A 144,179-nucleotide genomic window follows, 5' to 3' on the forward strand; every position below is an offset into this window, starting at 1 on the left:
GAACAGGAGGGAGGAATTAGGATTATTTGTTATAATAAGGTACTCACACGACCCACGAAGTAGGACAGTGTTATTTGAAAATGACTTGCATTAGTTGTAAATGTATATTGCAAACTCTAAGGCAACTACTAAAAAAAAGCAAAAAAATAAAAAACGTATAACTGATATGTTCAAAAAGGAGAGAAAAATGGAATCCTATAAAATGCTCAATTAAAACCACAAAGGCAGAAAAACAGTGGAGACAAATAGGAAAAAGGAACAAGGGCAACAAATAGAAAAAAGTAACAAATATAAAATATTAATCCAAGTATATCAATCATCACTTTGAACGTCAATGGTTTAAATGCACAATTAAAAGAGAGAGATTGTCAGAGTGGATCAAAAAACAAGCGCCAACTGTGTATTCTGTACAAGAAACTCACTTTTATTATAAAGACATATATAGATTAAAAGTAAATAAACGGAGAAAAATATACAATGCTAACACTGATTCTTTAAAAAGCAGGCGTGGCTATACTAATTTCAGACAGAGCAGACTGCAAAGCAAGGAAAGTTATCAGGGATAAAGAAGGGCATTACAGAACGATAAGGGGTCACTCTCCAAGAAGGCATAACAATCCTTAATGTGTGTGCACCTAACAAGTGATCATCCAACTGCAAGAGGCAAAAGCTGACAGAACTGCAAGGAGAGACAGGTGAATCCTCTGTCATAGTTGGAGACTTCAACATCCGTCCATCAGAAAAGCACAGACCCAACCGGCAGAAGGTCAGTAACGACAGAGCTGAACTCAACAGCATCATCAATTAACTGGACATAATGGACCCCTACAGACTATTTCATCCAACAAAAGCAGGTTACACATTCTTCTCAAGCTCACTTGGAACATTCGCCAAGATGAACCGCATTCTGGGCCACAGACCACACCTTAACAAATGGAAAAGAATAGGAAGCATACAACACCTGCTCTCATTTCACAGTGGAATTAAACTGGAAATCAGTAACAGAAAGACACTGGAAAACCTCAGAACACTTGGAAATTAAACAACACACTTCTAAATAACACACAAGACCATGAATTCACGAGCAAAATTTTAAAATATTTTTAATATTATATTTAAAATATTTTGAATATTATAGGGCTACAGAAATCAAGACAGTGTGATATTGGCAAAAGAATAAACAAATAGATCAATGGAAGAGAATAGAGAGCCCAGGAATAGACCCAAATAAATCTTGTCAAGTGATCTTTGACAACAAAGCAAAGCAATACAATGGACCAAAGACAGTTTTCTCAGTAATCGTGCTAGAACAACTGGACATCCACATGCAAAAACATCAATCTGCACATCGACCTTACACACGTCACAAAAATTCACCCAAAATTGATTACAGACCTAAATGTAAACAGAAAACTATAAACCCCTAGGAGATAACACGGGAGAAAACCTGGATGCCCTTGGTTATAGTGATGACTTTTTAGATACAACACCAAAAGCGTAATCCTTGAAAGAAATAATTGATAAGCTGGACTTCATTGAAATTAAACACTTCTGCTCTGCAGAAGAGAATGTAAAGAAAATGAGAAAAGAAGCCACAGACTGGGAGAAAATATTTGCAAAACACTTATCTAATAAAGGGATTGCATCCAAAATAAAAAAGAACCCTAAACTCAACAATATGAAAGCAAACAATACAATTAAAAGATGGACCAAAGACCTTACAGACACCTCACCACAGAAGATATATAGATGGTAAACAAACATGTGAAAAGATGCTCCCCAGGATACGCCAGCAGGGAGATGCAACAGCAATGAAATATCCCTCCACACCTGCTACAGAGCCCCGAATCCAGGACACTGACAACACCAAATGCTGGTGAGGATGCAGAGCAACAAGAGCTCTCATTCATGGCTGGTGGGAATGCAAAATGGTGCAGTCACTTTAGAAGGCGGTTGGAGGTCTCTTGCAAAACAAAACATACTTTTACCATAGGATCCAGCGATCAGGCTTCTTGGTACTTACTCAAAGAAGTTAAAAACCTATATCTACACAAAAACCTGCACATGGATATTTATAGCAGCTTTATTCAGAATTCCAAAACTTTGAAGCAACCAAGATGTCCTTCATTAGGTGAACGGATAAATACACTGAGTAGATCCAGACAATGGAATATCATTCAGTGCTATAAAGAAATGAGCCATCAAGCCATGAAAAGACACAGAGGAACTTTAAATGCATATTACCAGATGAAAAAAGCCACTCTGACAAGGCTGCATACTGTATGACTCCAACTATATGACACTCTGGAAAAGGCAAAACTATGGAGACAGTAAAAATTCAGTGGTTGCAGAGGTTGGGCAGGAGGGATGAACAGAAGGAGCACAGAGGATTTGGGGGAAGTGAAAATGCTCTGTATGATACTATAATGACGGATACATGTCGTTATACATTTGTCCCAAGTCATAGATTGTACGACACCAAACGTGAACCCTATGGTATGGTATGGACTTCGGGTGATCATAATGTGCCAACGTGGGCTCATCAACTCTAACCAATGCCCCACTCTGGTGAGGAACGTTGATAAGGTGGATGCCATGCATGTGTGGGAGCAGGAGGTATATGAGAAGTCTCTGTATCTTCCTCTTAATTTTTCTGTGAACCTAACACAGCTCTAAAATATAAAGTTAAAAAAGATAATTCACTGTTTAACGCAAAATTAATGATAATGCTTTGTGAAGTCCGAAACATTTGCAGAAATAATATGGAGGACAATAATAACACAAAGAGCACGAGGAGGAAATGAAAACATACAGTTTACATTTTTTTACTGAATACGTGAATTGATACATTCTTCTAAGATAGACTGCAATAAATCCAGTGTGCATAACATAAATCCCACATCAACCTTTAAAAAAAAGCACAGCTAATAAGCCAATAGGGGAGATAAAGTGAAATGCTAAAATTACTCATTCCAAAAGAATGCAGAAAAATAGAAAAAGGAGCAAAGAATGTACAGGAGGGTGACAAATAGCAAGAATATAGAATTAAATTAAAAATATAAATAGTGTAAATGCAGCAATTAAAAGCAAAGACTGTCAGACTGGGTAAAAAAGCAAAACTTGAGACTTCCAACTTCAGTTCTGACATGTAAAGTGCTTGAAAGTAATCACCCTATCCTTCCAAAAAAATTAAAAAATAAAAACTGAACAAAGTGAAAATCAATGTCTTTTGTTGGACTCATCAGAGAACTCAGGTCACAGGGCAAGCCACCACCCAAAAATGGGAGTGACAAGTGAACACAGAGTCACAGCTGAGATCTGCTTACCTGGAGCCAAATACTGGAGCCATAACTGGTAGAAATACTCACATGGTAATTGGGACAAACTGTCAGAGGCTGAGTGTGGACAAGCACGAGAATGAGAAACTCCTGGGGGCGCATTCTTAGCTGGGGGAGGGGGGTTTTCCACAACTGAGTGGATTTTGCCTCCAATCCCACCAGGTTCTCACCTTGAAGAGCCAAGAAAAATCCCCTCAGGTCAAGCAGGGAGAAGGAAAAGTGAAGCATCTGAAATACTCTCAGAGCATCTCTATAACAAAGGCCAGCTCCGCAGGGAGAAAGACCTTATCAGAGCCGAACCTCGGCCAGTAGGAAGGGCAGTTACCCAACGCCAGCCACCTCTAGCCTTCCTGTCTCACTTAACTTGGGGAGGAAGGGAGGAAGCTAAGAAACGCTCGGGAGGGTCACAGCCCAGGGACACAGGGCCACTAAAATTGAATCATAAAATTATAGAATACTTCCCCTCATCCACACTTCATGACCACACCAGCAGGTCTCCAACAGAAGCCGGAGGAGCACAGCTGAAAGGGCTGCAAAGCACAGACTCTACTTAGGGAGCAGATCTCAGAGAAATCCAACGACAACAAGAAAGACAAAAACAGGGACACTAGAGGATTTGAAGCCTCTGGAAGATACATCCACAGCAAACATTAAACACAGTTCCTCTCCTAGCCAGATTAACAAAAAAACCTCACAATAAAGGCCTATTTACCAGATACATCACGTTGAGCTTTCAGCAAAATCATTATGAGACCTTCTAAAAGGCAAGAAGAAATGAGACCAAACTATATGCTGTCTCCAAGAAACCCAATTTAAATATAAAGACACAGAGAGATGAAAATAAAGGTTGGAAAAAGAGATATCATAAACCACTAACAATAAGAAAACTAGGGTGTCCGTGTTAACAGGAGACAAAGTAAATCTTAGGACAAGGAATATTCCTAGAGGAAAGAGGGACTTTTTGTAATGATAAAATGCTCAGTTCATCAATATGACATAAAAAAACAAAAACAAAAACACATATGCTCCAAATAACAGAGCATCAAAAAACGGATAGCAAAAAGCCAGGAGAACTGAAAGGAGAAATGAAAATGCACAATTACTTGAGATTTCAATACTCCTCTCTCAGTAATTGAGAGAAAAAGTACACAGAAAGTCCCTAAGGACCAAGGATAAGGATTACATTGGATTTCTCTTCAGCAACTGTGGAATCAAGAAGAGGGTCGAGTGAAATATTTAACACATAGAAAGAAAAAAATCCATCAATCTAGAATTCTGTATCCAGTGAAGTTATCCTCCAAAACGGAAGTAGAAATACTTTCTCAAACAAAAATTGAGAGAATTTGTTGCCAATCAACTTACCTTAAAAGAAATGTTAAAAGAAGTTCTTCAGAGAGAAGGAAAAGGATATAGATCAGAAACTTGAATCTACAAAAGGAAAGAAAGGGTGTAAGAGAAGGAATAAAGGAAAGTAAATAAAACTATTATTTTCATTATTCTTAATTGAACTAATAGATAACAGTTTGTTCAAAACAATAATATCAATAATGTATTTGGTGATTATACTTTTGGAAAAGTTAAACGAATGGTAGCAATATAAAGGACAGGATGGAAAAATTGATAATCCCATTATAAAGTACCTACGCTCCCTGTGAAACAGCATAATGTTATCTGAAACTGGACTTGGATTAGTGGAAAATGTATATTATAAACTCTGGGACAGTCACTTAAAAAGTAAAAAGAAAGAAAGAAAGAATTGTAATTAATATGCTAAGAGAGGAGAGCAAATGGAATCACATGAAATGACCAATCAAAACCATAGAATGCAGAAAAGAGTGGAAGACAAAAAAAAAGGCAATGAATTGAAAACGTTAACAAACTCGATAGATATTAACCGATTGCTATGGTCTGAGCGTGTGCCCCTAACATTCGTACACTGAAATCCTTCCTAACCCCTAAAGATGACAGTATTAGGAGCTGGGCCTTCGGAAGGTACTTAGACCATGAGGGTGGAGCTCTCACAAATGGGATTAGTGCCCTTATGCAAGGGACTCCAGAGATATCCCCAGCCCCTTCCATCATGGATGGGCACAGTGATAAGGGGCTGGCTATGAACCAGGAAGAGGGCCCTACTAGAAAGTGGCCATGCTGGCACCTTGATCTTGGACTTCCAGCCTTCAGAACTGTGAGCAATAAATTTCTGTAGTTTATAAGTCACCCAGTCTGCATTATTTTGTTATAGCAGACCTTATGGACTAAGACACCAACTATATCAATAATCACTATAAACATCAATGGTCTAAATACACCAAATAAAAGACAGAGATGGTCAGAGTGGATAAAAACAAGAACCACCATAAACTGTCTATAAGAAACCCACTATAAATATAAAGATTCATATAGATTAAAAGTAAAGGGATGGAGAAAGTTATACCAAACTAACACATCAAAGGGAAGCTGAAGTAGCTATATTAGTTTCAGACAAAGCAGACTTCAGAGCAAGGGAAATGATCAGAGATAAAAAATGGCATTGGATAACGATAAAGTGGTAAATTCTCCAAAAAGACATAACAATCTTTGATGTGTATGCACTTAAACACAGTGTCAAAACTCATGAGGCAAAATCTGCCAGAACTACAAGGAGAAATAGATTGATTCAGTACTATAGTTGGAGACCTCAACACCTGCTGTCAGTAATGGACAGACCCAGCAGGCAGAAAATCAGTGAGGACATAGTTGAACTGAATAGCACCATCCATCAACTCCATCTAATTGATATGTATAGAATACTCCATCCAACAACAGCAGGATACACATTCTTCTCATGGAACGTTCCCCAAGATAGATCAAATTCTAGGTCATAAAACACAGCTCAACAAGTTTAAAGGAGTAGAAATAATAAAGTAAGCTCTCAGACCACAAAGGGATTAAACTGTAAACCAATAACAGAAAGACACTGGAAAATCCCCAAATACCTGGAGATTAAACAACACACTTCTGAATGACACATGGATCAAAGAAAAAGTCTTGAGAGATATTAGTAAGTATTTTGAACTAAATGAAAATGAAAATACAACTTTTCAAAATTTGTGGGATGCAGCAAGAGGTGTGCTTAGAGGGAACTTTTTAGCATTGAATACATCAGAAAAGAAGGTCTAAAATTAATAATCTCAGTTTTCACCTTAGGAAACCAGAAAAAGAAGAGCAAATTAAATCCAAAGTAAGCAGGAGAAAAGAAATAATAAAAACTAGGGCAGAAATCAATAAAAATGAAAACAGGAAATCAGTAGAGAAAATCAACAAAACCAAAAGCTGTTTCTTTGAAAAGATCAATAAAGTTGATTAATCTCTAGCTAAGCTAATTAAGAAAAAGAGAGAAGACATCAATTACTAACGTTGGAAATGAAATAGAGGCCATCACTACTAATTTCATGGACATTAAAAGGACAATAAAGGAATATCATGAAAAACTCTACTCCCACAAATTTGATCGCCTCCATGAAGTAGACCAATTCCTTGAACATACATTTTACCAAAACTCACACAAGAAGAAACAGATAATCTTAATAGGCTTGTATCTACGAAAGAAATGGAATCAGTAAATAATAATCTTCAAAAGAGAAAGTGCCAGACCCTGATGAGTTCACTTATGAATTCTACCAAACACTTAAGATAGAAATTACGCAAATTCTCTACAATCTTTCCCAGAAGACAGAAGCAGAGGGAATACTTCTAAATCATTTTGAGGCCAGTATTACCCTAAATAAAAAACCAGACAAAGATATCCCAAGAAAAGAAAACTACTGACCAATATAAGTCATGAACATAAACGGAAAAATCCTCAACAAAATATTAGCAAGTCAAATCCAACAATTTATAAAAAGAATTATACACCATGACCAACTGGATTTACTACAGAATCCAATGCTAGCTCAACATTTGAAAATCAGTTAATGGAATCCATCATATCAACAGATGAAAGAAGAAAAATCTTATGATCATGCCAACAGATGCAGAAAAAGCATCTGAAAAAACCCAATACCCATTCATGATAAAAACTCTCAGTAAACTAGGAATAGAGGGGAACTTCTTCAACTTGATAAAGAACAAGAACAAAAAATGAACAGCTGACATATTTAATGGTGAGAAACTAGATGCTTTCCTGCTAAGATGAGGCACAAGGCAAAGATGTCCCCTCTCATCACTCCTTTTCAACATTGTACTAGAAGCGCTAGCTAATGCAATAAGAAAAGGAAAGTTTTATTTCTTCCTTCCTAATCTTTGTTTGAAGATGACACGACTGTCTACGTAAAAAATCCAAAAGAATCAACAAAAGCCTTTTGTAACTAATAAATAATCAAAGCAAATTTGCAGGATACAAGGTTGACACACACAAGTCATTCCTTTCTCATATACCAGCAATGAACAACTGGAATTTGATTTTAAAAGCTCAATAGCATTTACGTTAGCACCAAAAAAGGGGAAATACTTGAGTATAAAACCAACAAAATATGTTCAGGATCTATATGAGGAAAACAGCAAAACTCTAGTGAAAGAAATAAAAGATCTAAATAAAGGGAGAGCTATTGCATTTTCAAGGATAGGAAGACTCAATGTTATTAAATTGTCAGTTCTTCCCAAATTGACCTACAGACTCAACACAATCTCAATCAAAATCCCAGCAAGTTATTTTGTAAATATGGACAATATGATTCTAAAGTTTATACGGAGAGGCAGAAGAACCCGAATAGCCAACTCAATATTTAAGGAGAAGAACAAAGCCAGAGGCCTTCAATGCCTACTATAAAGATGCAGTAATCCAGACAATGGGGTGTTGGTGAAAGACTAGGTAAACAGATCAATGGAACAGAACAGACAGCCCAGAAATAGATCCCACAAATGGACTTGGTTGATTTTTGACAAAGGATCAAAGACAATTCAATGAAGAAAAATACTCTTCTCAACAAATGATGCTGGAACAACGGGGCATACACATGCCAACAAATAAACCTACATACACACTTCCATCCTTCACAAAAATTACCTCGAAATGGATCACAGGCCTAAATGTCAACCACAAAACTCCTACGAGAGAACACAGGAAATAACACAGATGACCTTGGGCTTGGTAGCGACTTTTTATAAAGATACAACACCAAAAGTACAATACATGAAAGAAAAAAATCAGTAAGTTGTACTTCACTAAAATTAAAAACTTCTGGTCTGTGAGAGACACTGTTAAGAGGTGAGAAGACAAGCCACATACTGGGAGAAAATATTTGCAAAATATATATCTGATAAAGAACTTGTATCCAAAATATGAAAGAACTCGTAAAACTCAATGATAAAAAAATAAACCACCCAATGAAAAACGGGCAAAGGATCTGGACACCTCACCAAAGCAGATACACACAGAAGATGTGGATAAATGCACCATGGTACACCCAGACAATGGAATATTATTCATCAGTTAGAAAGAAATCAGCTATCAAGCCGTGCAAAGACATGGAGGAAACATAAACGCATATTATTAAGGGAAAGAAGGCAGTCTGAAAAGGCTGCATTCTGTATGATTCCAACTGTATGACATTCTGCAAAAGGCAAAACTACGGAGACAGTAAAAAGGTCAGCTGTTGCCAGGGGTTTCGGGAGAGGAAGGGAGGGCTGAAGAAGTGAGGCACAGAGCATGTTTAGGGCAATGACGCTATTATTGACGAGAAAGTACCGAGTCGTCACATACTCCCTCTACCTGGCACGGTTTTCCCTATTATTAACATCTCACACTAACGTGGGGCATCAATCAGCTGATGAGCCAGTCTTAGTACATTATTATCACCCAAAGTCCATAGTTCCCATGAGGGTTCACTCTTGGTGTTGTACATTCTATGGGTTTGACAAGTGTGAGATGTCATGTATCCATCATTACACTGTCATACAGAATAGTCACACGGCCCTAAAGATGCTCTGTTCCTCACCTACTCACCCCTCCCTTCCTCTGGTGGATACATGACACCATGCCCTTGTCAAACTCATGGAATGTGCAAGAGTGACCCTTCATGGAAACTATGGACTTTGAGCAATAATCATGTACTAAGACTGGCTCATTAATTGTAACTGATGTACCACATTAATGAGAGACGGAAATCATAGGGGAACTGCGTGCCAGATAGCGGGAGTATGTGGCAACTCTGTCCTTTCCCATCAATTTTTCTGTAAACTCAAAACTGCTGTAAAAAAAAAATCTTATAATTAAAGAAAACGACGTCTCAAAGATTCATCCCCAGTCCCACCTGGCATTCAAGGCCCCGCGCAGCCTGGGCCCAGTCTGACACCAGCTGTAGGACCCCCAGGGCGGCCACAAAGACAGGGTCCCGGTGTGAGTGGCACTGCCTGTGACTGTCCATGAACGGTGTGCACCCGCCCGTCGCCCTGGGGGTGTCCAGGACGTGGTGACAGCCGCCAGGGACAGGCGCCTCCTCTGACTGGCTCTCCCTGAGCTCCAGCCCCTGGAACGCCCTCCTCCCGCATCAGCTCCTCCCCCAAGCTGGCTTCTCACCCCCAAGGACAGGCAGCCCCGCAGGTGTGCTTCTCACGCGCCACTTCCCCAAGCAGCTTCTAGAAGGCGGTGTTTCAGCGCCTCTGCGGTTCTCCCTCTGCTGTTGCCGTTAGCACGTTTGCCTGCTCGCCCACGGGCGGCACGCAGAGGGGACTCGGGGGCTGCTGGCCTGCAGGTCAGGAGGGCGAGCCGCCTTAGCCGTCCTCCTCGCCCCTGCACATCCGCCCGACTCCCACCTGCCCGGGGTGGGGGCTGGGCCGGGGAGGCCGGCTGGCGGCGGCACGTGGGCGCGCGGGGCCTTTGGCGGGGCCGTGCGTGCGTGTGCGTCTGGACTGCGGCGCGTGGGGTGTGCCCTGTCTCCCGGCGCGTCTCCCTGTGCGTCTGGACGTGCAGCGCGTGGGGTGTGCCCGCAGGATGCATCCTGTCTCCCTGCGTGTGTGTGCGCGCGTCTCTCTGTGCATCTGGACGTGTGGTGCGTGGGGCGTGCGCGCAGGGTGCACCCTGTCTCCCGGCGCGTCTCCCTGTGCGAGTGGACGTGCCGGGCGTGGCGTCTCCTGTGACCCCGGAGCGCCTGTCCCTGGGTCTGTCTGCGCAGCATCTGGAGCTTTGTCTGCTCTGCTCCTGGTTGCTTTTTAAAGTTTAAGACAAACAAGCTAATTTTGTAAATGGATAAAAGACTAACAGACCATTAGCAAAAAAAGATACGCACATGGCTGGTAAGCAGGAGAAAAGATACCCAACATCATGAGTCTTATGTGAAATGTAAGCCAAAAACCCCAGTGAGGTACCAGGACATAATCCCACGTGCCGGCGAGGATGTGAAACTGGAACCATGAAGAACAAAAAGCTAGGAGGGACATGCTGGTGTACACGTAAAATGGTACTTCCAGTTTGTAAAGCCGTTTGACAATTTCTTAGTAGTTAAACATACATTATCCCATGACCCAGAAATTCCACGTATAGATATTTACCTAGGAGAAATGCAAATATATGTAAAGAAAATAACTTACGCACAAATGCTCGATGACGTTCATTCATAATAGCCCCCAACTGGAAACAACCCAAAAGTGCATTAAGAGGTGAATGGATAAACAGACTATAGCAGATCCGTGCAATAGAACACACTTAGCAATAAAATGAAAAACTACTGATACACATAGTGACGTGATGCATATCGACAGTATGATGGTGAATGTAACAAGCCAGACCTGAAGGAGTACATAACATATGGCTCCATCATTCCACAGAAAGCGGTTCTGTAGCTGCCTGCGGCAGAAGTGGAGGGGGGACTGACTACGAGGGGACATGGAGAGCTTTGGAGGGAAAACGTTCTATCTTGATTGTGGTGGTAGTGACCACCGGTCACACTGGTCAAACCTCAGGGAACTGTATCTTAATACAATTAATTAATAAAAATTGTAGACATATGTGTAATAGGCAGTTTACTTTGGGAAGGAATAGAGTGCCTAAAGTGAGTGACTATACTCTCTTCCTTAACGTTTACAAAGAATTACCCTTGCAATTACACCCTTCGCCACGGAATGTCTGTAATAAAGCCAAATTAGAGGAGAGACCAAAAGTATACAAATTAAACATGAAAGCTTCAAAGCGATCATAAAATGTCATCAACAAATGATGAATGCCTGTCTACGAAAATGAGAACCTGGTCTGATGTCTGTATCATTTGCAGCTGTGCCCCTGGCCAGCTCACAGTGCCATAAATCAATCAGCCTGGACGAAACTCTACGTCCCAACGGCCCTCAGTCACCAAGTGTATATGAGGCCTCAGGCGAGTCCGTTAGTGCTCATAAGATTCATAGACTTCTGGGGCTGACAGAGGTAATGCTATTTTTAAGGACAAGGATGAAACTGGCAACTTCTATGACATGGTCATCGCTGATTTTATTGACGAGGATTGATGGAAGGCAGAGAAATCAAATCAGCAAGCAGGTCTGCTGGTGAGAATTTTCCCTCATTTTCCTTCCTCTGCGAATGTCTATTTCATCTTCATTCCTGAAGGATATTTTCAGCAGATATAGAATTCTATGTTGGCAGCTTTTTTTGGGCAGCTTAAAAATTGTCCGCTGGGGGCTGGCCCCACAGCCAAGTGGTTAAGTTCACACGCTCCGTTTCAGCAGCCCAGGGTTTCACTGGTTCAGATCCTGGGCGCAGACATGGCACAGCTCAACAGGCCATGCTGAGGCGGCGTCCCACATGCCACAACTAGAAGGACCCACAACTGGAATATACAACTATATAGTAGGGGGCTTTGGGGAGAAGAAGAAAAAATTTAAAAAGAAGATTGGCAGCAGATGTTACCTCAGATGCCGATCTTCAAGGAAAAAAAAATGGTCCACTCCCACTGACCCTACCATGGTTTCTGGGAGAGAAATCTGGAGTCATGGAGTCATTGCTCCCATATGGGGGCAAGACAGAGTGACAAACAGATAAGAGGGGGGTTTCCTTCACTGTCTGACCGTGTGGTCCCTCAGACCAGAAAGAGAGGGTTTTTCTGTTCACACGTGGTGTGGTTCTGAGTTTTCAGCTGCCTTGAGTCCAAACTAGGAGATGCTGGAAGACAAAGGAAAAGGTGTGGTGGGGACACTCCCAGACTAGGGGGTCTTCCCCACCAGCCTGCTGCCGTGGACTCTCAGGAGGCCTCAGAGAGCTGCCCCCGGCGGCCCGCCCAGGTCTTAGCTTCCTCCAGTGGGAGGCACAGTGGAGAGCACTTACTCCGTCTTGATCCAGGTGTGCTTTCTGCCTTCCCTGACACATGTCAAGTTCCACGAGGGCAGAGACCGGGTCCGGCTTACCGATCACTGCCTCCTCTGACTTTAGCTCAATGTGTTTCACACAGTAGCTCCCCCTCTAAAATTCATTAAATAAATCAATAAACGGTGGAGACTAAATTAGATGATGTTTGTAAAGCAAGTGGCACAATGTCTGTTGTAAAGCTGTTCGATATCAAGAAGTGAGGGCGTCGATGATTACCTGCAGAGACTCGAAGCCTGCCATGTCGATCTCCCTTATTTTCCAATCGGTTATACAGAAACATTCAGAACAGAGCTAGAAGCTCCTGCAAGCCACTAACCTATTTAAGTCAATGAGCATCTCCCCAAAAATGTCACCCATGAGCCCCAAGAAAATCGAGTTTACTGTACCAGATGTTGTGCAGAAAAATACGAGGACTGTTTTGCACATGTGTGCACACACACAAATACAAATAGCATCTACACTAGGATTCTTGGAGAGGGAGCTTCCTGCATTTCTCACGTTACTTCAGCGGACAGGGAGATGATAGCTTCCAGGGAACTCTCGGTACCTAACACTTTGAACAGATGGTGCCCACTCTCCTCTAGAAAAGTGACATTTCAGGACACTCTGGGGCAGGGCCTCTGTGTTGCACAACTCCAGGGGTACACTCACCTCGCAATCTCCCACGTGAATGGTGGCCCCCGGGGTCAGGCAGTCTGTTGCTGGCTCAACGATTCAATGGGCCTATCCCACACCCCCAGTCCAGTCCTCTCCTTCTCCTGTTTACCAAACCAGTGAGCCCTCTCGCTGGCAGAAATGAAATGAGGACCTTGTTGCAAGAAAGTCTGGGAAATGCAGCTTCCAGACTTCCAGCCCCTGCCGCACAGCGAACACCTCAGCAGGTTGGGTAGAGGGATGGTCAGACCATTTTCTCTTTTAACTGGTATTGTAGGGAATTATGTTAATAGATTGCCACAACTTGAAGCATCTTTTCCTTCCTGGGATAAATGTGATCTTCTAATACATTGCAGTATTTTCTTTATTAAGGTTTTAGCTGGAATTTTTCGCACCGTTGTCATGAATGTACTTATTTTATGTGCTAGCCTTGTCTGGATTCAGTATAAGAATTATGCTAGCTTCATTGAATGGGTTGGAAATCGTCTTTTCTGCTTTGTGGAATAGTTTATATAAATGTAATATAGGTGTCATCTATTCATTAAGAATTTAAAGCATGTCTGCTAAGTGGTCTGGGCTGGTTTTTTGTTTTTCTGTGTAGTCCCCAGATTACCTCTTCCATTGTTTCTATGGGTTATTTCTCTCTTTAGATGTGTTCTCTTTGGGGGTCCACTTTAGTCCATCCATTCTCAGTTATTTCTAAATAGTTTTTCATTTTGTTTTTAATTTTCTTTCTAACCCAAGTTATCTGGAAAATTGGTTTTGAATTTGCAAGTGGCCGGACTCTTTTCTGCTGTGGCAGAAATATTATTCAGCGGCGCTGACTGTAATCCCCTCCTTCTTCCTGCTTTAGGAACCCGTGCTCTCTCCAGGGTGGCACTGTGCCCAGCTCGAAGGCATGAATCGTGGTTTGCCTAAAGCAGGGCTAGAACTGCATCCCGTTGCCAGTCCCTCACTTTCCCAGCCTCCTTTGTGACCAGGGTGGCCACATGATCCCTTCCGTCCTGCTTTGGCTGTGAAAAAGCAGTGCCTAGACTTACAGGGCTGCTTAGAAGGTCAGCAAAGCCTCAGGCTGTGCCTGGCTTCAGCTTCCGGTTCCATCAGTTATTAGCTATATAACTTTGGCCAAGTTACTGAACGGCTCTCTGCCTCAGTTTCCCAATATTTAAATGAGGAATAATGGTACCTACCTTAGGGACCAAGGTGAGCATTTCATGAGTGAAAATACGTAGGGGGCTTAGAACAATTTTTGGCACAAAGGAAGTCAGACAAAATACCACTACTATTATAACAATAATAATTATTATCCTTAGTGCTATTATTATTAGCCTTAATGCTATTATTATTAGCAGCAGCAGTAGCATCATGAGACCATGAGGACAAACAGGCAACATGGTGAGAATACAGAGCAGAAGGAAAGAAAAGATTTGGATCCTTGATGAGAATGTTGAACAGAGCCTGGAAAACCCACCTGTAGACATCAGAGAACCGTGAGCGTCCTTCGTTGGGCCCTCTGCGAATTTTTGTGGAGCACATTCTGACTAATAAGCCTGACGCTGTTTTTCACAAATTCAAACACTGACGCCGAGCTCTATTCAAGGCCCTGGAGAAGCAGCCGTGGACAACGAGGAAACCCCCGCCTCTTGAGCTGACTTTTTTTTACATACTGACTTCTAATCATATTCCATTGAAGTCAGAGAAAGCAGCCGAGTTCTTCTTTGGGGCCTCTGCTGAGATTTTGTTCCTAACACAATTTTTACCAACATCCTGTGGGATATTTGGGTTTGCAAAGGACACGTACGCACACAAGAAGAATACAGGGAGCACAGTTTCAAGGTTCGTTTTTTGCCCGTCGATGTTCAGTTGTTCAAATACCGTTTGTTGAACAGACTTCTCGTTCTTCATTGAATTGCTTTTGCACCTTTGTCAAAAACCACTTGGTCATATTTCCGGTGGCGAAGTGAGAGGAGGAGAGGGGAGGAAAAGAAAAGGCATGTGCCACAGAAGAGTCTAACATGAAAATACCAAACGTTGACAAAGATGTGGCACAGCCCGGGCTCTCATTTCTTGGAGATGGGGCGGCAGTTACATCCTCTCTGGTTGAATCCACCTTTTCAAACTGAAATAAGTCCTCTAACACAGCCCTTCACTCCCAAGTATGTACTCAAGCAGAAACACTCGCACACGTCCAACCGAAGCGTAAACTAGAATGTTCCCAGCAGCACTATTTGCAGTAGCCCCAAAGGAGACTCCTCCTACACGCTCACCATCAGCAGAACAGACTGTGGCACGTTCCAGAATGGATTACAATATAACAAGAGGATTGAACGATCTGACATGACACGCGAGGATGCAGCCAAATCTCACAAACACGGATGTTGGTACAAAAGAAGCAGGGCATAAAAAAAGCGACATTGTGTGTAATTTCACTGATAGGAGGTACAAGAACAGGCAGACTCCTCTGTGTGGTTAGGAGGCTCGTGGCTTACCTCGGCGGGATCAGGGGAATTCTGAGGCTGTGGGATGCTCCGTCTCTTGATCTGGGTGCTGGGTACACAGGTGCAGTCAGTTTGTAAAAATCCGTCAAGCTCTACATTCATACGCGCTTATCTGTGTGTAGATCATACTTCAAATAAAATTTTAGTAAAGAGAGAGAAAGAAGCAGTGCCCCTCAGGAAGGAGAGAACTAAAGTTCCCCATGGTAAGAATAAAATCAATAAAAATAAAATTTTTGCAGGTGGGGGTGCACCCTGCCTGCCTGCTCCACAGCTGAGTACGTTACAGCCCAGCCCGCCAGTTGACATTCCCTACGTGTCCTAAGCTTCAGGTTCTACGGGGTGTGGAGGATGCTGATCAGTGAGGCATAGGGCAGGACATGTCCTTTATGAGCTTAAAATCTTGCTAAAAGAAGAGGACCCCCCACCGCCATCACATTCTCCAAATCTAAACAGTACAAGGGACCAAGTAATTGCGTCCACGTGGTAAGCGTCCGCTCAGACAGTCACTGTAATTCTGCCTGAAATCCCATATTGTTTCCTGCCTAAGGCACTCTCACTATAAGCTGGTCTGTGCCACCAGCACACTCCTTTTGAAACTGTCATCTCGGACCACACAGCTAATGCAGCGTGTCGCTAAGGCTGGCTGTGGACCCCGGAGTGGTTGTTAGGGAACCAGCTCAGAAGTGCCGAATGTGTGTGCCTGTCTCCAGTATTGACATTTCACGCAATTTCCAGAGCAGCACAGAACCCCTGCCAGCTCCTGTTGGGAGCAAGAAATCGTCTTTCTTCTTTATGAGCATGGAAAATTGCTCCATTCTCTCAGGGGAGAGCCGCGGGGATTAATGCTCTCAAAGGCACAGAAATATCGTGTGGCCAGAAGCTTTTTCTGCCTCTTCTCTCAATCTGTCTCTCTCTGTTCCTCAGCTTTGAGGCTGAGAGCAGGGACACTGGAAAGCCAGGCCTGTATCTTTCAATATTATTAGCAGAGATTAGGGAGAGAGAAAATTCCTGTTCCCCCCCCCCCCCGGACCTCCACGTATGTCCCAGGACTGTTTTTGCATCAGCCGGGGAGAGCATGAATTATAAAGCCATGTGAGATCGGGGCCATAACGGGCTGAAGTCATCAAGAATTAGTACACTGTCAAAGTCATCTAGATATAAACTTTCTGGAAAAGTCGTGCCATATAATGTCACCTATGAATCGTGATGTTAAATAATATTTAGTTGTTTTGATAAAGATTTCCATTATTGCTACAAAGGAAATACCTAAGGTCACCACTAGATATACACCCGGCACGGGCAGCCACTGTTCCTAATGGGCCGCCTGCCCCCCAAGTCTAGCACACATTGCCAGAGCCGAAGAAGTGACCGCGGGAGAGTCCAAAGTTAAACCTCTCGAGTCCCGGAGCCAGCACTCCTGCAGACACGCCCCCGCCTATGTCAACCCTCTCCTTGGACAATCAGCTCCTTGCCTGAAGCTAAATCCACCTTTGGGGAGCTCTCCCTGAGATCCACATGGCGCCAGGGGCACCATCACCCAGAGGGTCACCCGGAGAGTGGTCGGCCCCACGCCTGTGGCTGTCAGACCCACGGCCGCGCGCATCCCCTGCTGGAGCCAGCCTCCGAAGACCTGCTCCACCTCCCCCGACCCAAGGTCTCCAGACCCTCCCAGGGGCCCAGAGTCCAAGGGTGGCTGTTCAACTAGGTTCCAATAAGAGATAAGTTTCCCGGGAAAAAAAAGTCCATTATCAAAAAATAAACATTTTCAAGGGGCTGACAAGTGGGGTATGCCTAAGTGACTTCTGCAGGGCGTTCCCCCCTCTGCATGGCCGCTGGACTATCCTCATCCCTCCCGGGGTCAGAGACGGCAGACCCCCAGGAAGGCCTTTCTTGAGGAAGCTCGGCCCAGGCTCAATGCAGGAACAGGACCCCTGGGCAGCAGCACGCATGCATGGATAGCCCCCCAGCCCAGACCAGGCGGGACCACCCGCAAGCAGCCAGGATCTGCCGGGGCCGCCGTGGGACCCAGACACACATCTGCTCCTTTCTACCCCTGGCCCTGCAGAGGCGTGAAGGTGCCCCGCCCCCACTCCCACCCGCCCAGTCTTAGTAACTCTCAGCTGAAACCAGGGAAACGCCATGGAAAGGCACAGGTTGGAAGCCTCCATCAGTTTGCAAAGGCGGCCGCAAGGCCTCCGCCGCCGGGGCAAGTTTAACAACAGAAATGTGACTCTCACAGCGCTGAGATCAAGGTGTCGGAGCTTGGCCCCCTCTGAGGGTGAGAGGGAGGAGCTGCTCCCAGCCTCTCCCCCAGCTTCTCGTGTTTTCTGGCCGTCTTCATCATTCCTTGGCCTGGAGCAGCATCCCCGTGGTCCCGCCTTCATCTTCATGTGGGGTTCTCCCCGTGTGTGTCCCCAAACTTCTCTTTTTGATGAGGACCAGACATATGGGGTTTGGGGCCCACCACCCTGTTCCAGTATGACCTCAAGCTAACTGATTGCATCTGCAGCGACCCTATTTCTGAATAAGGTCACATTCTGAGGGATCAGGGATGGGACTTCGATCTCTGCATTTGGGGTGGACACAGTTCAACCCATCATAATGCTGAACGAAAATGCAGCTCTCAGCTCTGCCATTTTCCCACCTTGGACGCAAACTGTGGGCGCGTCAGCCCCCGACAGCTTCTGCCGTCCGTAAAATGGGAAGGCGGCCCCTGCCTCTCGGGCAACATCAACAACCAAGGAGACGTGGAGGAGCCTCATATGTGTGTTTCACGCCACAGGCTTAACACATGCTCCGGAGGCGGAGACGCATTCTCCTCCCCACCAGGTGGCCGTTCCAGTCCCCCCCACCCCCCGCGGGGGTAAAGAGCCTTCTCCCCACTTCCTGCCAGCATCAGTGACCTTCAGAAAGCCATTAAGAGGCAATCAGTGTTGAGGAGCCATAAACTGAGGGGCTCGGTTGCCTGCTCTTTCGCAGTCCTTTCCCGAGCCTGCGTTTCTCTCTGACACCTTCCTAATGGAGCTGGGCTCTGAATGGTTTGATGGTTTGAAGAAAGAAGTCATTTGCATGGATGTCCATGTTTGACTGCATGTGCTGGAAATTTATTTACTTGATTTGTTCTTACGTTCTACCTTGCTCCAGAAAGGATTTGGGAGGATATATGGCGAATAAAATCCATTTTGATTATTGGAGCTACACCTCACAATTAGGATTATGAGCCTGAATAATTAGAAGATACAAATAATCCCAAATTCCCATTTGATCCAAAAGCTGGCGTCTCAGGATGCACCTCTTTTCAAAGGCGTGTTGTTTTCAACGGTGAAGCCCAGCGGTTGAAGGTGTGTGCACGTGGTAATGATGATAATGATGATGGGATGATTGCTGATGGAGGTGATAACTAACGTGTAATGCACATCGTCTAGACTCTTACATGCTATAAAAGGAGGAAGGAGGGATGGCAGAAAGAACACAGTGCTGGAAACGGAAAGCCACGGCTGGAAGGGAAGGAAGGTGAGATGAGAGACAGACTATGTTAGAAACCCACAGGCCAGAAGCTGTACTGTCTGGGGGTCAGAGTAGACTACATAAGCCACTCACCCCCAGAAAGCCACGTGTGAGCCTGGCTCCTGCCCCCTGGCCCTGGTGACCTACCACTTTGGCCTCTGGGAACTCCTTTCCCACATTCAGCAGTCTCACCCCGGTTAGCTAGCTGGCAGGCCCTGCTCCAGTGCCATTCCCTGGGGATGTCCCGGCTGGCCCAGGACCGTAGGCGGTGCCTGGAAAATGCTTCAGGAGAGAGAGAGTGTGGTGCAGCTGCGTGCCCAATCCCCTGCCGTCTACGGCCACCCAGCCTCGCTGCCCCACCAGAGCCCGGCTCCTACGTGGCCACGGCATCGTGTCTGAAACCAGTCACCCTTAAGCTCCCAGGGACCCAGAGAAAAGGAGAGACAAGTTAGTTAAAGAATTGATGTGACCATACTCATTGCAGGCGTGCAGGGTCGGGGTGGGGCACAGTAAAGGCCCCTGCCTGATCTAATGGGCATTTGCCCACGGCCACAAGGATGTCCTTGGAGGGTACGTCACAACAATACTCCCTGAGTGAGTTCCAAGACTGCAGCTCTTTGGGGTCACCCGGCACGGGCAGCCACTGTTCCTAATGAGCCGCCTGCCCGCCAAGTCTAGCACACATCGCCAGGGCCGACCACCCCACACAGCCCAGGTGTTGCCCCTGAATTCGCTCCATCGGCGTCACCAGTGCCCATCCTTGTCAGCAGCCCCAAGCCAGCACCGTGCCCACCTGGGCATCGTTGTACCGCAAAATGGACAAGGGTTCCATCTTGACCCCTATTCCTACAAGGAGGCTCCTGTGCAAATGTGCCCCCCTCCTCCCAGAACTTTCTCTGCAAACCAGTATGGAAGGGGGAGGGCTGCCTTTGGGACACCAGAGGGGCCCCAAGTCCCTTCCTCCAAGGCAGTGGGGGCCTGGCTAACACCCAGGTATAACTAAGAAGGACTTGGCAAGAGTGACAGGTGAAGACAAAGACCATCTGCTCAGGGTGACCGTCCGTCGAGGGTAAAAGGACTCAGAGCAGGCAGCCGCCTCCTCCCTGGGCAATTGGGCTCCGCCTCACCGTCACAGCCCTGCAGGGAGATGCACACCAAGCCCGGACTGTACATTCCCCATCTCTTCCCATCTTCCTGCTGGGGAAACTGAGGCACAGTGAACCGAAGGACCTTGTCATCTAGCACCCAGGGAGAGTGAGATGGAACCAGGCCAAGAGCCCAGCTGAGACCTCTCTTCCCTTTGACCTTTGGCAGAAAAGGAAAACGGGCCCCAGGAGGGAGGAAGCCATTCGCAAAGGTCCGGCGGTGGCAAGGGAGGCTCCGGCATCCGTGGCTATTTGCCATAAAGGCTTCCAGGCACTGTTACATTGGGAGCAATGGAGCGCAGAAAATCGGAGGGCAGCCTCCCCCGGGGCTGCAATCCGGGGTGAATTGAGGCTACTTAATACATCCGTCCTAGTGACGCCTTGTAATTAAGATTCCCTGGAATAGAGGGACGCCGGGACGTTTCGTGGGAGATGTGCCTTCAGACCGCTCAGGTCAGCTTTAGGCACGAGCACAGTGCTAATGAATGGTTCCCTTTGGGGCCGAAAGAAAAGATGTAATCGGCCCACACAAAGCACGTCCTGTGCAATTACAAGAATCCACATGGATGGGCTGACCTGTGACCTATAAAACAGAATGAAGATTTTCAAACATCACCCGGAGGTAGGGAGAGCGATGGCTGGTCAGCTGCTCCTGTCTTCCAGCTCCCCAGGATGGAAGAGAGAACAAGATCCAAAGCCCCAGGCGGGAATGTGGCAGCCTGGGAGCAGCCGCTGTGCAGCAACTCGGTTGCAGTGCTTTCTGCGGGGTGGGAGGAACTAGTGCTCGTTTTTTGCACTTGGGATCCAGACGTATATCACAAAACAGCATTTCTTTGCTGTTGGACTCTAGGGGGCCAGAAAGTTCTTTCTTTCCCAACAAACCAGAATGTCCAACAGCCATAGGATGTGTTCATTACATTTTGCCAGAATATTAAAGAGGGTATGCTTTGGGCGCGGGGATGCAGGGAGGCACTGAATGCCGTGGCAAAAAGCACAGCCATGCTCACTCCTTACAGGGCCTGAACTCCTGAGCATGGGGTTGACTGTTCAGCTTCTAGGGTAAGAGGACCTACTGAGGGCAAACAAAGGCTGTTTATCTGCTCTTCTGTCTCCAGACTTGGGGAGCTGTGTCTCATCTCTCAGGGAACCAGCCGGACACATCACGCCTCAGCTGTTTCAACTAGGAGGGACATCCAGCAGCGGGGAGGTCGGGGAGGGGCCAAGGTTCCTGACGAGGAGTCTGAGAGATGGGCCCCTGCCTCCGCGCCTCTGAGCCAGAAGAACCTGCAGCGAGCTCTTCCTTCCTTCTCTTTTAAAATCAACACCGTCCCCAGATTTGCTTTTGGCAAACACTGCTCAACCACTGCTGTTTTCCCTGAAGTCAGTGAAGAGAGAGAGTCAGATAATGAGCTGGCATGCACTTCTGAAATGTTTACTGTGTTCCTTAAAGCAAGGGACATGCTGGTTCCTAAACTAATTTGGGGTTGCTAGATCTTTTCCACTCTTTTTAGAGATCTCCGAAGTAAACACTTGGACTTAAGTATAATTAAGCCATATCAGGGAGTCAAATAAACAGTCATGGGGCTTCCTAAAGGAGGAACCACGGCAGATCTGCCGATAGAAATTTTTTCTCGATTCTCCCAATGAAAGGAAAAAGAAATGCATGAGCTTTAAGATAATACATCACAGCACACCCCAAAGATTTGGGGGTGAAAGGCCAGATGGCCTTGACTTTGGCTCAAGGGAACCAAAAGCCTGACAGGACCACAATGACGGTGGCATACAGAATGGACACAGGTGTTCATGGAAAACCTTCTAAATACAAACGGGTTTTTGTAGTGGAGCTTATATTTGAGAAATCTGAGCCACAATCTGGAAGATTTCACAGTCGTGTTTTTTTTTTTTTTAAAAAAAACACCAAACCTCAGGGCCTCTAGTCGTGTGTGATTTCTGTAAGAACTGTAATAAAAAGTGTCCACGTAAGCCCTAAATTCCCACTTTCAAAATGAAGATCTGGGGTTAGGATGACATTTACATAAATTTCACTTGGTATTTTGGGTGCATGTTTTCCCAAGGAGTTCAAAGGCATTTATAGACGTTCTGATTAGTGCGTGTGATATCCCGGTGGGGTGGCAAATTCTATTAGCTCAATTTTACAATTGGGAATAGAAAATCTTACAGCAGCCAAATGGTTTGGCAAAAACCATATGGTGTGTCACTGATAATGCTTTGAGAACAAAACAGGGTTTTTTCAGTCTCTCTCCCACATCCGTCCTCCGTCCAATTTGCTTGGAAGGTTTTTTTTTTAAAAAAATCAGATAATGTAAGGTGATTGCTAGGGTCTGTGAAAATTTCACTACGTTTTCAGCCTGCTGGGGCAGTGTTCACCTGTGCAGCAAGGAGCGACGTGGAGCTCCTCCCCTGCGTTTGTTGGGAAGGACAGACCACCCGCATCATTCCAGCCATCTGGAGAACTAAGTCCGGAAAGCACAGATGGGCATCCTGAGCAAATAGTGTCCAGAAAAAACCCAGAGAGTGACTCCCAAGCCCCCTTCCTCTGCACAGCCCTCTCCGGCTCGCCGAGCGTGAGCTATAATGACTCCCTCCACTGCCAGAGTCCAAACGAGAAGTGGAGAAGGAGGAACAGGAAGAAAGACGTGGGCTTGCTGTCTAGGGCAGATGGCGTATCGGGAACAGATGCCAGGGACGGAGAAGACACTCCTCGATTCCTCATCGGCTGCCATCGTCGCTTCAAGGAGAGAGACCTCTGGGGTGCAGAGAACAGAGCAAGCGGTGGTCAGAGTGAGAGGTGCTGGCTGGGACTGTGGCTGCTAGGAGGTGCAAGACCTCCTGGGCCACGTGATTCCACTTCAAGGCTTTTCAAGACCTTGCAGATGAAATTGTTCAGCTGGCCCGGTAATAGCATTTGAGGAATTGTGGCGACGCAGTGGCCAGAAGAAGGTGCCATGAGGCAGTGGTAGCCGTGGGTCCAGGAGCGCCACCCCTGCAGGCTGGCTCCCGGCACTGCCCTCTTCCCTGGTCACAGCTCTTCCCTTCACCGCAGCCGGCAGCTCACTGCGTCCGGGTCTCCATGGGCTGTGCTATCTGCCAGGACATCCCCTCCCCACCTTGGACACATGCATGCATCCTGGTCAAATGTGAATTCCTCAGGGTAGCCCTCCTTCCCTGACCAACTGTAGGTGACCAATGACAACTGAGATGAAATCGTTAACTGTTACTTAGTGGCGCATTGGCTATTTCCACCACTGGGAGGTAAGCCCATGCAGCTGCAGACCCACTTTCTCCTGTTCGCCACTGCCTGCCCAGTGCTGACACAGAATCCACAAATACTTAATAAATTCATAAAATAGGTAGTTCATCAGTTTGGTCCAAAGAAACAACCATGCAAATAAGTGAGTGGCTGTAGGTAGAAGCGATGGGTTTGCCAGCCTCATACATGCAATGTCTGACATCAAGTCGAATGGTTTTGCCTCCTCCTTCCCTCCATGCCCAAATTTTCCTTTTCTGGGACCTCAGTCTTCTGATCCCCAGCCCACACCACTGGCCCTCCCATCCGTCCCACATCCACTACCCAAGAGGAGAAGAGAAGGAAGGGGAGGCGTTCAGGCCCAGCCGTGTTTGCCGTATGGGAGTGACGTGTTGCCTCCTAACGTTGCCCTCGGAAATCCAGGGTCTCCTCCCTTAAAGGGATAGCTCTGCTGCTGCTGGAGAAGAGTGTATTCATTTGATTTTCCAATATTCACATCTTTTTCATGGTAAATATTTTCCATGGAATTTTGTAGTTTGTGCTTGTTTGCGAGGAATCACTTACATTTGTTCTAATTTAACCATGCTTTGAAATACACGAGATTACAAATCTGAGCTCTTAATGACTATATTTTATGAAATTGGGACCACTCATTCAATTTTGAATAAGGGCTCCATAAACATTAATGGCATTGTTTTAAGCCTTTTTTTTTTTTTTTCTCAAAGAGAATTCCACATCTCCCAATAGGAATTTCATGAAAAAATCATCAGAAACAAAGGTACGAGCCTCTCCACACGGCTCTCCCAGCTACTGTTTCCACATATCCAGAGGCCTTTGTCAAAAGCAGAGAAATCCTCCAAGGAAGAAATTGCTTGGAAATCTGTCATTCCTACTAGAACACAAATACCAGTCTTCATAAGTGGTAAAAATAATTCCAGAAGGAGTTAAGTAATAGGTAAATAGGATCTTAAGAGAGAGAGAGAGAGAATGAGAGGAAGGGTGAGCATAAAGTTAAGAGGCAGTGGGGTGAAGGGGGAGAGAAAGACTAGAGAGAGAACAGGGTTGTGTGTGTGTCACAGAGGAGCCCATTCAGCTCCCAGGGGGCCAGAAAACCCAGCCAGAGTTTAAAGATGTCAGCCATGGGTGTACTGGGTGGTGGCATTTGCCTCAGAGCTCCTTTCCAATTATATAAAATGTCTTGAAACTTTGAAACCAATGAGGTGGGGGCAGCAAACTTTCCCATTGATACAATCATATCTTTTCCAGTTCCCCTCATTGAACTTAACTATCCTTTTAAAAAGTCCACAAACATAAAACCATATGTGTCCTACACTGCTTAACGGATCCAAAAGTATCAGTTCATGAAATTTGGAAGTTTATTTCATTTAGATAATAATTACACACTTAAAACTCACATTTACTTCAAACGTTTTTAATTTGGTATGACAAATGGCACATCTCTCTTTGCCAATTACCCAGAGGCAGACACCAATCTGACAAGAAAAGAAACCATTAGCACCACAGTGAAAAACAAATGGAAGTCTTCTGTTTTCTTGACTTCATATTTTCTACAGCATCACGTTGTCGTGTTCTTACAGAAAGGCGAGGGGAAAGGACAGAGGGAAACTCGGAACTCAGCGAACACATTTTAGCCGCAGGCAACTTAATCTCCTCCTTCTCGTTTGCTGAGCTACCAAGATGAGCAACCTATGCGTCTTCAGAAATTCCTTTTGCCACCTTCGCAGATTCTAGAAACAGAAGATCTCTCCCCAGATTGAGACAAGCGCCTCTCCCCTTTCACACGTTAGTCTATTTTTGTGTAATCTGTGAGTTTCCAAACACGGACTGCGTTTCCCGCACCTGTTGTGCATGAGGAAACATGCTCTCCTGGGCCAGGGCCTGGCCATCGTGTGCATAGGAAGCAGTTCACGGACTCTCTCGTCTTCCGGCTGATCGCCACTTGGCCGCCCTGATTCTCCACTCCTCGTGTTCTCACTGGTCTCCTAGAGTCTCTTCTTCTCAAATGCCCTCTAAGCTGCTATGGTCAGCATGATTTCTGAACCACACAGGTCTAGCCAGATTGGCCCCTGCTTAGAATCCTCCCATTGCTCCTGAGATACAGGAGTTTCACGCAGACATCCCTGGGAAATGCAGCCCTGGAGGACTTCCTGGCCTCATCTGTCACCCCCTCCCCACCCACTTCCTTGGCTGCAGCGACGCGCTCAACCACACAGCCCCAAAGCTGCCTGCTGTTGACACGGCCATGCCTCCCAGCCAAGGACCACTGCCAGAGTACTTAGGACCTGTTGGGCACTGTGGTGGGTGCCGGATGTGGAGATGGCCACGGGGAGTTTGCAGTTCAGTAAATTCAAAGTAACGTAGTAAGGCGCTGGACTCGGCTCCAGTTGCCCGGACCTCGGAAGAGCACTCTGACCACCATCCCCCGCCCTGCTTGACCGAGAGGCCGTTCTCTCATGCTCGTGGAGGGAAGTTTAAAGACCATGTGTGTGATGCACTTCACACCCATTATGATAGTTACAAAAAACATAAAATAACAACTGTTGGCGAGGATGTGAAGAAATTGGAATCTTTGTGCATTGCTGGTTGGAATGTAAAATGGTGTGGCTGCTGTGGAAGAGACTGGTGGGTCATCAAAAAATCAACATAGAATTACCATATGATCTGGTAATTCCACTTCTGGGTATACACCAAGAGAATTGAAAGCAGGGCTCCAAGAGATATTTGCACGCCATATTCATAGCAGCATTAGTCGCAATAGCCAAAAGATGGAAGCAACCCAAATGTCCATCAACAGGTGAATGGATAAACAAAATGTGGTATATTCACACAATGGAATGTTATTCAGCTTAAACTTAAAAAGGAAGGAAATTTTGACACACGCTACAACATGGACAAACTTTGAAGACGATCACGCTGAATGAAATAAGCCAGAGACAATAGGAAAACCATTTTATGATTCCACTTACGTGAGGTACCTAGAGTAGTCAGATCCACAGAGACAGAATGGAGAATGGTGAGTGCCAGGGGCTGGGAGAGGGGGAACAGGGAGTTAGTGTTTAATGGGGCCAGAGTCAGTTTGGGAAGATGGAAACAGTTCTGGAGATGGATGGTAGTGATGGCTGCACAGCAATGCAAATGTACATAATGCCACTGAACTATACACTTAAAATGGTAAATTTTCTGTGTATTTTACCATAATAAAAAAAATTGCATATGTAGAATATTTGTTTCGACCATGATGCAGTCACAGGGCCTAGATTTACACTCCCACATTAAACAACAACCAGACAAAACAACTTAAAAAAAGATATAACAACAATTTTCAGACACAGGCCAACAGGCAGCACAGGACAGTGATCTTTGAGAGAAGAGGAACAAGTGAGATGAGCCCGCTGGCCGCCCTAGCTTACTACCTAGAAAACATTTCCAGGCCACACTACAGGCGGGGGCAACTCGAACAGAACCTGGGGTTCTCCCTCAAATGAGGAGATGGAGTTGAGAGTCCTGGGAAGCCAAGGAGGCTAGAACTGCAGGGCAGTGCTCTGGAGAGGAGGGCGCTGCAGGGGAGGAGCGAGTTGCATGGAGAGAGAGCTCTGGGGCTCTGTGGGGGGCTGCCTGGAAACATCAGCTGAGTACCCATCAGCTGTGGATATGAAGCCAGGAAAGAGCCCCCCCAGAAAGGAACAAGCAGAACAATCTTGATGCTCACAAAGGGCTAGGAATGGTTAGTGTTCCCACCAAAGCGGAGAAACCTTATCATACACAGGGCCCTGGGAAGAGTAGCCAGAAGGATATTGCCTCAAGAGTGGGGCAAAATTAGCCCTATGCTAATGGCCATTCTGGTCTCGCCTAACAAAGCTTAAAAGAAATCCTCAGAATGATTGAGCTGTTTCCAAATAGCTCCCCAGAACAAAGCTCAGGGACACGTAAAGGAATATAAACATATCCAGGACCCAACAAAATAAAATGTACAATTCTCATACCTGATCAAAAATCATTAAGAATACAAAGTAACAGGAAAATATGACACATGATCGGTGCAGGGGTGGGGGGGGGGCGGTGGAAATCAATAGAAACAGACCCAGGAATGACACAGATAATAGAGTTAGTAGAAAAGGTGTTAAATAGTTACTATAACTAGATTTTGTATGTTAGGAGGGTAGAGGAGAACATAATAATGTTGAAAAGAAATGTGGAAGATATGAAAAAAAGCCATTGGTAGGGATAAAAAAAGATGTCTAGGATTAACAGCAGGTTACACACTATGGAACAAAAATTTAGTGCACTTGAAGACTAAATGGCAGTAGAAGCCATCCAAGATAAAACAGAGAGAGTAAAAAGATGGAGGGAAAACCTGAACAGAGCGTTAGTGAGCACTGGGGCAAATCCGAACAGCCTAATATACATGTAATTGGAGTCCCTGAAGGAGAGGCAGGTGGGGAGAAAAATATTTGAAGAAATAATGGTTGAAAGTTTTCCAAATTTGGGGAAAAGTATAAATCCATGAATACAAGATACTCAATGAACCCTGAACACAAGAAATACGAAGAAAGCTTCACTAAGGTACATCATAATAAAATTGCCCAAACCCAGAGATAAAGAGAGAACTTTAAAAGCAGCTGGAGTGGGAGAGGGGGAGCACATTATGTGCAGAGGAACGAATGTACGAATGACAGCAACGTCTCATTGGAAACAATGTGTGCCAGAAGACAGTACAGCAACATTTGAAAATTTTAAAACTGCCAATCCAGAATTATTTACCCAGCAAAAAAAAGACTTTCAAAAATAAAGGTGAGAAAAGGACTTCTTCAGATATACAAAAGCTGAAGAAATTCATCACCAGCAGACTTTCACTGCCAGAAATGATAAAGTAAATCCTTGGAGCAGAAAGCAAATGATAACAAAAATTTGGTTGTACACAAAGAAATGATGAGGACCAGAAATGATAAATATTGAGTAAATATAAAAGAAAGTTTATCTTATTTAAAAAAAATCTTTAAAAGAGAACTGACTACCTCAAGCAAACATAATAACAATATATTGTGGGGTTTGAAATATAAGTAAAAACGAAAAGTATGACAGTAATAGCACAGAAGCTGGGAAGGGAGAAATAAAAGTACAGACTTGCAAGATTGCTATACTATACGTGAAGTAGCCTAATATTACCTGAAGACAGACTGTGATAAGTTTAAGATGTATACTATAAGTCCTAAAGCACCTTCTATTTGAAAAAAAAAGAGGCATGGGGAGTAAGCCAACAGAGGATGTAAAAAGAAATAATAAAAATTACTTAATTTATCCAAAGGAAGTCAGGAAGAAGGAAACAACATATGAGACAAATAGAAAACAAACAGCAATACAGTAGATTTAAACTCCATTATACCAATAATCACATTAAATGTAAATGTGCTAAACACCTCAAATAAAAGGCAGAGATTATAGATTGAATAAAAAAGCAGGAACAAACTACACACTGACTAAAATAAACCCACTTTATTAAAAAGACATAGATAAATTAAGAGTAAAATGATGGAAACAGAATATGTCATGATGAAACTAATCAGAAGAAAGCTGGGGTGGCTACGTTAATATCAGACAAAATAAATTTCAGAGTAAAGTGTGTTAACAAGGATGAAGAGAATCATTTAATAATGATAAAGGAATCCATTCATCAAGAAGACATAACAACCCTAAATGTTTGTGCCCCTAATAAAAGAGCTTCAAAATACCTGGGACAAAACCCAATAGGACTAGAAGGAGAAACAGACAAATCTACAATCACAGTTGGAGACTTCAGAAAACTGTCTTAATTGATAGAACAAGTACGCAGAAAGTCAGTAATATGTAGACGTCTTGAACAATACTATAAGACAATTTGACCTGATTTGACATTTATAAAATACCCTACCTAACTATGGCAGAATACACATCATTTTCAAGTGCACACAAACACTTCCTAAGATAGATCTTATGCTCAGACCAAAAAAGGGGATAAATTTACAAGTATTCAAATCATACGAGGTATATTCTCTGACCACGATGAAATTAAGTTAGAAATCGATACCTGAAGGTTATCTGAAAAATCCCCAAATATAATCACGTGTCACCTAATAACAGGGACATGTTCTGAGAAATGCATCATTAGGTGATTTCATCACTGTGGGAACATCATAGAGTGAACTTAGAGTGAACTTACACAAACCCAGCTGGTATAGCCCACTACACTACACACCTAGGCTATATGGGACCATCAACGTACATGAGTTCCGTCATTGACTGGTACATCATATGGTGCAGGGTTGTTTTGGAAATTAAAAAATATACTTCTAAATAACTCATAGGTTGAAGAAGAAATCACAAAGGATATTAGAATGTATTTTGAAATGAATGAAAATAAAAACATGACATGTCGAAATGTATGAAATGCAACTAAACCAGTGCTTACAGTGAAATTTATAGCACTAAACATCTAATCAGAAAACAAGAAATGTCTTGAAACAATGACCTTAGCTTCCACCTTAAGATATGAGAAAAGGAGAGCCAGACCTGATGAGCCAGCAGTTAAAGTTCGGAGTGCTCTGCTTTGGTGGCCTGGGTTCGGTTCCCTGGCACGGAACCACACCACTCGTCTGTCAGTAGTCATGCTGTGGCAGCTCACACAGAAGAATGAGAAGAACTTACAACTATAGACAGCTATGTACTGGGGCTTTGAGGGGGAAAAGAAGGAAAAAGTAGGAAGATTGGCAACAGATGTTACCTTAGGGTGAATCTTCCCCAAAAAGAAAAAAGAAATGAGACAAGAAGAGAAAATTAATTTCAAATTAAACAAAAGACAAGAAATAATAAAGATAATGACGAATCAATGAAATAAGGAAAAGAAAAATGATAGAGAAGATCAATGAAACCAAAACCTAGATATTTCAAAAGATGAATCAAATTGATAAATCTCCAGCCAGACAGATTTGGAAAGACAGACAAAGGAAACAAATTATTAACATTAGAAATAAGAGAGGAGAGACATCACTACAAATCTCACAGGCAAAAAAAGTTAATAATGAAAGAACATTATGGACAACTTTAAATGAATAAATTCAATAACTTGGATGAAATGGGGAAATTACTTGGATGACACAAACTTCCAGAGCTCACTCAAGGAAAAAATAGATAATCTGAATAGCCCAGCTTTATATCTATTAAAGAAATAGGACTTATAGTTAAAAATCTTCTCAGAGAAAATCCCAGGCCCACATGGCTTAGCTGAAGTGTATAAATATAAATATTTATTGCCTCAAGAGCGGGCAAAATTAGCCCTATGCTAATAGCCATTCTGGTTCTGCCTAGAGAGTTCCACCAAGTAGTTAAGAAAGAAACAAAATCAATTCTACACACATTTTTCCAAAAAACTAAAGAGGAGGGAACATTTCCCAACTCATTCTCTGAGGCCAGCATTACCCTCATACCAAAACCAGAAAATGGTATTACAAGAAAATTATAGAGTGATATGCCACGTGAACATAGACACAAATATTCTCAACAAAATTTGAGCATATATAATTCAACTATATGCAAAAAGGACAATACATCGTGCCTATTTGCTCTTCAAAAGAGAGTATTATGAAAATTAAAAGCTATGCCACAGACTGGGAAAAAACATCTGGAAAGCATAGGCCTGGCAGTGGACTTGAATCTAGGAGATAGAAAGAACTCTTGTATGGTTCAATAGTAAGATAAACCACCCAATGAAAAATAAGCAAAAGATTTGATTATACACTTTATCAAAGAAGATACGTAGATGGAAAATAAGCACATGAAATGATTCTCAAGACTATTGATTATTCCAGAAACACAAAATAAAACTATAAGAGGACACTACTGCACACTGGCTAGAATGGCTAAATTAAATAGGCTGACCACACCAAGTGCTGGAGAGGATGTGGAGCTTCTGGAACACTCATACACTGCTGGTGGGATTGTAATATGAATAAGCCACTTTGGAAAACAGCCTGGCAATGTCTTAAAAAGTTAAATATACACCTACCATATGATACAGCCATTCCACTCCTAGGTACTTACTCAGCAGAAATTAAAGTATGTGTCCATAGAAAAACCTGGGCACAAATATTCATAGAAGCTTTATTTGTAATAGTAAAAATCTGGAAACAGCCCAAATGTCCATGAAGAGGTGAATGGATGAACAAATTGTGGTATATCCACACAATGGCATGCTACCCGACAGTAAAAGTGTATGAACTATTTATATGCCCAATAACATGGATGAAGCCCCAAATAATTATGCTGTATTAAAGAAGTCAGACAAAAAATCCCATACTGTATGATTCTATTTACATACGGTTCTGGAAAATGCAAACTAATTTATAATGACAAAAAGTAGACGAGTGGTTCTCTAAGGATGGAGGAGGTGAGGGGATGGAGCGTTATGTTCATCATTTGATCATGATGACGGTTTCCTTGACATATATTAAAACTAATCTAATTATTACCTTTAAATATGTACACTTTATTACTACAATTTTATTTCAATAAAGCTACAAAACACATTTTAAAAATTACATCTATACCTCTGTTAAGTGAGTGATACTACACCCATTTTGAAGATTAAGAAATAGTCTCTGAGCAGGAACCCAGGGTTTTTGGAGGCTGCTCCCAGGGCCAGCTTGGCATATTTGTGGGTCTTAGAAGACCCACCCTTGCCTACTCTATGGGTGGTTGCAAAGGACTGAGGGTGAGACAAGCTCCTCCTGTCCCCACCCCAGCCACCTCTGTTTGCCCAGTTAACTACTATCGATTTGAGGAAACTCAGCTCAAAATTTGGCTCCTCCTAGACATCTTCCTTGGACCCGAGGAGGGGTCTGGGATGCCCACCTGCCCTCTGATCGGCACCGTAATCAGCCTGGTCTAAGCCCCGTCATCTGTGGGTCACTCCTGGGACACTGTGGGCAACTTGGTCCTATATCCTCAGTTCACAGCACAATGCTTGGCCCCACAGATGTACTGGGTGAATAAATGAATAGGGGTAGGAATAGGTCTCAAACAAGGGCAGGAACAAGGCTTCCTTCTAGAAGACGCAGAAACAGCTGAGGTTAAAGGTCCAGGAACTAGGAAGCGTGACCTGCATCTACTCCAGATGACACCCCTACTGCTGCTCATAAATGGGGACAAAGAAGTGAACTAGTAGCGTCTCCACCTGAGCCCTGACACGTCTTCCTTATTCTATCTCAGGATCGTCCTTGGCTCCAAGAAGGGACCTTCTCAGGTGGCCATGGTCATCTTTGGCCTTACCAGGACCCACAAGGAGAGGCTGCAGAACAGGCTGCGCCAGCATCAGCCTTCGTAACAAGGAAGATCCAAGAGGAGAGGCAGATGTAACTGTACTAAGCCCCTGTTTGTTCCCTGAGATGCCAAGAAAGAGGGAAAAGTTCATGTCAATAGGCTCAAGCTTTTGACCAGAACTGAGCTGACTCATGCAGTATCTCCCCTTTTGGACGAGGTCCCTCAGTGGGTTCCAGAAAGGCTGAGTGCAGCTCCATCGGACCCTGCCCCCAATAACCACAATTCATTCCTAAATGAGCATTCCTTTCTCTCCCCCACATTCCCATCAGTCCCCAGATTAGCATCGCCAAAGGAACCCCCGTGGGAATCTGGCTTCCACCACCTGCCAATGCCCTTCTCAGTGCCAGGAACTTGGGCTTGTTGGGCCGGACAAGTTCCAGAAGGCATGCCTCTCTGGATTCAGTGCTTTGCTTCTGCAGGCAGTTGTTTCGTAAACGCCAGAAAGTGTCTTAGATGGGCAAACCTGAAAAGGAGGCGGAGGCCTTCTAGATACCCCCAATTCCTTCATCCCAACAAAAAGATGTACACCTGCCCTTGGTTAGGTCCTGTGTGGAGAAGAAAAAAGTGAAGCAGCAGCCCCAGCCTGGCCTCCAGGAACTCAGATATGGTGGAGACAGAGGGGCAAAGAGAGGAGAGACGGTCACTGGGGGCAGTGAGGGTGCAGCGGGGGGGGGGGGGGGGGGGTGGTCAGGAAAAGCTTCTGGAGGAGGTGAGCTAAGCCAAGATTTTAAGAAGGGGACCACCCAGACAAGGCAAGACCAGAAAGGCCTATTCTAGGAAGAGGCATCAGTGTGAGCGAAGGCACAGATGCCCAGGAGCAGGGCATGTATGTGAACAGTGTGGTGTGATGGGGTGTTAGTCAGGGGCTGTGAGTACAAGTACCCCACACAGCCTGCTCAGAGCAGGGGCTGAAGAGTATGACTTAGTGCTCTATTTATTGACTAATGTGTACCATTGCTATAATTCACCTTTTATAATAGCTTATTTTATTTATTTACCTTGGTAGGTGATACATAGCTATGGTACAAGTTTCAATGGCATAAAGTGAAGACTAAGTTTCCTCTTTCACTTCTCTAGGACTCTGGGGAAACACTGGAAGAGCCAGAGCCTGGATCCACAGAAAGAAAAAAAGGGAGGGGGGAACCATTTTTGATGCATTGCTGGACTCACAGGAAATAAGTGAAATCTCTAAAGACCAGCACCCATCCCCCTACACACACGCACATGCACACACACCAACAACAAAGGAACTAGCATGAGCTGGAACCAGATGGGCCTGGAGCTAAGAACCAGGCGGGGAGCGAAGTTGCCCTGAGGGCAGCGCCAACAGCAGCACCCCCAGCGGCACGGCCTCCGGACAACGAGTCCCACAGCAGGTGGGGGGCCAGCCCAGAGCCCCGCAGAATCCAGACCCTTGAGGATGATCATCTGGCGGCTCACAAAAGCAGAGGCAAGTCCTCTTAGAGGAAAAACCTTTCCAGTCCAGCCCATCAGAATTTCCACGAGCCAAAAAGCAGATCACTGAGTAGAGAGGAGCACGGGAGCCAGTAGAAACAACAAAAAGATTTAGACCCTGAGGACGCCAGACACTGGAATTAGCAGAAACAGAATACAGGACAGGTTTGCAGAACATGTTTAGAGAAAACAAGGATGAATGCTAAAGAGGAGCGAACAGGGGACTGTACGAGGAATGACCCTGCAGATCTTAAGAGGAACCAAAAGGGACTTCCAGAAATGAAAGACAGAATTTTGGAAATAATTAACTCAATGGACAGATCAAAGAATAAATTAGACACCACTACCCAAAATGACTGTTTCACATCTTCTTTCTCCTCAAATCCCAACACCCCTTCCTTCGTCCTTGCTCCCAGCTGATGCCTCCTTGAGAAATGGCAGCAATCAGAAGAGATTTCCCACCAGCTTCCACGCTCACATCACCTGCGTGCCAGCATCAGTACCGCACGCTCAGCCCTCGTTCCCATTTCTAGTGATGAACTTCTCATGCCCCAACCTGAAGGCAATTCCACCTGTGTTCCAGAACCATCTCTCCGCACGCCCTGAAGGGCGTTGCCCCACACATTCTCTCTGCTCTTTCCCACACTATTCACCTTCTGTCTCTACTGGAACATTTTCATCACCTCCTCATGACTTCACCGTGGAGTGAAATGGATTCAACGCTCGGAGCCAATGCTTTTCTTTCATCACTTAGATAGCTACAATTCTATCACTAGGAGCTTCTCCAGGAAAGGCGCAAATGAACCGTATTTCCTGAGTCTTGCATATTCACCAATGTTTGTTGCCTTTGTATTTGAATGACAGTTTGGTTAAGTATAAAACAACATACTTAGGTATGACGTGGGCATTGTCCCTCTCCCAGCCATGGAGAAGACCAAGGCCAGACTGATGTTTTCCTCTTGTAGGGGACCTGACTGCTTTCCCTTGATTCCCTTTTTATCTTTGAATTTTAGTAACTTTAATCAGGAACGCCTTAGTGTTGACCAATGTATGCATTTCCCTTGGAACACAATATTCTTTTTCAATCTGTAGATTCACGCTTTCTTTTTATTTCTAGAAATATTTCTTTTTTTTTTTCCCCTGCTTTATCTCCCCAAATCCCCCCTGGCACCTAGTTGTATATCCTAGTTGCAGGTCCTTCCAGTTGTGGCTAGAAAGATTTCTTAAATTATAATTTTAATTTTTTTTCATGATCTTAGTTCTTTTATTCTTCAGACTCATCAGGTACAGGAATTTGGGGTCCTTTTAGCTACCTTCCCATATTCAGATCCTTTTAAATGCCTTGTTCACTTCCATTTCATTGTGCTCACTTTCTTCTCAATGCTGCCCTCCACATACCTTGCTGTGTTGTCAGAAGTGTCTGTTCCTCTTTGTGCTGATTCCAAATGCCCTTTATATCTGTAAATGCTTGTGTTTTCTCTTCCACATTTTCCTGAGTTCTCCAAATGCCCGTCTCATTTCCTTCTCTCATGCCATGTCTTCCTTGACATCCATCTCTGCTTTAAACTCTTGCTTTACAGAGGCAACTAGTCCATGTTTTCTTTTTTAATTTTTGGCAATATGTTTTGTCATAAATTACATCTGCTCCATGACAATTTGTTCTGATTTTTTTTTGGAAAAAAAGGGGGAAAGAGAGATTAAAACTGCGCATGTGCGTCATCCATTTTCAGAGAAGCCCAGTGGCCCCACCTTCGATGGGTGCACTGACGACAAATTATGCAGTGAGCCCCTGCTTGGGGCTCTCTCTGGGTCTTCCTTCTGTACCTTCTGCCATCCCTTATAGGCCCATAAAGGGCCTTTTTCCCCAACTTTGGTTCCTAAAATCCTCTCCATTCCTTGGTGCCCTGTGAACTGCTGTGTCTTTGCAGAGACCTAGCTATTTCCCACAACATGAGGCAAGAGTTTAGAGACCTCCCATCTCTACAACCATGTATGTATCCTTCATCCAGATGGCCTGCAGGATTGCTGATACGTCAGTGGAACCATGACCTTTCAGCCTGGATACACTTCAGCCTTCCCGGTTGGTGGCTTAGAGGAGAAACCTCAGTGCCAAGGGAGAAAGAAGAGGGGAAGCGCCTTGACCATCCTGTGAATGGGCGCAGTCTTCTGTCTGCTTTGGGTGCTAAGAACTCAACTCTGGTGACTGTCAGAGTCAGGCAGCACTTCAGTCTGTGCACTAACTTTCCCTCTGCCTCATTATGATGCCCCCTTGTTTTCTTTATTCCTGCTTTAGGGTGTGCATATACAGATACGCCAACAGCCATGAGAGACGGGACTGGTCAAGGAAGGCATTTCATGGGGCTGGAAGAGGAGACATTGTTTCAAAACCACCGAATCTAAGACAGTGACAACAAGATGCTGGTGTTCATTGAATCTCAAGGAAAGCTAGTGAGTAGGACGTGAACTTTGAGCTGTTTTTTGACTTCTTGCGGGTGATGAGGACGAATCAATCCTCACGCAGCCTTTTGCCCGGGCCAGCCAGGGCCATAAGGGGCTTTCTTGGTTCCTCCGGGGAGGATGCTGCAAAGCTGCAGCCACAGCACAAATTGGGGTGTCGGGAAATTGGGTACAATCCCAGCCTCTGTGACACGGCAGAGGGTATCTTACTGCGGAACCTCATGTCTACACTGCAGTTGGAAACACCTGCCTCAGAGAGCGATTGCGAAGATTTCCTGGGATGTTACCTTAAAAGCATCGAGCTAAGTGCCTGGAACCCAGCAGCCTGAAAACACCATTTGGCTCAATTTTCCTCTTTTTGAGCCCGGCAGAAGCTGGAGGACCATTCCAGCTGTCATCATCTTCCTTTCCCTGATGCGGACCATCATTCTCATCCATTTTAACCCTGCAACTCTTACAAGGCTGTTTTGATGCCAGGAAGCTTTTGATGCATCAGCATGAAAATGGCCTTGTCAATTTTTTAAAATCACTTTCCTTTTATCAGGTAATGTCCACAGCAGATCCGGACACTTATCCCCATCCCATCGCCTTCCCCTCCCAGTGACATCACAGTCGACTTTTCCCTTATGTTTTCTACACTTCTTTCATTTTCCAGCTCCATTTTCAACATCTCCTTTTCTTTTTTTTTCAGTAGCTCTCATTTTCTTTATGTTAGATTTGTCTGAGTTCTTACAAGTAGATATTATTTCTATAATCAGAAAAAAATACAAAACAACTTAAAATAAATAACACAGTCGTGTTGCTGTGCTTGCTTAGTGAACCGGTGGGAGTTTCGTGGAGATTCTCCTGTGCCGTGAAAGGATGAGAACGTCCTCCACTCTCAGAAAGCTCCAAGCGGGACAGCCTCAGGGTGAGAATGGAACTCCGTCGATTGGAATCTTTGAGCCGTCTTTGGCCAGCTGTCCAGCTTTGGTCAAGTAGCTAACCTCTTTGTTCCTCATCTGCCAAATGCAGAGAAGAACAGCTCCAGCTCACCAGGTGACTGTGATGTGAGGAATAAATGAGGTAAAACACTTGGAATGGAACCCCGCACATCAGAGCCATCACTATGCACACAATCAAGAAAGGGGAATGCAGCCAAAAGTCCCGTAAAGGAGCAGGGTCCTTTCCTAAAAAGGAATGAAGCATCAGTACGGACTGCAACCTGGAGGAACCTCGAAAACATTGTGTTAAGTGAAAGAAGCCAGGCACAAAAGACCACATGCTGTCTGATTCCATTTCTATGAAATGTCCAGAACAGGCAAATCTATAGAGATGGAAAGTAGATTAGCGGTTGCCTAGGGCTGGAGGGTGGAGGGAACAGCAAATATTGGCAGTGAGCGCTCAATGAGTACGGGGTTTCCCTTGGGGATGATGAAAAGTTCTGGAACTAAAAGCAATGGTTGAACAACCTCATGAACGTACTCAATGCCACTGAACTGTGCATTTTAAAACAGCTAAATGGTAAATTTTAGGTTATTTGTATTTTACCATTGGAAAAAAATTACGAGGGTCCATCCTCTGAATTTTCAAATGGGAACCAAAATAAGCTCCCAGTTATTAAGCTCTTAAGTTATTAAGCAGCCAATTCTATATCTTAATTGAAAATCAATGAGCAAGGTCCCTGGAATGCTAAGGGAGAGATGAGACTATTCGCAATGCAGACCATGAGCACACTCTGCTTTGAATGATCAATGGCTCCTGTATCATTAGCTTTGCTGCTTACCAAACCTCTTTGACATTTAGGAGCTTGAAACAACCTCTGATTTATTACCTTCATGTGGGTCAGCTGGGCTGTTCTGGTCCAGGCCAGCTTGGCTGATCTCTGCTGGGCTCTCTCCCATGTCTGTGGTCAGCTGGCAGGTCAGCTGGTACCTGAAGGACCTAATAGGGACCTACTCACATGCTTGGCCATTGGAGGCCTGGTCAGTTGGGGAGCCTCAGCTGGAAGGGCTGGTCTCTGTTCCAGTGGTCTCTCATGCTCCAGGCATCTAGCCTACCTCCACGGAACAGCTGGAGGGAGAAGCCATAAGCCTCTGGAGGCCTGGGTTCCAAGTACACAGCCTCACTTCCACCACATTCGATTGGTCAGAGCAAGCCACACCCCAGCCAGATTCAAGTGGTTGGGGAGTGGGGAGGAATAGACCCCAGTTCCTGCTGGGAGGAGCTGCTAAGAAGCTGTGGCTATTGGCCCCCTATTCCTGTAACTGCGGGCCCACCAGAACCAGTTCCACTGACCCCAACTCCTGTCAACAGAGTGACTAAGAATTGCCTTTCAGAAAATCTACAAAGTCACGTAGCCAGGGCATTTGCAAAAGAAGAAATCGTGACCTGAAATGACACAGAACCAACGATCCTCCTTCCCACGGCACCCCAGGACCAGGAGATGACAAGAACTTGAAAGCTGGACTCTTATCAGAATCTAGGGTCCCTCATTCAGGAAGATTCGTTGTTAAAATTCCTCCCCTACCTCATCAAAAATGTTTAGAACCCCGTCATAAATGTTTAGAACCCCATCATAAATGTTTAAACCTTACCGTAAATGCTTGAAGCCCACCGATCAAAACCTATCCCACCAGCATTTCCATGTGCCAGCCTGTTCTCCCTAACCTCTTAAATTTCACCCCAAATCCTGAATCGGGGAGACACATCTGAGGGCACACTCCCCCTGTTCTCCCTGCAGATCAATCTCACAGAATAAAACTGATCTCTTTTCCCAAAGGCTGATGCCATAATTAATTGGCTGGTTTATGTGCATCCAGCAAGTGAACCCCGATTTTGTGCAGTAACACTCCCGTGCTCCTGAAATGAACGGTGTTAAAGACCCCAGATGCCCAGTTTCTGTGGTTTGTTCCCCAGATGGTGCTGAAGCCCCACTGCATCCCCGTGTGCACCACACTTCTCCCCTCCGGGGTGGGCTTGGAAAGGGTGAGGCGTAGAAATGCGGGCAGGGTGTCTGTTTTGCACATCACTTAGTAAAATAATATAGCTGAAAATGTCACAGCTTGCATTTCAGGGCTGTGCAAGGGCCCCTATGTGAACAGCTGCACAGGAGGAGCCCCGTCCATGTATCTTCCTTGCTTTTCTTTACAGCTCTGTGTTTCTTTTTGTTTCAGAACTAAATAGGCTTCCCGCCCACTTTCTTGGACCTGTGTCCAGAACCTCTTCCTCTCAGCAGCTGACGAGGCCTCTGGACCTTCAACAGGGCTGGGGAGGGGCTCCTTCCAGGGGGAAGAAATAGAGTGAGCAAAGGCAGGGACAGGAAGCCCGAGCCTCTGTCCAGGGTGGCCAAATCCAGCAGAGTTCTCATCCAAAAAGGCAAGCTAAGGTGCGTGGTGAAGAGCCTGAGACAATAAGGGAAGGCGACTGGACTTCATATCCGTGGAAATAGGGAGCCACTGAAGAGTGTGGAGTGCCGTGGTCAGGGCCACGTGTGGGAAAGCCAGCAGCAGCGTGTACAGACAGATGAAGTTCAGAGAGGTCAGAGGCAGAATGGGCCATTTTGGAGGCTGTCGACACCATCTGGGTGTTGGAGACCTGAACAAGCACGATGGCGAGATGTCACAGAGGTAGAATGGACACAATGTGACGACCGCTTAGATGTGGGAGGAGAGGAAGGAGTGGACAGTGAAGGATGAGTGGGGACAGATGACAGAGAAAGCACTGGCACCGTGCATCGGAACAGGGCGGAGAAGATGCAGGGTGTTTCCCGAGAGAAGGGAACAAGGGTCTGGTGAGTTTGGCCACAGGCTCTAAGACTCCAGAGCACCGGATACCCACCAGGGGGTAGGGCTGGGGCTGGCAGGCGCCCTGCAGGCAGGGGGGGCCAAGGAGCCATGGGCGCTGCCCCGTTTGCCACCTCGTCCAAGGCCAGCCCTGCAGTCTGACGTCGTGCCGCCGCCACCGGGTCTAAAACCCAGCTTTCAGGATTGAGCAACAGCGTTTTCTCCTCCCAGATGAAAACCTGCCCAAAAACCAGGCCCGGATTTCTCCCCTGCTCTCTCCAACGCTTGGAGCGCTCCGCAGTTGGCCACAGCTGTATCACTCACAACAGATTTTACAAGGCTGTCCTTCTGCCAGGATCCTTTTAGAAGTAAAAATAGCTGAAATCAGCCTGCTCTCCCGGAACCGTGAAAACATTTCCCCAGACCTCAGGAGTTCACCTACCGCCGTGTCACCCTGTGCCCAACAGGCTTCTCACGAGAACAGTTCGCGGAACCTCGAGGGGCCGTTCTGAGGACTCATTTTGTACACGCTTCCACTCGGGGCTCAGCTTGAAATGGGCGTGCAGCTGGGGACAGAGGCGACTGCCTTCTTGGGCACCGCTCAGGTGCACTTAATCACACAAGACACCCGGGTCATGAAAAAGAAGTGCTTCCAACTCGTAACAGTGCCCTGCAGGGTCACGTGTTGCTGGGGTCCCATTCCGGTCACCATCAACCCTCCCAGCATCACGGACCCGGTCTTTGGGCATGTGTTCTCAGGTCAGCTACAAAAATATCTCTAAGATTTTTTAGCTAATGGTGCATTCACGAGGTCATTCAAGGCTAAGACCAGGCGGATTAAAAGATCCGATTCTTTCCTGAGGCCCTTGGTTGTAAAGGACCAAAGAAACTGTAAAACAAAGATTTATTCAGTTGCAGTCGGACAGCTCAACGGCGCAGCCCCGTAAGAACCAGGAAAAAAGAAACATCTGGCCAGAAAATCACACTTGTTTACAAAAAAAAAAAAAAAGGTTTAAGAGTCTTCTCCAGCTTCACCAAGTTCTTGGACTAAAATTAGGCTGAAAATTAAAAACAATGTCGAATCTGGAGAGTGCAGGGGCAACACGGCAGGAGAAAGAACATCTTGTTTCTTCCTTATCCAGCTGCCTCTGACCACGCTCCCCTCCCGAGCACCCTGGGGAGAAGCCTGCCCGGCTAGGTAGCCCTCCGGGGATCACACAGCTGTGCGCTCCCGGCACAGGTGGCCCGGGTTGCCTCCGCTTTGAGGACAAACCCTTTCGTGGAGAGGGTCTGTTCTGAGCAGACACTCCGAGAAGGGAGAGGGCCATGTTTTGCTGCCCCTGATGATGAGCCTCTCTTCCCAGCCCAGTGCCAATAGCCCTCGTGCTGCTGCCACTCAGATATTGACAGCTGTCTATGGAGGGGGATGGGTGACTCTCTGGAGACGTGGACAATGGCTGTTTTGTAAGGAGGGAAGCCTGCTCTTGGCCTGAGTCAGGAAACTCAGCTTCTTTTCCAGGCCGGCCGTTGACTCAGCGAGGGCTCTCAGGACAAGCCCTTTTTGCTCAAGTTGGCCCAGCCTCCTCCTGCTGTGCGCAGTAGCCGGGGATGGGAGTCCCAGGACTGGGTAGGGGCCTTCCGCTCTCCCTGGGATGCTAATGGGATTAATGGGTTAAGACTGGAAGATGCTTTAAACTTCTTGGCACAAAGCTGTCTCAAACATGGTAATTAATAAATCTTCCCAAAGAGGTGGATTAAGGTCAGGAGTTGCTAGGGGGCCTGGGGAATAGGATTGGCTCTGTTTCATGGCTGGGTCTCCAGAGCTGATGGGGAAGGACATGGCATCTGCCATTTGCAGCCTTGTTCACGGCACAGCGATGGTGACAACAGGTGTCCCTGGGTCCCTGGGCTGTGCGTGTGAGCAACCCATACTCACCTTTGTTAAAAAAGTAGCCAGTCTTTGAAAAGCTCGCAGTACTGGGGAAATATAAAGATATACTGTCACCATGAAATTAAAGGCTAGAGGAGAAATGAAGTCATACCACCAAAGCAGAATGGAGTTAACCAGCCAACTGCTGTGGCGTTAGCTGTGAAGCGCCATTTTGTGGAAATCAGCGATGAAGCTTCTAATAGCACCCAGTAAGGAAAATGATGATCAGACTTCTAACCAGGCATAGGGTTGCCCCACTGGTGTCTTCAAAGGGGGCCTGGAAATTTTTGGCAAATCTTGAGGGATCAGGACCTGAGTGTCTCCACATCCCACGTAAAGGCAACATTCCTGGAAATCTTGCACCGCCAGATGCCAAGCTGAGAAGACCACTAACGAAGCCGTGAGTTTTGTTACCGTGGTTCCTTCTGGGATGAACTATGGCCTTGGTGAATCATCCAGGCTTCCAGTCTCTTACGTCTTGCGCCACCGCCTCCACGGCGTGGACAGTCTGTGGATGGTCCCCCTTCTGCTGCGCTCCAGAGCAGGGAACTTGTGAGTCCCAGAACCTGGCTGTCCCTGAGGATGTCAACCACCACAATGACCAGAATCAGGCTCGACAAGAGCTGGGTTCATCTCTAACCAGGTGAACGCAGAGTTCCACGCTGTTTCTTCCCACCCCTTCAGCCCTTCCAAGGGTTCTCAGGGCACCTCAAAATTCCCCTCTTGTGCCACAAATCACTGGCCTGGGGACACGGATGCGATGTCGCCTGCTCCCAAGCTCCCCACAGTGTTAGATTCCAGCGGCTGGCCCAGCGAGCGTCACCTGGCACCGTGCTCTCCGTGGGCTGCCGTGGCACTGAGCGTTCTCCCTCCGGCGAGCCTCTTTGGGTTGTGATCCTGGGAAGCCTTCCCAGACCAACCTCAGCTAGCCCTCCTGTCTGTGAATCACTCCTCAGACCTCTTGAGCATTCCAAAACACATTTCCAAACAGGGGATCTGGCCTTTGGGCTAACGAAGTCCATTCTCGCCAGTAGGGCACCATGTCCCCTCTTGACGGCTCTGAGTCCCCTCACCCTGCCCCAATGGAAGTGTGTTTGCAAGGACCCATCAGATTTGTTCAAAGCCTCTGATTTGTTCTCCTCACCTGCGTTTGTCCGGCCCCATCTGATGTTACAGACGGCGGGTGATTGCCATCAGCACACCCGGTCGAAGCTGCGGTGGCTGAGGTTTGAGGAGCGTCGCATGCTCTACAGCCCGAAGGCGCCACGCTGGCTCATTCATCCTCTTCTAAGCCCCGAAGGGTAGGCATCATCAGCCTCCCCTAAGGAACAAGGGCCTTGAAGGTCAAAGACGTGATCCTAAGTCTCACAGTGCTAAGTGACAGAGTCTGGACGTGAAGCCCATCTTATAACTCCAGAGCACACCCCTTCCACCGGACCAGCGAGGCTCTCCGTCTCACGGCCGCCTGCTCTCTCTGTTTCCTACACTCTGCTGTCCACCTTCGCCTTTCCGTCACCCTGAATCTCATATCCACCCCCGGGTTTCACAGTGGGATGCTTGCAAAGCTTCCAGTCTCCCGAGCCCCCTCACCTCCCCCCATGCCAATGCCACAACAGTCTTTCTCAAGTGCTTTCTCAGCATCCCTTAGTGTGGCTCCTGTCCTGGGGCCGAGAGTGCAGTAGATGGTCAACATTGAATGCATGAAGACATCTGTGGATGGATCACAGCATCTTCTCTTCTTAAAGCCCAAGGGCTCCTCTGTTGCCCTGAGGACAGGCCTGGGGCCTTCAGTGTGACTTCAGAAGCTCTCAGTCACCTGGCACCTGTCACCCTCACCACTCTCCACACAAACCCTAGGTTTCAGGGCCACCCCAGACTATTTCCCTTGAACAACATACCCTTCTTCCAAGCTTGGCACAGCTCCTGCGGCCCGTAACACCCATCCTCGCCTCCACTGTCAAGGCCCATCCGCCTTCACCTGCTGAGAGCCCGTCCCCTGCGGCAGCTTTGCTGGCCTCCCTGGAAGGATCATTCCTCCGCTCTCCCAGCAGGGTGGCACCAACCTCTGCCAGGCCACATTCATCTGCACAGGGTCTAGGAGTCTGCAGACTGTAAGCCTTTCAGGGGCGTGTCGACATCTCCTTCACCAGGTATGTCTCTCCCCAGCACGCCGCTTAGTGACGGTTGGCACCAGGACACAAGGCAGAGTCCCCATGTGCAGAGGAGTGAGCGCGGGCCGCTCCTGCCCCTGCGGCTTGGGTGGTTCCCAGCCTCGGAGCAGAGCTCGCTGCCTCAGCTGGCTCCAGGGCCAGGGGAGCCTTTCCTGAAATTGCTTTGTTTGTCCAGTGTTCTCCGGTTCTCTCAGAGCAGTCTCCATCTTACCACGGGTTACCACTCTAAACGGAAAGGCCAGAGAGAGCGCCGGTGTGGCCACCGCGAGGCAACTGCTCTGCCCTCTGGACCACTTACGTTTCAGAGCGGCCTCAGCAGCCCCGTTCGCTAGACCCAGGTGTTCCAAAGTTCATCACTAATAATACAATGTTTTGGAAAATCTCAGAAAGCGAATCAGTCCAGCTCCTACCCCAGGCTCCGACGGGCTCAGCCTGACCCTCTGACTCAGGCGAGTGGGACCGAGGATCGGCTGGCCAGAGCCTCCCTCGCTTGTCTGCACGTTCTCACGTCCTCTCCAGATGCGTTTGCCGTGGCACCAAGGGAAGAGGTAGCCGTAAATCATCTGCCCCCACGGTCCCTACGAAAATATGAAAAGTGCTCAGAATAAGTGCGGTTTCAGCCCAGCAAGTAGCAGGGCTGGCCTGCAACCCTGCAGCATTGCAAGCAGGCATTCGACAGCACTGTATCAATGGGATCACCGGAGGTTCCACCCTCCATAAATCAACCCGAGCCTTGGCCTCCTTACCGGGCGCTTCCCGCTCCCGTTCACACGAGGGTGGGGTGGGGGGGCCGCTGGCGGAGGATCCCATCGGACGCCACGGGCTTGGACCTGGACTTAGCCTGGCCTGACCCCCTCGGAGGCCCACACGCTCAGCGCCCCACACACCACACGCAGCCACAGGATTACACAACACCATTTTGATGCTGCAGGGAACACCATGTACAGGAAAAGCCCAACCCCTCGGGCCCACAGACGGCAAATAGCAGGGACAAGGAACCTGGGCGCTGTCAGCGGGGGGATCCAATTTCAACCCCAGCTCCGTCACTTGCCGACAGGCCACCTTGGGGAACAGACATCGCCTCTCTCAGCTCCGCCTGCCGCCTCCATAGAATGGAACAAACAGTGCTGTGGGGTTCGGCCCAGCACGTGGGGGGCATGGCACAAACACCGTGTACCCTGAAACTGCCCCCTAGGTCTTGTCAGACTTTGTCAGGACAACGGAGTTGGTGGGGCAGGATGAAAAGGAAGGATTTGCCGTGTGGACTTTTGCTGGATTCCCACTTAATCGGGATAAGCTGCCTGGAGAAAATGGGCTGTCATAATCTCTGCTTTCATGTCTGGCCAGGAATATTGCTCCTCAGAGCAGAAGTCTGCACGCAGGCTCCTAAGCCATCTCAGGAGAACCCAGGGGTCAGCTGTCCCTCAATGACTCTGGCCATGGCTGGGGAAAATCTCTGCCAGGAGAAATGGTAAAAGTGGAATAAACAAGGAGACTTCCTGCAAACACAGGGGCCCGAGCTACGGCAGCCTTGAGGAGCTCTGGCTGGTCCTCGGAGTCCAAGTCACCAGGAAAGAGGCTCGGACTTCAGGACAATGGTGACTTGTTTTTCCCGTCCTGAGAGCGTCCTCCTCACAGAGACGCACAGGCATTTGAGTCACAGGCGACCAGCGGGACAGAGCTGTGCCTATGATGCATCGCAGCAAGCCGTGGGGCTCTGTAAGATGGGGATTTCCCCAAGAGCTCCCCTCTCTGAAGTCCCAACCCTGTTCACACCAAGAAAACCGAGGGCGATGGAAATGCAGAGGCTTTTTTGAGCCAGAACCACTTGCATTTGACCCCTTAGAGCTGTGGCTCCGTCACTGTGTGACATTGGGCGCACGACTGATGTCCTCGTCTCACGTAGGAACGAGTGGACTAAAGGACGTCCTGTCTGAGCCTTCTTATCTGAGGCTCCTCTAGCAGTCAACCTCACAGAGACAGGGAGCAGAATGGACGGGGCCAGGGGCTGGGGGACAGGGGGTGAGTGTTGAATGTGGACAGAGTTTCAGTTTGGGAAGATGGAAAAGCCCTGGGGATGGATGGTGCTGATGGTTGCACGACAACGTGACTGTACTTAACACCGCTGAAATGTACACTTAGAAATGGTTAAGGTGGTACATTTCATGGGTATTTTATCGCAATAAAAAAATTTGAAAAAAGTTCTCAGAGGCCTTCGACCTCAGTGAAATTTCTGGGGGTCCAGTGGCAGGGGGCGTGAGATATCCTTTCGGAGGTGAAGGATTGTGGCTGCATCTGAGCCCTCCTACAGTTGGGAAAGAGGCGCGATGCCTGGTGGGCCTCTCTGGATTTGGGAGGCAACATAGTCCTCATCTGGGCATGTTGCTCCGACCCGTTCATGGAGTACCCCAAGAAGCTGCTAGTTTTGAGTGGGGCCCAAAACAAGAGGGGTGATGGGAGTGAGCTCTCAATGGGGACAGTTTCCAGTTGGGAAGATGAAAATGTTTTGGAGATGGATGCTGGTGGCGGCTGCACAACAATGTGAATGTACTCAATGCCACCAAACTGTGCATTTAAAAACAGTTAAAATCGGGGGCTGGCCTGGGGGCACAGCGGTTAAGTTCACACATTCTGCTTCGGCGGCCTGGGATTCTCTGGTTCTGATCCAGGGTGCGGGCCTGTGCACCGCTTGTCAAGCCATGCTGTGGCAGGCATCCCACATAGAAGTAAAGGCAGATTGGCATGGATGTTAGCTCAGGGCCAGTCTTCCTCAGCAAAAAAAAAGAGGAGGATGTTAGCTCAGGGCTAATCTTCCTCAAAAAAATAAAAATAAAAATAGTTAAAATTGGAGGCCGGCCCCATGGCTGAATGGCTAATTTCGAGCCCTCCATTTTGGCAGCCCAGGGTTCCCCAGTTCTGATCCTGGGTGCAGACCTGCACACTGCTCACCAAGCCATGGTCTGGCAGCCTCCCACATAGAAGAAGTAGAATGACCTACAACTAAGATATACAGCTATGCACTGGGGCTTTGGGGAGGAAAAAAAAAGAGAAAGATTGGCAACAGATGTCAGCTAAGGGCCAATCTTCCAAAAAAAAAAAAAAAAGATAAAGAGCTTGAACTTCCTAACACATTTAGTGGGAAACCACTGGATGTTTTAGGGAAAAAAAAGAGGAAAATTGGCAACAGATGTTAACTCAGGCCCAATCTTCCTCACCAAAACAAAACAAAACAAAAAGCATAGCTTAAAAAAAAAAGTTAAAGACATAAATTTTATCTTTGTATATTTTACTGCAATTTTAGAAATGAGAAAAAAAAAGAAAGTGGATGACACTTTTAAGTATATACAAAAATACGATTCTGCCTGTATAATTTAATTTGTGAGGTATATAAACTGTGTAGAAATTACATAAACCTATTGCAAGTTTTAAAAGTAACAAAAGCCTTCTCAAACCTTTCTTAAGGATTCAGTCATCATCTAATCATGCATATACATTTCTGTTATAATAATCTGAAACAGCTGCAACCCAAGCATCCATGAAGCTGGCTAAAACCCTCTCAAACGAAGACCTTCAGGGGGATAAAGGCTCTCGCAGGAGTTCCTAGCCTCAGCTCCCTCAGTTCGAGCCTGTGGATGCTGTCGACTTGCACAGGGCTCTCTGCGGGCTCTCCCGAATTAGGGGAGCCCAGAAGGTGGCTCCCCTCCCTCCCTGTGCTTTGTCACCATGATGCGCACCCTTCCTGCCCCCACCTCTGCATCATCCCCCTGCCTGGCCAGCCTCTGCTCATCCTCCAGGACACGGCTTGGGGGAAGGAGGGGGGGAACCAAGCACAAGAGAAAGGTCAGGTCCTCCTCTAGCTGCTCACGCCCCAGCACGGAAGAGCTTGAGTAAAAGTGATGAAGCCCTGAGGGATGGGTCACGGAGAACAGGGCCTGGAACACACTGCCATGGGCGTATGGGGGACCCCTGCCACAGGGACTGGGGACCTGGTGGAGACAGGCACTGGAGGAGGAGGGCAGATGTGGAGAGGGAGGAGTGAGGGAGGAGGGTCCTCGGAGCGACTGAAAGAGAGCCTGGCCCCTTGGATGCTCCGAGGACTCTCCCGTCCAGTCCCCCCCTCCTCTTCCAGCCCTGGGCTCCTCCCCAGCGCACCCCTGGGCACCGCAGGCGTGCAATGAGTACTGACTGCCGACTGAAGCGGTAACTGCCACCAGGTTTCTGTGATGGAACACTGACTATCACCACTGGAGGAAAAGTTGCGGGTTCTCACTCCCCTGGGACGTGCGGGGCACGTGTTCACTCAGGGTCAGGGCCCCAGTGCCCTGGGCGCCGGGTGTAACACGGTGCGTTTCTCAAACAGTGCTCGTGAATGTCAGTTTTCTGCTGGGAGCCCCTCTGGCGGCCCTTCGTCCAGCAAAGGCTCTGGACTCTTGGATGCAAGCACAGGCGCTGGACACAGTACTTGGGGCTAAGATGAGCCGGATGGGCTTCCCACTCACTGGGAGCTCTTGGACCTGGAGGCAGACACAGGAATGAAGCAGGACCCGGTGCTGAGAGGGAAGTGCTGGCATAATGCACACGACACCAACACGCAGGAGAAAGGATGGAGGACAAGGTCCCAGCGGGACACCACAGAGGAGGGGCCCTGCCGCTGCCTCTTGGAGGACACACTTTTAGTGTTGTTTCCTCTCCTGTCCCCTTTCCTCAAGTAACTGATGGCCTGGGAATGAATGGGAGGTAGAATCGTAAACTGGACGAGGCTATGGGACTCATCCGGTCCAGCCTCCTTCCTTCACAAGTAAGCTGAACACGGACGCCCTGAAGGCTCGAGTGATCGGGCCGGAAGCATCAAGGCACGTTTACATGTGAACCACTGGGTAGCAGGGCCGGTCTCCTTCCATCTTCCTAATGGCCCCATGAGGGGGACATTGGGATCCTCATCCATAGACAGGACAGTGGAGGCTCTGGTCACTGCGGTAGCTTGCCAGGCACTCTGCTTCTAAGGGCCTGAGCTGGGATTGGAGCCCACGTGGGTTGGAATGACCAGCCCTGTGTCCAGGGCCCCATCGTCTGCCCCGGGGTTCTGCCCACCCCTGTCCTGCCTGCCCGCCTCACCAGGGGGCAGTTGGGCACGTCTTAGTTTTCTTACAATGGGTGTTGCCTGTGAACAGTTGCCAACCAGACAACTGGCCAAAGAACCCACGAGACAGCCAAGAAGGTCCAGGAACAGACCGAGTGGACCCCCCGAGGGCAGAGCCGCGGACCGCGAGGCTTCCTCGGCATCCCAGCCGGTGGACCCCGTCGGCCTCACCTTCCAGTTTCACGCTGTTCTCAGCTGCCAGGCCTTCCTTGCATTTTTCCTTCTCAGCACTTCATGATGCATTAGATTCTTTTCATTTTTCTTCCTGACACAAAATAACAACAACTGAGAAAGAAAGAAAAAAAAATACCAGCTGATGAAAACTCCTAGTGTGTCCGGTAAACCATTTCAAAGCACATTAGAAGTCAGCAAAGACAAGAGGGACAGCCTCGCTGGAGGGGAGGCACAGCGAGGCAGACAGGGCGGCCCGGGCGTGGCTGGACCCAGAGTCCAATTCTGCCATTTAGCTCGAAGCCATCAAGCGTGTCTCTGTGACGGGAAGGCCATCCCGCCGCCTCCCAGGCCTCAGTGAGAATGAACAAAACACTTGGCGCCCGGGAGTTTCTCCGGGACAAGAACTGCTCTGCTCACAAATGAGTCCGAGTGAATGAGGCCACGCAGAGCACCCTCAGGGCACGGTGTCCTGGCCCAGAGGTCAGAATGCGCCAGCGTGCTAAGATGGTAATTTTATAGTATGTGTGTTTCACCACAATGTTTAAAAACTAAAATATAAAAAACACAGTATTTCAGAGAATCTTCCCCGCTCATTCCATTTCCACCCAAGCCTTATCATTAGCTCCTCCGACAAGTTCCGGGTTTGGGTTATCTTCCAGGACATCTTTTCAGAGAAAAAGCCACTTGTCCAAAGGCCCTCGGGGCGACAGCGGCAATGACACTGAGACCGTCTGTTTGGCACCTACCACTCTGCCTGATCCCAAGACACCCCTGCCATGCGGGTGTTTATATCCCTGACTCACAGAGAAGTAAACTGAGCCTCAAGGAGGTGAAGCCAGGAGAGCAAGGCCAGGCGTCAGGCACGCCTGAAGCCAGTGCTCTGGCTCAAAGCCAGCGCCTCCCCATCCCTCCCCGTCCTCAGTCCTCAGCCACCGAGCACAGGCTCCTTCCCCTGGAGGAGCTGGGGGGGACCGCTGCGGAGGTCTCGTCGTCTTCCTCCCGTGCCCTCTCAGCGTTTCACCATCCAGAACCAGGCCAGGCCTCCTGTGGTCATCTGAGCAGGACAGGGGCTCTTGGGGGACCCAGGAGAAGAGGCCTAGAACTTGATTTCAGCTTCTACCTCCAAGGCCACAAACCGGTGAGGCCCTGGCCCTGCGCCTGTGCCCGCCGTGTGGTGAGGGGAGAGGAGCTCTTAGTTGGGAGAAGCCAACAGGCCCGAGGGTTCCAGCGGGATGACGCTCGGGCTTAGCACTTAGGTGGCCCTGGGTTCGAATCTGAGCATTAACTCCATGCGCTGCAGGACCAGGCGAAGCATCCAACGTCGTTGTGCCTCGGTTTCTTCCTCTGTGAACTGGGAATGAGACAGGACCAGCCTCCTGCAGGTCAGGTGAGGATTACAGAAATAACGTGTGCACGCTGCTCAGCGCGAGGCCCAGATCAGCACCCAAACGATGCGCCGCATGTTCAACAAATGACAACAATACTTTCATCCCACACCCGCCATCCGACCTTGTGCCAGTCCCACAAGAAAGGCCCCCAGCTCCTTGTGTGTAAGGAGGTAATCATACTCACTCCACCACTTCACAGAGTTGTTACAATGACGACATTAAAGCAGCACGCGAAGGTTCTTTTAAATTCATTTGTTCAACCATCCATCAAACGGGGAGCTTCCTGCCGGATGTGAGCAGGTGCTCGCCTGGCGAGAGTGAGGCTCCTTGGGATGGTACACGGGTCCCATGAGGTGCAGCAGCCCTGGAGCTGGCCCTCAGTGACATCTACACCCATGTGGACAACTTGTGTGGGAACCCGGGACTCGTTGAATGGACCAGCGAGTCGCGTCTGGGCGGCAGCACACTGCACAGCTGCCCCTGCCCGTGCTCTCACAGAGCCCGAGAGGGACCCAGACAAGGAGGCCGGGAGGGTCCAGAGCTGGGCTCTCTCCCAGTGGAGACCCAGGCCAAAGACCCCCCCATGCAGGGGTACCAGGGTGCCTCTGGGATCTGGGTGGAAGCCTCATCATTTAAGTTTTTTGATAGAGAGAACGCCGCTTCACCTGCTCTAGTCTCTCTTTCCTCGGCTTCGTCTGGGGTCAACGCTGGTACCTTGACTGCTGTTGTCAAGATCTGAGATGGACGTAGAGTGCCCAGCACAGCACCTGGCTCCAAGAAATTACTTGATAAATGTCCACCTTAATTAGTCACAACATCCATAACGAGATCAAAGACAGAGCAGGTGACACAGGCGAGTTTTCTGAATTCAGACTAACCAGGAAACAAAGCCCGGATTTCCTATGGGCCCAGCTGTCCGTGTTGAGGTGAAGGTGTGAATTATCTGGCAATTTTAGCCAGCCCCACCACGTCCCTGGAAAACGCTTACTGGCTTCTCTCTGCCCCGTCAGACCCGGGGAAACACAGAGTCGGAAATTCCTCTGCACAGGGAGCTTTGTTCTGTTTCACTTCCAGAAAGCACTGGTTGTCGGGCTGCTGCAGCGCACGGACCCGCCAGCGCGGGAAAGAGAAGAAAGTCGCCATTCCTGGCACCGCGAGGGCCTCCCCTCAGTCTGTAAGCCTGGCCCCGTCATTGCAGACATGCCTTGTGCCACTGTCCTGGGGAGCCCTTCCAGAAGACACGCCTGTCAATGGAGATTCCATCCCAAGTTGTGTCATCGTGGTCACTGAGCCTAACGACCAAAACCTCATACCTCAAACTACTCCAAAAGGTAAGAGTCAGTCAAACTTTCCCCCAAATCCCTCTAATCAAGGTCAGCAAACTACCACCTGGGAGCTGAATCCTGCCTGCCACCTAGGTTTGTCAATAAAGTTTTATTGGTACACAGCCACACACACTTCTTGACCTACTCTCTATGGCTGCGCTCACACTGTTGGTAGAGTTGAACTGTTGGCTGTGACAATGCTTTGGCTTGAATGCTTGTGTCCCATCAAAATTCACGTGTTGACATCCTAACCTGCACAGTGGTGGTCCTTGGAGGTGGGGCCTTTGGGAAGTGGTTAGGACATGAGGGGGAGCCCTCAAGACTGAGATCACTGTCCTTGTAAGAGAGACCTGAGAGAGCTCCCTCCGCTTTCTGCCACGTGAGGACACAGCAGAAAGCTGGCCATCTACGAAGCACAAATGGGTCTCCACTGGAGGCTGAATCTGCCAGGACCTTGATCTCAGACTTCCAGCCCCCAGAACTGTGAGAAGTTTCTGTTGTTTGTGTGTGGTGTTCTGTTACAGCAGCCTGAAATGACTAAGACAGAGACCCACAGAGCCCAAGGTGTCTACCATCTATCGGGCCTTAGAGAGACAGCGTGCCGGCCCTGCTCTGAGTGAACTCGGGGACACACGTAGGGCTCTCCCACCCGACACTGCACAGCCCCTGGCATGGGGTAGATGCTCCTCTGATCCGGATGGAGCCAGGGAGCAGCATCCTTCCCCTTGGCCTGTAGGTGGGACCCCGACTGCATTTCCAGGCTTGTTTGCAGGCGCTGAGCTGGGTGGGGGGCAACAGAAACTCTTTGTCTAGGCATCCCAGCTGGTGTCTAGTGGCCGAATTGTACGTGGGGCCCAGAAATAATGGACTGTGATCTCATACTTTCAACCTCTATTTTCAGCTCCTTCCAATGACGGTAATAAGACCTGCCATTTATCTCTTGCTTTTACAGTTATAAAGTGGCTCCACATCCCTTGTCTGCCTTGCTTCTCGCAACAATCTCGTGAAGATGTGTTGCTGCTTAGCCCCAACTAAAGAAACAAGCTCAGTGTCAGCATGACAGGCGTGGAGCCACCACTGAGTCAGTGGGGGACCAATAATCTAATCAGCTAGTCATCTGGGTCTCACGCTGTGCCCCTGGGTCTCTGAGCACCTCTCTGTGGGTCATCCTCAGGGTCTTTCTGCAGAGAGGTGGTTCTGGTCCACCACCAGTGTTCAAAGCCAGACTTCCCAGCAACTCAACCTAAGTGGCCACGAGCAGAGTGATGGTCATCGGTCCCATCTTGGAACTCAGAACCCCAGTCGGGCATTCCCTAGAAACTCTGGGCCACAGATGGGGTGCAGGGGCTGGGGCTGTGAGGAGAGAAGAGCCTGGCCATGCAGAGGACACGACGGGAGCCGAATTAGAGGGAGCTAGCCGGGACCGTGGAGTGACCCGATTCACCTCGCCCCTCCCGTTGGCTGCCCATTTTCCTGATAGTCCCAGCTGGGCCACCAGAAGGCAAGTGGGGCTATAATTAGAATGCACACTGGGATTGTTGTCATTTTTAAAAATATATAATTTTGTTTATTAGTTTCCTGTGGCTGCTGTAACAGATTACCACCAACACAATGGCTTAAAATAATAGAAATTTATTTTCTCACAGCTCTGGAGACCGGAAGTCCACAAACAAGGTGTCAGCAGGCCCACACTGCCCCCTAAGGGTCCAGGGAGGATCCTTTCTGGCCTCTTCCACCTTCCAGGGGCCCCGGGCGTCCTTGGCTTGTGGCAGCATCACCCCAATGTCTGCCTCCATCTTCACATGGTTTCTCCCTGTGTCTGTGTGTGTCCTCTTCTGTCTCATAAGGACACCAGTCATTGGACTTACGGCCCACCCTACTCCAGTAGGATCTCATCTCCACCCTTACCTTAATTCATCCTCAAAGACCTATTTCCAAATAAGGCCACATCCTGAGGTTCCAGATGGGCACAGATATTCGGAGGGCCCTCTTCAACCCCTGCATGTTGTTTCAGATCTCCTCTTTGTTATTCCAAAAGAGGATTCAGCCCACCGGGCTAACTCTGCACGACACCACAAGAACCCCTCTGAAGCTTATGGCCAAGGGTCTGGTTCTGCAACTGTCGCCGCCCCTGCTCGCTCCACCTGAGACCCTGGCATTCGGACAGGAAGGGAGAGTGTACACTCCACCCAAGGCACAGAGCGGACTTGGCGCATCTGGTATCATTTTGCACAGTCTCGTGACTGGTTCATGTCTGTTTATCTGGTGTCCTCTTTTAGACTTGCCCAGAGGAGGGGGGAAGGCTCACAAACTCCCTTTTCGGAGCACACTTTTGGAGAAAATCATGCCATCTTATGTGTATACAAAAAGAGGATTCTGAAAATGTGTTTCCAGTTGGCTAAAAGTAGAGGGAAAAAAATTATAATGTTTTTGGATGATTCTGGAGTTATCCAGAACTGAAAAGGCAAAGTGTGTGCCTATAAACAGACTACCCACTTATACCCACTGAGTCACCAAGGCAGAAAGGTCAGAGAGAGTGTGGTCAAGATGAGTGGACGAGAAGTCCCAGAGCCGGCTGACCTCTCCTCCTCCTCCACCTTCAAACTGCACATGGGGCAACAGCTTTTCCTGCTGCTCAGGAATTTAGCTACAGAATTGCTCATGTTTTCCCAAAAATCTGGCGATTAGCGGAGAATGGTGAGAGCCTGCCTATTTCAGGCAAATCTGTTAAGGCTCTTTGAGGAGGCGGCGGAAGGAAGATCCCCTTCTCTCTGCTTCCAGCCAGTCCAGGACCCCATGCTGACTTCCATCCGACCCCTTAGCGTGGCCGAAGGGTGCCTGACGGCCTCACCTTCTTCCCTGCTCCCTCCAGGGCCCACTGACCACTCTAGAATAGACCCTGCTTTTCGTACCTCTGTGCCTTTGCTCCGCTCTGCAGCTGGGCTGTAGCCTCCCTCCCAACCTCCCACAACCCCAAAAATGCAGCTCCGGCATCTCCTCTGTGCAGCGTTGCCTGGCCCTCCCCCCGGCTCCCTCCTGGCCAGTTGCCCCAAGCCACCTGGTTCTCTACGCCCCCACTGAACTCCTCTGCCCCAACGGGTTTGCTTGTCCCTCCTCCCCACCCGAGGACACATTCCCCTGAACCCCAGCTGGGTCTCATTGATCCCCGAGCCCCGGTGCCAGCTTAATTCTTCCTACCTTTAAAGCTTTGCATTGGTAGTTGGGTCCTAGATTCCTTCAGCTCACTTCCCTTGGTTCCTGGCGACAGAGGCTAGTCCAGGTCTGGAGCTCTCCGGGATTTGTCCACTGTGAGTCATGGCGGGCAGGGCCACGGGGCTCTGTCTGGTGTGCCCACCACGTTGGCAGTCAGAGGGGTCAGGGCTCCAATGTCCTTGTCGCCCCAGCTCTACTGCACCAGAGAGCCCTCCTTATGCTCAGCTCCTGCAACTCTGCATTTAGTTCATTCATTCAATCGTCTGTCCAAAAGTATTTGTGAGCCTTTCAGGTGAGGATGGAGATGCCTAACGCCCCATGCCCGCCTCGAAGGAGCTCTTGGTCTAATGAGGAGCCAAGATGAACCCAGGCACCGAAATACACTGTAAGATGTGAGCGTCTTTCCCAGCACCTCTGAGGAATGAGGACTCCAGGCGGGGCCGCTCTTCTGCCTCAGCGGCAGACACGCACAGCAGGCACTCACCAAGTATTCAGTGAGGAATGAACGAGTAAAGGGACACTTGCAGGTGACGATGGCAGAATGAGGGAGAATGACAGACTCACCTTCCTCGACACCCAACAACAAAAAAAAGAATCCATAAAAACAAATTTCACCGGCAATAACCACCTCATGCCATAAGCATTGAAAAGGGCAGCCAAGAGAAAAGCCGGGGATTCTGGTTTGGCACAAAGATGTGAGATTCCTCACCCCACCCCCAACCCCTGGAAGCTTTTCTGAAGAAAGAAACTAATGCTGAGGAATTGCACAAAGCTCCTGCAGTGGGTGACCTGTGCATGGGCAGCCTGGCAGAGTGAAGTTCACATCCTCAAGAGCAGAAGCCCCTGCAGGTTACAGACAGAGCTCAGCAGACGGAAAAAGCATGGGCCACTTTCCGAGGCATGGAGCTGCCTGATTTAGGACATAAAAATGTGTTGAAATGTCCCATTTGTGATAGACTAATACTAAACCACTATTCATTGTTTACCTTAAATTCAAATTTAACTGGGCATCCTGTATTTTATCTGGCAACCCTACCAGGTCACTGTGCTGAGTTGGAATAACAATCTGATGCCCACAGAGGGAGAACATGCCCTCGCTGGGTCCCGTGGGCTCTGGGATGGGTGCTCCTGGGAGAGGTCAGAACTGGGGATCTTAGCACCAACTACCTTCAGCCTCAGCAGAGGGCCCCTTGCCATCCCCTGTCTCCCCACAAACGGACACTATAGGAAATCTGACTGAGAGTAACGCAGTATCTTCAAATTATAGCTCAGAGAGAGAAAGACAAACTCACCCCAGGTAAGAGGGGAAAATGACGTTTTTACACAGAATGTGTTACACAAAGAGAAAGGCTAGACAGAGCTGCCCTTTCATATATGCTGTAAAGAATGAAGAATGGCAAAGTGACAGACACAAATGTCCTATGGAGAGGAGGAAGGGAAAGGAGGAAAGAGAGAGAGAGAGAAAGAAGGGGAGGGAGGGAGGAAATATGAGGAACAGACGAAGAAAAAAGTCTGGAAGAAAACATGACCGAAGACACAGATTCAGATTTGCTGTGAGTTTTGCATAGAAAATATATATTTAGAGGTGAATGCAAGTAGACATAAACTAAAAGGTGAGATTATAAAATAAAGAATATTGTCCAGCTAAGGAATCAACCTTAGAGCCAACTTATAGAGCCAATAAATAAACTACAGTCAAGAGACTAGACACAGCTGAAAGTCAAATTAATGACATGGAGTTAAGGTCTGAGGTAATCGTAGAAAATTCAGAAGAAGAAACAAAGAGATGAAGGCAATTAGAGAGAAGATAATGAATATGGAGGGCAAGCAGGGTATTCAAATAGAAGGAAAACGTTTGCTCCTCAAGTAGACAACTCCGTCAACAGAATAGAAGAAATTATTTCAAGATACAATATAGGAAAATTTTCCCCAAAGGAAAGAAAAAGTGGACGTGCCAATTGAAAAAGCATACATCTACCAGAAAAAAGACTATTTCTTGATACAAAAAGATTATGAGAGATACCCTGGTTGTTATTAAATGTCAATGCCAAAGCTCTAATTCTTTAAGCATACAACCAGAAAAAAGCAAATAACTTGCAAGAGGGAAAAAATTCATTAACCTCAGACTTCACAGAATCAGGCATCCAATGAGATAAGACAATAGAGTAATGTCTGAAAATACTCAGAGGGAGAAAAGTGTCTGGCTTAGCCAAGTGGTCCTTCAGGAAGAAAGCAAAGGCAGGCATTCTCAAATATAAAAGATTTCAGGAATATAGAGCCCATGGATCCTTCTTGAAAGAAATATTGGACAATAAATCCAGTCAAACAAAAGATGAGCCAGAATAATGAGCTCAGGCAAGCCACAGTGAAAGAGCTGGTGGGTAGTGATGCAAATATTTACAACTATGACTAAAGTGAAACGACGGAGGATTATGTTATGATAATGGTAAATATCATAAGCCCTAGTCTGGAAGGCAGGGAGATGCCCCTCTTAGATCCTCCTTCAGGATCCAGCTAAGAGGGATTAGCTAACAGCCTCCAGCTGTCCATTCTTTCTGCTTTTGAGCAAAGGTCATGCTCTTCTTGAGGTGGCCACAGCCAATGACTGAGCATGGTGGTGACAGAAGGGTCTGGCCACTTTTGCCCAACATGGGACTCCTCTGATGGGCAGCCTTTGCCCTGGAGCTCCTCACTGGACTGGCAGAGTTTGCCAGGTCTGCACCAGAGACTGACAGCTCCCCCTGCCCTTTGCTTTTGCAGGTGTTACTCTCCAAAATAGCTTTTGCATCTCTATGTATTCTTAAAGAACCCAAGCCAGCACTCTTAGCAAAACAAAAACAGTATACACAATAAACCTAGGTTGAGAAAGGAGGAATGGAGATGTGTGAGAGCGTTACTCACCCCATCTTTTACAGCGGGGAATCGAGACCCACAGCAAAAAATTGAAACATATGGCTGAAAAACAACCTAATGACTCAGCTGCTTAATGATTTTTTAAATCCTTTTTTTTAACCTAAGTAGGGTCTTTAAAGACTGCTATCTCCTGTGGTGAGGAAATTTATGTAAAGTCCATTTATTCCATCAGATTTCTTCCCTTTTTCTAAACCCAAATAAAATTAAATATTGTTTAATCATGCAAATACGATGCTACTTTTATAAAAATTATTTCGTCTTGTCCATCTATATATTCACCGATTTTCCAGTCTATTCATTGAGAGAAGTCTGACCTGACGCTCCCCAAATGTTACCCTCTTTGTTTCTGGGCAACGCATGATTTGTAGGTTTTCTATTTGTACTTCTCTGTGTTGCTTTAGTTTTTACAATGGGCAAGTAAAACTTTTATAGGAAACAATAAAGCCATCACTTTAAAATAGTGATAATGACAACAACATGTATGGCTCACATTTCTAAGCACTTTCTAGATATAACTCTTCTATAACTCATAAGTAGGTGAACTATTATTATATCCATTTTAAAATAAAGAAAATGAGACAACTGTTTGCATGGAATCTCAAAAGAATCTAAATAAAATATCATTAGACTAATAAGTTTAGAAGAGGCTGACTATGTACAAAGATAAACCGCATTGCTATACACCATCGGCAAACACTTGGAGTCAATTAGTAAAAAGAAAGACACCTTTTATAATAGCAACCAAAATCAAAAGGTATCCAGAAATGAATCTACTTAGAAACGGACAAGACCCGTATGCTTTAAACTCTATTGAATTCCTGAGTTAATGAATGGAAATACATTTAAGCATGCCTAAGTAAATGGAGAGATACCCCGCATTCATGGATAGGAGCACTCAACACCAAGAGGTTGATCGTTCTTGAAAAAGGGATTACAATTCCAATCAAAATTTCCTTTGGGTTTTTCGTGGAATTTTCAGGCTTATTCTAAAATGTTCATGGAAAAGCAAACGGTCAAGACTAGAGAAGGTAGCCTTGTAGAAAATAAGTTAGAGACTTGTCCTATTATGAAGGCTTATTCACAAAGTTAGAGCAAATGAGATGGCGTGATACTCGTGCAGAGATCAACAAAATGGCCGCTGGAACAGAACAGAGACCTTTGAACAGATCCACACCCGCGTGGAACTTTGATGTATGGCAGAGGTTGCTCTGAAGGTCAGTGACGAGAGGAGGAACTGTTTAGCAAACGGCGCTGGTACCAATAGTTACTCAGGAGAAAACGAAATGAGATCTCCACCTCAAACCATTAGCTAAAGTCAATTCTAAATGGATTAAAGAGCTCAACGTGGAAAACAAGACAAAAACTCTTAGAAGAAAATATAAGACAATACATTTTTTATCTTGGTGTAAGAAAGTATTTTTTAAGACACAAAATATTAAACAGAAAACAAAATATTAAGAAATTTTAAGTTATTACAACAAATAACTTACGTTCATCAAAAGTCTCCATAAAACAGTGAAAAGTAAAGCCAGAAACATACACACATAATTGAAATCCATATAAGGACAAAGAATTAGTATCCACAATATATAAGGAACTCCTTCAAATCAAAAGGGGAAAAAAAAAAACCAAAAGTCTATCTTAAAAGTGAACAAAACACACAAATAGGCATTTTGCAGAAGAAGCACAAATTCCAGTACATTTATGAGAAGGGGCTCAATCTCCTTACTAATCAGAAAAATACAAATTAAATTCACTGGGAAGCTATCAATTTACATCGTATTGGCAAAAGCTAAGAAGTACGCCAAGTATTGGAGAGGATATAGAAAAAGAAACTCATACTTTGCTAGTAGGAGTATGAATTGATACAAACACTTTAGAAAACAACTTGGCATTGTTTTGTAAATTTGAGTATTTACACACTTAATGACCCAACGCTCTCAGTCTTAGGTGTATCCATAAGACAAACTAACCCAAACATCCTTACAACGGAATATTATGTAGCAATGAAGATAAATAAACTACAGCTACACACAGCAACATAACATTTTTATAGAGCCCAAAAGCAAAGGAAAATTAAACAATATATACCTAGGCATGAGTACATGAGTGAGAATTATTTTTTTTAAGTAAGGGTATAAGAAACTGATTTAGGGTAGTGGTTATCTTTGGGAGAGGCAAGGAGCATATAGATAGATGCAAGTTATTGGTTCACGCATTGTTTATCATTCTGCCTTACAACCTAAATATATGTTGCATATAATCTTTTGTCTGATTCACGTATTTTTTTATTAAGATTATGATAGTTAACAACCTTGTGAAATTACAGTTGTATATCATTATTAGTCATATTGTAGGTACACCACTTCACCCCTAGTGCTCTCCCCACCCCCCGTTTCCCCTGGTAACCACCAATCAGTTCTCTTTGTCTGTATGTTAACTACCACCTATGAGTGGAGTCATACAGAGTTCGTCTTTCTCTGTCTGGCTTATTTCACTCAACATAATACCCTTAAGGTCTATCCATGTTGTTGTGAATGGGACGACTTTGTCCTTTTTTATGGCTGAGTAGTATTCCATTGTGTATATATACCATGTCTTCTCTATCCAGTCATCAGTTGCTGGGCACTTAGGTTGGTTCCACGTCTTGGCTATTGTGAATAATGCTGCGATGAACATAGGGGTGCATGGGACTTTTGGAATTGCTGATTTCAGGTTCTTAGGATAGATACCCAGTAGTGGGATGGCTGGGTCATAGGTATTTCTATTTTTAACTTTTTGAGGCATTTCCATACTGTTTTCCATAGTGGCTGCACCAGTTTGCATTCCCACCAACAGTGTATGAGGGTTTCTTTTTCTCCACAGCCTCTCCAACATTTGTCACTCTTGGTTTTGGATATTTTTGCCATTCTAATGGGTGTAAGGTGATATCTTAGTGTAGTTTTGATTTGCATTTCCCTGATGATTAGTGATGATGAGCATTTTTTCATGTGTCTATTGGCCATCCGTATATCTTCTTTGGAGAAATGCCTGTTCATGTCCTCTGCCCATTGATTCACTTATTTTAAATGATAATAAAGAAAAAGATTAAATGGAAAGAAACCAAGGCACAGATAGGTTACACGATTGCTTAAGGTCACGGGTACAAGAGATGGAGCAGGGATCAAAGGCCTTACCTTCTGCTCCATTCTATCCCCTCCACATTGCCTCACATTCTTTTTCTTTTTCTTTCTTTCTTTCTTTTTTTTTGGTGAGGAAGAGTGTCCCTGAGCTAACATCTGTGCCAAACTTCCTCTATTTTGTATGTGGGATGCCACCACAGCATGGCTTGATGAGTGGTATGTAGGTCCACACCCACGATCCAACTTGTGAATCCCGGACCACTGAAGTGGAACACAAACTTAACCACTACACCACAGGGCCAGCCCCCCGCCTCACATTCTTAATGAATTCCCTAAAGGAGAAAGTGCCATGGAGTGAAAAGAAAGATGCAACTATATCAATGTCAAGTATCTTCTAATTTGATGATAACAGACCAAGATAGCAGAAGTAAGAGAGGAGAATGAACAAGCAGAGAAAATGCAAGGACTGTGGCCACAGTTCCTGGAAGATGTTCACAGACCTGGCACCCCGAGACTTCCCACTGGCAGTGATGGTTAAAAGTGCAAACCATATGCACCCAGCCCTTCAATTTTGTAAGGAAGTCTTAATTTCTCTAAATATTTCATCACCAGCTCTTGGAGAGTCCTTTCAGAAGAACACTGTGGGCAGTGGCAGCCACAAACGAGATGAAATGTCCCAAACCTCAGCCAAAGGGCTCCACATGGGGCGACAGACACTTTGGAAAGACTGTCTCAGACCACGCGCCACACCCCTGAGCTCTGAGAATGTCTTCATGCCACTTAAGCCCTGTATCCAGGACTGGAATCCTGTATCCATAGCACTTAATTCCTTCCTTTTAAAAGCACTCCACATTTTCTTAACAGTCAATGCTTTTCTGATTATACAAGTAACATATGCTTATTATAGAGAATATGAAAAACACAGATAAGCATAAAGAAAAAAGGAGCATAAAGCACACACAATCCAAACTCATAAAAAGAACGGCCTTATCAATTGGCGCATTTATTCCTTTTTTCTTCTTCTTCTTCTTCTTCTCCCCAAAGCCCCCCAGTACATGGTTATATATTCTAGTTGTGGGTCCTTCTGGCTCTGCTACGTGGACGCCGTCTCAACATGGCCTGATGAGCAGTGCCATGTCCTCACCCATGGTGCGAACAGGTGAAACCCTGGGCCACTGAAACAGAGCATGCAAACCTAACCACTCGGCCACGGGGTCAGCCCCAGTCAGTGCATTTCCCCCAGTCCTTTTTGCTATGCACAGAGTCTGTGCATCTATGTGTGGGTTTGTACTGAAGTTTTTCTGCTTAACTGAGATCTTACTGTCTACACAGTCCCTGAGTACTTTTTGACCAATAAGAGAAAACCCTGACCCTCCCCCTCATTTTAAAGACAACGCTTTCTGCCTTTCTTTCCTTAGCCCATGACCACATCAGCTATACTCTAGGCTTGGATTGGGATGGTAGTGGCTTCATGAAGGCCCTTTGTGACTGTCCCCGTCTCTTGAATTTATCAGTTTCTTTAATTTACCACAGTCCTTCATATGAGAGACCACGGAGCCAAGAGCAAAGAGAGGAGCTCTCCAGGACGTGGCCACTGGCACTTGAGGGGGAAGTACAAGAAGAAGAATAGAAATTTGCATTTGCACAGTGGTTTGAGCTAGATGACCCTCTTTCATGTAGAAATATAACCGTTATTCATATGGAAAAGGGAAGACAAAGCGGTGCAGATGTTAGCTACCAGCCTCTTGAGTTGGACTCCCAGAAATTGAAACTCCCTAAGTCTGAGTTTCCTCATCAATACATTGGAATAATAAGAGCCCCCAGCTTATACGGTTACGAGATGACAATTACAAGACGCAACACAAGTAAAGCACCAAACACAGTTCCTGGTATGTAACGAGTAGGAACAAATGTTCATACCATTTGTGTGGTGGTGGTGGTGTGATGATGATGACACCAGTGATGGTGACAAGGATGACGGCATAAGAAATATCTTTAATCCACTTTAGGGGTGAAAGGTATCATTTATATACCATCAAATGGACTCATTCTGTCTCCAGAAGAGTTCGGACAAACATATACACTTAAGTAACCAGGTATAGAATATTTCTATCATCCCAAAATGTTCCCTTAGGCCCATTTTCAGCCAACTGTTCTCCTCCCCTTGCAACGACAGTTCCAGACAACAATTGTACATTACATTTGTCGTTATACATTAAATCTGTCTTTTTTCAGAGATTCATACAAAGAATTCCACTTTGTCCTCATTGTTGGCTTATTAACGGTATGTCTTTTTTGTTGTTATTTTAATGCTCGCTTTAGGGTATGTGGTATATACTTCTTTTTCGTATTATATTATCACCTTCAAGGAATATTATACCACTTCACAAATAGAATGAGAACTTTACTCCCATGTCCCCATCTCAATCTTTACGCTATTGTTTCATACCTTTATCTTACACATATGTCATAAACCCCAAAACACATTGTGACATTTATGTTCAAATAGTCAGCTCTCTTTTAAAGAGATGGAAATAATAAGAAAACAGCTTCTCTAGTTAGCATTTTGGGTGCTCTTTGTTCTTTGTATTAATCCTTATTTCATCCCGTATCATTTTCATTTTGCCTAAAGGACTTTGGTTAACATTTCCTTCGCTGCCAGTCTGCGGATGATAAATTCTTCTGGATTTTGTATGTCTAAAATCCCCTTTGCCTTTGAAAAGTATTTTCCCTGGGTATAGGATGCTAGGTTGAGAGCATTTTCTTTCAGGACTTTAAAGATTTTGTTCTTCTCACTCACATCCTTTTCAACGAGAAAGCTGCTGTCATCATTATCTTTGTTTCTCCATACGTATTGTGTCTTTTTCTATGGCTCCTTATAACCCTTTTTCTTTGTTGGTTTTACCCAACTTGATTAAGATGCACCTTGATGTGGTTTTCATCATTTTTCTTGTCCTTGGAGTTCACTGAGCTCCTTGAATCTGGAGGTTGATAGTTTTCACAGAATTTGGAAAATTTGTGGCCATTATTGCTTGAAATGTCTTTTCTATCGCCTCTCCTTCCCCTTGTTTTCAGGGCTACCAATTCCATTTGTATTAGGTCACTTGAAGTTTTCCCACAGATCACTGACGCTCTATTCTTTTTTTTTAATTCTTTTTTCTGTGCGTGTTTCATTTTTGATAGTTTTTATTGCTGTGTCTTCAAGTTCCTTAATCTGATAGTTTCTATTGCTGTGTCTTCAAGTTCCTTAATCTTTTCTTCCACAGTATCTAATCTGTTAATCCAACCCAGTGTATTTTCAGTCTCACACATTGTAGTGCTCATCTCTGTGTTTAATTCAGGTCGATTTTGTATCTTCCATGTCTCTACTTAACATTATTAATGTACAGAATGCAGTTATAACAACTATATTAATGTCCTTGTCTGTTAAATCTAATTTGTGTGGTGGGTCCATTTTGATGATTGGTTGATTATTCTCCCCATGATGGGTCGTATTTTCGCGCTTCTTTGCGCGACTGGTAATCTGTGCTTGAATGCCACACACTGTAAATTTGTGGCAAGTAACCTCATTGGGTGCTGGATTTCCTTTATGTCTGTAAATATTCCTGAGTTTTCTTGGCATAACTTGAGGATGACAATAAGCTACTTGGAAGAAGTTTATTCTTTCAGGTCCTGTTTTTGTGATTTATTATGTGGGTCTGGAACAGTGCTCAGTCTAAGTCTAATTATTCCCGGCTACTGAGGCAAGAACTTCCTGAGAATTCCACCAGTGCCCTGTGAGTTATGGGTTTTTCCAGTCTGGCTGGAGAAAACGGGAACTATTCCTGGTCCTGTGTGCATGCCTTTTGGATGTGTTTTCCCCCAACTCCAGGTAATTTCTTCACATGCGTGTACTGATCGTGCTCTGCTGGCTACTCTGGGAGGACCTCCTCTGGATTTGCTCCGTGTGGCTTTCTGCACCCCAGTGCTATGCCCTGAAAACTGCAGCCACGTCTTTCTCCCCAGATTCTCAGCTGCTTGTCCTCAACTCGGCGAGTCAGCCAGGCTCCGTCTGCATTCCCCCGCCCTGTGCTGCAGCCCGGAAACTTTGTCAAAGCAGTAAGTAAGCTGGGGCAATCCCAGGGCTCGCTCAGTCATTTCCCATCACTCAGGGATCTTTGTCCTCTGTTGCCGATACCCAGTGACTTGAAAACTGTTGCTTCATATCTCTTATATGGTTTTTATTTTTTAGTTTTCTGGTTGTTTCAGGCATGAGGATAAATTCAGTCCGTGGGACTCCATCTTGTGTGGAAGGAGAAGCATCAAAAGAAGTATTTGTATCCACTTTGGGGATTAAAGGTATAATTTACAGACAATAAAATAAACCCATTTTAAGTTTCCAGATACGTTTTCCCAATACTAATGGTATATGTCTCCACCTTACTGAATCTTAAACGTTCTTTATATATTCTAGATACGGGATGTTGTGAATATGTGTGATGAATATTTTCTCCCATTCTTTGTCTTGCCTTTTCGTTTTCTTAATAGTGTATTCTGAAAAGCAAGTTTATACTTTTGATGAATTCCAAATTAATTTTTATAAATGTTTAATTCATATATATGTGCCTTATCTGAGAAATCTTCGCCTACTCCAAAGTCACAAGATTTTTCCAACGTTTTCTTCTAGAAGTTTTATTCTTTTAGATTTTAGGTACAGGTCTACACTGCACTTGGAGTTAACGTTTTGTATATGTCATGAGACAAGAGTCAAGTTTCATATTTTCCCATATGGATATCCCGTTATGTCAGCACCATTTGTTGAAAACATTTTTCTTCCCCCACTGAACATTGTTACTTTTACTGCAACTCAATTGGCCATATGTGCCTGGTCTATTTCCAGACTCTCTCTTCTGTTTCATTGATCTATATATCTACCCTTACGCCAATACTGCACTATTTTGATTCCTGTAGCTTTATAGTAAGTCTTGATATTGACTATTCTAGGTCCTTTGTGTCTCCATGTAAGTTTTAGAATCAGTTGTCAATTTTACCAAAACCAAACACTTTGAAGGTTTTACTGTGCTTGCCCTGAATCTATAAATTAATCTAGTGATAACGGACATCTTAACGTTATTGAGTCTTCCAGTCGACATGTTTTATTGAATTTATCCCTAATTATTTGAAGTTTTCCTTATGTTACTATAAATTAGTTACCAGTTGATAGAAATATTATAGGTATCCTAAAATCCTGCTAAGCTCACTTATTAGTTCTAGTAACTTTTAAAAATACGTTCCATAGGATTTTCTTCTTACATAATCAGTCATTTGTGAATAGAGGTGGTTTTATTTCATCTTTTTCTATCTGTATGCCCTTTATTTCTTTTTATTGCCCTTATGGGACTGGCTATGACCTCCAATAAAATGTTGAATAAAAGTAGCGAGAGTGGACATCTCTGCCTTGTTCCTCATTTAAGGAGGAAAGTATTCAATCTTTAACCATTAAGCATGATGTTAGCTGTAGGTTTTTCAAAGATGTTCATTATCAGATTGAGGAAATTCCCTTCTATTTCTAGTTTACTGAGAGTTTTTATCATGAATGAGCATTGAATTTTGTCATATAGCTTTTGTGAAGCTATTGAGATGATCATATGGTTTTCCTCTTTTGTTCTGTGAATATGATAAATTACATCAATTTTTTTTAATGTTAAACCAACCATACATTTCTAGGGTAATCCCAATTGATCACAGTGCATTGTCCGTTTATTATATTGCCAGATTTGATTTGATAATATTTTGTTAAGGATTTTTGCTTCTAAATTCTTGAGAGATATGGTCTGTAGTATTCTTTTCCTATAAATACATCATCTGGGTTTGGCTTTGGGCTAATACTGGCCTCATAAAATGAGTTCAAAAGTTTTTCCAGAGGCCAGCCCAGTGGCATAGTGGTTAAGTTTGCACACTCCACTTCGGTGGCCTGGAGTTGGCAGGTTCAGATCCTGGGTGTGGACCTACGCACCACTCATCAAGCCATGCTGCGGTGGTGTCCCACATACAAAATAGAGGGAGATTGGCGCAGATGTTAGCTCAGGGACAATCCTCCTCACCAAAAAAGAAAGTTTTTCCATCTTCCTCTATTTTTCTGAGTTTGTGTAGGATTGATATTAATTATTAATTAAATATTTGCTATAATTCACCCATGAGGTCATCTGAATTGGAATTTTTGTAAGAAAGTATATTAGTATAAATTCAACTTCAGTAATAAAAATAGAGATATTCAGTTGTTTTATTTCTTAAGTCAGTTTTGGTTATTTGTGTTTTTCAAGATATGCATCCACTTCATCTAGGCTGTAGAAAGTGTGGCCTAAACTTGTTCATTGTTTTGCCTTGTTATCCTTTTAACGTCTGTAGGATTTGTAGTGATTTCCCCTCTCTCACTCCTAATGTTAGTAATTTGTGCCTTTTTTCTTCTTTATCAGTCTTGCTAAAATTTTATCAGCTGTATTGATCTTTTCAAAGAATCAGCTTTTGGGTACCTAAATTTTCTTTATTGTTTTTTCTAATTCCTATTTCATTTATTTCTGCTTTCACCTTTCTTATTTTCTTCTTTCTACTTAGTTCAGCTTCAACATGCTCTTTTTACCTCTATCTTAAAGTGGTCATTGATTTGAGGTCTTTCTTCTTTTCTAATGTAGACATTTAAAATGATAAATGTTCCCACTAATCAGTGTTTTAGCTGCATTTCACACGTTATAATACATTGTGTTTAAATTTTCCCTCAGTTCAAAATATTTTTTCATTGCCCCTGTGATTTCATTTTTATCCCATAGGTTATTTAGAAGTGTAGATTAAAATTCTGGCATTTCAGAGATTTTGAAGATTTCTTTCTGTTACTGACTTATAACTTAATCTTATTTTGGTCAGAAAACATTCTATATGTTTTCTTTTCTTTTTTTAAAAAATTGAATGACGTTTTCTTTATGACCCAGAATAAAGTCTATCTTGGTAAATGTTCTGTGAGCACCTCACAAGTGTATGTTCTGTAGATTTGGGACGGAGTGTTCTATAAGCACCAATTAGGTCAGGTTGGTGGAAAGTGCTCTTCGAGTCTTCTCCATCCCTATTAATTATCTGTATACCTTTCTATCAACTACTGAGAGACAAGTGTCGAAATCTTCAACTTCACCTGTGAATCGATTTCTCTTTCCAATACTTTCAGGTTTTGCTTCACTTATTGTGAAACTCTGTTATTAATTGTGCATGCGTTTATGATTTTTATGACTTCTTAAATAATTGACACTATTATCATTATGAAATATCTTTCTTTTGCCTGGTAATCCTCTTGGTTCTGCAGTCTACTTTGAATGATAACAACAAAGTCACTCAAGCTTCCCTATGGTTCATATTTACATGGTATATTTTTTTCCCTCCTTTTATTTAACTCTCTGCCTTTGTATATAAGGTAAGTCTGTCATAGAGAGAATACACATAAGTAATTTTTTAAAAAAATAAATCTGATAATCTCCACCTTTTAATTAGAGTGTTTGGACCATTTTCTACTTCATGGACGTATCAACGTTACTGTCTTGCTATGTGTCCTGTTTGTTCTTGGTTCTTTTTCCCCTTTTGATTAACCATATTTCAGCTTTTCATTTTTTCTGCATTATTGACCTCTGAACTATGCTTCTTTGTTTTCTTCTTCTGGAGGGATGCTGTATGATTTGCAGTATGCATCTTTAACTTTACAGTCACTTTCAAATAATATCATACCACTTGACATATAATCTAAGAATCTTACAACAGTAAACTGCTATTTCCCACCCCCTGTCCTCTGTGTTTTTGCTGTCATAAATTTTACTCTTAAATACGTTTTTTAGAAAACCATAATTCATTGTTTTTTCTTTGTTTTAGACAATCAGTTATCTATAAAGAAATTTAACAGCAAGAATGCTTTTTTTTTTTTTTGGCTGAGGAAGATTGGCCCTGAGCTAACATCTGTGCCAGTCTTCCTCTATTTTGTATGTGGGATGCTGCCACAGCACGGCTTGATGAGCAGTGTATAGGTCCATGCCTGGGATCCAAATCCACGAACCCTGGGCCACCAAAGCAGCATGCACAAGCTTAACTGCTAAGCCACCAGGCCAGCCCCAAGAAAAAAATTTTTATATTTTCTTACATATTTACTATTTCCACCTTTCCTCATTACTTTGGGTAGATCCAAGTTTCCATCTGGTATCATGTTCCTTCTGCTTGAAGAACTTCTAACATTTCCTATAGAACAGGTCCACTTGCAACAAATTCATACAGGTTTTGTTCGTCTGGAAAAGTGCATATTTCAAATTCACTTTTGAAATATATTTTCTTTGGGTGTACAATTCTGGGTGGACAGTGTTTTGTTTCTTTCTTTTTCTTTCAAAACTTTAAAGATCTTGTTCCATTGTCTCTAACTTGCATACGTTCTGATAAGAAACCTTCAATAATGTTTTCTTCCTTTATTTGTAAAGTGTCCTTATCTCTGGCTGCTTTTAAGATGTTTTCTTTACACTAATTTTCAGCAATTTGATTATGAGTTTGTGAGTGTGTGTTTATTCTGCTTGGAGTTTGTAAAGATTCTTGGATCTATGAGTTTATAGTTTTTATCAAAGTTGACAACTTTTACCATCATTACCTCAAATATTTTCTGTTTCCTCCTCCTTGCCTTCTGGGACTTTAATTATATGTCTGTTGGACCAGCTGAGAGCTTCCCACAGGTCACTGAAGCTCTGTTTCTTTTCTTTCAGTCTTTCATTTGGGACGGCTCCTGTTGCTACAAATTCAAGTACCCCAATCTGGGTGTTCACCCTTCCACGTCAAATCTACTGCTAATTCTATCCAGTGAATTTTTTTATCTCAGATGTTATGTTTTCCATATCTAGAAGTTCCACTTGGTTCTTATTTCTTGTGTCTTCCTTATTTATCCTCATTACACTCATGTTTTCTTTTACATCCTTAAGCACATTGCCCATATTTATAATAGCTGTTTCAGTGTCTTTTTTTGCTAGTGTCATCATCTTTGTCACTTCTGGGTCTGCTTCTATTGATTGATTTTTCTTCTGTTTATGGGTCGAATTTTCCTGCTTGTTGGCATGTCTAGTAAATTTTGATCAGATTCTAGAACTGTGAATTTTATGTTTTCACACGTTGGATTTTGTTGTATTCCTAAAAGAATAGCAGACCGTTGATTTACTTTCAAATCGCTTTTGAGACTTGTTTTGAAGCTGCTTTAAGGTGAGTTTAGAATATCCTGTCTTCAAGAATATACTACACTTCTGATTCTTTATGAGCCATCCTCTCTATCCAGTGAGGTCTCTCTCCTCTGGCTGACAGGGTCTTGAATCAGTCTTAGTCCTGTGTGAGATCTCAGGGTTGTTCAGCTTACAGCTCCCTAGTAAATTTCCTCTTCCCAGAAGCTGGTCTTTGCCCAGCCTCAGGGAGCTTAACCTGGTGTAAACACAGAATAGTATTCAGCCAAAGACTCAAGGAACTCCTACCCTATTTCTGGAGGTCTTTCCCTGAGTGACTCCCTCCTCTCTGGTACCCTGCCCCATAAATTCTGTCCACTTACCCCAACTCAGTTATCTATCTCTCAACTTAGTAAGACCACCAGGTACTGTTTAGATTATTTCTCTTCGTACCGTGACCTAAAATAGCCTGCATGTGCAAAGCCAGGGCAATCTTTGGGCTCATCCCATTTTATCCCCTTCTCCCAGGATCACAATCCTGTACTTACTGATGCTTAATATGTGAAAAAATTGTTTCACGTATTTTATCTAAGTTCAGACACATCAGCCCCTCACGGTCAGAAGTAAAAGTCTAATGTTAGAATCTTCAAAGAAATACAAGATGTGGATTCGACTTTGGGAAAGAAAACAGAGAGATGGCATCGTATCAATCAGAACCTGAGCTTCTGTCATGCACTCAGAATTATGTCAGGTGCTCTAAGGGACACAAATATGTATTATTTTGTACAACTGCACAAAATAAGTGTGCGGGCATTTCACAATCTACAAAGAATGTTCAACTCCATATTTAAGTCTGAAACTTCCTCTGCGAGCCATTATGTACTGCTATGAGCATTTTGTGAAGGAGGTTCATAGAATGGTCCGGGGCATGCACAGAATACCTGGGCTCGAGCCTCAGCTCCATCACTCACCAGTGTGTGACTTTCCATTGAAACCTCCATCTGTCTTCTGGATTGTGATCTGTTCACCTGTTTTATGTCATTTTTCTCTCCTTTCCTCCCTTCTTTTAGGTTAATTTCATGCTCTTTACTGCCCCATTCCCTCCTTTATTAGCCTGTTAATTCTTACTATTTTTTAACAGTTACCCTCAAAATTAACATCTCATTATAATTAATACTTTTACTACTTCGTGGACAATGCAAGGACCTTAGAACACTTTGACTTCATTCACTTCCCCGCTGCCTTTTGGCAATTGTTTTCATGTATCTTAATTCTCTCTATATTTTAAATTCCACAGGATATTATTACTATCATTGTTGCATACGTCAAACATTCATTTTTGTTTAGCCACATATTTTCCTTCTGTATTGCTTTTTATTCCTTCCTGCACCTGTGTTCTTCTGCGGGGATCATTTGCCTTTTGCCAGAAGAATGTGGTTTAGTATTAGCTTTAGTGGGTGTTTGCTAGTAACAATTTTTTGTAGTTTATGTTTGTTTGAAAATGTCTTCATTTCACCTTTTTGAAGGATAATTTGGCTGGTATACAATTTGAGGCTGGCAGTCCTTTTCAGCACTTTGAAGATAACATTCCATTGTTTTCTGGCCTCTATTGTTTCCATTAAGAAATCAGCTTTAAATCTTTTTGTGGTTCCTTTGAAGGGAATGTGTCTTATGCTTCCGGCTTCCTTTAACTTTTTCTCTCTGGCATCGTCTTCCAGCAGTTTGACTGTCATGTGCCCCAATGTAGTCTTCTTGGTATGTATATTTTGTGGGGTTCATAATAATTCTTGAGTCTGTGGCTTGATGTCTTTCATCATTTTTTGATAAGTTTGTAGCTGTTATAACTTCAAATATTGCTTCTCTCCCATTCTCTCTCTCTCTTCTCCTTCACAGACTAAAATTACCCAAATATTAGGCATTTTCACTATTTCTCAAATATCGCCTGATTTTTTTCTAAATTTTTCACCCTCTTTTTTCTCTCCACACTTCAATATAGCTATTTTCTTTGTACTGTACCTCTCAGTTTTCTCACCTGTAAAATGGGCATAATAACAAGACCTAACCTATAGAGTTGCTATAGGGATTAAATGGAACCTGTTAATACATGCAAACAACTTTTCCAAATGCCTAAAACATCACTATTTTTGTTATTCACCTTACTCACATGGGAAAACTCAGACTTGGACAAGTCAGGTAACCTAGTCAAAACACACAGATGGAAATCTCCCTCCCGAAAGAAGAGATGGTTTGAGCTGGGCCTTGAGATGGTTTAAGCTTGACCGGCTATGGATGGGTAGAGAAAAGAGAAGGCGTTCCTAGGGGAACCTGAAGAGACTAATCAGATGGCGGTGGACTGAGGCTTCAGAGAGAACTGAAAGCGATGGATGACCACCCAGGGCAGTGCAGACTAGCAGAGGTCTTCTTTAGGGTACGAGGTCAGCTGCTCCAACAGTACCCCAGGATAACAGCAGCTTAAACAAGATAGAAGTGTATTTACCTCTCACATAACATAACATGTGTGAGCATAAGCAGCTCTGGGTATTTGAAGTGCATTAGAGACGCTCACTCAACAGAATGGCCAGATGGATTTCAATGGCCAACAAGAATGCTTATGCTGGGACAAAGAGCACATCTCTTCTGAGAAGCTAGTCAGAGGCTGGATCCAATAGATAGCTCTCCCCATGGAGGAGGCAGCACGTCCTGCTCAGCTTAGTTAACACTGCATGAACCTCTTTGTCGAGAATCAACTGCCAGTCTCTTCCTGCAGCTGTCCATCACACCAGGTCATTCTTTCTAAGATGGAACTAAGAACATGTTACGCTCATAATTACAAAACAAAATAAGAAGGGAAAACCCAGCAAGTTGCCCCCTTGCCTACCAGATAAAGTCCAAACCCCTTAGTTAAGCATTCAAGGCCCACCATAACCAAGCCCCATCTTGTCTACCCCATTTCACCTGCTGCCACTTCTCCAGAACCCCACACAGGGCAATCTTGTTTCCCTAAATAAACCACATACTCTCACACTGCAACCATTTTGCTGAGGACCCTTTTCATTGCTCTGCTTTCTAGAGAACTCAAGAGCTCATTCTATGCCTCCAAGAAGGACCACAAGCAGTCAGCGCACACCTGCCGCTCAGCCACTGCCGCACTGATCCACGTAGACTGGTTTCCTGTCCATCTCAAGGAGAATGTGTTCCAGGAGGGCAGGAGCCAGGTCTTCTCAATGTGTGGAGCCTCAGCCTCCAGCCAGGCGTAAAGCAGGTGCTCATGGAATATGGAAGGAGAAGGCAAAAGCAGAAGTGCTGTGGACTGAGTGTTACCCCAATCCGTATGTTGAAGCCCCAACCCCCAGTGTGATGGCATTTGGAAGTGGGGACTCTGGGAGGTGATCAGGGTTAGATGAGACATGAAGGTGGAGCCTCCGTGGTGGGATTGGCACCCTGATAAGGGGATGAAAAGACCAGAGCTCTCTCTCCATCACGTGAGGACACAGCAAGAAAGTGACCATCTGCAAACCCGGAAGGGGACCGCACCAGAATCAAATCTGCTGGCGCTTTGATCTTAGACTTCCGGCCTCCAGAACTATGAGAAATAAATGTTTGTTTTTAAGCCCCCCAGTCTATGGCGTTTTGTCACAGCAGCCCGAGCTGACTAAGACAGGAAGAAGATGTCGTCCAGCGTGCTGGGCTGCCATGAACACCTGTCAGGAGACAGGAGATGGAGCACATCCAAGCGTTCAACTCCCAGCTTCTCAGGAGCAACACAACAGCCCACTGGCTCGTCTTTCATCATGCCCTACGTTCACCAGATATTAATTGGATCCCATTATATACAAGACTGGTTTCACAGAGACAATTTTTCTCCGTTGCCCCGGCTCAGTTCTCTGCCCACTACCTGTGTAAGAATCCTCAGTCCGTGCAGCCTCAGAAATTCCTGCTCTCAGCAACTTGAAATGAATCCAAGAGCAGAACAGACAACGGTTGGCAGCTTCAGAGACCAGGCTCTGAAGCGAGACATGGCATTAAATAAGCGTATCCAGAAAAAAAAAATTATATAATACATGGAAATTAGTCCAGGAAACAGCCTATAGTCTTCGCACCCTGAGATCCAAGGAACAGCACGAGCCTGGGAACTACCAAATCTGTCCATCGCAGGCGCTGGAATTTAGCTAAAAGGTAAACCGGTATTTGTCAGGGATTTCAGTTGTCACTGTAAACAATTAGCTCCTAGTAAAAATGAGTTTCATCTCCCATTTCACTCCATCTTTCTTATTATCACTCCATATTTCTTATTTCTCCATCTTTCATCTTTCTTATTTGAGGGTCTAGCTTTATCTTTAAATATCAAGCATCTTAAATACTGAGATGATTTAAATACTCATGGTGAGATTAGACCGATAAAGTAGTCAAAGTCCTAAGGGAGACAGTCTTCTCTCAGGGCCCCTTTAGCATGTGATCAGTTCCGGACAAGGCTTTGTAGACAGGTGAGACCTGGTTTGGTGGGAGGAAATGGGGAGGATTTTCCAAACGTCAGAAGATCCACAAACACTGAATTCCTGAATTAGAAAGAAACTTGGAAAGAAAAGCATCCCAACCTCTCATTTTAAAGCCTCAGGACTCAGAGATGGAGAGATGCTTAATAAATGTGTGAGGACAGGAGGGCATTCTCGGACATGGGTACCAATGAAAAGACGGACGATTTCATCACTCTCTAACGCTCTCTGCCCTTGAGCCCACTGGGATCCTGCCGAATTGTCCCCATCTTAACAGCTCCTCTTAAAAGGAAAAGAATGGGCACATCCCATTTGGCTAAAATGTGGCATGGGATGACTTGCCATCAGGTAACGCCAGAAACAGGACAAAATTTTCTAAAAGGATGTAGCCAAGGACCTTGGCCCGTTGAGGACACGTTATAAGTGGAAAGAAGAGCTTCTGCCTGCTTTTTTAATTCATATTTAGTTTCAGTAGACATTTTGTATTGTTTTAACATGTTTTTTGAAAGAGTGTAAAAGAGAAACTTACATAAGCCTTTGGATGAGTTCCCTAAGGAAAGAAGAAACCTTAAATGTCAACTTGCAGTTAATAAAGAGCAGATACTTCTTCAACAGGACGGCCCTTCACAGGCTGGACCCCGGAGGGCTACCACCGAGCGGCGAGCTGGCTATTCACGAGAAGAGGTGCTTGTCTCCCCAGGGTACTATGTCAACTTTTTGAGAATCAGATTTCAACCATTTTGACTTTAAGAGTATCCGTTGATTACCAGGAAGAGTTATGCCTCAGGTGAACCAAACCAGGATTTTCCACAAGCTATGTTAAATATTCTTCACCTAAGTCTCAGCCTACACTGTCTATTTTTGCAACTTCTCGTGAGTCAAATTACTTCAAAACAAAAAACACGTATACTTGAAAAGATTGGTTATGTTATCCCTATCTTTTCCAATATGGATGTCAAGTATCATGGAAGGCAAGGGGCTTGCTCAAGGTACTGACAGTGTATTAGTCAGGATAAGCTTGACTATGCTGCAGAAAGACAACCCCCCAACTCAGTGACTTGCAACAACCCAGTTATTTTCCCTCACTCTGTGGGGCCATCGTGGGTGGGCTGGGAGCTCTGTTTTGAGTCGTATCATCTTTAGTCTGGAGAACTGACTGAGAACCCCATCTTGGTCATGGGCAGCCCGCATCTAGAGTACTGCGGGTGACTGGTGGTACCCTGGTACAGAGGGAGCATGGCCAATGGTGCTCTGGCTCACAGTCCACCCTGACGTCACGGCCGCTCACAGTCCACTGGCACAGTCATCTAACTAATATTGGGTGGAAAAAGGCAATCCTACCATGTGCCAAGAGAGAGCCAGGACACCACATTATATAGCAGGTGTCTTAGAGCCAGAAATGGGACCTCTGTCTATCTGATCACACAGTCTGTGTCATTTCCACTATACCACGCAAACTCTGCAGTTGCACTATTGTTTTTAATTAAAAAGTTTCAATATTATATACTTCATCCTCTCCTCTAAGAGATTTATAAATTGAGAAGATTGAGGCATAAAACCTGAGTATCTCTTAATCCACACCTGGCTTTAATTCATGTCTACAGAGCCCCTCAGAGAAGAGCTGACAGATAATACACTAGATACTCAGTTAAATTTGAATAGCAGATAAACAACAAAAAAATTTTAGTATGAGTATGTACCAAATAGCATCAGACCTACTTATACTAAAAAAATTATTCGTTGCTTATCTAAAATTCAAATTTAACCAGGCATCTTCCTGGCGGGAGGGTATTATTTTTACTTTGTTTTGTTTTGTTCTGTTTGCTAAATCTGTCAACCTTACCTCAGAGGTAGGGCCACCGTCCTACCAAACAATGCATGAAAGGATAAGAATTAAAAAACTAAAACCATTGGAAAATATGTGAGGCCAAGGGAGGGCTGATACCTGCTAGGGAGCCAGGAGCATTCCCCAGATAATCCCACAGACCTGGAGGAATTCCCACTGGAACAATGTCTGTGTCCCCACCGCTCCTGGCTCACCATAAACCCTCAAAGAATGCTGCTTGCTGGGTCTGCTGAGCCCACTTCCGAATCAAGCAACAGCTTTGATGGACACCTCCATTCCACATCGGGTGGCCTTTCGGAACCCAAAGAGTTGGGCCTAGTTTTACTTGACTCGGTATTTCCCAACAACCAGCACATGACCTGGTACAATGAAGACCTTGTGAATGTTCACTGAATAGGATTGAAATGGAAGGAAAGATGGAAGGAAGGAAGGAAGGACGGAGATAGCATGGGATCCCATTCTGATTGAACATTTCAGAAAACCCCTATATGCCCACCAGGGCCCTCAAGACGGCGCTCAATGAATGCTGATCGAACCGACGCATGCTGCTTCCCTCGGAGCCGCTGTTAGCCCTTATAGCACCTGCGTGGGATCAGTAAGTGGCATCCCCTTCGGGCAGACACAGCTCCCAGATAAAGGGGTCAATGAGAGACACAAGCTTTGACTTGCGCCAACGGGGCCAGAACACGCCCCCCATCCTCCTTGGATAGCAGCAGGGTGCCAGGGCCCACAGCCTGGCTGGTAGCATGAGGGGTGGGGATTTCAGCCTCTATTCACTTCTCAGCCAGGCATCTGTGTGCACCGCACATCTGCACGCGGGTCAGACATCCCTCCCTTCTCTCTAGGTCAGTCTCCGGTTTCTGGTGGAAACACTGGAAGGTGCCCTCAGATGTGGACTTTCACCCTTTGAAGGACATTGTTTCTGCTCATGTTTTCCACACTCACCAAATGAGACTCAGAATTGAGAGAGAAAGAGCAAAACAACCACACACACACACACACACACACACACACAGAGTAATTGCTGGGTGTGAATTGCATGTAAGGTAACAATTCCACTGGAGTGGTGTCTGAATGGAGCTAATCCAATTAAATATTTTCCAGATGGAGCTAATGGAGTATACATTCTCCTCACTTATTTTCACTTTTTTACTGTCTTCTTGGTGTTTTTGGTGCTGCTTAAAAATGATTTAATGAAACAAAAAAAGACATTACAGGGTTGAGTATAACGAAATGAGGAGGATTGCAGCTAAGGCTGACACTGACTCTTCAGTTAATTCAGTTGCACCTAATTATCTTGTTGCTTTGCAATCCAGCCCTTCTCTCCATCAACACCAGCTTCGGGAACACCCCTGATAATTGCAGAGCAGCCGCAAGCCGATATCTTAAAGATGAGATGAGTAATCCTCAGCACTCTAATTTTTCTGCCATGTCCCTGAATGCCTATAAGTGTGTGGAAGAGAAAACTTCAGAACCCAGCCTTTTTCTCTTAGGTTTGTGAGATATCTGTGACTGCATTTCCCATCATGCATCTCCATAAATAAACAGTGGACGCTCTTTGTCCACTTAGGAGGTGACGGCCAGTTTTAGAGGAACCACTCTGATAACTGGACAGAGATGAGAAGAGCCATCTTAGAATAACTAACCCCAAAATCTCCGCAGAAAAGAATATACACTGAGACGCCTACCAGCCTTGAGCAACTCTTGGTTTGGGGAAAGTGATTTGATTGTTTGATTTCTCTGGCCAGTTAGTCCAGGTTTTTACAAATTTTCCTCTGTGCCTATGCTGCTTTCTGTAACTAGAAATGTTTTGAAACACTCCGAAACTCCTCTAAACTTCAAAATTATACCCTAAAGTCAAATATGCAAGGAAAGCGGGACTTCTTTGTTTTACCTTCACTGCAGTTTGGTTTGGGAAAACGTGGTTTTCAGCCATAGCAAAGAAAATTATCTTCAGAACTCGAGCTGTCTTTGGTGAAATGTTTTTCTTTCACCAAATATGTTTCCATGAAATGTTTTCTAGCAGCTGGCGGAGTCAGCCGGCTCAGCTCTGAGTTTGAACACACCCAAGTCTAGAGTGAATTCCTGGGACCCTCACTTCTGGGTCTTAAGAGTGATCTGGTCCTGAGCTATCAGAGGGACCGGTGCAAACTGCCCAGTGAGCAAACAGAGGGAAGAATGGAGGTTTTTTTCCAGACAGCAGCGTATGAGCAGAGCCATAAAATGGCAAAGGACAAGAACCCTCTAGGAGAGGCACATGCGGTACCAAGGAAAGAGAAGAAGAAAAAAGGTACCTAACCCAGGAGATTTAAAATTAGACTGAATAGAACAGAAAGCTGAGCTGGGATGTTTTGAAGTAGTATGAATATGTATGTACCCTCCTCTCTCTGACTTCACAAATCCAGAATTTTCTGTTATTGGATACAAGAGTGGATCAAAATAGAGGGAAGTTATGGAAGGATGAAGCTCTCAGCCTTTCGCCCACCTGACGTAAGGCTTGATGATGCAAACCCACTATGGCTGATGCACTGGCATGAGGAGCGTGGCTCCCAAGCCAGATGGCCTGCATTTGGATTCTGGCTCTGCCGCTTAAAAACTGTGTGACACTGAGCAACTCCTTAACCGCTCTGTGCCTCAGTTTCTTCATCTGTAAAATGGAGCTAATAAGGACATCCTACTTACTCTCCGTTGTGAGAACCAAATGAGTTACTACCTGTAACGTTCTGGGAGTGGCCGGTGTGTAGAAAACCTTCATTTAGATTCAAGTATCCATACACCTTTAGGTCACGTCCCAATGTAAATCGTTCATTAGTAGGATCTCGCTTCTTTCATCGACCTAGAATCATGCAATATTAAGATAAATGAGACTGGAGTTCTTGGAGCCAGGCATAAATGCCCCTGGTAGTGGGAGTGTCCCGGCACGGTTAACCATTGTGAGCACGTGTTGAGTCCTTTACACACAAGGCTATGAAGTAGGGTTATTCTTCTCATGTCACAGAAAAGCCAATGGAGGCACAAGGATGTTCAGTAATTTGCCTACACAGCCAGAGTCACAGAGCCAAGGTTCAAATGCTTACTGGTCCAGAGCCTGCTGTCTCTACCGCACGCTCTCCTGGTTGCAGCTGGACACATCTGCTCAGGGAGGGTGCTGAGCTCACGGAACACCATGATTTATCAGACAAGAGGGATTTGCAGAGGTTTTGAAAGAACGGAGGTCTGTGAACAAGAGCAGTGATTTGCACAAATAATGGAGCCATGTGCATTCTGAATATTCCTCTTAGAGAAGCCCTGGGGCTGAAACCAAGCAGCAGCCCTTCTGCGCCCTGGCTGGAGCAGGGGGCACGGGCCCTAAGCTCACCCTCAAGGCACCCGAGGCGAAAGCCCCAGGGACAGCGAATCCGCGTGGGCACCTGGGACACAGGGCCAATCTTCTCATTCTGGGGATGATACAGTGGGGCCCGGAGAGAGCAGAGGCTGAGATCCCAAGGGGCGCCCTTCCAGCTGATGCAGAAGGAAAGAAAAGCAAAGTCGCTGAGCCGGGGACACGGGGAGGTCTGTGTTGCCCCAGAAGAAGGACTGAGATGGGAACGGAAAGGGCGGAGACTGGGAAATTCTTGCGAGGGGTTCAAGACCTCTCCTGCCAGACCTGAGAAGGAACATTCCATGATGCTCTAAACAGAGCAGAAGGGGAGCAGAAAGCAGGGAGGTGCTCTCTGCTCTGTTATCTTTCCAGCACATTGCATTTAAACTATCAAGTGTTTCAGCCGATCTGCAGAAAATAAATTCTTTTTGCAGGGGGTGAAAGCCAGCTCTTTCTTCGCAGAAGGCCCTCCCTGCAGCTTCCATGGTTCCCACAGAAAACGCACGGGAGCTTTCTGCAGCTTCCCTTCCCCTCACCCTGGATCTGGAATTTACATAATCACAGGCAAATAAAATGATAAAAGCATACTCTTTCATAACAGACATATTGTTACTATTATTAATCTGAAGGCAAATTAGCTTCTGATTATAGGCATTAGTCAAAACCATGATCCTGTTGATTGTGAGGTAGGACTGATTTGTTTTTTTTTTTTTTTAACAAGGAGAAGAGCTGTTGTTTCAATGTCGGAAAATTACATAAAATGGCACTGGGAGGGAAATAAAGTTTGTGAAAGTCATGTAATCCTCAGTTCTCTCGGAAGATCTCAGGCATTCCAGCCTCTCCATTGCTGTCTGTCTAGTCAAATAGTTTATCCTAAAATTGATGACGCTTTTTTACTGCAGATCAACCTCTTCCTTTAAAAAGTATCTCCAACTGAAAAACATCCTTTACTTTAGACATTCGTGTGTGTCGTCGAGGTTTCTCCATCGTGTGAGTGAGGCATGCCTCCTTAGACAGCTCATTTGAGTCCACTGGCTTTGAACCGGAGAGATGCCCCTCCTTCACGGGGGCTCTGGATGGGGAGACAACCAGGAAGGAGACGCCTCCTCACCTGGTAGATGGAGAAACTGGAGCTCAAGACTGTTAAGAGCCCCGTGCAAGGCCCAACCACACGGACCCACCTGAGTGCAGAGCGGAGCAGGGCAGAGGGTCTCAGGGGCCCCCGCAGCACCAGGCCTTGGAGGCATGTGCAGAGGCCTCTCGTTTGGGGAGCAGCATCCACATGGCTTCTCCCTAGACTGATTCTGCAGTTCTCAACTGGGGCTGATATGGCCCCTGAGGGGACATTTGGCAGTGTCTGGAGACAGTCTGGGGTGCCATGACTTGGGTTGGGGGCAGTGTTTACCACTGGCATCTGGTGGGTAGAAGCCAGGCATGGTGCTCAATGTCCTACAGTGAATGCACAGGACAATTACACCCAAAAGAATTATCCGGCCCCAAACGTCAGAGGTGCCGCCGTTGAGAAAACTTGGTCTCAGTGAGCAGAAACCCTGTGCCAATTTCTAGTGGCCGCCACAGGCAGTGGAGGGGGTCTGTTTGCATCCTGTCCAGGCCTGAATGCCCAGGAGGAGCTCAGCGCAGGCGGGACCTGTTTCCTTCTGTTCCTCAGGATGCTCTGCGTTCATGATATCATTTTGGGTAGAATTACACGAGAACAAGGCAAAAACTGTACAATTGATTATAGCTATATGTTTGAATTTAGAAAGAATTCCCAAACAAAAAGGTCCCTCCCTCAAAACCTATACATAGAAACTTTTAGGGATGCAGATAAAATCACCAAATGTGTATCGATATGATTATTTCACACACTGGCCCATGTCCCAGCTGTGAGGTCAGGAGAAATTTGACGGAATAATTCACTGTCTTTTTTTTATACCTTCTCTTAGGTTTCGCTAATATACTGATAGGAAATCATTAAAATACTAGTAATTACTGTATGAGACGATATTTCATGAGACTATTTCATGGCTACTAGAGAGCACGTTAACAGTAAATAAGCTTTCCTTCCTTTAGCACTCTGGAATTAAAAAACAAAAAACTAATTATGTGCCCCAATCCTCAAAGAATTAAACATTTCAGCATCTCTTACAACAGGATATTGGCAAGGTTTTCTGCAAAGGGTCAGATAGTAAATATTTTTGGCTTCTCGGGTCACATGGTCTCTGTCGCAACGCCTGGACTCTGCTGCGGGAGCTCAGAGTAGCCAAAGGCGACGTGGAAATGAATGGGGCTGGGTGTATGCCAATAAAACTTTATTTACAAGAACAGGCCCTGGGAGGGACTTGGCCCCAGGACTATAGTTGCCAACTTCTGTCTTACAACATAGATTTCCAGAAAATAATACATTTAGGCAAAAAGAATAGGGGAAAGTTCAGAGTAAGCAATCGAAAACATGGGCAATAGTTCTCACTTCTTATAAAAAGCAGCTGCTGTACAACTTCCTTCCAGTCCAAAGGGACCCAGAGGTGCGCTGGACCGGCGTTTAAAGGGTGGACAGAAATCTGGAGGGAAAGAGGAACTGCGGCCACACTAGTTAACAATCTAGCGTCGTTACTTCCGTTTCTTTACTAAGTTTCCCTTTCAGTTTAAAGCATTACTTTTAATTCAGAAACCACCCTTCTCTCTTCACAGGCCAATACATGGGGAGGGGTCAGGTGGCAGTGCAGAGGCCCAGAGGCCTGGGTGACACCCTGTGACGGGGCCATGGGCAGTCACCCATGTGGTTTGCAGGTCAAGAGGCTGTTCCATCTGCAGAGATGCGTTTGGGATCATTAGCCTAGAGATAGGACACGACTAAGAACAGACGCGCCTCTCCCAGGCATACCAGGGGCCACGTGCATACCAGTTGCCTTACAGTAACCAGACGCTCACGCCACGCGGTAGGCCCCATAAAAGGCATCTTTTACGGACGAGAAAACAGAGGGCCTGGGAGGTGGCAAGGTGTGCTGGGATCAGGAAGCCAGGGCATGGACTCGGGCCGTGGCTCCTGCCTGTGCCCCTCACTGCCTCCGAGAGGATGCTGCTCTTCTCCTTCTCTCTCATCCCCCCACGCCTAATCGTTAAGGCTTTTTGTTTTATTATGGAGCATACACAAAACATCAAATTTACCATTTTAACCATTGTTAAGAATTGTCCCATCAACTCTCAACCTTCAGTGGCAGAAGGCCCCTCCCGGGTGTTAACTTCCATGGCCAGAAAACATTCTCACATAGAAAGACCCATAGGGCTGTCACTGTGCCCAGCAGGGGACCACTGGGGTGGACCGGAAGGATACAGGCAAGGTGCTGGCAGCATCCGCCAGGACCATAAAGGCACCAGCCACACAGGTGGGTTTGCGGTTTGTCGTTCATGGGGTTTGCCTCTCCCGCAGGGCTCTGAGCTCCTGGAAGGCAGGGCCCACCACTCATTTATCTCCTATCCCTGAGTCCCTGGCAGGTTGGGGCTGTCCAGAAAGTGTAGCAGACGAGTGCAGGAATGGCTCCGTGGGAATGAGACACAGGCTGGGTCTTTGAAGGAAAGGAGGCGAGAGGGGACTCTGGAAAAGCAGGGGAAGACGGTGGCAGGGGTGAGGTGGGAGTGGCCAGCATGGTGGTCCTGCCTCCCATCCTTCACTGTGGCCTCTGCATGGATCCCCTCCCACGCCCGCCTGGCCCTCCGCCAGCCAGCCTCCCCATCCTCTCTCATGCTGGTCTCTGCGGGAAATCGCGCCTTACCTAGCAACAGCTGCTACGGTGAGAGCTGATTTTCCTGATATTCCAAGGAGAAAGCACAGGGCGGCTACAACTCCCAGATAGTATTGAAGGGAAAAGCAGTTTTACTTCAAGGCCAGGCTGCGAGAGGACCCGGGTTTTCAAAACTGGAGCTGTGGTGCATTAAATGGCTAGCCCAGCAACACAGTGAGAGGTTCATGCTGATGGCGTCGTCAAGAAAAGGAGCAAATTCACACTCTCCAGTCCATGATGGTCCTTGTTCATAAGATTCCTGTTGCTCCCTGTTCCCATTCAGCTGGGTCAACATGTGCCTGTAAATTCCTCCCAAAAGGGAGATCATAACAGCATCAGCAGCCCCAGAAATGACAAACAACTCAAGTATGGAAGGGCAGCTGCCAAGCATTCAGCAGTGCTCATGTTGCACCAGAAAAAAATCAGATAAGAAAAATAAACCGAGTTGTGTGCATATTTCCTTAAATATGTATCCCATTTTGTGGTTCCTTCCAGTCTTTGGTGTAATGAATATATCCATTTGTCAAGGGTCACAGAGCAGCAGTCCTACAAAGCCACCTCGGGTTGGTGAACTGCGCTGTCCATTCTCTCCCTCCTCCAGAGCACAGGGTGGTGTAAAGTTCAGAACAGAGAGCCACTGAGGTTCATTTTCCTCCTGGCCTCCTCGCTAAATTACTCCACAGCTGCGGCCAACCCATTTGCCTGCATCTTAGTCTCTCTATTGCATTTTATTGAGTTGGCAATACATATTTGCAGAATGCTTTGTCATCCTCAAGTGGAAGATCCTGGGTGACTTTTGCACAGCAGATGGTCCACGAGCTGGAGGGCTGTCACAGTCGCCTATCCTCCTTTGTTGGCACAGCTCAACTCCACAGGTAAATAGCAGTGGAATCAGAAGATGAGGTCGGCTAGGGAAGCCATGAGCCAAGATCCGTGGAACGGATGACGTGCAGACGGCTCATGCGAGGCTGAAGAAGCCACGCTTTGCTCAACAACACAGAGCTGGCCAGGGAAACAGGGCCTCCGCCAGCCTCCGGAGGCCACTCTTGGCCTGGCCGTAAAAGCCACAGCCGCAAACACTGACAAGGCAAGAAAAGAAGATGGTGAGAAAACAGCTCGCCTTTGCTTCTCAGCTTCCTCAGAAGATTCTGGAAGGGCGTTTTCCTATTCCCTGGAATGAGAGGCCCGATTCTTCTCTTGTTCGTCGGGAACCCATGACTGAGCATCTATTCAGGGCCAGCACTTGTGCCTAAAACCTGGCCCCCGTCTTCAAGGCGCTCACACTCCGATGACTTAAACCAAAAATGATGACACAGGGTGACCCACACATGACACTCTGCAGTCAAGATGATCTAGTCAAGGGCAATGGGACCCAGAGGAAGAGGCTCTGAATCCAACCAAGATAAACACCGGGAACAGCAGGGCCTCACCAAAGAGAAAGCCAGCTGCTCGCATCACATTTTTCCTTTTTTCTGCACAGTGTGCTTTCCAGGAGGAGAGAGCACGATGCTTAGATACTGATCTGCGACGGCAGGTACCCAAATTCTTAATGTGCTGTGGACCATCAAGAGTCAAAAATTATATTCCTGCCACTGAGGATAACATCAGGCACCGTTTCTGCTTAAAGAGGAATAAATTTCCCGTATCTGAAACCTGCTCGGGAGACACGAGGGGAGTCTGCCAGCCTGGAGACCCTGCAGAGGCCAGGAGAGAAGGCAGACCGGGTCCCAGCCCAGGCTGGCCACCAGAGGCAGTATCTTCTGCTCAATGGCAGAACAAACATCGCTGGGGAGCAGCAACTCCACAATTCCCCAGCAGGACGGACGCGGAGCTGTGAGAACCCCATGAGTCAATGGCGAGGTCACAGCGACTCTGGGTGGGGTTGTTCTTTCTCGCCCCTGCAACAGCATCCACGAAGTGGATGAATTTCTCCATTGTCTTGTTTTTAACTTTGCATTCTGGCCTCATTTATTTCTAATTGTTTTCTAAGCCTCTAAAAGGAAATACTGTTTTCTTTTTAGACCTGCTTACATTTAAATCCACTTAACTTTCTGTCTGCAGCCTGCTTCTCCTTGAAACAGCCCCATGCTCCCTGTGGAACTAGCACACCTGTTATCAAGTTGGGAGGCACTGGGGCCGTCTCGAAAGACTTGCCCCTCGTTGTTCAGGCAGGCTGTTTGTGGGAACTTATTTTTGTGGGTCTGTTTCTTCTTTGTTCAGCTGGCTGCTTTCTTATCCAATTGGTTGAGTATACGAGAGAATATCTCCAGAATCTGCACAGGATATTTTGGGCCAAATAAGGACAGGCGTTCAGGGTAGTTGATGGTTTGCTGGTAACAGTGGGAAAGATCACCCTTTATGAAGCACATGCCCAGAACCCCACGTGTCAGCCCATTTCATAATGCTCAAGGCTCCGCTGGGTATGCGTTATCACCCCACTTTATAGAGTAGGAAACTGAGGCCCAGAGACATAAGGTAACTTGTTCAAGTCACAAGCAACGACAAAACTAGGGTTCAAACTCAGGCCTCAGCCCCAGGGAAAGCCTCACGCAGTCAGCACTTCTCACCTCACCTCTCTGATTCCCATAACCATCCCAACGCCATCTGTTGGATTCTAGGACGTGCGTCCTTCTTTAAAAATGCAGATATTTTCATAAGGAAACAAAAAATTACACAAATACCTTTTTCTGCAATTTTTTAAAACTACATATTACGTTGACTGATTATTTCTTTATGGAATGAATGAGTATTCATTCCATGACTTCTGGGGCCAGAGAAAGAGACCTCTCTGCAACCCTGGCAGGATGTCGTTCTTAAACACATAAGCAATTTGAAACTCCACAATAAGTTGAGGCTTATTAGGTGGTTGTGGTTACTCTTACAAACGCACGTTAAACAGAGAGCTGGACAGCATCAAGAAGAGGCTTTCAGTCCACGACAACAGCGTCTCCACGCTCCCAGAGCAAATAGCCATCAAATTCCTTGTCAGGTCCAAGTTCATAAATGGATAAACCAATGCTTGTACTTCTGTAGCATCACCTAGCAGACCGCTTGTTTGCAATAACACCTGTTGAGCCTTTTAGGATTTGAGTCTGTGGCACTTGCTGAAGCATAGATTGCTGACTTTCCTTGAATTTTGCCTAAGGACTTGGCCGAATACAAGTGTAACATCTTTAAGGAAGGCTGAATTGAGACAGAAAGGCCAGGATTTTTCTCCAGGTGGAAATGGAGATTTACCATTTAAGCAATTGCCTAAATGTTGCTGTTGAGGTTTTATAAAGACTCACAGGGTTAAAAAAAAAAAAAAAAGCTAGTCCATGGATTCTGTACCAGTTATTATGTTTATCTTGGGTAAATTACCAACCCGTGAGTCATGCGTCTACATCGCCCTGCCCAGGGTCAAGAGAAGCATCACTCATAAGATGGATCTGGAAGAAGCTTTTCATGGTGCTCATATGCCAGGGGGCGGGGGGAATTCCAATGATAAACTCAGTGGGAAATTCGCCTTCTTACAACCAAATCCTTTCTGTTATTTCTAAAACGAAAACCATGATTCTGTCAAAATGTCATATAGCCTGACTAGCAAGATCAACCCAAGATAGAAATAATTGGGTCGCTGGTCTTCTCAACAGAAAGCAAAAGAATCTATGGAAACAAGGATGCTATTGGTTGGAGGTGACTATTTCCAAGTTGGGGGCAGGGAATAATATACAATTTTGACCTGTAACTGTCCTTTAAGGAGTCAGATTATCAGGTTTTCAATGACTGTACTTTCAAATTGTTATCAAGGTTCCATCATAGAAAAAGGAAGGAAATGTCTGAATAAAATGATGGTCTCAAAACGAAACTCCAAATTTTGGTTGCTTCAATGTGTCACATCTCATGAACGGTATTTGGAAAGACGGTGGATGGCTCTTTAATGCCTTACAAAGGGCTATAAATTTCTTCCATCAGCTTACAGTAAAAGGAAGATCAGAATTGGTTTTCCTTCAAAAATTCCCCATTCAGAACAACCTATCTTTTCCACAGATTTTTGTGCACACTCACACACAACTCGGACAAACAAGCTGAGCCTTCGGGCACTGCTGTATTCCTGAATATGCCAAAGGGACCCACAGACAAAAGGGGTGCCAGCATATACGGGTCTTTCTGTAATTTAGTGATGCACCTAGTAGGATTGGACGTTTTCGCGGGGGGGGAGCAGGTTGTATTTAAAACGTTTTAGGATATCTTTTAAACAAATTAGACAGGGGCCGGCCCCGCAGCCAAGTGGTTAAGTTCTCGCGCTCTGGTTCGGTGGCCCAGGGTTTCGCCGGTTTGGATCCTGGGCGCAGCCATGGCACCGCTCATCAGGCCATGTTGAGGCAGCGTCCCACACAGCAGATCCAGAAGGACCTACAACTAGAATACACAACTATGTACTGGGGGTCTTTGGGGGGAAGACAGAAAAAAAAAAAGAAGAAGATTGGCAACAGGTGTTAGCTTAGGCACCAATTTAAAAAAAAAAAAAATTAGGTCCAAAAGCCATAGAATTTCATTTTTGCCATCCCTAGAGACTCTTACATTCTTAAGAGTGTAATGTTAATTAATATTCTATTTGTACTGGGTTGAATAATGTCCCCCCAAAATTCACTTTTATCTGGACCTTCAAAATGTGTCCTTGTTTGGAAGTGGGGTCTTTGCAGATATGACTAGCTGAGACGAGGTTCCATTGGATTCGACTGGGTCCTTCTAAACAGATGCGTGAGTGGGAAACTCAGCTCTCCTCCTGTGCGTCTCTCCCTTCCTCTCGCACCACTACCACACTCACAATACTTCTGACGCCAGGTGTGTAGGGTTTTTCCCACACCAAGCGATTCTCTGAGACACTGGCCGGGTGTCCTACAATTCAATTCAATTCTGACACTAACCAGGGATAGCACAGACCCTCCAGGTTAAAGGCTCAGTCCCACGAGAGTGTCCCCCACTTCAGATGCCAATCGAAAGTAGCGGGTCTCCAGGTTGCCCACAACTCCTGTCCAACTTGGCTACAAATCAGAGGTTCCCACAGCCCCTCCTTGGAGTCGATTATTTGCTAGAACAGCTCTCAGAACTCAAGGAAACTTACGTACATTTACCAATTTATTATATACTAAAGGAGGTGATAAAGGATACAGACGAACAGCCAGATGAAGAGACACAGAGGCCGAGGGCGGGGAGGGCGCCGAGCGCAGGAGCTTCTCTTCCCATGGAGTTGGGGTGCGTCATCTTCCCGGTATGTGGATGTGATCATGCCTACGTGAGGAAGCCTCCATAAAAATCCCAGTAATATGGGGTTTGGAGAGCTTCCAGGTTGGAGAAACAGCCCCGTCCTCGAGCCCACCCAGAGTCGCCTCATTAGAACAAAAGACATTCCTATCACTCAGGAAATTCCAAGGCATTTAGGAGCTCAGCGTCAGACCTAGGGTCAAAGACAAAATATTAGAACAAAAGATGCTCCTACTGTGCCCTTATCGCTTAGGAAATTCCAAGGGTTTTAGGAGCTCTGTGCCAGGAACCAGGGGCAGAGACCAATATACATATTTTCTGTTATCTCTCAAGGAGACAGACACAGAAACACAAAGGGAAGAGGCCACATGAAGACCGAGGCCGAGCCTGGAGGATGAGAAACTATAAGCAGAGGAATGCCAAGCATTGCTGGAAACCACCAGAACCTGGGAAAAGGCAGGAGGGATCCTCTCCTCGAGGCTTCAGAGGGAACACGGCCCTGCTGGCATGTTAACGTCAGACTGCTGGCCTCCAGAACCGTAAGAGAATAAATTTCTGTTCTTCTAAGCTACCCGGTTTGTGGTCGTTGGTCCCAGCAGCCACAGGAAACTAAGACATTGTTGAAACATGTCTTTTAGTGAGGGGACTTACCCCATTCCCATATTTGGAGAAAGAAACGGAATAGTATGGGATGACCAAAACCATCTGAAGCTTTGGCAGTGGGTGGCATCTTTGGTTGCATATTAGAATCTCCTGGGAACTTAAAAAAATCCCACTGCCCAAGCTGTACCCCAGTCCAGTTACATCAGGAACTCTGGAGGTGGGACCGAAACCTCAGCATTTGTTAAGGCTCCCTGGGTAATGCCAACGTGCAGCTACGGTCACAAGAGGCACTGATGTACCGGGTGTTGCAGCAGCGCAGTTTCTAGCAAAGCCACAGGCATCAGAGGTAGTCTGTCTTGTTTAATTTCTCGCTTTGCTGCCTACCAGCTGTGTCCTCAGGCAAGTCATTTAATTTACCTGATATTTACTTTTTCAAGTTGAAAACGGGATTGTGAAGATTAATCATTCTAAGTATGTAAAATATCAAAAAACACCCGGCTCAGGGTAGACATCTAATAAACGACACGTTCCTGTCATTCTCCCAACATAGAGAGGGAGGTAATTTAGTAGGATGCGTAGGAATCCAGGCTCTGGACCAAGACTGTGGGCAATCAAATTCTGACTCCACCGCTTCTCGCTGTAAAACCAAGGGCACTTCTTCATGCCCAGTTTCCTTATCTATGAAATGGGCCTCGGAGAGTCATTATGGAGTTTACGTGGGATAATAAGATAATTTGATCCAGCTAAAGCGCTTAAAACGGTACCTGGCACATTTCAGCATTCAATAAATGTTAGCTCATATTATCTGATAACACACTGCACACCTCCCTCTGGATAGTATGGAAGCTCTCAATCTGAAGCCATGTGATACGTCTGAACGAGCTGGGTTAGACCAGGAGTCAAGAGACTTGAGCCCTGGGCTCAGCTGAGACTCCACGAAGCTTCAGGACCCAAGACAAGTCACTTTTCCCTGTTCTCCATTCCAGGGCTCAATTTGTAAAAGGAAGGATTTAATAAGCTGATCCCCATGGGACCTTCTAGCGTGAAAGATTCTGATCGTCTGAATATTATGAAGCGATACATGGAATTTGGGGTGGTTTTGGCAAACAATCCCAATGTTGCTATGGCATTTTGAGGTCAGGATTCACAACAATCTGGCACTGATAGAAAAAGGATCAAATTCCATTTTATTGTAGCAAAAACATTTTTCAAGATGTTTCAGGCCACAGGCTCTCAAGTCCATCATGCGACTGCTGATCAGAGCTGGAGAGAAGGCATCAGCCTCACTGCACTAAAGTTTAAACCCTAAGAAATAGCCTTACGTGGGAACAGAAATCCATACAGTCTCTCTAGTGGGTAATACGTACCAGGAATCTAAAAAATACCCAGCAGTTACATTTCTAGGAACCTGTCCTCAGGAAACACAATTAGAGTCTGCTTTTCTCACGCCTTTAGGATCGACTGGACAATCTGGTCAGCTCATTGAAAACTCAGTGAAATAGGAAAATCACAAACAGTGGTAAAAGTAAACTATAAAGGCTTTATTATGTTCTAATATAAAATGCAAATTCATTCATCAATCTTACCACAAAGGACCAAGGCCTTTCTCAGAGTTTTGATCCCTGATTAGAAGTCTGTGACACCTTTCTCGCACAAACCACACCTACATAACTCATGTTCTTAATTCTGAGGTGGGGCACAAACTTAAGGAGATTTAGGTATCAGGATGAAAATAAAGTCTTTCTATAGATTTACAATTCTTTTTCTCGAATTGTTAACTGTTGTCTTGCCCATAACCCTACTTTATAGCAATCTTATTATCACTTCACTTCATTGAGTCTCCTCAAAGCATTCAAGTTCATTTTCATCATTTTTACAGAAACAACCACCTTTTTTCTTTTTTCACTCATATTTCATAGGTTAGTAGTCCAATCAACTAAGTCACAATAGCAAGTACCACAAACAGGTTTGGGAACACAACTAGCTCTTGGTAAGCGTTCATCCCAAAAAGTGGGAGCAGAAGAAAAGGGAAAGTTCCCCACACAGGCAGCATGCAGAAGGTATAGAAAACATCGGTTAATCCAGCCAATCAATTAAGTAGAGGTGTGGTTGGAGATGTCTCCTATGCTCAGATATATACCAGAGATTTATGTACAAAGTTGTTTATTGGAATAGTAACCGATACAGGCAAAAAATATGGAAATGAAATCTATCCATATGATGAATATATATATATATATACATATATACACACAATACATATATGGATATAGATACACATATAGTGAAATGATATATAGATATTAAAACTATATTTTAAAACTATTTTTTCATATGTAAAATGCCCATGGCATTATCATAATACTTGTTCACTCAATAAAGACTTAATAAGAAATAGAACATTTTCTAAATTTTGAAGCAAAATTTATACTCAGTAACTTTCTTATAAAATTAAAAGTAGGCCAGGACTGAGATAAATGAGACTGATGTCACCTTGAGTTCTTCTTTTATTTTGACCTTGATTTATTTGGAGCGTAGGTGTTGTTTTTAAGAACAATCATATGTCTTGTAGGTTGTCTAAAAATAAAATGCATTTCACCTCAATAAAAGGGGGAGAGCTTTTTCTTTGTAGTATGGCCAAGGAGGTTTCCCCAGACCCAACCCTCTGCAGACAATAACTATCAACTCTGAATGAAAAGATGATACAACACTTTTGTTCACTGGAGAAAGAACAAAAGGCAGGCAAACTCTAGAGGAAGTCGACATTTGGAAGGAAAACAAATGGCATGAAATTAAATTCCCATTTTTAGAGCTTTTAGCCTGAAGTCAATTCAAAACTGTCACCACAGAAGTGGCTAAATGTCTGAAAGAAACCCCAGTTTTTCTGGCCCGAAGAACAAAAGGACAGAGTTCAGGGCAACCAGAGTCACTGGAGAGCGAGGGGGTGATTCTGAGAAAGACAGAACCGGACAAGGGGCACCCCAAATTCTCTAGGTGACACCTGAACCAGATACGTGGTGAGAGGCGGATGCAAAGCAGCTTAGTGAAAGATGAAGAACTGAACCAAAATGTGAGCTATTCTAAGAGAAAGAGTTCGCAGTTTAAGTGCAATCAAGTTAATAGTCTGCTTTTTAAAGAAAATCAACATTCTTCAGAGAAATATAACAGAATCCAGATGACATTCACAAAGTCCAGGATACAATCCAAAATTATGCAACCCAGAAGAAACAAGAAAATGTGATCTATCTTCAAAAGAAAAAATACTAGATGGAGATCAATTCCAAAACAACCTAAATGTTGAAATTATAAGACAAGGATTTAAAAGCAAGGACAGAATAAAAATAGTCTCTCCGTGCATGTAAAGACAGGAAATGTCAGCAGATCAATAGAAACGATAAAACATAATTAAACGGAAATTCTGGAGCATCAAAGACAATACATGAAATAAAAATTCCCTATATATGCTCAACAGCATAATGGATATGAGAGAGAGAAGAGTCAGTGAGCTTGAAATAGGCCAATAGAAATTATCCAGTCTGAGAAATATAAAGAAAAAAGATTAGAAAAAAATAAACAGAGCCTCAGGAGCCTGTGGGACAATACAAAGAAGTCGACCATAAATGTAACTGGTGGAATGAGGAGGAAGAGAGATTAGGACAGAAAACATTTAAAAAAATAATAGCCAAAATGTTCCCAAATTTGATGAAAGATGTAAATTTACAGATAAGAAGATCAGAGAACCTCAAGCAGAAAAACTACAGAGAAAAGCACACACAGGCACCCATAGTCAAGAGATAAAGAGAAAATCATGAAAACAACCAGAGAAAAATTAAACACTACATACAGAAGGACAACAATTCAAATGACCTTTAGTTTATTATTATAGAAGGCCAGAATACACTAGAACAACATCTTTAAAGTTCTAAATAAAAAAATATAAAAACATGTTAACTCAGAATTCTATGTCCAGTGAGTATATCCTTCAAGAATAAAGACAAGATAAAAACTATTTCAGATAAAATATAACTGAAAATTCACTGACAGCAGATCTGCGCTAAGAAATGCTAAAGGAAGTTCTTCATTCTGAAGGAAAATGATACCCTGCGGAAATTCACATCTTCTGGGAAAATAAAGCTATTGGAAATGAATATGTGAACTATCTGGATAACTATAAAAAAACTATTTTCTTAATTTGTTTAAAAATACTTACAACTATTTAAGTGAAAATTATAGCATCGTCTGGATGGATTTATAATGCAGATTTAATACATATAATAACTATAGCATCAAGGGAAGGGGGGTAAATGAATTAACGCAGTTGCAAAGCTTCTGCAATTTACATGAGCCACAACACTAAGCAGACTACGATAAGTTAAGTTATTAACAATAATGTACATCGTAATATTTAGAGAAACCACTAAAAATGCAAAAATGAACAAAAAACATATGGGACAAGTAGAAAACAAACAGTAAAATGGTAAACCGAAATCCAATTATATAAAAAAATACATTAAATGTTAATTGACTAAATACTCTGATTAAAGGCATAGATCATAAGAATGGCTTCAAAAACAAAAAAGGTGGACCCAACTATATACTGTCTAAAAGAGAGGTACATTTTTAAACGTAAATATACAGATAAGTTAAATGCAAATGAGTATAAAAATATATACATCACGAAAACAGTAACCACAAGAAGGCTGGAGCGACTATACTAATATTAGATAAGAACTGCAAGAGTGGAGTATTGACAGCGATAAGGAGGGATATTTCATAATGATAAAAGTACAAATTCATCATAACAGCACAGTAATCCATAAATGTGTATACACCTACCAGCAGATTTTCAAGTATATAAGGCAAATATTGACAGAATAAAAGAAAGAAATAGACAATTCCACAATCATAGTTGGAGATTTTAACACTCCTCACTCAACTACCAATAAAACAACTAAACAAAAAAAAATTAGTTAAGATGTAGATGATTTGAACAATACTATCAACTACGTTGACCTAACGGATGTTTATAGAATGCTACACCCCAAACTGGGAGCATATACTTTCCTTTCAAATGCACATGATACATTCATCAAGATATAAAACAAGTCTCGCTAGAATCATACAAAGTATGATCTCTGACCACAATGGAAATCAATAACAATGAAATATCTAGAAAATCCCAAATATTTGAAAATTAAACAGCACATTTCTAAATAACGCATGGGTCAAAGAACAAGTCACAAGAAAATTAGAAAACATTTAAACTGAATGATAATGGAAATACACATCAAAATTTGTGGAATTGACCTACTCCAGGGCTTAGAGGTAATTTAATAGTTTGCATACTTATGTTTGAAATAAGAAAGATCTAAAATCAGTGATCCAAGGTTCCAGCTTTAGACACTAGGAAAAAAGGAGTAAATGAAACCCAAAGTAAGTAGACAGAAGGAAATAGTAAATGCAAGAACAGAAATCAAGGCAATACGAAGCAAAAAGGACAGAAAAGTCAATGTAACCAAAAGCTTGTTCTTTGAAAGATAAATATGATCACTACACCTCTAGTTATTCTGATCAAGAAAACAAGGAGAGAAGGCACAAATTAAACAGTGTCAAGAACGAGACAGGGGACATCACTAAAGATCCTACAGATATTAAAGACTATGACAACTTTAAATGAACAAATTTGACAGTTCAGGTGAAATGAAAAAATTCTTTAGAACAGAATATCTCAAGTCACATATCTATGAAAGAAATTAATTCCTTTTAATCAAAAACATGCCCACGAAGAAAATTGCAGACCCAGATAGTTTCACTAGTTCACTCCACCAACGTTTCCTGAAGTAATAGTACCAACCACATGTAACTCTTTCTGATAATTAAAAAGGAAGAAACACTTTCCAGCTTGTTTTATGAGGCTACTGAAACTCTAAAATCAAAATCTGACAGAGACATTACAAAATAAAATTATGGACCAGTATCACTCATCAATGTACACGCAAAGTTCCCTAACAAAATATTAGGGAAAATAAATAGAATACAGCAAGATATAAAAAGGATAGTATATCATAATCACGTAGGGGTTATTCCAGAAATTCAAGGCTAAATTAACATTCAAAAATCAATCAGGGCACCGGCCCCAGGGCTGAGTGGTTAAGTTCATGGGCTCCACTTTGGTGGTCCAGGGTTCACCAGTTCAGATCTTACACACAGACCTACATACTGCTCATCAAGCCATGCTGTGGCGGCATCCCATACAGAAGAACTAGAACAACCTACAACTGGGATCTACAACTGTGTCCTGGGGATTTGGGGAGGAAAAAAAAGATGAAGATTGGCAACAGATGTGAGCTCAGGGCCAATCTTCCTCACCAAAAAGCGTACTTTAAAAAAATATATCAATCAATGCAATTCATAATATTAACAGACTAAAAGAGATAAGCCAAATGATCATTTCAATAAATGCCTAAAAAGCATTTAACAAAACTCAAATTTTATTCACAATAAAAACTGGAAATAATATCTTACGTACAGCTAATATTGTATTTAATAATGAAGAACTGAAATTTTTCCCACTAAGTTTGGGAACAAAGCAAGGATGCCCATTATCACCATTCTTATTCAACACACTGAAGGTTCCAGCCAGTACAATAAGCCAATAAAAATAAAGAAAGAATTAAATAAATAAATGTCATCCAGATTGGAAAGGAAGAAGTAAAACTCTCTATTTTCAGATGACACGATTATTTACACAGAAAATCTGAAGAATGAAGAAAACAACTACTAGAACTAATTAGTGAATTTAGCAGGGCCAGGGGATAGAAGGTAAAATACGCAAAAGTAATTGCAGCCAACAATTGAAAAATACTTTAAAAAATAATACCACTTACAATACCATCAAAAAAACATAGAATACATAAGAATAAATCTAGTAAAATATATGCAAGACCAGTACACAAAAACTACAAAATATTTTGAGAGAAATTAAAGAAGCAACACATAAGTGGAGAGATAGACCACAATACTTGATCAGATGGCTAACCATTACTAAAATGTCACTTGTGCGCAAATCACTCTCTAGATTCATTGCAATGTCAGTTATAATGGTAGTGCCTTTTTTGGTAGAAATTGACCAGCTTATTCTAAAATTTATATGGAAACGCAAAGGACCTACAACTGCACTGCACATTACGTGGCTACTTAAATTTATATTTATATTAATTAAAATTAAATAGGGGCCGGCCCCGTGGCCGAGTGGTTAAGTTCACGCTCTCTGCTTCAGCGGCCCGGGGTTTGCTGGTTCAGATCCTGGGCACGGACATGGCACCGCTCGTCACGCCATGCTGAGGCGGCATCCTGCACAGCACAACCAGAAGGACCCACAACTAAAATATACAACTATGTACAGGGGCCTTCAGGGAGAAAAGAAGATTGAAAAAAGAAGATTGGCAACAGTTGTTAGCGCAGGTGCCAGTCTTTAACAACAACAACAAAAAATTAAATAAAGTTGAAAATTCAGTTCCTCAGTCACCCTAACCACATTTCAAGGGCTAAATAGTCACATGTTACCAGTGGTTACTTTTCTTAAACAGCCCAGATACCTATTTTTATCACTGCAGAAAGTTCTATTAAATAGCACTGACCTTGAATATCCAAAGCAGCCTTGAAAAAAAAGAATGAAATTAGAGACCTTACACTACCTGACTTCAAAACTTAATATAAAGCTGCAATAATCCAGAAATTGTGGGGGGCAGCCTGGTGATGCAGTGGTTAATTAAGTTCATGCGCTCCGCTTTGGTGGCCTGGGGTTCACCGGTTCAGATCCCGGGTGCGGACATGGCACCACTCATCAAGCCATCCTGTGGCAGGCGTCCCACATACAAAGTAGAGGAAGATGGGCACAGATGTTAGCTCAGGGCCAGTCTTCCTCAGCAAAAAGAGGAGGATTGGAGGCAGAAGTTAGCTCAGAGCTAATCTTCCTCAAAAAAAAAAATAATAATAATCCAGAAATTGTGGTATTCACATAGGAAAACATAGGCAAATACGTTCATGACTTGAGGATAGGCAAAAGTTTCTTTAACAAGTTACATAAAGCAATAACCATAAAAGAAAACATTGAAAAATTAGACTTCATGAAAATTAAATGTTTTGCTCATCAAAAGACATCACAAGGGAGGTCAGCCCAGTGGCATAGCAGTTAAGTTCACACACTCTGCTTCGGCGCCCAGGGTCTGCAAATTCAGATCCTAGGTGTGGACATACACACCGCTCATCAAGCCATGCTATGGCGGCATCCCACATACAAAATAGAGGAAGATTGGCACAGATGTTAGCTCAGGGCCAATCTTCCTCACACACACACAAAAGACATCATAAGGAAAATTAATAGGCAAGCCACCGTATGAGAGAAAATATTTGCAAAACAAATGTCTTGCACAGGACTGGTATCCATAATATGTAAAGAACTCCTACAACTCAACAATTATAATAAAAGCATAAACAACCTCTTTCCTCAAAAGAGAGGGGGCGGGGCAAAGCTTTTAAGAAGAGACTTTCCAAAAGAAGACAGGCAAATGTACAGTAAGCATAAGAAAGTACTCAGCATCATGAGAAATCAGGAAAATGCAAATTAAAACTACAATGATAGACCGCTACATATCTATTAGAATAGCCAAAATTAAAAAGAAGGAAAACTTCAAATATTGGTGAGGACACAGCTGGAACTCTCATCCATTGCTGGTGATGTGCGATGGGACAGCCACTTTGGGAAAATACCTGGAAGTTTCTTATAAAACTAATCATACACCTATCCTGTGACTCAGCAATTCCACAACTAGGTATTTACCTAAGGGAAATGAAAACACATATTTGTTCACAAAAGACTTATGCAAAAAAATGTTTACAGCAGGTTTATTCATAATAGCCTAAACTAGAAACTGGCCCTGTGTTCCATTAACAGAAAAATAGCTCAACCAACTGTGATGTACTCATGTCACAGAGTAACAGTCCACAACAAAAAGGACCAACTCCTGGGATATACAAGAGGAGACGAACTGCAAAAATATTATGCTGAGTGAAAGAAGCCAAACAAACAAGCGAAGGAGTACACACAGTAGATTCCATTTATATGAAATTGTAGAACAGGCATAACTAATCTATAGTGTGGAAACTCCCGGGTTCTGGTTTGATTGAGAGGGTCTGTGAGGTATGTCCTCTCGAAAGATCCTTTTGTTTGACTGGATAATCCGACCTTTTGATCTTTCAGGTTTTAGTAAAAGGTTGTACAGTCACCCCCTCAGATTTTTCTCTAGACCCCACTGTCTTAATTCGAGCACCTGTTGTCACCCGGAAAAGCTTAGAATTTTCAAAATGGCCCAATCCTACTTCCTCTTTGTTCGAGTTCCTCCATCAATTCCTCTCTCTCTTCTCACATTTTACTGTAAACAGCCAGAAGAAACCAGGGGATACCTTCAATACTTTGCTTGCAATTTTCCTTGGCTATGTAACCAAGTTTGTCACCAACAAGTCCTGCTTCCGCGTCACCACGGGAGACACCTCTTAACTTTCTGCCACTGCCTGTGCAGGACCCTTCCTCCCTCCACTTTCCAAATACACATTTCTCACCAGCAGTGTCTCTAAGTCCGGGCTTATGTTAACGACAGTCTTGTCAGGAAGTCTTAGGTTTTCCCTATCATCCTTCTCTGCTCACTGAGGACTTCCAAAGCCACTCACATTTTTAGGAATCTGTTACAGCAGCACCCCACTTCCAGGTACCAATATCTGCATTAGTTTCCCATTGCTGTATGACAAACTTCCACAAACTTAGCAACTGCACTTATTAGCTCACAATTTCCGCAGCTCAGAAGTCTGAGCGTGACTTACCTGGAGCCTCTGTTCCGAGTCCAGCGAGACTGGGTTCTCACCTGGATGCTCCGCTGAGGAAGCAGCTACTTCTGAGTTCTTTCTCACTGTTCTTTTGAGAATTGTTTCCTCGCAGCCGTGTGGCTGAGGGCCCAAGCTTTTTGCTCGCTCTTAGACGGAGCCCATCCTCAGATCCTAGATGCCACCCACAGTTCCTTAGCACATGGCCTTCTCCACTATGATCACATTTCATCAAGCCCACAAGAAGTCTCTAGTTTCCATCTCCTGACAGGATGGAGTCTTAAATAACAAAGTCGTGGGAGTGACATCCTATCATCTTTGACAAATGCTGTTGGTTATAAGCAAGTTACACGGGATTCTGCAGGATGCCAACACCAGGTGAGCATTGTTGGGGGTCACCTAGTGTATATCCTCCACGCTCAGGGAAAAAACATTTAAAGTTTGGGCTTTTTACATCAAAATGAAAAGTAGACTGAATCCTAAATATGTGTGCTGAATTGTTGAAATGCGTCAATAAAATAAGTTGAGCAAGTATAGGAAAATGTTCATGGCAAAATCTAGGTTTGGTTATTACCTGTTCAGAGCATTCAGTGAAAAATTATTTCAATTTTTCTGTAATTTGAAATTTTTCATAATAAAATATTAGAAAAATAAATGCCTACTTATTAAAAAGAGCATAGACATAGCAGTTATGATGGAGTAATAAGAACGAGTCGTATCTATTTCTTTATACTTCTCAGCATTTTCTAACTTTACTACAATAAGTATGAATTTCATGTATAATCGCGAGTTCAGAAAATTTATTTAGTTTATAAAGTAGCCAATGTATCAAGCCAAAGATCTTTCCAGCTCAGCACTGGGTCTCTAAAGGCGTCACTGTCTTCCCAGGCATCAGTTTCCAAGAGATCCGGAAGTGACCCCCAAACATTCTTGAATTTCCCCAATAGCCGGCTCTGGATTGATCATTCGTGAATTCGTCTAAACCCTCTGCATTCTCATGTTTTTAGAGCACACCATCTCTTGGGCACGGCAGTTGCGTGATAGCACCACAAGCTGGGTACCACTGTTCTTCTTGTTATAGGTCCTAAAACTATCTCGGTCCTCCTCTCTGGTTCTAATATTTCTGAATTTGGTAAATAAGTCTGAGTCCACGCTAATCTTAGTGATTCAGATTCTACCCTAAAAACACGTACTCTGTAAAACGGGAGTGCCTGAGGCGAAAGAAACCACGTATCCAGTAGCACCTATTAGTGCCACGCTTTTGTAGGTCAATTAATTAGTCAGTACTATTTAAGCCATGTCAGACCACAGCCAATAAAAACAGCAGATGTTTCTGGAATGAAGTAACTGGTGTATACAGGCCTAGACATCATCTTTTTCATTTCTTTTTTTACAAGAGGAAACGGTTCTGTCCAGCCAAGCGCATTGTTAAGGCATTCATATTTAATAAGTGGGGCTGGCATGTGGAAGGACGTTCTGAGGCTACTTATTGGCTGGTAATGGATTATCTATGCTCCCGCCAAAATCATTGGATTTATAAGCATCAGTCACTTCCTCTGCGATAAGTCTGTGCTAGAGGCAAGGATTTAGAAAAGGAGAGAGAACAAATCCACAAAACCATTAGCAAGTGATACAATACAGTATACAACACGCTAAAACGACTAACCATTTAATTCAGCATTTGCTAAACTCGACACAGAACGCAAAAGTAAGATGTTACTCCTGCCGTAAAGACCTCACGCTGCCAAGCAGAATGGAGCTGAGAGGGAGGCCCTCGCTGTTTGCTCAACTGAGTCAGACTTAGAAATGTCGGTGAGTTTACGGAGACGGTAAGAATCATGGGGAAAGAAAGCTAAGATCCTTAAATGACAGGTTGGGTTTGCATTGGCAGAAGTAAAACAAAAGAATAGCCTTAACTATCATCTTTAATTTGAGGGTAAAACAGTAGCAACAACAATGATAATGTTTGAGGTTTTAACAATAACCTGGCTGCCCCTGGGCTGGAGAACAAACTCACTCTATAGCATGGGGTTTGGGGGGATAATGTCTCTTGGGGTATGGCACATATGATGAGGATAAAGGATAAACAAGTAAACCGTCAACAATGATTTCCGGACTTTCAACAGTGTTCTCAGTGAAAGTTTTATGGGCATTGTGGAAAACTGGGGGGAAATATTCCAATGACAATTTTGCAAACAATTTTGTTTGGGAGGTGCTATTTGAATTTTTAACAACCCTATTGACATAAAATGGACATACAATAAACTGCATACATTTAAACTCTACAATTTGTTAAGTTTTGAGAGAGAGATATATACACATACCTGTGAAGCCATCACCACAACCAGGATAATAAAAATATTCATTACTCCCACCAGCAGAAGTTTCCTTGCATCCCTTTGTAACACCTCTGTGCCACCACCCCTCTCCCACCATCCTCAGGCGACCACTGATCTGTTTTCTGTCACTATAGAGTAGTTTGTGTTTTCTAGAATTTCATATGAATGAACTCATACTGTATGTTCCTATTAATCTGGCTTCTTTCACACATCTGAAATTCATCCATGTCATAGCACGTGTCAATAGTCCATTTCTCTTAATTGAGGAGTAGTACTCCATTGTATGGATATACCACAGTTTATCCATTCACCTGCAGATAGACATTTGGGTTGTTCCCAAATATTGGCAAATACAAATAAAGCTGCTATGAACCTGTGTATACAAGTATTTGTATGGACATATGTCCATGCATATGCCATTTCTCTTGAGGGGAGTGAAATGGCTGTCAAGCTGTTTTCTTTCCAAAGTGGCTTCCTCATTTTACAACTGCACTTGCAGTGGACAAGAGTTCCAGCTGCCCCACATCCTTGCCAACACTTGCTATGGTCAGTCTTTTTAATTTATCCATTCCGATGGGTATGCAGTGGGAGCTCATTATGTTTTTAATTTGCGATTCCCTAAGGACTAATGGTATTGGGCATCTTTTCATGCCCTTATTTGCCATCTGTTATGTCTTCTTTGGTAAAGTATCTGTTCAAAGTGTTTGCCTAATATTTAATTAGATTATTTGTGTTCTTATCACTGAGTTTTTAAAGTTCTTTATGTATTCTGGATGCATTTTTTATCAGATACGTGATTTACAAATATTTTCTCCAGCCCTCTGATTCCCCTAAGAATGTGTTTTGAAGAGCAGAAGTTTGTAATTTTGATAAAGTCCAATTTATCATTTTGTTCTTTTATGGATCACCCTTTTGTTGTTGTAGCTAAGAAAGCTTTCCCTAATCCAATGTCACAAAACTTTCTCCTATCTTTCTCCTACAAGTTCTGCAGCTTTAGTTTTATGATGAGGACTGGGAGCCACTTTGAGCTAATTTTTTGTCAATGTTTGTATCAAAGTCCTAGCACCAATTGTTTAAAAAATTATCCTCTCTCCGCTGACTTGACTTTGAACATCTGTGGAGTTGTCCATAAATGTGTGGGTTTATTTCTAAACTTTATTCTGTTCTGCTGATGTATTTGCCTATTTTTAAGCCAATACTGCACTGCCTTCATTAATGCCATTTTATGATGGCTTGAAATCAAATAACGTTAATCTTCATTTTCAAAGCTGTTTGGGCTATGCTAGGCCCTTTATATTTCTATAAAAATTTTAGAATCAGTTTGTCAACTGCTACAAAAGAACCTGCTGAGATTTTTTTTAATGAGATTGTGTTAAATCCATAAGGCCACTTTGGGAGAACTCACAAGTGAACAACGATGACTCTTCTGACCCACGGACAGTGTATGTCTCCATTTCTTTAGCTTTCCCTTGACGTCGCTCAGCAATGTTTGTAGTTTTCAGTGTACAGAACCTGCACATCTTTTGTCAAATTTATCTTTAACATATTTCATATTTTTGATGCTATTATAAAAGATATTCATAAATTTTGATTTATGATTTTGCATTGTTAATGCATAGAAATATGGTTGACTATTGTGTATGTATGTTGTATCCTACAGCCTTGCTGAACTAGCTTATTCTGGTAGCTTTTTTGTAGACCCCATCAGATTTTTAACATAGACAATCACCTCACTTATCAATAAGGTCTGTTACTTCTTCTTTTCAAAACCAGTTGCCTTTTATTTCTTTTTCCTGCCTGATTGCCCTGGCCAGCACCCCCAGTACAAGAACAGAAGTGGTGAGAGGACACATCCTTGTTTCATCCCTGATTCGAGAGTAAAAGCTTTCAGTCTTTGACATTAGCTGAAGGTTTTTTGCAGATGCCTTATGTCACCTTGAGGAAACCCCTGTAATTCCTAGTTTGCTGAGAGTTTTTATTAAGAATGGATGTTGGATTTTGTTAAATGCTTTTTGATGGGAGAGGAGGAGGGCATCCACTGAGGTGACTGTGCATTTTTTCTTTTTCATTTTGTTAATATAGTGTATTGCATTGGTTGATTTTCTAGTACAAAATCAACAATGCATCCCTGGGATAGACCACACACGATCATGATCTATTTTCCTTTTTGCATGTTGTTCGAACAATGTGCTAAACTTTTGTTTAGAATTTTTGCATCTATGTTCATGAAGGGTGTTGGTCTACAATTCTTTTTTTTTGTAATGTCTTTGTCTTGTTTTCGTATCTGGGTAATACCAGCTTCAGAAAATTAGTTGGGAAGGATTCCCTCCTTTTTAATCTTTTAAGAGATGTTTTTATAAAATTGTTATTATTTCTTCCTTACATCTTTGGTAGAATTTACCAGGAAAGCCACTTCTGCTTGATTTTCTTTTTGGGAAGTACAAATTCAACTTCTGTAATAGATATAGGGCCGTTCAGGTTATTGGATCTCAAATAAGTGAGCATTGGCAATTCACGTCTTTCAAGGTATTTGTTCATTTCATCTAAGTTGTAAATTTATTGGCATAAAGTTTTTCACCTTATTCCCTTATTATATTATAAACAACTGTGCAATCTATCGTACACTTGCTTATGGTACACCTCGTCCATTTCTGATCTTCGTAACTTGTTCCTTCTCTCTTTTTTTCCTTGTCAGTCTGTATAGAGGTTTATCAGTTTTATTGATTTATTTAAGGAATCAGCTTTTGGTTTCATTGATTTTCTCTACCGCCTTTTTGGTTTTTTCTCTTTCATTGATTTCTACTCTGATCTTTTTTATTTCCTTTCTTCCACTTAATTTGAGTTCACTTTTCCCTTCTTTTTCATGTTAAGGTACATTTTGTTTTGTTTTATTTTTTGTAGGCAGTATATAGACGAATACTGCTTTTTTTATCTACTCTAACAATCTCTACCTTTTATCTGGGGTATTTTCACCATTTACATTTAATGTGAATATTGGTATGATTAGGTTTAAATCTATAAACTTGCTATTTGTTTTCTATTCATTTCATCTGTTCTTTGCTCTTTTTTTCTTCTTTTTTCTCATCTTTTGAATTAATTGTATATTTTTTGTAGTTCTATTTTATCTCTTTTGTTAGCTTATGAGCAATATGTCTTTGTTTTGATATTTTAGCAGTGACTTTAGGATTTATAGTATACATTTTTAACTTATCACTGTCTACCTTCAACAGATGCTTTATCACTTTGCATAAAGGATCTGAACCTTAAAATAGCACACTTCCATTTTTTCACTGCTGATATTTATGCTATTGTTGTCATGTGTTTTACTTTTATATTTGTTATAAAACTCACACTACATTATTATTTTTTAAAATACTCAACTATCTTTCATAGGGAGCTAAATAATAAGAAAGATGTCTTAAACACTTGCCCACATAGTCATCATTTCTGGAGCTATTCATTCCCATGTGTAATCCATATCTTCATAGAACATCAATGTCCTTCTGTCTGAAAGACTTCCTGTAACCTTTCTTACAGCGCAGGTCTACTGGTGATGAATTCTTTCAGCTTTTTAAAGAGTTTATATGTCTCTGTGTCTAGCATGTGACTCCATTCTATGCATAAACACAAAGAGTTTGGGGAGATGCAGTTTTAATATAAAATTAATTCTCTAGGAATCAGACTGCTATATCAATGGAGGTAAAATATTAATTTTTTGTTTGTTTTTCTGAACTCAACCAAAACTGATCACCATTTCAGAAAGTCACATCATTGATATCCATACCTCTCATGGTGTCTTACTTTCCATCAAGGTAACAGTCTGCACTTGAAGCAGGTGAGTTCCTGGTGATTCTGGGTACATTCTCCTGCTTCATTGTGACTTCAAGTGTAGTGCTCTAGCAGTGCCATATTATTTATTATAAATTACTTTCCTATTATTTCCTTTTGTGTAATTAAGGTATTATATTTTTCTTTTTAATTATATGTGTGGTAGTTTATGTAACATGATTTTCAAAGAAAACAAAGAGTGTCAGTTTACTGTTGGTGCGTAACAAACTACCCCAAACTTAGTGGCTTAAAACAATAAGCCCTTCTTTGCTCACACTTCTGTGGGTTGGCAATCTGAGCAGAGCTCAGCTGGGGGGCTCACCCTGCTCCACGGCCGCTGGCTGAGTGCACTTTGCCTTTGGGATTAGTTAGCAGATCAGCCCGGAACTGGCTGGTCCCAGACGGCCACGTGTCTGGTTCTCCTTCATGTGGCCTTCCAGGTGGCTAGCTCAGGTGTCCTCACACGGTGACTTGGTTCCAAGAGGGAGAAGGTAGTAGCTGCAAAGCCTTTTGAGGCCTTTGCTCTGAAGTCAGGTGACATCACTTCCTATTGGGCACAGTGAATGACAAGGCCAGCCCTGACTCAAGACTGCACTTCCTGATGACAGAAGCAGCAACATCCCATTGCACAGGGAGTGTGTACACAGATGGGGGGAGTCTGTCGCCATATTTTGTAACTTATCACAGGGCATTACAAAATACGTCTTATAAAAAGGAACATCAGGTCTGATAGGATTGAGAACCACTGCCGTAAACAGCATTTTCCCATTTCACCCTTCTCCTAGCCGAAAGGACACACATCCTTTCTCAATCCTTCATGCAAAGAAATAAGAAAGAATCCCCTATTTACCCAAAAGAGCTTCACTTCCACAGACTGACGAGAACGGTCTGCTCTCCAGTCTGCTGAGTGACGGGACTGCGTTTGTCTGCAACAGTCACTGTTCTTCACTGAGCACTTCTTAAACCGGCAAAAAGAAACAATTACCTTTTTCTTGCTTTGTTTTGTTTTTCTAGAAATGGGCAAACCAGGACACTGATAGCCTATAGCGATTTTTCACGTAAGGGGTCTTCATTATTGGATGACCAGAAAATTAATTAGATAACGGACAAATTAATTAGATAAACGACACTTCTGTTGCACTAGGTGCTATAGAGGCTTGACCCTGACCTTCAACCGGCCATGTCCCCCACGTCCTTCCTCTGGCATTAGAGACGGCAAGAGCCTGGCGCCCAGGACACGGCAGAGCCTGGTCAATGAACACGATGCATGGTCCAGTGGTGGAATCAACCAGTCTGGCCCGGGAAACCTTTGGACAGTGTGTGCTGTGCTCTGAACAGCTGTAGAACTTTGAACTTCTACAAAAGGACAAACTATCTGGACTCAGATTTTCCTGATACTCTTTCCTCACAACCACGGGTTACAGGACACAGAGCAAGAGTGGGTACAGATCACAGGGAAAGCCAGCAGATGTTTACGTGGAGGGCACGGAGCTTTGGCCATTTTAACTATGTCCAGGGTGGGAGGCCAGGCACGCCCAGAGTCAAGGGATTCTCTTCCCATTCAGGAGCGTTGCTCCCCAGCTGCTCTAACGTCAACAGTCATTTCTGTTCACATTCCCTTTCTAGTAGAAACCTCTCCTCGAATGCCTCTGCCTCCCATTAGGTCCTAGAGAGGCAAAAAGACCTCAAACGCACAGAGCCTGCAAAATATTTAACAAAGGTGAGTTCATGATCTGCAGTAACCTTAATGTTCCTGGCAACACTGCTGGCCAAGGGTGCGTGCCAACCAACCAGAGGCCCAGAGACAGCTGTCTTCGTCACCACGGGGATGTACCAAGAGACAGCCATCCCATTTTGGCTAAATTAGGGCTCAATCTATTCCAAGAAATGGGTCTGAAATCCCATCAAGCAACAGACAACAACTATGCTTTCTTGCCAGATTCCACATAAAAGGTGACATTTATGTGGGACTCATGTCACTTATGGCCTATTGAAAGTTGAAACAGTGGCAGCATATAATTATTTAAAAAGAAATAGGGAGACCCTGCTCCTCCCCACCCCCCAAGGAAACATACTCCAAATGCTTGGATCTTCCATTGGAATTAACTTAGGGAACAATTAGGCCTCGTTTCATACCCCAGGAGAGCTGGGACTTTTGTTATGAAATCGAGTTCCACACAGTGGGCATTGCTGGTGACCCGCCGGGACCCATTCCCCGGGTCAGGGAAACAGTCTCCCAGCTGCTGTGAGCTTGAGGTGCTCCTGGATGCCTCCTTCAGAGGGTTTCCTCCTGCCTTCACACAGGAGCCACGCCCCTGAGGGGCAACGCCCCTCCCCCAGGCAGTCCAAAGATGGCCAACGCTGGGAGTCAGGAGCCCTCCCACTTGTTTTGAGTGAGACCAGCTTTGAGGTGCAATTCATGCTCACCTGTGGCAGGTGCTCCCCCGGGTGTTAAACAGAGTCATGCACCTGCCCCTAGTGCTGCTGGGTTTTCATGGACATACAGTGAACACGTTTACACTCCACTCAACCACGAGCGCTCTGGCGTTGAATGTTTGCTGACCATTCCCTACCACAGAGACTTTCCAGTTTTTTGACAATGATCCAAAATAAGAAATAAACACCCTATACATTGTGATGTAGTACACACAGGCGTGTGTGTGCGTGTGTACACATCTGAGACACACATTTCATGATAGAATATTTACCTTTACTACTAATGTTTTCTATTTCATTTTTAAAATGTTGGTCATGACTCACTAAATTAATTTTACTCACCCACTAACGTGTGTGACACACAGTTTGGAAAACACTGCCCCGCCCTGCAACTCCTAGCAAAGTGCCTCACGTGTTAGAGGCACTCAATAAATATTGGACGAACCATTAAATGATTGACTGGTTGTGAGAACATCCAAGTAGCAGCCCGGAAGGGCCCTGATCTTCGGCTCTGGGTCTTTGGACCTTTCCAGTTGCTTAGACTTAATGGCAAATTACATGATTTACTTTCACAAATACCAAGGTCCCTCAAAGGAGCCCTGGCAGGGGGGAGAATCGATGCAAAGGTGCTCTTGGCATGTTTCCCCAAGCCCTTGGGCTCCCAAACAAATCCTGTAATTTTAGAAATATTTAAATGATTGACAACTTCAAGAGAACCAGCAATGACTGGAGATTAGCTCAAAGTGTCACCCCCAGAAAACAACTGCCAAGAAAGGCTAGAAATGAATAAAACAGGAAACATGAATGACAGCAGAAAAATGAAAAATAATAAAACTTTAAAACAACAAAGAAGGGTTTTTTTAATACGCTTTATTTTATTTATTTATTTATTTATTTTAAAGATTGGCACCTGAGCTAACAACTGTTGCCAATCTTTTTTTTTTCTGCTTTATCTCCCCAAACCCCCCCCCCGTACATAGTTGTATATCATTAGTTGCAGGTCCTTCTGGTTGTGGGATGTGGGATGCCTCCTCAACATGGCCTGACGAGCAGTGCCACATCCACGCCCAGGATCCGAACCCTGGGCCTCCGCAGTGGAGCGCTCGAACTTAACCTCAGCAAAAAGAGGAGGATTGGCAGCAGATGTTAGCTCAGGGTTAATCTTCCTAAAAAAAAAAAAAAACAAAAAAAAATTTATGAGCCAGCCCTGATGGCCTAGTGGTTAAAGTTCGGTGCGCTCACCACTTCCACAGCCCAGGTTCAGTTGCCAGCTGTGGAGCCTCACTACTCGTCTGTCCGTTGCCATGCTGTGGCAGTGCCCCACAGAGAAGAACTAGAAGCGCTTACAACTAGAATATACAACTAGGCACTGGGGCTTCGGGGAGGGGGAAAAAAAGAAGATTGGTAACAGATGTTAGCTCAGGGCAAAGCTTTCCCAGCAAAAAAATAAAATAACAGTTACACTCATCAGTACTTCAAAATTATGGTAGTGGTTAGATTTACCAGTAGATCTTATTTAAAATACCAATAAGGAAGCATTTATATTACTTTATCACAAGTTTGACTTTTAATTGTAACTTAATTTCAATAGAACAGGTTTCCTTTGTAAGCCCATGTATTGTAGTTTATTCATTTAAAAACATCAGTCTGAGAAAGGTCCGTAGGCTTCACCGGACCACCAGATGCAGACCACCAAACCAGGCCATGGCACAGACAAGAGGAATTTGATGAAGGCCTCTGTATACTGAGCAGTTTGCGACACATTTCTTCTCATGTTCAGCCACTTTATTTTTTAATTTTTAAAAATACTTACTTACCTACAGTCTTGTATTACAAAAATAATTTAATCCCATCATAAAAAGTGAAATAATGCAAGGAAAGATTATACAACGGCAGATATAATCCCTTCCATGCCCCCGACTACTTCCCCCTGAAGAAACCCACCACATCTTTCTTGCTTCTGTAAACACTCAAGAGAGTTGATTTATTGCTTGCTTATACCAAAACAGAATCATTCTACACACATTATTCTGTCGTTTATATTTGTCACTTGACAATTGACGCTGTAACATAGACATTCCTACAAATCTTACAACACATTTTTCTAGTTTCTTTAGGCACATTTACATAAAATTTATGTGAATGAAATCATATCATGCACATCACGGTTTTTTACTGCAGCCTTTTTCTTTTTGTCTGCTGTCTCACCTCCCTGGCTCACATTAATTATCACTATGTAACAAAATGACTCAGAATTTAGCAGCTTAAAACAACCATAAACTTTATTATCTTGGAGCTTCTGTTGGTCAGGAACTTGGGAGCACTTGGCTGGGTGGTTCTGGGTGGAGGGTTTCTCATAAGATCACAGTCGAGAGGTTGGGTGGGGCTGCCATTATCTGAAGGCCTGACTGGGGCTGGAAGTGCTGGTTCCAAGATGGCGCCTTCTGTGGCTGGCAAGCTGGTGATGGCTGCCGGCAGGAGGCCTGTGTTCCTCACTCCGTGGACGTTTCTATATGGCTGTTTGAGTGTCCTCACAACATGGCAGCTGGCTTCTCCAAAAACTGAGAGAGCCTGATGGAAGCTGCAATGTCTTCTCCCAGCTGGCCTCAAAAGTCATCTTCATTCTGCCATGTTCTAGTGCTTACCGGGTCAGCCCTAGTCACTGAGAGGAGAGACTGCACAAAGGCTGAACATCAGGGGGCAAGGCTCACTGGAGGCCTTCCTGGAGGTTGGCTATGACAGTTCTCAACCACCTCCTCCTACAGAGGCCACCTCTCCCAGATAACCCATGTTAACAACCTGGTGTGTGCCCTTCTGCATCTTGTTCCATGCTTATATGAACATATGCAAGGAGATCCATACAAGTACCTACGGAGACTACCATTGCCTCATGAGACAGATATTATTAGAATTAAAATTTTAAATATTTAATACAAATCTTCATAAAAACAATAAAATTTAAAATAAATATTTTTAAATATTTAAAAATAAAGAAACTGAAACTCTGATTCAAGATCATGTGCTAAAAAGTGGAGCTGCTGGGATTCGGACCCAAGGCCATCAGACTCCGAAGCCCACACTCTTCTCGCGACACTGAGCCCTGGACATCTCACTGTCTTGTCAGCATCCGTCTTGGTGACAGCCTTGAGTCCCCCTCCAGAGCACTGTCACTCATTCTGATTGCTCACGGAAGTGAAAGTGGTTAAGCGTTCTCCTCCGAGCCCTGTGCTCTCTGTTCCAAGCCCTTTGTGAACACCGGATGCCGCTGCCCACTCAACCTTGCCAGTGAACTTAATTTGCATCTGCTCTGAGCCTCAGTCCATCAGATTATTTCTTTTCCTAATTTTACAACGAAAATTTTTCTTTATGCTTTTGCTCTTGCAAACGCGAGAGAGATAAAGAGTCCACCAAAGCTATCTGCTTTCCACGGAGGAAATGGAATGCAGGAAGAGGGAGCGATTGAGCTGGAGTCATTCTGCCAATCTTTGTTTCCATTGTCTCCCCTGCTTCTCAAACTTCTGTTTCTAACCTTCATCACTGTTAGCAGGTCCAAAGTGTGCCGAAGTCCTTCAGGGATGCACCATGGGACAAGTGTTTGACAAACAGTAATAGAATACCAGACACACTTGGGATGCAAAGATGAGACAGGAAAAGTGTCTGTCCTCAAAGAGGGTGCAGTCAGTCCTGAAAGCTGGATACACACATCACGACAGAGTGTACAACACCACCGACGTGGATAAAGCACTATGGAGCAAGCACAGAGGAGAGAGGGCAGATCAGTTGCTAGTGGGTGGCGTTTCCATCGTGGGTGAAGTCAGTAGTATTTCCCATAAGATGTTAGCAGGTGCCTATGAAAAAGGATTCCGTGGTCGCAGGGGATGAGAAAGTGCTGGGTGAAACTGAGGCAAGCAGCATTCTTGAGCTGGCCATGAAATCTTTCTCTCCTCCTCCCCAAGAAATATCTTATATTCCCTGGAACATGGTTTGGGAGTTGCTGAAACAGGGTAATCTAAGTTTTGTCCTGACCTCAGCAATTTGAAACATGCAACCAACAATGGCTGCATCTTGTTTTCTTCTCCTTAGGTCAGTAACGAGATACGAGACTTTTGTGTCTTGCCAGAATTCTTTATTTATTTACATTAAAAAAGAAAAAAAAAATAGTATAACCACCAACAAAGGTTTCCCTCTCTTTTGTACTAATATACTTGAGACTCAGCTTTTACCTTGCTGGAGGGAGAGCTTAATTACTTACAGGTTTTTCTAGAACAGTCCTCAGTTCAACCCTACCACAGTTTACACTGCAACCCACATTACAGAACTCCACTGGCATTTGGCTCCTCGGTGTCCTTCTTTACAGTGGTAACGCTGTGCTTTCAACGATATACACAGAAAAGTTTAGGAAATACCAACCATCTGAGACTGCATGGATCCGGCCATCGGCCCTTCTGCTCTGAAAATCGCAGGATGGATTTCACCCTCTCCCCAGCCCCGAAAGATGTCAGGAGTTCAGATTCCCACTCAAACGAATTGTGTGTGTGCTCACTCGGAAATCAGTGGCCAAACGGTGGACACTCGTAAGCGAATTCCCTTGGAAAACGGTGGCCTCTGGAAGAGGCCTTGGGAATGTGAAAGAAACTGGAAAAAACAGATTCTCACTCCCACAAGGAAACTTCAGGAAACAGAACATTTCTTTCCCAAATTGCTTTGAAATGATTAGCCAACAAATTCCAGTTTGTTCATAGTCTGTAAATGATCTCGCAGAGTCCAGAAAAGACAGACTTCTCTGGGCAACCTTTGCCCGTGCACAAACAATCGGGACCTGAAGCCTACCCGTGCTTAAGAAAGCCGCTCTGCAATGGCGCATGCGCATTCGACATTACCATGGTCCCAAGGGTGATGTCTTTAAGAGGGATGATCAGTTTAAAGAGGATTACATCCTGGCTCTCCCTCAACCTGCTCCCTCCCTCTCTATCAGGGAATCAGGACAGTCTGAGCCCCTGTGGAGACATTCTCCACCCCCAACCAGAGCCCCATCAGGGCCAGACTATCTTCTCAAAAGGGATGATGACCTTCCTCCTTGCGTCTGGATGAGCCTCAGAACCAGCGTTTCTAAAGAATACAAGAAATGACGGCGCCTCCCCCGCAGTAAAAACACTTTTATGGGTGACTAATCAGCAATAAGGTTGCAAATGACCTGCCAGCGAAATCGGCAGTGCCTGGGGATCTAAATTACTCTAATTTTTCTCCCCCCAAAATTAGGTATCATATTATAATTTCAAGTAATGCAAGAGCAATTTCTCCCTTCATTGGATACCAAGCTCAAGATGTTACAGGAAAAAGAAATAGCTTTTCCTGCTGATATGAGAAATTTAAAAGAGAGACAAGTGTGAGCAAACAAAAGCTGTCACATCAAATCCTGTGGGGAAAAAAATCTAGAAAAAATGCCAGAAACGCTCAAGTCTAAATAAAGTCATTTATTTGTTATTTTAACCCCTTCGCTGGCAGAGTTACTGGCAGAGGCCAGTTAATCCTCCACGGTTGGGATTTACTGAAGACAGCTCTCTTGTGCTCATAATAACTGTCGTCTTGTCATGTTTCTCCTGGTCTCTGGTCTCCTAAAGGGTTTCCCAACTCAGAGAGCTGTTGGTACTCTTCTGGTCCTAACTTCTCCGTGGGTATCATTTCTGCAGAAAATTCAAGCTTATCCACTTTCCACCAGAGTAAGCAAAGAAAGCAGACTGTGAGTTCCCAAAGGGCAGCAGCCACACACCGTTCATGTGCTTCTGGTGGATGGTAGGTATTCAGTAGAATGTGGTGGAAATCGTTTCTTGAATTTAGTTCCCCAGGCAGCTAACAGGCAACCCGAAGATACGACTCCAAGGCCAACTAGAAAAGTGGAGAAACAAATTGGATCTAGGGTTCGTCCCTTCTCCTCCTTGGTCAAATTCATAAGACTGTTTCCTATGTCAAGATTATGTGCTTTTATAAAAATTGCATAAGATAAGGTTGGTGAAAGAGCATTGCTAATGACGGTCCGTGGACATAGAGGGAAATAGTCCCAAGTAAAATATATCGACTGGGCGCTCACTCTGTGCACTACAGTGGACCCTGAGATGAGTAAGTCACAGCCTCTGTCCTCGAGAATCTACCCCCATCCGCCTCCTGCGCAATCCTCTGTCAACACAGTAAGGCTTCTGTCTGCAATAAATCACTTTGGCCATGGCTACCAGAACCTGTCAACTGAGAGAGTCCCACAGACTCAGCTCTCCCCGACGCTCCAAGGACTCGACATTCTCATTCTCCGCCTTTCTCCCAAGTCCCCATCCTACAGGTCCCTTCACCTTTCCCCAGTAGGAGTCCCACTGCCGTGAGCTGCCATGTACCTGTGGCTCCAAGAGGGGAGCCTGGGAGCTGTTCTGGGTCCTCGCCTCTTGCCCACGGCCAGTCCCAACTTCTCAGCATGGCCTACAAAACCCCCGACGGTCATGAGGTCCCCCCACCTCTGCAGCCCTACACCCTTGAGCCCCTATGCATCAAACATGCTCCTCATCTCTGCTCAGGCTGCTCCTTCCGGTGCTGGGCTCACAGCCACTGCACACTCCAGGGCACACCCTGTCTCCTGCTTCCCGGGGGTCCCACACCTGCATTTCTCTCCTGGGCTCCTCAGCGCCATGCACCGCACTCATCCAGGTTTGTGCACCTGATCACCCTATAGCGACAAGTGCCTTGAGGCGGGGTAGGTCCTTAAAATGGGACTGACTGAGTGATGCTTAATCTGTCCACCAAAGGCAACTCCCTTGGGTTTTTAACAGGTAATATCAGCTTTCAAAAGGAGTCTGCTTAAATGAGGTGCTGTGATCCTCCAAGTTCTTCACCGTCAGGATGAATGTGCAGAGGTTCCATCCAGAATCACACACTCCTTGGCCTCATTTGACTGTTTCTCCATATTCCCCGCTTTCCCCCCATCCCTCTGCACCTTTATTTTAGGACTTTCTCGGTTGTTCCTCACCTCGTACGGATTGACTGTGAGTGGGAGAGAAGGTGCCTCATGGTGACCACCTGCTTCTCCAACGTGCTGCGTTCTCAGCATCGCAAGTGGCCCCAGACTCCTTCAAGTCAGTGCCGGAAGGAGCCAGCCCGCGAGCGCTCCCCCTGTGTGGGGCTCCAAGGTACGCGAGGGGAGTGCAGCCGTGTGTTCTCAGCCCAGACATTTTGATGTGGGTTCTGTGTGGGAGAGTAAAAGATGCACACACTCTCCATGAGTCTAGAATTTGTGGTCTGTGTTATCTCACAACTTCAGATTTGGAAGAGGTATTTTAATTTCTTATGAGTTGTGAATAATTATGTAATTCTGGCACCTTCTTAAAACTAAGATATTTCAAACTGACTCCCATAGCCTGGAGCTGACATCCTTCTGGGAACTTTGTTTTTCTCCTTTGGGTTTTGAGCCGAGGGTCTGCCAAACAAATTCTCTAGGCCGTTAAAACAGTTCACGATGGGGAGCCATCGTGTAGCCAACAGTAAAGGAAAATCTTTCTCCCCTCTCAATATTAATTCTCAAAAATGGCTCCTGAAACACAATTGCTGCTTGCGTTCACCAGCGCGCCCACTTTCCGATTTGTTTCCAAACCACTGCAGCCTTTAGGGCTGTGGAATCTCTCAAACGTGCTATTTTGGTCTTGTTTGTAAACTAGTCATGTGTTCTTTGAAATTCCTCCTTGGGTCTTTCTGATTCTTTTTCAGTTGTTTAAGAACCTAGGGGAAGGTTCGAGGAGATCACATCATCAAATGCCACTATGTTCTAAGTTCTCAATGGCCTATCAATGTGTTTGATTGATTGATTGATTGATTGATTTTTCTAAGATTGGCCCTGAGCTAACATCTGTTGCCCATCTTTCTCTCTCTCTCTTTTTTTTTTTCTCCCCGAAGCCCCAGTACATAGTTGTACCTCCTAGTTGTAGGTCATTCTAGTTCTTCTATGTGGGATGCCGCCACAGCACGGCTTAATGAGCGGCGCATAGGTCCGTGCCCAGGATCCAAACCAGTGAACCCCGGGCCGAGAAGCAAAGCACGCTAACTTAACCACTGGGTCACGGGCCAGCCCCTACCAGTGTACTTTAAATTGTTTACCACAAGGTACTGCTCTATGAAATGCCTTCCATTCTAGATTCGTCCTGTCAATCATTAAGTCAGTTGGTCATCAATATTTCTGAGCACGTACAACATCCCAGACTCTGTTCGGAGCACTGGGAATGCAGGGGGAACGGGCAGGTGAAGTCACGGATCCACGAGTGAGGTTTACACTCTAATATCATCCTTAGCTGACTTCATGACATTCACATGAGGAGGTGATCATTTCGTAAATACAGACAAGAGACTGTCAGTAGTTAGGTTATGCTTATCTTTTTTCTCAGGGCCTAAGTTTTTTTTCTCATATGTGTTTCAGATTCCTAGCTGGAGGAATATCAAAAGAATCTGAATATCACCATCTGGAAGTTATGCCATGGACTCCAGTGGGCAGGATTAGAGCTGGGTTTCTCTTCTTCCTCTAAAAGTATATTTCTTCTGCTTCGAAATGAGCACAAACACATCTGAGTTCCTAATGAGACTGATCCAGAGTCTAAAAGTCACTTATTCCTCACCTTCTCCCCTCCGCCTGCCCGGGTCCTTGGGGCTGTCTAGTGTCGAGGGACTCGGGTGGGGGGACGGGGCTCCCTTCGAGGATATTTGATCACCGCTGACTTCACTCAACCAGCAAATCAGACGTGCTGACATACACGAATGTCAGAAATGCAGTACCCTGCCCCTCGCTAAGCAGTCTGTTGGTCTGTCTGGGTCCCAGTTGTTTAATAAAGCTCCAGGGAGACATTCCAGCTTCAATGGCATGCAGCCACCAAGCAGAATCTCACTACTGTTACTACCCTTTACCAGCATTCCCATGCTGATGTTCAACTGGTTACTTTTGAAACTACTCGTTTTCTTAAGAAACGGAAGATTGTTATTTAAAAAGTTCACTTTTTACACCCCCAGTATATCACTTTTATATTTATCAGTCTCTTCATGTCCACCCAGAAATTTTCTTCTCTCTCAGTGTGGTTTTCTCTCCTCCTTGCAGCCGGTGAGCTCCTGAGAGAAGACTCTCTCAGTACCCGGTACTTGAGAGATACTCAGTAAACACAGAACGACCTTTAAAATTAAAATTGCATTAGCTATTAGTTAACAGTTTTCCTTGTACATGGAATCCATATTTATAACATAATATCAATTCTTTCTTAAAGTTTCACAGGACAGATTCAATTTGGAAACATCCTCGGGTTATCACGCTGTGGTGATTTTGTTCAAACTGGGTAAACGTTTCTAAATTCCTATGAGAGGCAGCCGATGACACAGGTCTGTTTCAAGCCAAATTCGAAACCCTTGCCACCGTGAAATTTGCCCAACGGGTCCTGTTCATACCCATTCGTATTTATGATTATATAGCTTGAATATAATAAGCTGTCACTGAAGACGACAGGTCCCCAGATGCCTCCTTCCTACCGCGAGGTAGCATCACACAGTCACGAAGACGCGGGCTCTGGAAGTCTGACGCCGGGTGTGACTCTTCGCTCGACGTTGGGTGAGGCATTTAGCCCCCCTGAGCTGCAATTTCCTCACCTGCAAGATGCAGATGATAAGAGTATCCATCTCTCCGGACTGATATTGGGAATAAATGCATCAGCACAGGCAAAGCCCTGAGAACAGAACCAGAGCCAGTCAGCAAGTGACTCAGGCGGGCTCAGTAAACCCCTGTAGCTACAAGACCACGTAACTGAAGACACAGGACCGCACAGGAGTTTAGGGCGAGGTCCTCTTTGGGGGAAAAAATATAAGCGGTTTTGGTACATTTTATCATAATGTATTACCCAATCCTTACTCAGAACTTCAAGGGAAAATGTCGTTTCATAAACAAGACACATCTAGCCTCTGTCTACACGCGCAAAGCAGTCTTCAACATCAGCCACATGCACTCAAACAACTGATCATTAACCATGTTCTATACAAATAGGTTTATATTCGTGGACCCGATCCTCCCTATTTTTTACCAAGTCACCTTAAACATGTCATCAGAAAGGTTTGTAGTGGACAGATTTGAACCTAATTTTATAGCTTGAAAGTAAATTAATAGTATTTTTGTATTCACATTCTAAAATACTAGATATGTAAGGTATTTTAGTGCTGGGCCTATTCCAGTGTCGATAAACAAAGTTCCCTCAACATTTACAGTGTGATCCGGCTCTGGTATCCAGAATGAACTGGGTAGGGAATCATCTGGATTTTTTAAAAGTTTCTCAGGCCCTTATTAAGATAAGAAGTTGGCAGGGCCTTTATGTGGGGAAGCAATTCATGGAGTAAGTGGGCTCTCTCTTCTCTCCAACACAGAGACACGACGAGGTGGGAAAGCTCTTTGTGAAAAACAGTGTGCTCAGCAGAACAGATCTGGAGAGGGCAGGACTGGACAAAATCCGTTGGCTCACGTTACCACTGACTTATCTCACAGGTCCTATTGTGATTGCTGCCTCCAGCTTGTATAAAAGTAAACTGCTTCAGAAAGCAATTGCTTCTTTGGCAGCTGGGATGGTGTTATTATACCAAGTGGCATCTATCACGCCCCCCCTCCATGTTGTAAATGGGCTCCTGCAGCTACTCTTGGTGACATTAGCTAATCTTCACACAGCAGAAGGAATGTGAGGTTCTGGAAGGTTCCACAGCTTGCCCAAGGCCCAGGGCTGAGCCAGATCTGCCCAAGGCCATCTTCTGCAGTCCATGTCCTTTTCCTTCCACCTTGCTCAGGCCTCCCTCTGTGACGGACCAGCCTAGACACCACCTTCTGGGAGCACCTGGGGAACTGGCCAACTCGGGGGCTCTGGCTGCCCTTTTCCACAAGGAGGAAGAGGAAGGAAGACTTCCTCCTACATCCCCAGTGGTGTCAGGGGAGACAGCCTCTGAGGTCGCCATTGCCCAAGCCCTTCCTCTCTCCTGCACTCCTGTAGGCGACAAACAGGCACACACTCACACACACACCCAACAACCTAATAACTTCCATGGGTAACAAATTTATAAATCTTTGTAAGACTCAGATATTGAGAAGGGACATAATCATATTAACAGATGATAGGCTAATACTCTTAATATGTCGTTTGAGAAAAACACATGACTCATAAGACAAATGTGCAACCACGTTAATTTTTCTAACCTTGTTTCTGTAAGATCCTGTTTTCTCCTTAACGATTAATTACATCATTATGCTCCGTGCTCAGTACCTTACCTGGGTTCTCAGGTTAGTCCCTACGGCAGCTCTCTGTTGAAGACACCGACACTCACATCCTTCGCAGACGAGGAAACGGGTGTAGAGACACCCAGGAACTCGCACGCAGTCCCAGCAGAAGACCTGGAGCTGGCCCTGAGGCAGTCGGCTTCTGGAGGCCAGACGCCCAACCCCTAAGCTATGTTTGTATTTTCACTGAGGATCTTTCTCCTTAAAAGTTCCAACAACTTAGCCACCTATTAGTCAACTCACCTTCTCCACCGTGCTGAAGAGTAGAAACGAGCCGATATTTTCACAGAAGGAAGGTGCCTTTCCCCGTCCATCCCGATCTATAGGGAACTACACAAAATATCCATATAAATGATACATTAGTAATGCACACACATAATACGGTTAACTTGAAAGTGATTTCAAACAATAGTGGAACTACTTTCCATCCGCTGTAGATTCAATCATTGTTTGGTTGAGGTTTACCATTGGGCGATACAAGCGTTGGACTCTGGGAGCAAGAATAAAAAGTACAGGGTTCTTCTTGTCCCCAGAAATCAAAATTGCGTTGTACAGATAAGCTGCATATTCTAGAAAGTTCTGATTTTCATCTTTCATGAAGATAAATTGATTCAGCACTAGCAGCTCACTTACCAAAAATGGAGGAAGGAAGGATGAAAGGATTTCCTAGGGAGGAAAAAAAAAAAAAACCCCGCGCTTTGCATACCCTAAGAATGGTCCCTCTTCCATGGCCAAAAAAAAGGCCACCGTTATCCAGGCCGTGCAGCAGATTCCCTGCTCCCGGGAATCAATGGGAGCTTGACTGAGCCACAGAGCAGATGCAACTTTGCATGAAGCTAGTAATATTGCTCATGCTTTCCTATTTTTAATATGCTACAAAACTGTTTCATCGTTTCAAAAAGTTTTTCAAAGATTAAATTATACTGCTTTAACTTAAAACCAGTGGGGTGGCTATTTCTCCTTTTCTTTGGGGGGGGGTAGGTTTGGGAATCATTTTTTAAAAATCAAAGCCTGATTCCCCCACCATCACGGCTGCTGACTTGGGTACTTGTCTTCCAGAGTGATGAGCTCCGTGCTGAATACTGATTTGAAGTGCGGTTCAGCGTGGAGACTTAAATTGTCCTTCCCACAACTTTATCTGAGAAGCCTGACAATAGTGACAATCACAGGACTAGTTTTATTGGGTAAAACTATTCTATCTGCAATTTACTCTGACAGGCTCCACAATTTTTAAGTGCAATTAAATCCTAAGAATTTGCCCAGAAAAAAAATTCTATCACACTTTTTAAAAAATTTTTTAAGAGGAGAAAAAACAGTTGACTTGAACAACTAATTACTAACTGGTTGCTCTTTAAAAAAAAAAAATGGAAAAAGAAAAGAAAAAAGTATTTGGCTGAGCCCAAAATCAATTTCATCGCACAGACAGGCAGCTTCCTGGGTCTGCGAGAGAGGCCTGCCTGGAAGTTGTCGGCATTCTGACCAGCGCTTCAAGCCACCGCTGCATCCACAGCTACAAAGTGAAGGCTTTACCACATTCTGGGAAGAAAATGTGAAACGTGCAGAAGACATTCTTAGAAATTGCTCTCACCTGATTCCCCTCAGCAAGCGCAGAACAGCTGGCTCCAGAACAGGTGGGAGCTCTTGCTTCTGTGCTGTGGTCCACACCCCCCCCCCCATAAGCCCGGAAAAGGAATGCAAGATACAGCTCAAGCGAGCCAGACCGAGCCTCCCCATCGGACCAGACACGGGGCCGGCGGGGGGTGAAGCCTGTCTCTGTAACGGTCTGGGGATACGTTCATAAACGTAATTGGTCTAACTGCTTGGCTTCTGCGAGACTTGAGTTGCCTTTCTAATCCACAGGGAGGTCACTGTCATCCCAGAAACGGCCTTGAGTCCCCACCACTTCTTGGCATCACGCTCTTGAAATCTTTATTCAACAGGAAGCTAATCTGACATTGAAACAGCAACCCAGGTTACATTTGGGAAATCAAATTTTTCTTTAAGCAATGTCAAATGATCCCTAATGTTGTGGAACATTTTATATAAAATATCAACTTAATTCAGTAGAACATCTTCGATGGGACACCTTCAACCTCTGTAATGCTTGGTATCTAGGAGCAGGTAGCTCAACAACCACAGACGAGCCTGAGAGAAGCCGGCTCCCGCCACCTGGCCCCTGCCCTCACCACTGCCATCCCAGCCTCTCCTCCAGCCCCAAATAGGGCTTATTGTCCTTCAGAGATGCTAAGTTGTTTGGTGGTCTTCCCTCCTCCCGGCATACCTCATGCACAGCACTGACCACCCCCTACATGGCAAAAGCTCCCTGGGCCACACGTCGTTGTCATCGTTAAAAGTCTTCCTCTGCGGACTGTAGGCCCCACGAGGGCAGAAACCGCACCCACCCACCGTTGTACCTCAGCGCTTGGGCCAGCACTCTGGACCCATCAGACACTCCATAAATGCCTACTGAACACACGGATTAACGACAATCCTGACACAGAGACCTGGGTATAAGCCAAAAAGGTCTATGAATCCAAACCCTCAAACATCTGTGTATAGAGGACATTGGAAAAATTGTCCATCAGTGTTTCTCTTTCCTGAGGACCTATTGACATCCGCAGGCCTTGAACTTCCCTGCTGCGATCCAGCACGGCGTTGGGCAGATAGAGCTGGAGGGAAAGAGACCACCCCATCCTCTGGCCGTGGAGAAGCGGGGCTGAGGAACGGAGGCCTCATGATGGAGAGGGGACCCCAGGGCCCCCGGCCCTCCCTTCTCGGGCTGTTTGTTCCTTTTTCCCGGATGAGCCTGTTCTGTGCATCGCCCATGCCAGCCCCTCGCCTTGATCAACACCAGTTCACCCTAGGACTCAATGCAGGAACCACCTCTCCAAGGACGTGTTACTGGACCCCTCCTTGCCCGGCTGGATGACAGGTCCCCCATAAATGCACCCTGTTGATGCATCTGACACAACCCCTCTCCCCCGTGACCAGCTCTCTGCGGCTCTCTCTGGGCGCTGGGTCAAGGGAGGGCCCTTTTCTTCAGAGCAGTGACTTAACCCCCTCACCTCGGGCCGTTTCCGGATTCACTGTCATCCGTCCCTCCGACTCTCTTCTCTCCCGCCTACACTTTCCCCTGCTTCTCCTGATTTTAATCACGTAAAATTAAACAGATGCTTCCTACCGAAAGAGCTCTGTGCCACATCTCAAGATCTTCAGGTGCAAAGACGCGAGCAGGAGAAACGGCAGGAGGCACCTGAGACGAAAGCACGCCCCGCGGCAGGCGCGGCTCTGGGTCCCACGGCAGCTGGACGTTCAAACCCTTCGAGCTCAGGCATCCCACCAGCATGTCTTAAGTGCACGTGTCAGGTCACAGATGTTGGGCCTGTGGGAGAGAGAGGAGGCGAAGGCCACCATGTCAATCACCTTTTTAAGGCCATCCTGCTACTTCTGGCAACTCTAAAATAGGCACCCAGAGGCCCCTTTCAGAGTTTTCTCCCAAGAGCCACCTGCTGCACCCCTGCCCATTCCCTCCCAGCCCTTTCCACTCGGGGAGCACTGGCCTTCAAACCCTCCCCCCTTTTATTCTTGTGAGCTGCCATCTCCGTGAAGCTGGTACCTCTGGAATGCACACTTACTGAACCACAAGTTATTGTCAAGACCCCCTAAAAATGTGCAAAACTGAAGCAGGACCCTTTAGCTCTGAGCACAGGGTGGATTCCCGAACAGTCGAGTCCTAAACCAAATGCTCTCGGAGCCGTCGTCTTTGCTCACGACTTCCACTTTAATTTCAGAAGTGCGGTCCCACGGGTCGCACACTTGTGCCCTGCACCTTATAAAGTCTAATGAAGAATTCTGACATTTCCTGAGAGTGCACGCAGCCCATGTGCATTTAATTTGCTCCCATGGGCCCTATGAAAAAGCTCAATCAAATTCACAAACAACTCGTGACCTTTCTTATAAAATGAAAAAGTACTAATTAAATTACACATCACATTCCCATTGAAATCGGAATGCTCACTATTTTTGCGCAAAATCTTTCTACCTCTTGAAATAGCTGATGTTTATTACAACTTAATATAGGTCACGGAGACTCGCTGAGACAAGACGGGATGGGACGGCAGAGTTTATGTAACCCAACCTCCCACCCCCCACAGGAATCCCGTCCACAGGCTGGTGGCTAAGTTTTGTCATTTTAAGGCCCTCTTAGGACCTCAGGTTCTATTACCCATGTGCAGTTTATTTTTGTTCAAAAGGTCAGAGGCAAATGAAGACAGTTGCAGCTTTTTTGAGCATGGGAGAGCTTCCTAGCGGGGGGGGGGGGGGGGGGGCGTGGCCGTCAAAGGTCCACCGCTGTCCTTGGCACTGTGGCCAGCCAGCAGGATGCCTCCTGCAGTCGCTCGGGTACCTAGAGGAGGACATGGGGAAATGAGCCTCGGAAATGTTAGCAAGAGTACTTTTAATACGCTGAAGTGTGGTCCTTGGTCCACAACTTTTTGTGAATTATCTGAAGATAATTCACATTCTGTAAACACCAGTGCTACAATTAAAACTGACCAATGGTCAAGGAGCTTGAAGGACCCTGGAGCTGGTATCCTTTTTTTTTTTTTAAGGAAAAGAGGCGAGCTCCTGCAATCCAGGACCACACTCCCTTACACAAAAGGCCCAAACTCCAAAAACCCAAAAGTTGTTTCATAAATTTAGCACACTACACCGAAGTGAGGCCTATTTATGCCACCGAGAGCGACTGACTATTAGTATGTTCACGTGCAAACGCCCGTGGGTTTGCTAAGGGAGGGCTTGCTCCCAGCCTGCAGAATTGCGTCATTTACAGTTCCTACACTGTATTCCCTTTCTAAAATCTGAAACAAATAATTGTGAATTCTGAAAAACAGCCAGCCCCAAAGGTTTGTGGACCGGTATCGTCACAGTCTGATATAAGAAGAGGCCTGGCGTCTAATTAACCTAAGAAGCATCTCACCCAGCAGCCACATTCAGGATTAAAACCGAAAGCCTGGGCTTGACCCAAAGCCATCCTTGCAAACACGCGGACATGCAGCTCCCGCTCACCGGCGTTGGCCCGAACCCCAGTGGCAAGTCTGTGTTGGACCGTACGTCTGAAGTAGGTGTTTTTGTTTTGCTTTGTTTCTCTCTTTTTGTTCCCCCTGAAGGACAACTAGTGAACCAATTTAAACTGAACCTGAACTTACATATTTTATTAAACTGTTGAACTGGAGCAAACTCAGAACATCCAGATATACTCCAAAAATAAGGTGAACAGAATCAGCGTTTCATCTGGGGAGTCCCTGGTTGGAGGACAATGATTTCACGGATGGCAAAGGTTTGGACTGCCCATCCATTGGTTAAAACTTCCTCAGGGAGAAAGCGAGGAAGCTTTTCAAGTTCTTAAAACAGCTTGAAAATAACGCGTGGACATTGTAAGCTGGCGGTGCCCCAAACCCGGCTCTGTGTTTCAGATACCTGCTTTTCCTTTTAATTGTCTTACTGGTAGCTGCAAAGATGAGCTGAGATCTGAAGCTCCAGAAGGAAGTTCAGTTTTCAGGTGAAGATGGAGAGTCTGGTGATGGCCCCCTTCACCCCCTTCAGACCCCCAATACATCTTTAAATGCTAATACTCCTGATCTGGTTAATTTGATTAAGTGGTGAGAAATGAGACCTTGCTCGCAAATAGATCGTTAACACGTTTTCACTGAATTCTAAATGCTAAATGTTCCTCCTTCAAATTCCCGAGAGAGTTATTTTCATCATTTCCGCGTCTTCCTGTACCACAGCAACTGCTAATCTCTTTGTTCCCTGAGGAGTTTTAAAAGTGGCTTTGTTCACGTCGTTTTTATCTCGTTACTTTCATCTCATCATGAGCTATTGACCAGAGTGGAGTTTGTCATCCTCTTCAGGGCGAGGTCCTGTTGCCAGTTCTTGGGCAGGATCCAGAGCCCGGCTCCCCTGAGGAAAGGGCGTGTCTTCTGTCCCTCCAGTGCTGTGGGGATGCCACTGGAATGGCACTTTTTCAGAACCACCCAGGACCTGCAGTGGGGTTGGGCCACCTCCAGGATGAGGGGCCCCTGAGCACAGCATGCAGGTAACCGGCCAGAGGCACCGTTTCCGCGAGCCTTCGCCAAGCCATGACGGCACTGTTAGAATTTCTTGCTTGTTTCTCAGGAACCTGCTCCTTTTCTTGGGCAAACCGAGAATACCCAAAGCGGACTGAACTGTTTGGATGTCTGGGTTTGCTTGTGTTTGTTTTCCTCCACTTTCTACTGCAGCCTGACCGTGTCATATTCATCTTTTAAACAATTTAAGATTCCGTTTAATTTAAATAATTGTATGTTGTTTGAGAAAGTCCAGTGACAGGTTCTAGGAGTTCAACAAAGAAGCGTGCCCGCTTTTCGTGCCTCTGGGGAATGGCTGCATTTGTAACTGTTTTCCTCCTTCCTGCTCGCTGAGAGGGGAGTCTGATTTATTAAATCAATGTGCAGTTGACTGAGGGATGCCCTGCTTTCTGGGTGCCCCGTGCTGACCCAGCCCCAAGACGTGTGTAAAATGATACCTGCCCTCAAGAAGCCTCTGATGTTTTCTCCTCAACCAGAAATATTCCCAAAGTCAGGCTACAGCGTGAGAAAGAAGCACAGGGCAATGAAATACAGGTGGTGGCACCAGGCTCTCCACGACCACCGAGGGGTGGAGACCGTTCCCAGGGAGTCCGAGACGGGCCAGGTCAATGTGGGTCTGAGGGAGACAGGTGCTGCGCCTGAGAGGCATAATCTGGACAGGTGGAGAGGAGGGCAGAAGGGGTTTCACGGAGGCAGAGGGTGTGATGCAAGTCTAGAGGCAGGAAAAGTTTGTGAAAGAGTCAGTGAAGGAACCAACGTGGCTGAGGCAGAATGTCGAAGGCAGGGCTGGAGAGTGCCCAGGTAGGATTTAGAGGTCCTGAAGCCTGCTATCCTTTTCCACGCAGGCTCCAAGAGGCCGGGCGAGTCTCAGCAAAGAAAATGCAGAAAGACAGTTGACTGGCTGAGGGCGCCGTGTGCAGAGCAAGAGGTCAGAGGCCCAGGAGCTGGCTGACGCTGGCCCCAGGGCTGGGGCTGGGGAATGAAAGGAGGGAAAAGGGGACAAATTTGAGAAAAATTTCGAAATAATTGATGACTAATACAAGCTATTCAAAAATTAAACACTATTTTTGCACACTCATTTTTAATTACCCCATTATAGATTTAGTAAACAGCCTGTTTCCCCCATAACTCATGCTCCTTTCATCACCATCTAAATTATAATTCCTTAACCATGAGCTGATCACCTACTCTCCATTCCTAAAATTAATCCTGAAACTGCCAGATACAAACTTCTATTTAACAAAATGAACATCTGTGATGACACACCAGGAGCAAAATCCTAATGGTTCTAAACCTGGCACTTTGCTTTGACAACCAAATACCTATTTTTTTTGTTGTTGTTAAATACATCATTTCTTTAAAACACCTGCCTTCTTTACATATTGTCTTCGAAAAGAAGTGACTAATTTTTATTGGCAAGAACAGAAGTTACTCTCTAAAATAACGAAGGAAAAGCTATGCTCTGTAGAAGATTCGTCTGCAACATTCAATAAGGCACAAGAATATTAAGCAAAAAACCACAAATAGAACAGGGGCCAATCCCCAGTTTTCCCACGGAAAAGCCACAGCCTGATAACCTCACTCCTCTGGAATTAGGCTACTGGTGGCCGATGCAGTTCTCATGACACGGTGCAGCCGACCTGCCGCAGCTCAGGGCTGCTGGATTTCCATTACAACTGCCCCCCTTCCTTCACGGCTTTTCCTCCACCCCTTCGCCAAAGCGCAGTTACCCAGTGAGTTATAATTTGGCACTAAAATTCAATTAAGCTGAAACTTTGGTCATACGCGGTCTTCTCAGCGAAGCATAATTTCTTTGACCCATTTTCCAAATGTTAGCCAATCGATTTTAAAGCAGAGGGAGGTAAAAAGTCTGTTTCAATCGAGCTCGCATTTCTAGAAACTGGCTGGAATTTTTTAAATATTCAAACAAATAGTCAGGATGTGGGGTGACTGTATTGAAGTGCTTGAAGTTTTCATCGCACTTGTCAAACAGAGACCTCGGAGCGCTCTGCAGACGTTAATTAACGTTCACTGGGGCCTGCAAGCCGTTTCACCCCTGTGAGTTCCGAGGAGAAAGGACGCAGCCCGGGTTCAAGGCCGCGCTGTTGTCCGTCAGCTGCGGACCCAGCGATTGAAACCCTGCGGTTCCCAATGAGCCGGCGAAAGTCTGTCGAAGTATTGAGGACCCCTATTGAGAACTGTGGGAGTCTGGGCGGCTTAATGGGATTGTGTTCGGTGCTTCAGGCTCTCCTTTAAAAGATTCCATGGCACCAACGAAACTCCAATAAAAGGGCCTCTCTAATTGCTTTCTGACTTTCTATGAAACTTTCTAAGCTATGCTGACATCCTCGAGTCCAACTATGGCATTGCACCGTGGAGAAAGGCGAGACTAAGTGGGTGTGCAGGGAGAAAGCGGTTCTCAGCGAAGCGTGTGTGCGGTGGGGGGTCACTGGGGGAGGGGGGATGGGGCGGGTGTGAAATCTGTGCCGGGGAAAGAAAAATATGAGTGTTCCCTTTTGTGTGCGGACAAACAGCCGAGCGCGGGGAGGTCGGGCCCGGGGTCACGCGGCTCCGGGCTGCAGCTGCCGCCATGGGGCGGGGGTCCCGGGCGGCCCCCGGGAGTCTCGGGCGGCGGCGGCATCAGCATTCCGGCGGCGCAGGCGGCCGCTGTCCTGGCACGACCCCGGCCCGACCGGAGCGCGCCCCCGATCCGACCCTCGGGGCGCCCGCGCGCGGGGCCAAGGGAGCGCGGTCCGGGCGCCAGAGCAAGGTAAGCACCGCGGGGGAGCCCGCGCGCAAGGCGGCCCTCACCCCTCGACAGCGCGCACGGGCCCGCCTTCCGCCGCGCGGGGCCGGCGAGCCGACGGGAGGCTCCAGGCCCGCCCCGTGTTCCCCGCGCGCCTGGGGCCCGACGCCGCAGCCGGGACCCCCGGGAGACCCGCCAGCACGGCGCCGGGCTGGGCCTGGGCCTGGCCCCGGGGCGCGTTGGGTCTTCCTCCGGGCCCAGGAGGACGCACTGTCTCGCTCCTCTCCCGAGCCCAGGAGAGCACGAGTGACCTGCCCAGGCAGCCCATGCCGGGGGCGGGGGGGGGGGGGGGGGGCACCCTCCCTCTGAACTACTACATAGGCAGCGACCTTACCAGGGTCCCGGCCGGGTGGGCGCTCGGCGTCAGCAGAGGAGGCGGCGAGTCCCCCCGGGCCCTCTGCGAGCCCCCCGCCGCCCCCTCGAGCGCTCCTCGTGCGCACGCGGGCGGATAGGGCCAGGCCTCGGCTGGGGGTGCGGGCGCGCGCATGGACCGGGGCCTCAGACGCTGCCCTGCGTCCCCACCCGGTCACCCGAGGGCGATGGCACATTGGGGGATAAAGGGGCACAGAGATGGCGGCGTCGGCAGGGCCCAGGCGCCGGCAATCAAAGGCTGGGGAGGGCGGCCCGCCGCGTTGCCCATGGCCAGGCCCAGGGCATGAAAGGATCTTTATCCTCGGGTGACACGGCTGGCGGTTTCCTCCTGCCTCCCCCTCCCGCGGCCCTAATTGGGGCCGGCTGCTAATGTGATTAAAGGCCAGTTAAATGTTTCTCGGGGCAGACGGTGGGAAGAGGCCGAGACCCCTGCCCCCTCCCCGGGTCACGCCAGGCCCCTGGTCAGGGGGTCGGTGATGGTGCCAGCGCCAGGACGGCCTGGCCAGGTGCCCGCCGATTGTTCACCCCGAGGCGGGGAGGCCGCGGCGGGCGGGAGGGCTCCTGGGGCTTTATGTAAGCCGGTGGGCTTCGGGCCCGGCCGGATTTGGGGATTCTTTTCGCACAGTTTCCATTTTCTGGCCTCTGGAACAGCGCCCTGAGCCCTCGGGGCCCTCCCCCTCCGGTGCCCAGAGCCTGCGGGGCCCAGCCGCAGAGGCAGGCCTGGGGGTGAGGGACCCTGGGGGTGCAGCCTCGGAGCAGGTCAGGTTGGGGTCTCTCCACGGAGGACAGTGGCTCAAGATAGTGATGCCAGGATGGGGCGCGGTGGCCATGCAGAGCCCCCGACCCCGCAGCGCCCCCAGGCCTCCTCCATGGCGAGGTTCCCACGCTGCGGCGGCGTGGGTGGTCTCGCTCTCCCCGGAGGGCTCGGCGTCGTGGCCGCCGGGGGCGCGGGGCCTGGGAGCCAGTGCCTGCGCTGCGCTGCCCGCCACGCCCGCTTCCAGTGTCGCCCGCGGGCTCGTGCCCCGCGCCTAGAAGCCCTGGGGACCCCTCCTCAAGCCTGCCCGACCTGGTGGAGGCTGTGTGGCCCCCGGACAGCTGCCCTGCGCCCCGCACGGGGAAGGCCGGGCCAGTGCCTGGGGCAGCAGGCTCCGAGCTCCGATTCCGGCCCCAGCGCCCGGCTCCCGGCCCGTGACCCTGTCCCGCCGCAGCCCCGGCTCGCGGGGGTAGTTGCTCGGCGTCCAAGAGGGGCCGAGAGCGCGGCCCAGCCAATTCCCTGCGCCTCTAAAGTTGCAAATCTGGAACCACTTAGGATGGGGGAGGCAGATAAAACCCAAATGGGAGCCCAAGACGTTCTGTCAGGTGGCCCGGGCCCTGCGCTGGGGCGGCGGCGGCTCTGGGCGCGCGGGCCCGGCGGAGCAGGTGGCCTCTCCACGGCCTCTGCGCGCTGCGGGAAAGAAAATGCGCGCGCCCGGGCAGGCCGCGCGGGACGCCCAGGGCTGCGGGCCGAGCCGGGCCTCCGGCGGGCGGGCGAGGGGAGACCCGCCGCGCCCCGGCCGCGCTGCCCTCCGAGAACCGGGACCCGCCGCCACAGCCGCCCCGCGGTGCCCACGGGCGACACTTGTCATTTCACGCACGACTCTGTTTTAAAAATTAACAACTAAGCAAGCGTGCTTCCGTGGAAATTGTGCGTGTTGGTTGTTTACTTTTTTCCAAATATTTTCTGAAATAGTCTGCAGAACTTTTTCACATCTAACAAACGTCAGATTGAACAGATGAGAAAGATATGAAATGAAAAGAATGACATTTTAATTTAAGTGGAGTGAAAGCAAACGGTATTTTTTAATAATATTTTTGTCAAAAGGTATTGTGGCTCTAAAATTTCGTCATGTTCCAAATCTATAATTTTTTGATATTTAAAATACACATTTTTGTACATTTTTCAACCAAAAAAAAAGGAAAAAAATTTAAAAAGCAAAAGCCAGAAACCGAGAAAATGGGCGGTGAGGAAGCAAAACCTGTCTTTCTCCTGCTCTCCTGTGGTTTTCTTGCTCTCCCTGTAGCCTGGAGGAAAATAGTGAAAATACAATAATTTCATATTAAACCAACACATAGATGTAATTAATTTCTTTCCAGATGGGCGTAAGGGACCTGGCTGCTTTAATGTGCTGAGGAACTGCTGGATTCGAGGTGATTTTCTTTCCTTTGGCTGCTCAGAGAATTGTGGGGGAAAGTAACAGCTCCTGCCTCATGAATTTTTTTTTTTAATCTGCTTATTGAACACAGACAAAATTAGAATTGTCTTCCACTTGAGCTATAAACTGCACAGGGAAAGTCACCAATGTTTTTAAGGAATATCTGTTTTTGTTTTGTATCAAATAGTAATATTTAACTAATATGTAACAAACTGGGTGGCCTTGCGTTTGTTTAAACTACCGTGACTCTAACGTCAGGAACCCCTGTGGTTGTTAAAAAAAAAAAATCGATTTTTAAACTATTCTTCCATTTATTCTGAGGTGGCTTTTCCAGCAATCTTGTGTCAATAAGCAAGTCGTATAGCGGAAAACAAATAGTTTATGTGTTCCTGGTAAGTAATTTTCTCAGGCTCAAAAACTCAGAAATACAGTGACTGCTGCTTTTTAGGAATAACCTTTAAACTGGATGGGAAAGGGGAAAATATGTTTTTGTTGACACTTGGAAAGGGGAGGAGAGCCGAGGCGCTTTTGGTTTCATTGTGTTAGGGGAAAAGCTGCTGAAAATGGAGGACTCGTTGGAAGGCCAGGCTCCAGGTGTTTGTTTATCTCCACGCAGACACAGCTCGGACCCCTGACAATTATGGCATGAGTGTGATGTCACGGAAGGAAGCCAGGCAGGTGGGTTGTGCAGGGGGAGCCCAGGAGGTACCCCGGGCATGCAGACAGGACCCAGTCCAGCCTGGCAGCCTGGGCAGCTCCATCCCACTACCCTCATCCATGTTGGGTCCTCTCTGGAGGACCTTCTCTATTTTACGATGTTTGCTCTTCTTTAAAACCTCCGCAGTGGCCCACTCAGCAGCATTATTGGGGGTCTATTGGTCATTGTCACAGACAAGAAAAGTGACCATAGTGGGACCAAAACTTGAGATCCAAGACGTTTCTGCACTCCCTTGTCACGTCAAGAGTCCACAGTGTGAAGGGTGAGCCAACCATGGGACATCTTTGTTCACGTCCCACAAAGGCTGGGCCACCGTGCATGCAGCCTCAGTCCTGATTATTGACGCTGCTGCCTTCGTGTGTGTGTGAGAGCGAGTGGGATTCATTTCAGTTTTTGTTTTGTTCTGCTTTTTGGGAAAACAAAGATCCCTTTGGCGGCACCTGGGCAGCCAGAGCCACCAACGGAGACCCCGCGGGGCAGGAGGAGGATGGGGTTTGATGCCGGAAGGCCAGTTGGCTTTGTGCTTGTTTTTTACAACTGAAGGCTGCTCAGTGCCGAGATCCTCCCGGGTCAGGGGCCCTGCCCGGCCGCCCTGAGAGGCCCCTGCGCGGCCGGGGCTGAGGTTCTTCCCAGCGGTCCTCCCCGAGATCGCCCCCAAGGCCCTCCAAGGATCAGAAGAGCCAACTCACGTGTCTGAATATCCAGAACATTCAACCATGCTTAGAAAACCAGGCAGCTGGCCTCTGGTCTGGAAGACTGAAAACAGGTGTCAGTAATAAACAAAAGAAGCGACAGTGTCTGTGGTCTCCTAGAGCAGGGGAGGGGAAGAAGAACGCCCCGCAAAGGTAAGGAGGCTACTCCTGAAAATGTACGTGCTGGGGTTCGTGCCCCGCAGCCGGGTCTCCCAGCACTAGCCCCGGCTTCCTGTGGTTGGAGCAGGTCCATGTGGAGAAAGCCAGACAAAGAGATAGGTGGGGCCAGCCCCACATTCTGGCCAGAGTTAGTTAACTGATTGAAAAGCAAATCTGATTACCCCAAAACCTCCCTCCAGCTACCTGCTGTGGGCAAGCGGGGGCTCAGACTCCTACCCCACAGGCCTCCACCAGCCTGGCGTTTCTTGGCCCCTGACCTCCCATCACCCTGACATCCTTTACTCCCCAAGACACACTCCTCTGCCGCCAACACTGGCCCGGAGACAGCAGAGGCTCTTGTTATGCCTGTTGCCCGGGACCACATGGGTCAGCGCCTCTTGGAGAAGGCCAGCCTGCTGGAGCAGCTTTGGGGCTTTGCTTTGGGGATCTTGGGAGCATCCCTGGCCTACAGGTGAGGAAGCCTGCAGAGCTCACAAGGAGAGGAAGGTATTGCCCAGTGTCAGGAACTCGGGACTCCCCGTGCAGCTGCCCCCGTGCTGCAGTCAAACACTGACACCCCGAGTTCTCGGACCCCACACGGCGGTGCCGCCACCTTGCCGAGCCAGCCGTGCTGGCGTGCAGGCAGGGGCACACTGCAGAAACCCTCCAGCACGTCCTGGCTCCTGTCCTGTGCCCAGCACTGGTGTTCTTGTTCAGAGAACAAAGGCCCGGAGGCCCCTGCAGAACAGAGAAAGGCTGAAAGCAGTGGCTTTCAAAGCTGGCTGGCCGTGGCCGGGGTGAGAAATACGTTGTACGTCCCAACCCAGCACAGGCATGATGGCCACATATAAAACAAGTAGTGAACAAGTATTTATACGTGGACAACTGAAGCAACGTCTTCAGAAAAGAATACTTATTTTGCTGTGCATCATGAACTCTGTCATTTGTCACCCTATTTATTTTCTTTGCAATGACGGCCACCACCTGCTAAAATGATCCCATGACCCTAATGGGTCCAGCTCAGAGTTTGCAGACCACTGTTTTCAGAGCTGAGGGTGCGAGGGGTGATGGAGTTCAGAGCCTGGTCTGGGGTACCCGTAGTCCTTGCCTGCTGTATTTGTTTCTCCCCGTTCCAGCCCTGGAGTCAGACCATCCCACTGGATTCTGGCCACCACTTCCTAGCGCCGTGACACTTGGGAAGTCACCTCCCTTCACTGAGCTTCTTCCTCTTAGAATGGGGATGACAGCTCCGACTCCTGGGGTCATGCTGAGGGTCAAATGAGATCATGCCTCAGACAAGGGCTGGACTCAAAGTGCCCAAGTACCCGTCCCTTTCATTCCTGGACCTCCCTGCCACACCTCTAGTCCTGCCCAAGATGCCTGCTCCGGGATCAGCCTCTCAGTATCATCCTTCTCCCCCTGCTAGCTCAGCTCCAGGCTTCCCTTCGGGCCACCTCCTGGGTTCCACTGCGGATTTCAGAGCTCTCGGATCTGTGTGGTCCAGCGCAGCATCACAGAGCTCAGATTGTCATTCTGCCCCGTGGAACCCCTACACTACCTCCCACACCAGCATCCGTGGACAATCGGCTGTTTGCTAGCTGCTTCGGCACCAACCCTAGCAACAGCACGGTGGACGCTCATCTCCCTGTGTTGAGACCAAGTATTTGGGGCCCAGAGGGCTGTAGTCACGTGACTGTGGGTTGCACAGTTAGTACGTGGCAGAGCTGGGGTTAGGCCAGCTCTCTTGGCCTGGGAAGACCGTGACACTCTGCCTGACCGGCAGCCCCTAGGGTCCATGGCCAGCCTGCTCCCTCTGCGGAAGGGACGATGAGCTCCTGTCTTCTGTGGAGAGGCCCCAGGCAACAGGGAGAAGAGCCTTCGCCTCGTGGGCCCTGGGAGAGGGAATTCGTTTTCCTCTGACTGTTTCTGAATGGCCCTCCTTGGCGGCAGGACCACAGCCTTCCTGCACCACCCTCACCCCGCTCTCTCTCCAGGGATTAAGCAACAGATGCGACCAGGAATGGCTGCCCCTGCGTTCTCTGTACACACGCAGACGTGTGCACACACACACATGCACACACTCGAGCACACGCTCGCATACGCACGCACACACAGACACATGCCTTGCGCATTTTGGTTGGCAAATTACTTTCCCACTCTTTAACCATTCTAGCCTTCCATAACCAATAAATAAAAGTTAGGAAATGGAGGAGCCGGCCTGGTGGCACAGCGATTAAGTTCATGCACTCTGCTTCGGTGGCCTAGGATTCACCGGTTCTGTTCCCGGGTGCGGACTTATGCACTGTTGGTCAAGCCATGCTGTGGTAGGCATCCCACATATAAAGCAGAGGAAGATGGGCTTGAATGTTAGCTCAGGGCCAGTCTTCCTCAGAAAAAAAAAAAAAAAAGGAGAATTGGCAGCAGATGTTAGCTCAGGGCTAATCTCCCTACCCCCCGAAAAAGTTAGGAAATGGATAGCTAACTTACTCTGTGTCAGGTAATAGAATGTTTTGGAAACATGGAATCTGATGGAAGTTGTCTGTAAATGGCTCTTTCCCCTCCAGTCTATTTCGGGCTTTGTGAGTCTTCAGTGGCCTTGAGGTGGAAGGATGCTGTGCAGGGAACCACCGTGCCTGCCAGACCTGGACGGGGATGTGCTGTGGGCCCGGGTCCCTGCCCATGGAGCCAGATGTCTAATGGGACCCGGATAGGCAGTGCAGAGTATGCAGCAGGGACGGACCACGTCTGGCCTCCGGATCAGGTGGTCAGGGAAGGTGATGCTGAAGAGGGAGTGCTAGTGAAGCCCTGGAGGAATGTTCTGGCCCCTATATGTGCAAAGGCCCTGCCAGGAGCTGGCGGGGTACCAGAGGAGCAGGAAGGAGGCTGATGTGGCTTCGGCAAGGGGTAAGGGCAAAGAAATGGAAAAGAATAGTGGGATCTTTCTGCCTCCAGCCCTGGACATCCCATCTCCTCCACCCAGAGCCCCAGGGCACTGCCAGGCCCCTCCCAGAGCACCCGCTAAGCCACGGACCTGCTCTGTGCAGCCAACTCTTCTGTGTGGCTTTGGTGACCTGTCCTCCTGAGTCCGTTTTCCCTTTTACTGGGTCTTGTTCATCTGAAAGCTTTTTATCACTTGGAAGCTGCTCTTATGTGATCCAGCTGTTCCGGCCTGCTGCTTTCCTCCCTCTCGACCCCTTTCAGGGGAGACTGGGAGCAGTGGACATCCCCCCCACCCACTGCTGCCTTTCTCGGCCGTCACTGCCCGCCGGCCTGTCCAGCAGAGCCCCAGGGCCCTGGAGGTACAAGAGAAGCACTGACAGGTTCTCAGAGTCCTTCTCTGGGCTTCTCCAGCCAGAGGCTTTGAACCGCACCGTGGGGAGACCCCTGGGCCCCCGTTCCCCATGCACACACACAGGCACGTGCATGCACATGCACACACATACACCTGTTGTCCCTTGAAGAAAACTGTCCACGTAAAGGAGTGAGTTACCCAGAACCGACTGACCTGCTGTTCCCCTGGGAGCGGCCTAGGGCCGGTGCAGGGTGCCCTCTGAAGCTTGTCCTCGCCCTGGGGCCTGGGCACTGGCATTTTCCTTGGATCTGTCCACCTGGAAAATGGGTGCCACAGACTCGGGCTTCCAGCCCCTGTGATGGCTCGCTCACCTCCAGCATCCGTGACTGCAGCCTCCATCCAGCCTCGTCATCTGGGCTGTGCTTCTGCTGGGCAGTTCCTCACCTGTGCAAGCAAGAGTTCTAGAAAATGCTTTGAGCTCCCCTTGCTCCCGGGCAATCAGAGACAATGAAGCCGACCTTGCAGGGGGACAGGCAGGTGCACAGAGGAAGGCAGGCCCCTCTGCGGAGTGGGGACCCCGCCCTCCCCAGCCTCTGCGGGCCAGTTTGCTCTCGCAGATGTCCTGCTCACCTCTCGCTTCTCTCCTGCTGTCTGACCCCTGCCTACTGGACTTTGGATTTGTTTTATTTTCTTTCCCTTCCCACCTCCCTGTCACCTCGGTCATGGCCCTTCACCCTGTGCCTCCCCAGCGTAAACCTTCTCCAGTGCCGTGGTGGCGGCTTCCGTCCCTTCGTGGTTTTGCCTCAGTGTGTATTAATATTCAGACTCTTTTAGGGGCACAAAGACCCCAAAGCAGAAGAGTGCCTTGGGGGGTTGGTGTGCAGGTGAAAGTTGGACCCTGCAGGCTGCTCAGCCTGTTCTCACTGCCCACAGCCTGCCGAACTGCAACTCCACGTGAGACACTCCGAGTGCCCCTGAAACCTCCCCACAAAGCCCTCTAATTTGGAGTCTGTTCAAGTCGTAGGCCCACGGAAGCAGAAAATCCCTCAGGAGGTGTCTAGCCCAAGCCCCTTGTTTTAAGAGGAGATCACGGTGGCCCAGAGAGGGAAAGGACTGGCCTGACATGACAAAGCAAGTTGACAAGTGTGCTGAGACCAGGTGGAAGGGGGAGAGGGCAGGGGCTCTGCCCCACTGGCTGGTTAAGCATTGGCAAGCATTTGATCCAAGCCGTGTCTTCAGCTGCAAACTGGAGACAGTAACCCGACCACCCCTAGCCTAGAGGGTTGTCAGGAAATGGAAATGGCATAATTTATATAGCGTCCTGAGCGCAAGCTTAGTGGAGCCAGCATTCACTATATGTTAGTGTCACTGGGGGCCTAGAACCCCCAGGCTCTCCAAAGAGAGGAGAGGAGAGGAGGCCCCGGGACACCTCGAGGGGTCACAATCATGTGAAGACAAAGTTTGCTTCTTGACCGAGGTGGGCTGGACAGAAGCCACTGGGGGCAGAAGGCTGGCCAGGGGTGCTCACACTGCCTCTGTTGTGTCCAGTCGGGGACAGCGATGGTGGAGGGGTCAGCCAGCTTCCATGGGGAAACCGAGGACCTGTGGAAGAAGCGAATGGGTGGGAGGATGGAGAGAAGCAGAAACGGGGCCCCAGGGACAGAGCAGATATCAGCCTGTCCTCCTGTCCCCGGGTGTGTGGCCTGACTGCCTGCAGGCCAGCCACCCCTCCACAGCCCTCTTTTACTGCGGGGCGTGGGAGACACCCACGGTTCGGTTGACCCCAGTGTCCAAGGGTTTCGCTCCCTGCTACAGTCCTTACAGTTTGGGTGGAGCTGAAAGAACAGGGTTCCCGGTGGGACACGTAACCCCTGCCCAGCCAGCAGCATGTCCCCTCCCTCTGGACACTGTGATCGTCCTCTCAGGAGTGGACATGAGGACGGAGGCCAAATCAGAGTGAAATGGGGGCCTGAGTGGGAGCTGAGATTGCTGAACGGTAGAACGAACCACAGAGCTCACGGCCACCTTGCCACCCTGTGGGGGAAGCCCACTGGACAGTGAAGACGACCTGGAGGAAAGCTGAGCTCACACAGACAGACAGACTTGGGGACATCATTTGAGCCACTGGATCCAGCTGAACCTGGAATTCCATGATCAGAAGAACCAGTAAATTCACCTCTAAGCCAGTTTGAGTTGGGAGTCTATGCTGACTGGCCGCCCCAGTGCCCCCTGCCAGCCCAGCCACCTGCGTTTCACAGAAAGTGTGTCAGAGTTCAGAGCCGAGTCTATGCACAAGGCCCTGTCCACACTCCAGTGGGGCATCCCCATGAGGTTCACGGACATGCCCCAGGACAGAGAGGCCAGAGACCACGTCCCAAATGAGACCAGGAGGAGACATGCTCCAGGCTCCAGCACAGATGACGAAGACCAAGCCTGTGCTCCAGACCCAGGGCCACCAGACCAGTCCCACGAGCACTCTGTGGACAGGCTGGGCTGTGCCCCTACTCCTGAGGGAATCTTGGCCCCTCGGTAATGGAGCATTGCGGCCCCCCTGCCCCTTCATCTGAGGCCTCCTTTGTAAGGTGGCAGCTAGGAGGCCAGGTTCAGGGACATAAAGACTGGAATTTGGGGGCCCATGTCAAGGCAAAAGACCCCCTTTTGCAGTGGACAGACCTCGTGAATGAAGGAAGCCCTCGATGGGGAAGGGGCAGTATTGCTGGTCTGAGTCCCGCCGTCTCTGGGAGTGAGGGGCCTGCCCTGTGACACAGGCGCATGGGCTCTAGCCAGGACTTGTGGGGCTGCTGGCCAGGCTCTGCTGCCCTCACAACCCCTCAGCAGCCTATTTCCTCCTCTGTAAACTGGAGACCCTTCACACTGACTTTGTAGGGGTTTAAAAATCAAGGTCACTGACCAGTAGGAGGCCTGGGGCTGAAGCCCACCATTTCCCGAGGGGCCCATCAGGAGACTGGCCAGACAAAGGGCGAGCTGGTCTCCATGGAGACAGGCCCAGGGCCTCTGGTCCATCCTTCCTCTCACCTGAAACAGGAGCAAGGCCAAGTGCGGGCATCTGCTGCGGTCTTAGAGGCCTGAGGACATCCAGGCCACTCCCATTGTTTTCGAGACGGGGAATCTGAGGCCCAGGGAGAGGGGGCCTCTCACAAGGTCATGGAGCTAGTCGGGGGCAGCGCTAGACACCTGCCACACCAGGCTCCGCCATCGCCCGTGGAAACCTGGCCTTGTTAGGGCCTGAAGTGGCCTTCCTGCTCCCAGCTGCCAGGATACCTGCGGTCACCAATGGCAACGTCACCCTCTCAACAGCCACTCGAGTCACAGAGCAGCAACCACGAGCTCAAGTGAGCACTGGATTCAGAGACGGGATGAGACAAGCAAGGTAGTCGTTGGGGGCCGGACCTACGGGAGGTATTTCTGTCCCGGGCGGTCTCTGATCTCTGTCCCAGACTAAGTATAGTTCCTTGAGCATTTTTGTCTTGGTTATCAAGCAACCGTGGCACAGAAATAGTTGGTCTCCTCTTTTCCAGGTTCTAGTTCAGGGCAGCAGGGAAGGCTGAGTGGGGGCCTGGAGGCCCGGCCTGGGTGCCTGATGGACCCCGAGTGACACCTAGAACAAATTAGCCCCCTCCTTGGCCTCACTTTGCCCACCCATGAAATGAAGACGCGGACCAGAAATTGTTCCGGGCTCTTCCACCTCCCCGCTTCTGGAAATCATGGGAAATAGAGCTGGCTGCTGTAAGCAAGCGCCGGGGGGCCCCCACCGGGGCTAGGGGGAACTTTCTGGAGTTCTGGTTTTTTCCTCAATTCTCTTCCTAGAGACCCAATATTTTCTCTCTTAAGGGGTGAGTTTTTTAAATGACATGACTGTATTTTTCTTTTTAATATGAAAAAACATAATAAAGGAATTAAAGGCTTATTACCCCTCCAGATAACTCCTGTTGACATTTTATAAACTAAAGTCACACATGCCCCTGGGAAGAAGATTCAGAGGACACAGAAAGGCAAACCACAGAAGCTGAAAGCCCCCAGCCCCGCCCCGCCAGCCCTCGTCCCCACAGAGCCTGGGGCATCGTCGCCAGCAGCCAGCGGTCAGGCACTGGGCTCGCATCCCTGCACCTCCACACAGCACCCGCATGACCCAGACGGACCCTTCACCTCCCGGGGCCTCAGTTTCTTCATCTGCAAGGTGGGTAGATGGAATACGCCCTCCCGAGGGCTCTGAAGGGCTCAGCGAGTTGAGGGTGTACGGGGCGCTGGAAGCGAGCTCAACTTTCAGTGCCTGCGGTCCCGGTCTTCACAGCCAGTGTGAACTGGTCCTGGCATTCTTCCAGAGCAGATACCACCATCGAGTTCTTCATCTTTTTTTTAAGTCAAAACTGGATCATTCTTTGTTTGGCATCTTGTTTCTTCACCTTGTTTATTTTAGAAGTCCACGGTCTGCACACACTCCCTGCTCTCTCTTAGGAGCCCTCGACCCACAGCCCCTCTTTCACTGTTGCCGACACTGGGAAGTTAGATTCCTGGAAGCAATGATTCTGGCCCGGACTACGTGCACTTTCAGTTCAGCTGCATTTACTTCCATCAACGAGACTGAGCATCCCACCTCTGCACGCCCCTGCCAGCCCTGTGTGTCTGGCCCCAGGCGCCCAGGCAGGGTCACCTTGTGATGCAGCGCTGCCACCATGAAGGCCCTAGTGATGCATAGAGACGCAGAGACGGGGAGCTGGCTGCAGGGCCCAGGGACGTCTCAGGGGCCCTGGGAGGAAGGGCCGAGCCTCGGCCTGCAGCCAGCTCCCGGGTGCCTGTCAGGCCCTGCCCCACATCCATCTCTCAGGGTGTTTTATAGAATGAAGTGCCTGCCTTTGGGCCAAGGAAGTTAGCTGGGACACTATCAACCAACTTCATCTAGGCCTCTCCTGAGGCAGCCCTCTGCCGCCCGGGGCTGCCTGGGAAGGCCGCGGTGAGCCCTTTGGGGGCGGCCTTCGGAGACAGCCCGTGGTGTAACCTCCTCAGCAGGTTCCGCTCCAAGCTCAGAGAGCCGGCGACTTGTGCAAACAGCCAGATGCCATTCTGAGCCAAGCCCAGCGGGGACGCTGCTGGGGCCAGCCCAGGTCACCCATCTGAGTGACCACAGAACAAGGACACGTGTCTGCCACAGTACCATTACTTGCTTAGAGAAAATTCCAGAAGAGAGCCTCCAAACCTGTTTCCAGTAATGGTGGCATCACTGGGTAAGGAGGCAGCTTCCAGGGTGACAAGGGGACTCACTGGGAGAGACCACAGTTTTGTACATTGGTTAAAATAGTCACATGCTGGGTCCAGTGCCTGCCTCAGCAAGCTCAGCCGACGTCTGTGGCTTTGCAAATACTCTTCCCCTTGCTTGGCCTGCTGTCTCTGCCCCACCTGGCCTTCCATAGCCCCTTGCTCCCTGCTACGGCCCACTGAGCCACCGACTCATTATGTGGCCCCTTTTTGTCTCCTTGTCCATCCGCCATCCCAACACCCAGACTGAGCTTCTAGAGGTCAAAGGTCATGGCTTTCCACTTTTGCATCTCCATCACTCAAAGCAGTGAAAGGGACTTAGTGACTCAGGGATGGAGGAAGAGAGGCGTGTGGAAACACCCCTGGAGGATGGCGTCTGAGGACCTGGTGTTGGGTCCTGGGCAACTGAGAGCTTGCCCCGCAGTTTCCTAACCTGTTGGAATGACAGATATCGAACGTTCCTCCCAAGTCTGTTATTTGTGGGTTTTCTCATGGCGGGAGCAAGAAGGTGGGACAGGCCAGGGGAGCCTGAGAAAGCCCCCGGCTGGGTGCCCGGTACCCCCAGGACAGTGCTAGGACTGCTCAGTGTCCCAGGGAAGGAGCAGAGATGGACAGAAGGGCATGGGAGGACACGCTTTCACTGACCCTCCAGCCCGGCAAAGCTAGAAACCGTCAAAAAGTAAAAATTCCATTTGTAAACAAGATCAAATTATTTGATTGTGAAACCAGGGTCCATGGAATTTAAAATAATTTAATACGGAACAATATCATTTGAAATGCTGGCCAGCCAAGGACCTGGGAGTGGGGGCGGCTCTAACCTCCTGTGGCCAGACACGTGGAACCCGGCCTCAGGGAATAATAACAAGTCACCATTCCAAAAGCATGGCTGAGAGTCAGCTACGTGGCAAGCGAGGCCCGGCGAGGAGCAGCCAGCCTGTGGCTCCTGTCGTCCTGCAGGACAGGAGGACAGGATGGGCACGTGAGAGGACGACAACTAAAGAGCAGTGCCAGACAGCAGGAGAGGAGGGGCTGGGGGCGTATCATCCAAGCCGAAAGGGAGGCCCAGATGGAGCCAGGGGAGCACACTGGGGCCTGGCGGGCATTGTCAGGGAGATTCCGGGAGCTCCAGTCCTCCTGGGGAGAAACCGAGGGCCCATGCAGTCAAGAAGGCAACGCCCTCAGGGGAGCGGGCATCGGAAGAGGAATTTCAGAATCGGAAAGGCCATGGTTTCCAACCGCAGCTTTGTCTTGTATGGCCCATGTGACCTTGCAAGCAAGTCACTCCCAAGCCTCAGTTTTGTCATCTACAGAATGGGAATGAGCCCAGTCCCTGCCCCCAGCTGCAGCGAGAGTCAGGAATCATTGACAGGTACCACCCTGGAAGCTGACCTCGCTGGCGCACGGAGGCGCTCCAGGTGGAGGGTGTGTGAGGCAGTAGATGCCGTCTGCAGACACCTGCAGGGCAGAGGCAGTCGGCAGGTGCCCTGGAGGCCCGGCTGGGGCCCACGCCTCTGCAGCCGGCTCTGTGCTCGGCTGGCTCGGGATCCCAGCCATGGCACCCGTTGGTGCTTTTCGGGAGGCTGGAGGAGGCAGGGCCCGCAGATCCTGGTACAGCAGCTCTGCCTCCATGTATAAACACCTTCGGGAATATTTCAGGATTGTAAGAGCAAGAAAAACAAACCCAGGGAATGCAGACAAAGAGCAAATGCTAACTTTCATGTCACATCCAGAAACCACATGTTCATCAAGCCACCTGCGGGCTTGTAGCTCCGTAGGGAGGTGCAGGATTGTTGTGTTTAGAAAACCAAACTAGCCATACAGCTGCGGGGGAGGTCCGGTCGCCACCTCCCTCCACCCTCCCAAACAGGGGTCCCACTGCAGAGCAACGCTTGAGGCTGCCCGGGGATTTTGTGGGGGGCACCCGTGCCCCTGGGTTTGCAGCCACCTGGAAGGCAGTAGGGCTGAGTGGGGATTTCTCATCACTGTGGTGCCTCCTTGGGCACGTCTCCGTGCACAGTGGGGTCTGGAAAATGTCCCAGGTCACCTGGCCAGTGAG

General features: G+C 46.2%; 4 long non-coding RNA genes across 4 annotated transcripts; 1 reads left to right on the forward strand and 3 right to left on the reverse strand.

The window, feature by feature from the left end:
• Nucleotides 1-30,667: 30,667 nt before the first annotated feature.
• LOC139045739 (uncharacterized) lies at nt 30,668-88,685 on the reverse strand. The gene is made up of 3 exons (XR_011504800.1): nt 84,836-88,685; nt 50,202-50,315; nt 30,668-45,468 (listed from the first exon to the last, which is right to left on the reverse strand). It is a non-coding gene; the product is annotated as an uncharacterized lncRNA (long non-coding RNA).
• LOC139045738 (uncharacterized) lies at nt 65,931-75,402 on the forward strand. The gene is made up of 4 exons (XR_011504799.1): nt 65,931-66,036; nt 66,171-66,263; nt 66,414-66,503; nt 74,433-75,402. It is a non-coding gene; the product is annotated as an uncharacterized lncRNA (long non-coding RNA).
• Nucleotides 88,686-110,074: 21,389 nt separating the features above from the next.
• Nucleotides 110,075-130,122, reverse strand: LOC106839649 (uncharacterized). Its single transcript, XR_011504801.1, has 4 exons — nt 129,759-130,122; nt 123,672-123,872; nt 120,734-120,820; nt 110,075-110,342 (listed from the first exon to the last, which is right to left on the reverse strand). It is a non-coding gene; the product is annotated as an uncharacterized lncRNA (long non-coding RNA).
• Nucleotides 130,123-131,617: 1,495 nt separating this feature from the next.
• LOC123287250 (uncharacterized) lies at nt 131,618-139,943 on the reverse strand. Its single transcript, XR_011504802.1, has 5 exons — nt 139,886-139,943; nt 138,378-138,451; nt 137,063-137,293; nt 133,396-133,462; nt 131,618-131,857 (listed from the first exon to the last, which is right to left on the reverse strand). It is a non-coding gene; the product is annotated as an uncharacterized lncRNA (long non-coding RNA).
• Between the last annotated feature and the right edge of the window lie 4,236 nt (nt 139,944-144,179).

This window comes from Equus asinus, chromosome 7 (assembly GCF_041296235.1).
Source record: "Equus asinus isolate D_3611 breed Donkey chromosome 7, EquAss-T2T_v2, whole genome shotgun sequence".
In the NCBI taxonomy this organism is placed as follows: domain Eukaryota; kingdom Metazoa; phylum Chordata; class Mammalia; order Perissodactyla; family Equidae; genus Equus; species Equus asinus.